Here is a 144,179-nt window from a genome sequence, read left to right as displayed (position 1 = left end):
GGCCCATAGAGCATGCACACTGGAGACTTCTGTCGCCCGATCAGGCTAAGTTCTGGTTTAGCGCTCCGCTAACATTAATGGAGATTAAATTTGCAGCATTAAACAACTAAAACCAACTCTGAGGTAAAAACGATAACTCTTGTACAAAAAAAGTGGTGATAAAATGATTTTATTTAGAACTGTTTTGTTGTTAAAGTCTGTCAGTCTGCTTAGGACATGCTGCCATCGCTCCCCAGAACTCGAGGGTTGTGTAAGATCCACCTGCTGTCGACTGCTTCAACAAACTCTTAAAAACCCACCTTTTTAACTTTTAGAAAGCATTTGATCTTGTATGTTTAATGTGGGCATATGTGTGACACTTTGGATCATCTCTGGAGTATATCTCCCCTGTTTGACATTTGTGATTTTCTTTTAATTTTTTATTACAGCTATTTTTGTTCTTTATTGTGCTGATCTGTTTTTGTGGTTGTTGTTGTAAAGCACTTTGTAACCTTGGTTTGGAAAGGTGCTATAAATAAAGATGTATTATTATCGTATCAACAGACGAGTGATTCGTGCGGTGGGGGCTCTGTGACTCAGTAAAAAGAGTTATTTGTTTCAAACGATTGACTCATGACTTGCACATCACTACAGATAACGGGAAGAAATAGACAGAGGGGTTTTATTTTTAAATCAATTTTAAGCAAAGGGAGACCTGCTAGCTAGAGCTAATACTTGTAACTCTTGAAGGGCGTTTAAGCATGTTGTTTAAACTTTAGTTTCACATATGTTAGGGTCTAAATGACTGATTGGTGTAAACCTTTTGGCAATTACTTTTGGCTGCAAGGTAACACTTTCCGCCTGATCAAAGTGCGTCCACTAAAACTTCTTGTTTTTCCACTGATTGTTCTTCTAACTGTGCGTTCACACAAAATGCAAATAGACGCGAATCAGCGGCGAGATTCCACACAAAGTCAATGCAATGACGCGAGTAGACGCGAATTTGCGTCAGGCGGTGCGAATGATGCGATTGATCGCGACGCTAATTTGTGTGAGTTGAAAAAAATTTAACTTCCTCTGCGAATTCGCGTCACGTGGTGGAGCGAAAGCCTATCAACATCGAGATTCTCCTGATGCCGTTGGTAACCACGGAGATCAGCCCCGCTTCCTCTCCTCCATTCCGGAAGCAAATGTTATTTAAACGAACATTTTAGTCTGGCAGTCAAACTTGCGTGAGTAACGCGGGGGGGAATATTCGTTTCGCGTTCGGTTTAACGCACAGTAAGTGTCTGACAACATTACAGAAGAGACCTTTTTGTTGCAGAGGATGGTGATTTTTGGAGACACCAGACTCCAAACAGTAAAAAACTGAAAACCAGTAATTTTAGGTGTTGCAGGTGTTGTTTGCACCTTTTTATGAGATACAATAACTGAAATAAACAGATATTACCCCTTTTTTTATCCTCATATCAGTCAACATTGGAAATACTTTAGTTGCACAAATATAATGTTACAATAGAGCAGGCGAGGACGTGTTTACACCATGACTGTTCATCCATACATCGACTTCCACTCCTTTAAACAGGATCAGGTTTACTTTCCATGCGAGGCTCTAAAAATACTGCAACAGGAGGAGGAGGGCCAAAGGATGAAGGTGTGGAGATGAAGGGTATGGCACAGGAATAATTAATCGTTCTGAATGAGCGATGACAGAGGGTACCTGTTCGGTCGCTCTGACCCCAGAATAGCCCCGCACTCGTTAAAATGTCATTCAGCCCTTCACATTACGGCAGTGACTGACAAGCTGATTTATGTGCATTTAATTATGGATGAAGCCAAAGTCAATGGAGCAGACTGAAATATACATGAAGTTACACACGCACACACTAACATGTGTCCACTGATAGAAACACAGAGAAACAAAGTCCCGCTCTCTTCCAGTCCTCTCGGGCGGAGCAGTTTTTCTCCTCTGTTTCTATTTCTACAGGATCTATTTAAAGCTGAGGAGGAGACGAGGACGACGAGGTCTGCAGAGGACTGAAACACACAGGATCCATTAACATCTACTGCTCATTAGTCATTCTAAGAGGGGGAAAAAGCAATAAAAAACAACACCGCGCTTTGATAATGAGCTTCAAATCTGCTGCAACAAATCACTCGGGGGATTAAAAAGTGTGATGTACTGTTCAGATTGTTTGACATTTCTATCAATAATGAAAGTCATTGATTTAATCATTTATACATTTATGTTTGTCTGATTTGGAGAAGAGGTCCCAGGCAGCGTTTACATTTAATTCATTATTTCCAGATGCACTTAACACCCTTTTGTGTACACTGAAGGTACATTAAGACTGCAAGAAAAGTGGCCCAAATCTTTAATTTTTTGCTCATACTCAAAGTGGTTAGCGCTGTCGCCTCACAGCGAGAAGGTTCCTGGTTTGAATCCGGGCATAGTGGGTCTTTTTGTGTGGAGTTTGCACGTTCTCCTCGTGCATGTGTGGGTTCCCTCCAGGTACTCCGTTTTCCTCCCACAGTCCCAAAGACATGCTCGTTAGGTTCATTGGTGACTCTAAATTTGCCCCTAGGTGTGAGTCTCAATTCAGGGGCTGCATCCTTCGAGGGACGCGGTTCACGGAGGATGAGTCATTCGCAGCCTGTGTAGAGGCTAATGCTGAACTGAAATGAGATGGTCTGGCCTATGGAGGCTTTCCTGTTTGCGTCACCAGCTGTTTTTCTCGCCCTTACCCTTGCATCACCACATGCCACTACTGTCGCCTAGCAACAGGTAGCTAGCTAGCTAATTAGATATCATAACTAACGTCACATGAACTGTTATTTTAAAAATAGGCCCCTGTTTTTTACATGTGTATCGCAGCTATTGGATTGAGTTGAAACCAAGAACTTTTAAATTTAAAGTGTATTCCTCGCCCGCCTGAGAGTCTGACATCTCATTTTAATTCACGCACAATTCATCTCGGGAAGGATGCACCCGATGGATCCTTCCTGGGAAAAGGGGGACGCACTTGTCGGGCGCGTCTGAAGGAGCCTTCGAAATGGGACGCGCCGCTGTGACGCAATCGGCCTTGAAATACATCCTTCAAAGGATGCAGCCCCTGAACTCTGAATTGGGGCACAGCTTATGTGTCAAATCATGGTAATAAACGTAATAAATGAATCCAGAAAAAGCACAAAATGGTGGATAAAAGGCATATACAGAAAATGTAGTGTTTCCTGCCCAAAAAGTTCCCACATGTTAACCCGCCCCGATTATCAAATTAAACTTACCCTTACCTACAAGAGTAAAGACTTTGTGGTGCCTCTGAAGTTTCCTGCACCAGATTAAGTTCTGGTTTCTTTGTTTGAACTCTTTGTGTCAGTTTGTGTGACAGAAACCCATCATGGAGAAGAGACTTACAGCAATTTAGGCTGCGACCCACAGCTGGCTATTTGGAGCAATGTGAACTAGAGCAGACAGAAATGATGGATATCTATCACGAGGCTGGACTGCAGTCGTCTCCTACATGACTGAGGAGAGGGGATAAAGGGAAATGAAAGAAGAGGGAATAAAGATAGAGACAGAGCAGGTGACAAGAAGCAGTGCATAACTAAGGGAAAGAAAGGATGCAAGAAGAGAATCAGAGCAAGGAAGTGGAGCAGTTTATATCGAAGGCCAGAGGGATGTTACCTGCATTTTAGAAAGATGCAATAAATGTGTCAAGTAAAAGCTCTGCGAGAGTTCCCAGGATGCTTTGGGATCCCTGATCTGATAAATTCTGGATGAATCTAAAACTCCAGCCTAATTTTGTGTGCAGCTCTCTTGAGTTGTTTTTCATTACAAAGTGTGCTCTCTCCTCATTTTTCTCCTCAAGTTTGTATGATAACCCTCCTCTGAGCTGTCCTTGTTAGAAGAGGATCTTGTTTATTGTACCCTCAAGTGTACAGTCTCTTTCTGCTCCACGAAAAACAACTTCCTGATGCAGGAAAAAACAGATAAATGAGACAGAGCTCTAAAGTCCAATGTTTTAAAAAACAAAAACCTTTCTTCACATTTTACTGATAAAGGTCACATGTGGCCCCAAAAATGAAGCCAATAATGGATTGCCAAAAACCTGCAGTTCCTCTCTTGTCCACTTGAGGCTATCTCCAGCAGTGAGTCAGTCCCCATAGACTGTGTAATAACATTGACGACATGACAGCTCCCTAAAAGTGAAGCCAAACTCTCTCTATCGCCCCCTGCTGACTGGCTGCAGTATAGGTCATAAAGCCCGCCTCCTCCATGTTAACAGATGGGACATGAGTCAAACTATAAAATCAAAATACATGCCAAATAAAACATTTTCAAACATGGTTTCTGTCATTATAGTTAGTTCTTATCATGCTGATTATCATGTGTTCATTTTTCATTCATTTTTAATTTTGAATTTGATGCTGTCAAAAGGATGATTGGCAGCTCTGTTGACAAATTCGGCTCCTGCAGCCAATCAGTTCTGGATTAGCAGAGTGGAGGACGAACGGCGAGAGGAAACATAACTAAAACAATCACTACAGTCATTGAAGTTTACATATCTGTGAACGTTAACCTCAGATCAACAGAAAGAAGCTGTTCTGCTGTTAAACACACAGGCAAGCGGGATCCTTGCTTTTCCCCAATAAGTTTAGTGTGTGTTTTGGTTAGCGGAAGTGGCTACAGCGTGGCCACCCGCCGATCTCTACTGCGCAGACTCACCAAATGACGTCATCGTCACAAGATGGCAGCGCCTAACATGGGGCTATTTTGGCATAACTTTCGTACAATGGGAGCAGTTGGAGACGCGTCGTCCATCTATATATACAGTCATTGGTCAGCTCCCATGGAGCCCCATGTTAAAACTTTACAGCAGAAATAAACATGTTTACAGCCTGGTACAATAAACAGTTTGGGTCTCGATAGCTCATTTCTCTCTTCACGACAACTGTACGGGGAGAATCTTTATATAACTCACCTGTTTACATTATATTAAGGCTTAAAGTGATGCATCATTAGGGGCGTGGCCTCTTTGAGTGACAGGTGGGAGCTGCTAGCTGTCAACTCAGCTAAATCAGTCACTGAACGTAACCTCGTAGTTATAAGATTTGTTCATGTAAATATCAGGCAAATAATCTGTCTTGCTGTGCGCTTTATTGGACTAACAAGTCTGACACAGTTTTTACACTCAGTCACATTATACTATTATTTATATGTTAGCACTAATTAGCAGCTATCTGTGTCTGTGCTCACCATACCTGGCTTGATTGCTCATTTAGTGTTTCTCATACATTCATTTGTTTGCTGTGGCCTGTGCATGGGAGTCAGGATTGTTGATGGCTTTTTCCCGGCTCATGTAGTTCAACCCTCGCTCTCTCACCAAAGATATTGGCAGGCAAGCAATGAGTCCGATATGTTCCACAAGCTCTTGCTCCTTTTAAGTATAACAAGTAAACAACCCTGCTAAGCTGCCACCACCAATAGAATCTCACTGTGTGGGAAACACTGTACACAACTGTCTATTAAGCCCGCTTAAGATTTAACCACAGGGCTTGACTTTACAACTTTAATAAGAGTTACCGCTACTCTCAAGCTCCACCCTCTCGTCCAAATATGGTCACTTCTGGCGCAAAACAAACCAAGATGGCAGCAGTCAAAATTACTTCACAGTTGCTCGTCCGCTTCATATACAGTCTATGATTCACACAGAGAGTGCTGGGTTGGTGTAAAACTTGAGAAGTGTCTCTTGTAATAATTAATAGCTCATTATCCAGATTATTACAGAGTGTCAGCTCCTCACAGCAGGCCGGCAGGATGTCACCTGAAAACTAGCGGACACCTGCAGATTGTCTCCGAGGAGACAGCTCTTCCAGAACGTTAATTCATCATCTGCAAGTGTTTAAATACAGAAAACATTTATAAATCACTCCGTCCTTCTCACCTTCTGAAACCTTTTAATCACTTCTGAACATCATGACCTCTGTGTAATACCACACACACACAATGATGATGCACAAAGATAGTAAAACTATCTCTTCCAGGGACAGTTACGAGGATCTGACTGATTAAATAAAGACATGCCCACATTAAAAGCTCTTCTACATCCAGACATATTTGTCTTCATTAGTCCGTGTGTACAGACTGTGCCTGACGGACACCTTCCTCACTATTCAGACTTTAATCATTAGTACATGACGTTTGGTGAACTCCAGTTATTCCCAGCATGTTTCCAGCAGCATCAACCTGAGCTGTGGTCCAATTAGAGAGAGTAACTCAAGCAGCCGGGTGTGTTCGACAGATCTTTAATTAGTTCTCAAGCAGAGAGGAAACTCACAGCGGCACAAAGTGCACGGACCTAAAGAACTGCAACTGCTGAAAAGAAAAATATATGGATGATCCTGACAGCAGCAAAAGTTTAAGGGAGGAATTTAAGCAACCATGTAGGAACAATCAGCTGGAAAGCAAGAAAACTGGATATAAGCAACAAAAACTCTCAGCAAACTGCTCATTTGTATCCAACTCTTTAAAATATTCTTTAACAGCATGTATAAAGATGTACACGCAGAATATTGCAGGTTGCAGTCCTTGCTTGTTAGCCTGCTTGTTACTCTAATTGAACTCATAGAAAGGACTCTGAAAATGTGACTGTCACTGCTTCCTCACACAGGGTGAACACTGCTTCTCCACAGGGAAACATTTAACAGCAACCCTGGGAATTCACTGTTACTCCAGTATATTTTATTTGGAGATGATGCTTTTTAAAATCAACAAGCTCGAGGTCATATTATGCAGAAACATTGCAGAGGAAATTAAATGCTGGGTTGAAGCAACAGGCTTTGGAAAAAAGGTTAGTCGGTTGTCCAATTAGAGTGATCTGGATATGTTTTGAGGAATGGAATAAAAAAAACAGATACAAATTCTTCTGATTAGTGCCATGTTGTTCCCACTGTAGGACTTAACCTTAATTAGGAGTCGGAATAATTGGGAAAAGGACTTTGTGACCTGAAATATTTACATAAAGCTGCTGCAAATCTGAAAAATAACTCAGAAAGTTTGAGAAAATTTTGGTACCCGACTTGCTGAGTTGACAAACTTGACGTCACATTGCGCAGAAACAGAGTACGAAAGTAAACGTTGGCTTGATGGTCAAAAACTTTTTATTAATTCAATTAATTTGCACGTCATTTTTTGCTCAGATTATGGGTAGCATATGATAAGGTTAGAACAGTTGGTTGTCCAGCGAGCAGACTGAGATTAAGTTTGAGTAATTGAATACAACACATCTTCTGTGTAGCGTCCATGTTGTTTCCACATTACGACAAAGCTTGTGTACACAACAAAATTTAAAGAACAGCTTCCCAAATTGGGAACTGGGACTATCACTGGCGAACATGAATTCTAGATTACAATGCCAACATTTGCTCTTAAAGGTATAATAAGTAGGAGTTTTACAAATACAGTATAAATCATCTCTTATGGGCCTCTCTACATGTGTGTTGGTGAGTGTGTGTGCAGACCCTTGTGAGACCCTTCCCTCTGCATCTATTCTGTTGTTTTGCTTTGCACGGGACATTTTCAGGAGGGGCGCTGTTGTGGTTCCCTGAGCCAATCACAGCGTATAGGTGAGTGTGGGAGTGTTTCAAATTGGCAGCTGGGCCCCATTCAGACTAGCGAACATGGCGAAAGAGCGATGCAGAGTTGGCCTTCTTTCTGTCGGACAGGTAGGTGCCTCAAAACGGGTAGGAGAAGCTAATTGGCGGTTACCATGCTAGCGAAATGGTAACTGGCAGTTAGCATGGTAGGGCAAAGGAAACCGTGATGCTGTCGGTGTTAGCTCAGCGGGGTGGGCGTGTTCTCGCACGAGAGAGTGAGAGTGAGCTTCTGGTGTTGTTGACAAAATGCAAGGAGAAATCCTACTTATTATACCTTTAAGCACTAAACTCAAAGTACAGCAGAGGCTGATGGGAATGTCAATGAAAATTTGACCTGATGATTGTTTTTAGAAGAAAACGATTAAATGATTGCCAATGTTGAAATAATTCATCCTGAGGGGTGCCATGTTTTAGAGCTATATTATAAATCCATTTATTGCAATATGTTACACAAAACCACAGAAGTTAAGGTTGTGTTTGACTACGAGGAAATGTTAAGGTCACACTAAAGTCACTAATCCTCCTCTGGGAGCCATGAATGTCCTTCCATCCTGTAGCTGTTGAGACGTTTCCATCCAGACCAAAGCAGTCTGATACAGACATCTATTAAGCCAAACGGTTCGTGTCCAAAAAGCTACCTTTGGATGATGTTTGTGTTTCAATGACAGCAGCAATAAATCAAACAACATATTATAGTTGTAATATTTATTCAGCTATCATTGTAAAAAAAAAAGTGTAATTCATCTCTGCTTGTTAAATAAAGCACATTTTTTCAGACTGTTAGGAGGAGCGCTGATCCAGGAGACGTAATCGTCCATGTCGACATGAGCTGCTCATTAAAACCAGAGAGAGACGGAGACCAATGAGCAGCACAGAATCAGACGCTGCACTTGATGAATATATTAATATATCTGACAGCAGCAATATTTTTTCTGTGCAGTGGAGCTTGTTGCAGAATGAGGGGCTCATTTATTACACAGCTTGTTAGAACAGGGGCAGTTGTTACTCTGTGGCTCGCATGTATCTGCATATATCTGGCATCCCCTGTGCATTTGTGCCGCATTAGGCCGACAGTCTCATTACGAACCAACAGAAACATGTGGGAAGGTTTAGTGTGAAGACGATGAGTTAGCAGTCTTTCTGTTTTTCAAAGAATAAGCAGTTGTAAGATGTTTTAAACAGATGTAATAGAATTGAAATATTGTCGATGCCTTCAAGCCAAACTCGCTGCAGCTGTCCAGGAAATGTTTTACATCTCTATATTCCACATTGTGTAAAAGTGTCGAGCTGAGGGCAGCATTATCTGCTCCATCACAATATTAGCTCCATTATCTAATGAGTTTGGGGATGACTGCACTGCTGCAAGTCTGCTACAACACTGTGTCATCAAATACAGACTCGCGGTGGAGGGAGGGAAGAAATGAGTGGAGAGAAGAAGGAAAATACTGTTTATAAAATTAGTTTTTAATCTCAATAATGAGAATGCAGACTCATTTTCTTTATCGCCACAGCGAGAGGGAAGAGAGAGGCAGAGAGAGAGAGATGGACGGAGCGACAGAGTGATGACAGAAGAGAGGAAATGGATGAGAAATTGTTGTCAATTCACTTACAAACAAAAATCCATGACAAAACACAAATCTGACTTCCTATCACTGCAAATGTTTGTGTGTGTGTGTGTGTGTAGCTGCGAACCAATCACCAGACAGAACATTGAACCAGTCGCAGAAAACTTTTTTTTGGAATGATAGAAAAATGAAAATAAATCAGATCAAATCAGTTTCAATCCTGGCATTCCAGAGATATCTCAAATTCTGAGAATAATGGCCAGAAATTGGTTGATGTCACAGTGCAGTTGACCTTTGGGCAAATAACATCATCAGTTTTTATCCTGTTAGACGTTCTAAACTGACAAATTAAATGTCATAATTAGAGCATTAATTCTTAAGTTATGGCCAAAAATTGGTTGGTGCAGCTTTAGCAGTAATGCAGGCGTAATACCGGACTGGAACACTTTTGATATACCAGTCGATCTACTTTCCAACCCTCACCTGTGGTCCTGAGCTTTGGGTTGCTCTGAAAGAATGAGGTCGTGGCTACAAGCGGGTGCCCAGCCTTAGAGTTAGGGTAAGGGGGTAAGGAGCTCGGACATCCGGAGGGAGCTCGGAGTAGAGCCGCTACTCCTTCGGATTAAAAGGAGTCAGTTGATGTGTTTCGGGCATCTGATTAGGATGCCTCCTGGGCGCCTCCCTGTGGAGGATTTCTGGGCACGTCTAACTGGGAGGAGACCCTGGGGTAGACCAAGAGCTTATTGGATCCCCCAGGAGGAGCTGGAAAACATTGCTGGGGAGAGGGACATCTGGGGTAACTTGCTTAGCTTGCTGCCACTGCAACCTGACCCCGGATAATCTGAAGAAAATGGATGGATGGATGGATGGAAAAAAATGTTTTGATAACCAAAATCTAATCAGTACATTCTTAAATCCGAGCAGCAAGATGTTTGTGCCAAATTTGCTGATTTTTCCTCCAGGAGTTTTTGAGATATCACATTCACAAGAATGGGACGTGGTGGCTTGAAGACTGTGGGTCCTATCTGTTGGTTGGTCGGTCCACTAGTTTGCTGTAGACTGAAATGTCTCAACAACTGTTCGGGGGATTCTCAAGAGATGTTCATGGTACACAGAGGCTGAATTCTGTCACTTTGGTGATCTCTAGACTTTTTAACTAGTGCCAACAAAAGGACAAAGTTCTCACATATCCTTTGAAATATCCGAAGAGCTAGTGGAGATACGAGCACAGAAGTTGGTAAAGACATTGCAGGAGGATTTATCCTGATAACTTTGGTGATTCTCTCACATTTCCTCCTCCTTTGATAATCAATTTTTGTAGTCTCTAAATACTTAGCAAAAGTAAGCACGCTAATAGGCCAAACTAAGCTTGTGATGGTTGATAATAAAGCTAGACATCTGTAAGGTAGTATTTCATTGTGAGCATGCTGCATTGTCTCTTTAAGTACAGCCTGGAAGAGCTTACGGCAGTCTGAACTATTATCCTGGTTTGTCGTTCTGCACAGATAATTGCTGCTAGCACCTGCAAAGACTTAACAAGTGTTTGCCAAGACTAACTGCTGCTCTGAGACAGGATGCAAGCAAACCCTGCTGCATTGCATCTTAGAGAGCATGAAGCTTATTTTCAGCTCACTGTGCTCTCTATGTTGCTTCCATGACCTGCTCTCTTACTTTGAAGCACCGGCCCAAGATTTGAACTGTTCAATCACATAAGAACACAGTAGCATCATTGCAGAAGGTCCAGTGGTTCTCATGTTGTAGTGTGTGTGTGACGAAACCCTGAAGGCACTACTCACATGAATTATAACCGAGCTTCTGCACATGCAGCCACATTGATGCCTTTAACCGTGCTGCACAAAAATGCACAGGAGTGAGGAGAGAAATAGGGGAGGGGAAGAGAAAGAGAAAGATGAGGAAATGTTTGGAGGATTGCTGGCAATGTCACACTTTATTTCTGGAAGTTTTGCAGCTTCACTTCATATCTATCATCCACATGGCAGCAGGAGGTCCACTAGAAGGCAAGCTGTGCAGAAATGATGGCAAATGTATACAGAACAGGAAATAGACAGTGTAGAGAAGCAGAAAATACTCTATGTAGCAGATAATTGTTGCACGCTGATAAAGGAAGAAAATGTTCCTTTTAATTAGTATTTAAAAAAAGAAAATGGAGAAGAAGGAGGGAAAGAAAGCAAAGGAGAAAGAGGGGGAATTAATGGAACAGAGTTATTATCAGTATGCTGAGCTGATGCTTTAAATCATACAGTTGAATGAACTTGTCAAACAAATCATCAGTTGTTAGATTGTATTAGAGACGACAATGACGACATGGTAACCTGGTTTAATCTGCTCTGCTTCAACTACAGCAGGAAATAAGGACACACACGCACACACACTTCAAAGAGACGTGCGTAGGTGCGTTGGTGTTTTCTTAAGACATAAGACTGAAGTTGACTGATCCTCCCTGTTGACTCACACGCGTGAAAACACACCTGAAAGAGCTTCACACACACACACGCACACACACGTCGCTGTATGACTCAGCTGTGTCAGATTCACAGTTGAGAGGGAACAGAGCGAGGAGTGCAGAACTAAAGGACGCCTGTCAGGTTTATTTCGGGCTCTGTGAACGCAGCTTCATGCTCTGATCTGCTGCTGTCCCACTTCCCCGTCCTCTCTCACTGATAAGTGATATAAATGAAACGAAAACACGCTGCAGAATTCAGCGCCTAACCTCTACGCAAACTCAGCGTATGGCAGACACCACGAAGTAAACATCAAGTGCCTCTCTGAGCTGTTATTGTTGAAATGTCGAGTTTCAAAATAAAACATTACATTCTGTTTATATTCAGTATAGTTTTGTCCAAGTGTGTGCGAGCTGGTTTTGTTGCATGCTGTCACTGAAGAAGATACAGATCCAGGGACAGTTGCTCTTTTCACATTGTTCATCACAACGGCTGCTTGATGATGTCATCGCCATCATGGGCAGCATGAGACACGCTCGCCTCTCACATCGACTCCAATCTGTCTCCTCACTGTGACACTTGGACGGCACATTCATGTGTGTGTGTTGTACTGTCTGTATTTTTCTACATTCATAAAAGACTTTTATTTTGTAAGGATCAAGTTTTGCACTTTGAAGCACCAACCTTTTTGGTAAGGATTAGGACTTAGTTAAGGTTCTATTAGGGGTAAAGTTAACCCTGTAGCTGTGATGATTAAAGTTCAGGTTATGTGTTAGAGAGTGCATTATGTCACCGAGGGCCCTCACAAGCATACATGGTGTGTCACCGTGTGTGTCTCACTGAGCGGTAACGAGATCTCACTCCTGGCTCGCCGTCCTGCAGCGATGGCGTCAGCAGACACAGAAAAAGACGTCCTCCAATCAGACACAAATACGCACATTATGCAAGAGACAAACACACACACATAAAATATAGAAACTGTGATCTGTGCGCAAATATGTCGCAACACAAATAGCTGTTTTGTCATTGAAACACTGGGATACATGACCTTCGCTGAGAAAATTGGACGGTCTGTGGGTCATAAAATCCTCCCTCTTCCCTTTCCTTCCTGCTGAGGTGATGATGGATAATCAGGACAGAAAGGTTAGACAGGAGGGAGGAAGTTTCAAGAACTTTTTAACATTTTCATTCTGCAATAAAAACACTTTCTTAGATCCAGCTGGTCAAATTATGCTCCAAATTGTATTTACTCTTTGAGAGCCAATTAAGGGGGCAATAATGGGTGCGCTTTTATCAAGTGGGACTTTCAAAATAAAGTTAGTGATAATAAAAAAGAAACAGCTGGTTAGGCTTTCAAAATAAAGCTTCCTGAAGAGCAAATATATCTTTTGGAAGAACAACAATAATAACACCATGTTTATGTTGTTAAATGATGAATGTTTTGGCACCGAATCTCTTTGGTTATGTTTCGGATATTATTATTATTATGACCATACAGTAGAATTAGAATTAAAAAGAAATACATTTCTCAAAAGAGGTCAAAGTGTCATGTTTTCATGTAGTCATTTATCTAATGTTCTAATTGTCCTCCCCCTGTCTCTGTGCCACTTCGTCTTCGTCTTACCTGCCCTTGCTCCTCTTCTGAATATATTCACTATAGCTCTGTCAGATTTTTTCAAAATGTTAATTTTTACCTTGGTCCTAACAACCCTTTTTGTTTTGGTCATTTTCTTTATGAGTTCCTTTTATGGGGCATTCAGACCTGACATGCTTCGTTTCATTTGGACAGGTGAAACACGTATTCGAACTCTGGTGCGGACCAAACAACTGGACCATGGTCCGCCAGAAAAATCAGGACTCGGTCCGTTTCCAAATGAACCACGGTCCGGTTCAATTCAGGTGAGAGCACAAACAGACTAAAAGTAGGACCTAATACAGGAAGCGAACCAAAACACAATGCATTGTGGGTTGTTAATGGATGCTGACGCTTGCAGAGACAGACACGCAGCCAGGCAGCAGGATGAGTAGAGGACAGACGTGGGGGAGCGACCAGGTATAGAAATATCAAACCAAGCACAAATGCTTGTCGAACAACACGGAGGTATTCAACTGTTCAGTGAAAAACTAAAGGAGAAAGGAACTGATCGAACTTTAGAATAATGTTATTAAAAGTAAAAAGTCTGTGATCATGTTGAGTGTGATTGAGGTACGTGCTCTCTCTCTTTGCTTTGTGATTGGTCAGAATCTCCACGTGGGAAAACTCCCTGAAGTAAACAGCTTCCTCGCGCATCAAAACTTTTGGCTCGCTGGCAAAAGCTGCTGTGTGAACACGAGGCAAAATGCTACATTGTAACAATTTAGTCTTTGATTTGGATCAAACAAACAGACTTCAGCTGTGAAAGCATCCTTAAAGTCTCCAATCAGGTCCTCTCTCTGTTTGTCTTAAAACTTCCAACGTTACACAAAGGTGACTGTTGGAAGCACGCAAAAATCTCAGTCTCTTGGATCAAGTCCACTGTTTATTTCTCCCATCCATCTTTTCACTAAAGCATGTAACTGAAGTTAACCACAGTGAAGCTGCAGATGTATCATTTAACAGACTTCTTTTTAGTCTGAATGGAGTTTAATAAAGTCGAGGTCCACAATTAAAGCTCTGCAGCCATGGATTATACTGGTTCAATGTCATGGTGACATAAAATATTAAACTCATTAAATGAGGAAATTCAAATGTCTGCAGAAAGATTTCACATCTCACATTTAACCTGAACATTTCAGTCAAGCTGAAACCCTCTCCACCGACTCTCTGAACATTTTATCAATAATGCCACAAACCCAAAACGATTAGATCAATCGATCTCTTCAAACTCAAAGAATGATTGACGCATTTAAAAGTGTGTTTAGCCAAATTAAATTAAAACTAGTTTCCCTGCTTGTTTCTCCCTCCTGTAAACCAGCTTATCATCAGACAGATGGAGGCCTGGCTGTGTGAGATTATAGAGAAACACTTTTTAATGTACCAAAGATTTGAAGCATGTTTTAGTGACCGAACACTCCAAGTCAGTCTTTGAGACCAAATCCCTCACAGCTTATAGGTATTTCTACAGACCCTGCAAGCCAGGATCGACTTTGAAGGACAGTAGACGAGTAGACCGTAATAATAAATGTATGAATCTACTTCTATTTCTTCTTTTAGTCCTATGGAAACTCTCATTAAGATTGTTTAACGTTTTCCCCGAGTGAAACCATTTGGAAAAGAGTAACGCTGCACATTCAAATACATATAGGAGCTCTTGGGATGCTCCTTGCACGCTGAACCTGCTCAACTCTGCAGGTGATCACACAGCACAAGCGTTCCTGCAGAGATCGACACATTACATCATAATTCAGCCGGTGACTCATACCGAGTATAAAAAGCACCTTTCCTCTGATTAAGTCAACATATAAATGCTCGTATCATTACACTCAGTCCTCACACCTTTCTCATAGCTTTAAACTGTCAGCCACATCTATTTCTGTGCAGCCCGCCGTGCACAGCGGGCGGTGGGAGCGTGCACGTGAGGCAGCTGCTGGCAGGAAGCCGGGAAACCTGAAGCACACACACACACACACACACACACACACACACAGACATGAAACAGAAACCTGAGCTGGTGACGGTTTGGCCACCGGTGGGTTATTTTAAACAGGCATTGTCTGGCTGCACAGAGAGAGAGAAGTGTTTGACTGAAATAGATAATAAAGATCACAGACTGTGTATAAGAAGCCACGGTGACATCACCCTAGGTCTCTGAGCTACTGTTTTGAGCCTCGAGGTTTGCATTTTTGCCCTCACCGTCGATTTTTGGAGCCAGAAGCGACCATGTTTGGATGAGAGAGTGGATACACAATGCTAGCCTTTATCCTGGGTGATAGATCGCTGTGCAAGAGATGAAGTACACTCTCATTTATGTCTATTTGACTCTAAATGGGACCATAATGTACAAAATAAAGTTCATGGTCTATTGAAACAGACTTGAACTAGAGATTGAGACTATAGAGGGTACACGCTGATGTGACTTTCCCAATAGAACACGCCTGAGGCAAGACTGAACAAGACTGAGTGGCAAAACATCCTGCAACACGATCGGGGAAACCGAAAATGTTAGTAAAACTGACAAATATCTAAGGGCAGTTGAACTTGAAAGATATCCCTACAATTTAAGGAAGACATAGCGGTCCGTGGACATTGACGTGTGGCCAGAAATCGGGTCTACAGACATTTATGTACCTGGTTTCAAAGCCAGAGAAAAACTTCCTAGCAAACAGGCTGGGCGACCGGCGAATGATAAAAATGGTGACGCACCGAATCAAGATGGCGGTTCCCAGTAGGTCGGCATTGGTGTGAGCGTCCGTGGCTGCCCAAGCCTTAAACCCAGTTAGTCCGCGGTTGTTAAAACCCCACGGATCTGCCTCTAATGTCTGATTTGGCGCTGAAAAGTCTGCATCAGAGGCCTCACGCACTCTGTGATCTGACAGTAGGACAGCACTAAGCACTCACAATCTTACCGTGATCGTGCCTCAAAGTCTGTGAGTCTGTGAGTGTGGAAACTGGGATTGGGCCTAGGAAGCCAGATAATGCAAGCAGAGACCAAGGCTGTGTTCGAAACCCGTACCATCATACTAATCATACTAACTGTGACGCTGTGAGGTTTCGGACACAGCCCAAGGCGTAGCAGACCACAAGGGACGGGCCGTCACAGCGACCAAAGTCAACATTGACTTCTTTACTTCTTGTCTGTACTTAAGCTAACTTTACTTTCTGGACATCAGTACTTATTTTACCCCTTCCTTACAAACATATCTGAGTAGAAAGGCTTTCTTCTTTTCCCCTTGTGCACTCTGCAGTGGCATTGTTCAATGTTTTCTTACTTAGTTTACTTTACATTTGTGCAAAAATTAGATTCTAATGAAGCAAAAACTCACATATACATATAGAAATGCACCGCATATGTTGTGTAAAGAGGTCATGGTCACTTCTCATACTTCTGTGAGACAGCGGTGTACAATAAGTACAACTAAAAGTCTTCGTCATGGTGTTTTACTTTCCCAAACAGATGTCAACAATGTTCCGCTCTGATACGTTTTATAAAGAGGTGAATATTTATTAGGATTAGGTGCCGAAGTTATTTCAGATTTCTTTGTTGAAGTGTCTGATTTAATTGTGTGTAATGAACACTAATGCCTGGATACAGCTTATTAATCATTTAATCTCACATTAAATCTCCCGTCAGTCATTCTGTCACTCAGTCGACAGTAGCTCTGCCGGTTTTAAACACTCTCTCCTGCGCTGATCATAACTGTGACTAATGAGTTTCACTGAGGAGAAACTTGGACCGCAGTTTACACATTATATAACAAACCACCTGAGAGTTACTGACAGGGGAATACGCCTGAAAATACACAGGTTCATTAGAGGCTGTTCTGTGTTTCTGTGTTCATTACAAACACAAACAGACTCTTAGGAGATAAACACACAGGAGCAGTCGGTTTATTAAACTCACACCATTAAAGATGAATATTTATATGGTTCATTTTCAGAAACAGATACAGACTGTTTCAAACTTTTTCAAACTGTTTGATGTAAAAACAGGAAGAGAAAACGTAAAAATGTAGCACAGATTACATTCCTCAAGTTTAATTTTAAGCATGCAAAACTTTTAATTGCAACATCAGCCGCTCATCACTTATTCTTTTGTTCATTTCAGTCCAAACAAAACACTCGGGGCCCGATCGTCCACCCAACACAAAGCGCCAAAGCGCACAGCGCAAGTGACATTGCTATCTTACACCCGGCGCAGTCGTCATTTTCACGCCCAGCGCCCACGTTGTGTAAATAGTCATCTTGCGCCAACGTTAGCGCCCATGGTTGGCTTTGATAAGAGGTGTGGTGAGGCAAACGGGTGGCGCTTTGCTATCTAGAAGACTAAGAAAGCGACTGCGCCTTAGACCAACAAAAACGGTCCAATAGCAGTCTGTCTCTACTATTTAGAGGGCGCATTATGGACATACATCGGTGAGTTTACAACACGAGTCTGCTTGTCACTCACACGGGGATGCACAGCAACAAACGTTAGCTTGTTATCGATTGGATAACGTGTACAAGAAGGTTGACTGCAGTTCACTCAACGGCCAACGGTGTCACTAACGACAAGGACTTTTGAAAGTTACACAGTGCACCTGTAATTTCACCTAATGTCATTATCACATGTTTATGTCATTATTCTGAGTTTGTCATTATTTTGCCATTTTATCTCATAATTTACTTTTGATTTCATAATAATGAGTTGTGCAATATGTTGACATAAATACTGCCTTATACTGTCCATTTGTAAATAACTCTTATTTGTTTATGACTCTTTTGCATCATAACTCTTATTTTGCATTTAACTTTATTCTGGCAATTATATTTAATACTGGCATTCATATTTAAATCACTATAGATCACTTGTCAGCATTTAATCTTTATTCCTTATTGTCCATAAAATGGACATATTTGACATTTTTCTTACTTCTATTTTTAATCCGTATATTTCTCCATGTTTCTCGAGCGACCGTGACACCCGAATTTCCCCCACCGGGGATAAATCAAGTATTTCTGATTCTGATTTAATCACATAACAATTAATTTGTATCTCATAATAAGGACTTTTAATCTTATAATTATGACTTTTTATATCATAATTTCAGGTTACCATTGCACAATTTAGACTTGTTATCCCAATTAAGAATTAAACACTAAATTATGACTTTTTTTAATCACATAACTTGTGTAACTTTAAATAATCTTATAATCAAATTTTTATGTCATAATTTTTAATTTCTCTCATCGTTTGGACTTTTTAATCTCATAATACTGACTTTTTAATCAAGTAATTCTGACTTTTCATCCTCTAATTCTAACTTTTTTAATCTCCTTCGTGGCATACGGATTATTATATCACCAGGTTTGTTTTTTTAAACTTTTGCTGAAATAGACTAACACACGAATTACAAATAGCAGCTCGTGTGATTCCACGTTGAACAAGCCAAATGCTCGGTATGACATGGAAATAATTTATTTCCTAACTATAACCTCACAGATGGTTTTACAGACACCATGACTCAATTAAACAACATAAAGTCAAACAGGAAATTAGTAAATAATAAAAACATTTACACCATCTTAAAAAGGATTGGATGACTGCGGAGACAAGTGAGTCAGGTGCATCTGAAGAACATATACAGTACATGAATCATGATCCAGAATCCAATCCTGACGCATATATAAACAGACACAGACTGAAATAGTTGCAGCGACACGCACAGACATGCAGAGACACACACACGCTCCGGATGCTTCCTTAGTGACCCACAATCCTGAAACCGAGCCATGCAAAGTGATCAAAGCATAACTCGGCGTGCCATAAAGGAAAGCAGTGTATCTGAAAACATCCCTATACATACACAATGAACACACACACACACACACACACACAGGTCTGTCATGTATAGGCTGACTCAGAGGCTCGAAGGCAGCGTGTTTGTGTGTCAGGGCAGAAACCTCTGAGCTAAAAACACTGGGCACCTGTTCCTCTGGGTCCCAGTGGGAGAAATTCCACTCCTCAGTCACCCCTGGTGTGTGTGTATGTGTGTATGTGTGTATCTGTGTGTGCGTGTGTGTGTGTGTGTGTGTGACAAGAATGTTGACACCCAACTTTCCTGTCTCACGTGGACTCTCTGCGACATCACTTCCTTTACGACCCGTCCCTATTTAAAGGCCGGTGTGGAGCCAGAGGGGCTTCATCTGGGGGATTAAACCAAAGTCCTCGCACTCTTCACACCAGCACCGGCTCACCCACTGACCGAGTGATGATCTGGAAAGCTCCGGATGTTTCCATGAGGATCCATCCCGGCTATAAAGGCTGAGACGAACGGATTTTCGCCCATTATCTTCTGGAACTTTCAAACTTCGTAGGTGAGAAGTTTTTAAAAATTCAACTTGGAATCAGGAACTAAGGGAAGCAATTTAGATTCAAGTCAACTTTTAAAACCAAAACTTTAACTTGAAAGAGTTTTTAAGACTTTTTGCATCAAGTTGACTTCTCATTGTTGGACAAAGAGCTGTGCAACCTTTATTGGAACCAGCCGGGACATACGATAACTTGCTTGGGGTAAAACAGAAGACACAAGAAATTCAAATTCGTGGAATCATCCCTCCTGGTATCCTGTCATCATGAGCAGCGGAGGGACCTCCACAGTTCCCCCAAAGGAGCCTCAGGCTTTCAAACGGGCGGTCAGGAAGATAAAATGTGCTGCTATGGTGGCTAACTTGGCTAAAAGCTGGCAGGGGTGGGCCACTGAACACTCCGACAAACAGGACGCCATCCCGAGCGGCTGGATGCCTTCATCTGTTGAAGAGGAAGACAAACAAGAGCGAAGCCATGTGGTCAAACTTACAGTCACGCCGCGTGTGGTCAAAGCTGATGCCGGCGACACCGGTGGGAGTAAAATCCGGGTGTGTACGGTGAACAAGACGGTCCAACCCAAACGCAGTGAGTGCAGCAGCAGCGATGTGGTCAACGCCATCAGAGGAAGGATGGAGTCCGGTCCTGAGCAGAGCAAGCCGTTTCTGGGCAATGAGTCGCCGACACGGCGCCGTCAGATGAGGGCGCTACAGAGCGCAGGAGGAGGAGGAAGTGGAGGCATCCAGGACAGGAAACTGATGCTCCAGGAGAAGAAGCTGGGGTCGAGGAGCAGCAGCGTGGACACGGAGGACAGCGGGATCGGAGAGGAGGCGGGGCTAAGCGACAACAATGAACCGAAAACTGAGCAGAGTGACATCCAGCCAAAGAAACACACGACCAGGCCCAAGGTAGAGTCCATCACAGGGAAAATATGGTTATATAAAGTTACAGCCATGATTGAAACAGATCCAAAACTGACTGAATTACACCAAGAACACCAATATATTTACATAATAATATAATATAATAGTCGGACCTTTAACAGACCCTTCAAGCCTCTTTTACGTTCTGTCTTCAGCCAAAACCTTTAAACGTACGTTAAAACTTATAGATCTCCTTGATACCAAATTGAGAACTTACACATAAAAACTACATATAGCCAGAAACCCAACTCTAAAATAATGATGAAGTTTGGCTGCTGCTTGTATTGATTACAACATGAAATTGTTCAAACCCCATGAGGTGACAAAATGCTTCATGTTTCAGCTTTTTTTACCGCAGCTTTAAATTAACTCGAACAAATTGAATGACAATGTTCATCTCGTTTTCTGACAAGATGCAGCTGCTGGGGAATTTGTCAAAACATAAATGATACCAAAGAATTAAAATCATTACAGTTTGCTACCTTGCCCAGGATACTCATCTATGCTTCACATTGGCCATCATTCAATATTGTAATTGTCAGTTTCTATTTTGGCTTTAATGGATGAAGAATTCAAATTGTTTCTGCAAAACAAAAAACTTGTTTCTGCAGCTCATAACTTTGTAGATTTACTCAGGCTCACCTTTATAAATACCAAAATGGATCAAATAATACCAGAGGAGGAGCTGGAGGAGCTTAATATCTCTCTCTCTCTCTCTCTCTGGAAAACATCCACACTTTTTATATTGTGATTGAGGTCAGGAGAGAATTTGTCCTGTGCATGTTTTATTGAGGATAGTGACAGGAACACCTAATGTGAGCAGGACCTCATATCAAAGAAGTTTAAACTTGTGTAACTGCACTTTAATAATCTTTGCAGTACGAGAATGTGGATTATTTAAGTTCTGAACTGACTCTTCTCCTGTTTGCATCTTAACAACCACAACAAATGTTCCTCTTGAATCTGAACCAAACACACATCAGAGGAAGGATTAAAGTTTTCCCCACACAAACCTCAAAGTGTAAGCAGAAGAAATCCAACACCAACGTGCAGAACGGTTGCAAAACTCCAACACTAAAATCTCGGCTATAAAAGGCAAAGGACGCGTCTGGGGGGTCGCAAGAGCGAGTCCAACTCATAAAAACATAAGCTGGACTGCAGCGCAATGGAATATATGTAAATAAATATAGTCGTGCTCTGCAACGTGTTCTCCAATCTGACCTTCAGGTGGGACAGCCCGGGGGGGAGGACGGGGTGAGAGGGGAGCGAGGGACAGGGAAATATGAGAGACAAACGAAGATATGACGAAAGAAAAGAGATTATTATGCTTATTAAATGTCTTTAAAGTCTGTTTTTGAAAGACGTAACGTAACAACTAGAGCACTGGAGGATGTGCTAATGTGAAAATTGCGAGGTCGGTTGAACAGATTTCTTGGCAATCTTGCCGTCAGCTTTTAAGATATATCCGGCACATGCAAACACACACCAGCGAGAAAAACGTGACACAAAAATATCTCTGCTGTTCAGTGGGTTTGTTCGAGTGTCTTCACTAAAAACAGACGCCTGTTGCTTCTGAGAAGGAGGATGTTGGTGCTGAGATAGAACCAAAACAGTGAAGAGGCATTTAATGAGCTAAAAGTCACTGAGTGGAACCGAAAAGTCATGTGTCTTTAACCTCAGTTTTGTCCCGCTGTTTATAAAAATATTGAGTAGTGAGCTTTAACTAAAGTCAGGTAAAACACTGCAATTCAAAATTTGACAATAGGGAAAAATACTAAATTATTTGGGGAATTTTAGTAATAGTCAATTACATATTTCATCCAGTACTTAAAGCTGAGAACCAAAGATGGAGACAAAGTAGATGAAGCGATAAAGGGTTCACAGAGTTTTGTCGACAGTCCCTCTGTGACATGTCCTCACTTTTCATAGAGCGAATTCCAAAGTGATACAGTGACACTGAATCTGAAGGCCCGGCAGGCTACGGAAAATACCGAGGGAGGTGCAGGGGAGGGGGGTCAAGGTGGGAGAAGATGTTGTATAGGACGGGCATGAAGGTTTTAATGAGAGAAAGATGAGGAGGAAATAAAGTCGCAACAAAACACGAAAATGGGCCCATGAGCCTTCCAGTCCTCAGACGAAGAACCTCCAAAAGCTTCCTCTTTGGTTTATAAGATCTGTTTTGGATCCTTTAAGTTGTAAGACATGATGTCAGTGCATGTTGGTGTATAACAGGAAACATACAGAAGTTCTATAAGGGAATGTCTCTGGGTGCAAAGCAAAGGTCAGCATGAGGATCAAATGCACCAACCGGAGGGGAGTTTATTTAAAGAACGAGGCTCATTAATCAACATGAATCTGCACGTTCTCCTACTTGACGCTTCAACGTGATCTCATGTGATGTTGGTGCGTAGTCAGGTGACCTTTGTTGCCCGCACAGACGACCTATAAAGAAAAACCACCGGATCCTACATTTCCAATAATGCAACTCTTTCGTTTCATAGAACCGCATTTGTGCTAAGACTCCAGTGCAGTGTTTATTGTTAAATATATGTGGTGTCCAAGCCCAAACCAAGACTACACTGATGACATCACTATGACATCATCAGGGTTGTTTTGTCAGACTTGACAAAGCTCCTCCAGAGCCATAGAAAAAAACTGTTACAGGCTAATTTAACTCGGCTAATACAGGCTAATCAGTGCTGTCTTTTATATATGATGTATAAATATTAAAATGGTTGAGATGCACCTTTAATAATGTACCTATATTTCAATAAGCTCTTAGTTTATATGTATGTTTTTAGATGCTCTTTGAACCCGAATGTTAACCTGCCCACCATACTTTGTCTCCAGATTAAAATCGCCACTACAGGAGACATCAAAAGCCGCTGGCAGCAGTGGTCCGAGCAGCACATCGTGGGCCAGAAGCTGAACCCGTTCAGCGAGGAGTTCGACCATGACTACGCGATGGCCCAACGACTCCGCAAGGGCGACTCCGGCTACGGTCGCCCCAAAGACGGCTCCAGGACGGCAGAGAGGGGCGACAGGGCGCAGAAGCACATCCACAGGGAGATGGAGGAGATGGTGTGGATTATCAGAGATATGGACTTTAAGGACAAAGAGGGGAGGACCGTCATCACCTTCGGCCGGCTGTTTGACCGCTACGTGAAGATCTCAGACAAGGTGGTGGGCATCCTGCTGCGCTGCCGCAAACACAAGATGCTGGACTTTGAAGGGGAGATGCTGTGGAAGGGACAGGACGATCACGTCCTCATTACACTGAGGGACTGAGGACAGACGGGATGTACGAACATTTACACACCTGTATATCTCAGACATCAGCTCGCCCAGAGAAATAATGCTAACCATGCTAACAATGCTATATCATGCACTCACAGAAATGGAGGAATATTTGAAGTAGACAGAAAGATAACATAAACAGTTTAAGAGATATGCACACTGCAAGGAAACTGCATGTATTTATAAACACTATAAACAAAACCTTAAATTTGTCACGTTTATATTATTCATATTAAAATCCATGTGAGTACACGTGTACAAACACACACCCTCAGACACACACACCAGAGTCATTAGTTCTTCTCAGATACCTGACAGGTCATCTGCTGAAGGGAAGCTATCTTTAGCATGCTAAACACGCTCGCCTTGCTAACTATGCAACTTGCTACAAGCCACTACAATGCGAGGCATGCTAGGAAGCTTTAGTCAGACTGTGGCAGAAGAAACTCTGATTGCATTTAATAACCCTGCAGTCAAGGGGTGTTGGAATAATCTAAAATATTATGTTTGGGCTGTGAAAATTCACAGACGGACGTTTGAGGTCGGAACAACAACACGAAAAATGTGAGAAAACTTTGCTAGCAGACTTGCCATGTTTTAAAACATGACGTCATATTCAGCTGAAAAGTGGCAGAAAAAAGTAAAAAGAAATAAACCTTTTAATGTGTTCAGGTGTATCATAGATATAGGTATTAGGTTGTGACAGTTAGTTGATCTACACACAGACTGACCTACATTACTTCTAAGCAGTAAAATACCACAGCTCTTCTTTGTATCGATGTTGTTTACACTTTAGCAACTACGAAGTCGGAAGAGTGACTTCCGAACGTGGGAACTCCGAACATCTGAGAAGTAGATGAATGCAGGGTTATTCACAGAGAGATACCCGTCTCTCTACTTCCTGTTCCTGTGTGATCACCAAAGAAAGAGAACTTAAACCCTGACGACTTTACAAAATCCAAGTACTGAGTTCATTTTGTTTAAAGCAAGTTTAGCATGACGTTAGCTTGTCTTTTTGCGTTCAGTGAACTAAATGACAATGGGACAAACAGTCGAGACAAGAAGTGCACATCTTAGTGACTGGGGTTTTTCTTCAACTGATACACGTGGCTGCATGTCAGTCCTTCAAAATAAAAGTTTAAAAGCTGAATCACACTAAGTACCTCCAAACTGTTCTACTTATACTCTCTATTAGGTTTTCAAAACAGAAATGCTTTGCAGGGTCGTGTGAGAAAGACTCTCGAGTACATCAAACACACAAGCAGGCTGAGCTTATGGTAGTTTAAGAATGTGTAACGTGTGATAGTTTTGACATTAATGATTGTATCATAAAAAGTGTTTTACATCATTTTAACATTTACTGTTGCAGAGGTGTTTTAACACTTTCTTCTTTCAAAGTGAAAGTCAGGGGTCTTCTTACAGAAGGACGATTTTATTACAAAATGTGTTGAACAGCTGTGCAGGGTTGTGTATCATGCACAGATTAAGATTTCTGTAAATATACAAGTGTCATTAGAACAAGATAGTATTGAGACTGTGAAACTGTGTCTTTCTTGCTGTGGTCAGAGTGTAAAGATAGGCTGCATAGACGTCAATAAAGACTGAAATTTAAAGCTGATGTCTTGTTTTCCTGACGTTCTCGGTATGGATTGTGATTACTGGATGTCTCTTGTCTTACATTAAACAAATATAAGTATAAGCTAAGAGAGAAAGCTAGTTGGATATAGTTAGTGACGACAAGTTTATTCTCGTTCCTTCCACAGTGCTCTCTCATGGACTCATCCTGCAGCAGTGGTGAGGAGGCAGAGCACATTAACCAGTCAGCTTGGTACCAGACTAATCCATTTTAAACTGGCCTTGGTAGAGTTGTTTGCTCTATTTATAGACTGTATAAAAAGAAAGCCGACATGACAGCTCCCTAAAAGTGAAGCCAAACCGTCTCTATCGCCCCCTGCTGACTGGCTGCAGTATAGCTCATAAAACCCGCCTCCTCCATGTTAACAGATGGGACATGAGTCAAACTATAAAATCAAAATACACGTCAAAAACATTTTTCTCAAACATGGTTTCTGTCATTATAGTTAGTTCTTATCATGCTGATTTATGTCCAAGTGTTCATTTTTCTGACAAGTTTGCTTTTAATTAGTTATTTGATGCTATAAAAAGGGGGTGTGGCCTCATGATTGACAGCTCTGTTGACAAATCGGGCTCCTGCAGCGTTCTGTTCCCGAGCAGGAGAGTAGAGGAGGAACGGCGAGAGGAGACGAAACTAACACTAACATTCTGCTGCAGACTGAGCCCACCTGAGGGCTCCAACACGTCAAGGCCACAAGGTCAATGTGTGTTTCAGGTAGAGGAAGGGGCCAGCCGATCTATACCGCACACACTCTGGATACAGATGTGCAAGATGGCAGCCATATTTCTGCTTCATTTTTGTACGAGATGAGTCCTCTGTTTTATTTAGTCCTTTTTTCTGCAGGTTTTGAATCCTGGTTTTGGCACTAATGGCTTAACTGTGCAAGAAATACAGACATAAAATATTATATATTCTTCCAAATGAGATATAAAGACTATAAAAACTGCAAATCAGAGAAATAAAAGATGTAAGAAGAGTATTTATATTTGTGGGTTTGACTTTCTAAACTGTGGGCTCTATCCGCTTTAGTCTCCTGGATGTGTCCCCTGCGTCCTCATTTACTGACGCCACTGTTGCAGTAAATTTTGGGCTGCTCGCTCTGAGAAGTCGACAGAGTTTCAGACTCGGAAAATCCTCGGGGGAAAGTCTGCAGAAGTTCACGGCAGAGCCTTTAAGTGCCGGCTGATACTGCAGAGAGACGGTCTTAAGCCTGTGTGGACTCTGTGGCTGTCGATCCCGACGCTGTTTGCCAATTGCTTGTTAATTGTTCCTTTGCTACCATTAAATAAAGTCCTGCCTTATTTTACTTTACTTCCTCCCGTCTGTGTACACAACCTGAAAATGTCACACCACACAGCAGTGTTCCAGCAGGGGGCGCTACAGTGACAGTGTGTTGATGCAGAGGAGCATGAACTCTCTCCTGCACGGTGTCGGTGTTTGAGGTGAAACACGCTGTTGTTTGGATCTGTAATCTCCCCCCGTGGAGGCAATGATGTATGTCTCCATTTGCCTTTGCACCATCCGAGGGCCTCCTGCCGCTTCGTCCACATTTAGCGTGTGAATTCGTCTTTCTGCCTCCGTGTATTCAAGTCACGCTAGCACTCCTGTGTCAGTGAGTGTGTGTGTGATGTGGTGTCTTCTGTCTGTCAGTCTGCGCATGTGCATGCAAGTCATGCCTTTGCCTCGCTGTGTGCGTGTATGTGTGCGTGTGTGTCTGCCGAGTGTGACCCGCCTCGCTGTCACGCAATTGCTACGTGTGTGTCAGTATGTGTGTGTGTGTGAGAGAGAGAGAGAGAGAGAGAGAGAGACCTTAATACAAGCTGATCAGTTTGGTCGCCAGGGAGTCTGGACGTCTGCCAGAGAGAGAGGGAGGGAGGGAGGGAGAGAGGTTAAAAGAGTGATACAATAAGAGAAAAGAGGAGGGAGAGCTACAAAGGAGAGTAAAGGAGGTGAAACGTAGAGACAGAGTTTCCATCCACACAGATGAAGGTTTATTCTCGATCGTCCTGAGCTGCTGAGCGTCACACAGAATGAATCCTCTCCTCTCCTCTCCTCGTCTCATTCTCTTTCTCCATCTTTCTTCTCCTCTCATCTGTTCACACGAGAGCTTAACAGGGTATAGAGGTTCAGGGAAAGTTTAAGGGAATCTGGTCGTTGGTGAACTTGCTTCAATTCAAAAAGACAGAGGGCTGTGGTTTTGAATAAAAAAAGAGCTATTAGCTGATCGAGCGTGTCGAGGCTTCTCTTCTTCCTGCTGTGCAATAAGTTGAATTGTTTTGGCTTTGAACCATCTGCAGCTGAACGGATGAGAAATAATCTCACTAAGAGGAAATATTCAGCAGATTTTGACCATAAAAACGCTGCAAAAGAAACATTATTAATTAACTGTCATTTGGCTTATAGTGATGTCGTTTCTTGCAGTATTTTCAAATGTTTTACATCCCTAGAGTCTGTGCGGCGTAAGCTAAAAGGTCATGCAGGTCAATAACAATTTTTGACAGAATTAATGAAAATGTGTGATAATAAAATTTGGCTGAACAAACAGAACATATTGATTAAAAGGAATGAGCAAAATCTCTCTTAAAAACTGCTGAAGTGTGTACAGTTTTGGTTTTTTTGAGATTTTTGTCACTTTTTAAATAATTTTCATCTCTACAAACTAAGCTAAAAGGTTATGTAAGTCAATAACGTAAAAATAGTGAGGAAGAGATTGTGTCATAATAAAAAATAGTTTTTATATCAAATAACTACAGTGGCTGTCAAGGGCAACCGCGCTGCAAGGGCCCAACGGTTTCCATACTAAGAAAATTCAGAAACGATGCAAATCAAAAACACATCCAAAAGCGCTAAACAAATGCAACGACGGAAACGTGCTGCAAATGAAACAAACGTGCTGCAAAAAGCTGAAACAAATGCATTAACATCAAACGCACCGGAAAGTGGAAAACACACAAACCCGGAAAACACTTGCTAAAGAAAAAACGCTGCAACACAACGGAAGTGCTCCAGCCCTGTAGGGGGCGCCAATTCTTAATGGAACTTTTCATTTCAAATAACGCCAGGTTTGCAATGTATGCAGATGATTCAATTGTTTTAACCCATATTGAGGAGATACAGAATTAATTTAATTAATAAATTACATCAATTTAATGCTATTTAAACCAAATGTGGACCAAAATGTATAAAATATTCTTGTTGTCTTGTGCAAAGATTCCAGCAATTATGCAGTGGTTAGCGCTGCAACCTCACAGCCAGAAGGTTCCTAGTTCCGGTTCAGGCGCAGGGGGAGATTTGTGGGGAGTTTGCATGTTCTCCCCGTGCATGCGTGGGTTCCCTCCGGGTACTCCGGCTTCCTCCCACAGTCCCACAAAGACATGCTCGTTAGGTTCATTGGTGACTCTAAATTGCTCGTAGGTTTGAATGTGAGCGTGAAAGGTTGTCTGGCTTTATGTGTCAGCCCTGTGATTGACTGGCGATTAGTCCAAGTGTAACCCCGCCTCTCGCCCAATGACAGATGGGATAGGCTCCAGCCCCCAAACCTGACACTGAAAAGGATAAGTGGAATAGATAATGGATGGACATATAAAGTTATTTTTTAGTTTTATCATTATATCAATTTTCTCCATTAGGCCAAGATTGACCTGTTTGCATCATGTTACTGTTTTACCTGTAATCCACCCTGACAGATGTTAGTAGCTCATCCCAATGCATTTGTAATGCTGGACACACAAGTGGCTATTCTAAGATGTCACTATAAGACTGTATACAGCACAAATCACACGACCACGTTTACGTTGGCTCTGTCCAGCTGCAGGAGAGAGACTGAGGGCTGCCTCGCCTCGAGTCCCTGCAGTCGTCAATCAATCTGACAAGAGCTTTAATCAATATGTTATGAAGTCCTATAACTCAGGTCGAGCTGCGGGGCTGCGAGCAGGAGAAAGATCTACTGGAAATCAATCGAGTCACAGTTTCCAAACAGTCTGAAGGTGATAGGTTTGAGAATGACGGGAATCAGAAGGATAGAGAGGAGGAGGGATACGGGAAGAGAAGGAAACCAGGACAAAGCATCACATGTTCTGTCCAAAGATAAGAAGATTTCAGAAAGATGAGTGCTGAATGCAGAAGTGTATGTTTGTTTTTAAACAGGTATGTGTGTGTGTGTGTGTGTGCATGTTGTGAACATGTTGGTTAATGATCCTCGTCTCTGGGCTGCAGATTGAATCCCAATCGCCTCATGGGAAAATTCCCAGGAGAGAGCAGGTTCAATCCCTCATCGCCGTCTTTTGTCAGCACGATCAGTCACTGAGGGAGAGAAAGTGAGAGAGGGAGAGAGGGAGAGAGCGAGAGAGAGGCCTGTGTTTCATGTAGGTGTGTTTTTAGATTACATGTGTCAAGGTTTTATGTATATGTGTGTGAGACAATAATCAGACGTCTCCTCATTCAATGTCTCTAGCTGTGTTTTACACTAGACCACACTCACATACTCATGCAAGCTCAGAACCCATCGGCTATCATCTGATGACGATACAGCCCCTGGGAACGACGGCCAACTTCTCTGTATTTCTGGTTTAGCCAGTGTTTAGTGATAAACAACTTCCAGCCAAGACTTCCTTCTCCGTGCGCTGCATTGTTTACAGTCCAGTTAGCAGCTTGAGAAGCGACCGTGTGTTCAGATCAAAAGTGAGGAGAAATTCTCCCCTCCAGACATGTGAGTCAAATAAATGCCCTAATTTCTTGATTTATTACATTACATTACATTAAGTTTGCTGCAATAACAACATCATGATGCAGATCAGTGACAAGTCAAAATGAAGCTTTGTCAGGTCTGTCCTCAAGAGGAGACGAAAACGACTTTAAAATGAGGTTTGATGCATTCATGGAAGTTGGGAAATCTAAACGCTGAACGGCTTTCATGACACAGCATCAAGCAGATTTGTCTCAAGTTGAGTTTTAGATGTAAAGCAGATATTTAGCTGAACTTGCAGTAGAGGTTGAGACCATAAACTCATTAGGGAAATGTTTACTGGGGTAATAAATCACCTAGTGGTATGATTATTTTCTCATATACTCTCAACCAGTGGAGTCACCCCCCTGCTGGACATTCAAAAGAATGCAGGTTAAATGCACTTTTGAGGCTTCATCCTCTCCTGTTATCCAGCCTTTGTCTAATGTATATTTCTAGCGATAACAGTGATATTTAAATGAAGAAACAAGCAAACTGTGTAACTTACAGCTCCTTTAAAAGTTGCTGAATCAATTGTGTTAATTAAATTCAGATGTAACTGCCAGATATGGAGTCCTTACAGCCATTTTTGCAGAGCCAGAGCAGCTACAGTGATGCAGGAGGCATCCTTTCAACAGCTCGTCTGTCTTTATGGCTCATGTTTGCTTCCTCAGATTAACAAGAACTCAACAGTTATTTATAGATAAATTAAAAACAAATTATAAACCCTCCCGTCTCCTAACATTGCTCCCCACATAACCCTGCTGGGAGGGAGAAGGAATTGTGGGCACAAAGTCTGTGTTTGTGTTTACACGAGCATTTAAATGTGGTTTGATCACATGTATGTATGTTGCATGTATGTAAAAGAAAGACATTTTGGATTTTCTTCCAGTTTTCTGTCGCTAATGAAGCTTTTCTTTCTGCCGGATGAGTCAAACAGGCAGCAGGTTCTGTTTATTTTGGGACCGCCTGTGTACAGAAATAGAACAGGATATTAAAGAAGCCACAGGAGGACGGTCGTGGTGGCAGAGAGAGAGAATGTGTGTGTGTGATGATGTGTTTCTTTTCCAAATAACATGAACATAATGACACAGACTGTGGGCATATTTCACATTTATCCACATGCAGCAAAACATTTATCCTGCAGAGGAGTTTCAAAACTGTCAAATCAAATACAAAGGTTTGACTTAGAACTTTCTTTTTTGTGGAAAAAGTTAAATTATTATATATTGTAGATTAGTTTAGTGATTAAGCGGTTTAACGTGCATACCAAAGTAATGTTTGTCAAGGATTCCTCCTTTTTTAAGCACTTTTTCCAAAACATGTGGTAGAAGCCGTTTCATATGTTGAAAATGTAGTCTTGAAATTCCTTTAAAGCAACAACAATGTGTATTTTTTGTGTTATTTGGCGCCCCTACAACACATCTCACTCTCCATCCATTATCTATACCGCTTATCCTGTTCAGGGTCGAAGGAGACTTGTTCCCCCGCTACATCAGCCAGTCAATCACAGGACTGACAAGTAACGACAGACAACCTTTCACGCTCACATTCACACCTACAGGCAATTTTAGAGTCACCAATGAACCTAACCAGCATGTCTTTGGACTGTGGGAGGAAGCCGGAGTACCCGGAGGGAACCCACACGGGCACGGGGAGAACATGCGAACTCCACACAGAAAGGCCCACTACGTCTGAACAGGGATTCGAACCAGGAACCTTCTCGCTGTGTCTGGTCTCTTGCTGGTTCACTCTTACCTTTGCTCTTCTCTGTCAGTGTCCGTTTTAGTCTCTCTAACTCTGCCATGATGTCCGTACTAATATTACTGAACTCATACCAGTAACAGGAGATCAAATATTTTCCACTCAAAGCATGCTGCTAAAGTCATCTTATAGACATATTGCTATTTAATGAACAGCTGGTCTACAGTGTAACACATTGCATGTGTTGGAATACAGAACGATCGCACAGATAAAAACATATTAAAAGATGGCCGACATGACAGCTCCCTAAAAGTGAAGCCAAACCGTCTCTATCGCCCCCTGCTGACTGGCTGCAGTATAGCTCATAAAGCCCGCCTCCTCCATGTTAACAGATGGGACATGAGTCAAACTATAAAATCTAAATACACGTCAAATACATTTTTCTCAAACATGGTTTCTGTCAATATAGTTAGTTCTTATCATGCTGATTTACGCCCAAGTGTTCATTTTTCTGACAACTTTTAATTAGTTATTTGATGCTACAAAAAGGGGGTGTGGCCTCATGATTGACAGCTCTGTTGGCAAATCGGGCTCCTGCAGCGTTCTGTTCCCGAGCAGCAGAGTAGAGGAGGAACGGTCATATATTTTATGCACAAAACAATTAACTAAAAAATAATCAATGTATTAATCAAGAGTGAAAATGATCCTTTTTAGTCCCTAAATGGCTTCCATTACAGACACAACAGGCTGGGAGAGAAGGGGTGACAACACAAGATAATAGAAGTGTAGTGAAATGAGATTTCAAAGATGACTTTGTGGCCGTGTTGTTTAATTTTTCTCGTTAAGAGAGCAGAATTCCTCACAGCGTCTCTGACTGGGGAAGAAAGAAAGCAATAATCACTCCGGTTGTGTTCACGTCTCCCTGAAGACAGCCGGAGCTCCGATGGTGGAGCTTTTTAATCTCAGCGGCCTTCTGGGAAATCTGCGGGGACGAGAGGCGGCAGAATACAGAGCCGACGTCCTGCTGACTCAGCGGAAAACTAAATGAAGTGGTGGAGAGGAGGAGGAGCAGATGGAGGAGAGGGACAATCATCTCAAGACTGTGTGTGTGTTCGAGTGTAGCTGATTGGTCACTGGCATTTACCACTCTGTCCACTGCTGCCTTCCAAAAAACAGCATCTCGGCCTGCTGTGTCATCTCAGCCTGCTGTATCAATAATAATAGTAATAAATCAATAAGAGAGCACAGCCACGTTACACATATCTCGTACCCCAATAGAACATTGTGCTCCCAGGATGCAGGCCTGCTTGTGGTACCTAAAGTAAGACAGAGGAAGATAAAAAGACGGAGAGGAGAGAGAGAGAGTGAAAGAGAGGAAGAGGAGGTGATAATTGTGAGTCTGAGCTCTAGTTTCTATATAAGCTTCTGTCTGAGGCCGCGCTCCACTTTCTGTCCAAACTAGGCTGAACTGCCCTAAAAGGAGTCGATAGTACACTTCAGACAGGAGACACAAGTACTGCAGGTCACGCTAAGAAGTCTGACACACACACACACACACACACACACACACACACACACACACACGCACACGTTTGTTCTTCTGAGGACCCTCATGGACTTGATGATGCATTCAGTCTGTAACTATAACTTTCACAATCACAGCTTTCATCTGATCCCAGCACTTCACATGATACCGATACTGACTGACCCTGAAGTTTGCACATGATTTGTAGCAGCCTTCATTTTACAGTCTTTATAGGACATTCTTTTTGCAGCACCTGACAGTTGAGTGAGCAGCCGCCTGCAGGCAGGAAGCATCTTAATGGGACAGAGCCGCTTGTCCAATATTAGAAACACCTTAGGATCAGATGATATCATTCATTTTAGTGCGTGGTTGTAAAGTGTGGACCACAAAGTCGACATTTGATGAGGAAGCTGAACTCTTTTAGTGTCTCTGAGAACATTTTATGTGGCTTTTATCTTTTAGTGAAAGTCTTTTAACCTTTTCTTTTATGTCCTGGTTCAGTGGGTTGTCTGTGAAAGACGAGAGCAGTCTGAACTACACTGTTAAAGTCTCCAAGATTGCTGGAGTCCAGCTAAATGACTTGAGCTCCCTCTGGAAGAAACGTGTGAAAGCCAAAAGCATCATAAGTTAATCGGACTCTTTAATGCCCTCAGGGCGGCGCTACCTTGCCCCTCCTTGGAGAACAAACAGATACTCCAACTCTTTTATTCCCTCTGCTATCAGGCTGTTAAATGCTGACAGCAGTAATTGATATTTGGTCAGTTCCTAATCACTTGTGTCTTATGATCTGGCCTCTCACTTGGTGACCTGTGTGTCTCTGGTTCACCATCCTTGATCTGTTGTCACTGACATGTTATTGTCTGAATGCTGCTGAGACTGTGCTGCTTCCTTTTCGTTTTTATTTCTTTCTTTATATGACTCGGTAGGCGGTGAAACTGAATTGCCCTCTGGGATAAATAAAGTTGTCTGAATCTGGTTGAAAAAACAAAAAAACAAAAAATAAATGTCATTGTTAGAGAGTTTAAGTCAAACACTTCCAGGTGAAGGTGACATGAAAAAGCTGCTTTTGAGGCAACATAAGCGAAAAGTAAAGAAACATTCAAGGCAACGTGATATGGTACGTTTAAAGTAAAAAAACCCCGACAACAAAACATTAAAGTCTGAGATCATGTTGAGTGTGATTGATCAGTGTGCTCTCTTGCTTTGTTTACTTCAAGGAGTTTCCCACGTGGAAATTCTGACCAATCAGAGAGCAGTTTCCTCACGCATCATAACTTTTGGTCCTCTGGTAAAAGCTGCCGTGTGAACACAATTTAAACTCGAGGCAAAATGCAACATTTTGGTCATTGATTCGGACAAAACAAACGACTTTAGGTGTGAATGCGCCCTAAAAGACAGATATCCCTGTAACTTTATTGCAGTTCTACTGATGAAACTAAATGAATTCCATTTTTTATGTGAGACACAATCATCAGGAAACTATTTATTATCATAAAGTTGCTTTTACCATGACATTTTTTCTGCAGGGCACTGAGTATAAGAATCTAAAGCTACAGTCCCACATTCTGTTCATCCTTTCACACCTTCACACAGTAACCAACAGGTCTGTGAAGCCTAAAAAGGTCTGATCCAAACTGTCTGGAGGACTTCCAGTCATAATCTTCAGAGCAACAAAGTAAAGAAATGCAGATCTCAATCTGGACGAGATAATGCAGGCACCTTTTAGTCTCGGCAGCTGCAGGGACACTGTTTCCAATCCAAGTGTGGACATCCAGAGACGCAGATTTCATCAAGTCTGTTCCTCAGAATCAGATTTCACAAATCACACTGAAATAACGAGCGCGTCTGCAGACGGAGACACAGAACAGAGTCTCAGCTATTAGAGGAATGCATCCTGCAACATCTAACCTTTACCATGAAAATGTCACAACAAATAACGACGGCCCCCCCGAGCTATTTATGGTGCGGCACCGGAGCCACCTGCATTGTTTCAGACCCCCGGAGACGGCCCTTATCTGAGGAGGAGATATAATAATATTCACAAAGAAACACTGAGGAGACAACAGAAACTGTGAGACACGGCTTCAGTGTGATGTCTCATCAGGTGAAATGAGGTCATGTTAGCATGATGACTGATGGCAATTTATGAAATTAGAGTTTAAACAAATAAAAAATCTATATCAATCTACATTTTTTGGTGCTTAGCATCGAACAATTATATCAAAAACGTAACTTTCTACCATTTACAGTGTTCCGTCTGCGCTGCGGTTGTGGTCCATCAGACGGTGCGAGCCCTCGCCCACAGGAAGCGTGTCTGATCCGCTGCGCAGTAGAGCGCTGGTCGAAGCAGCTGGATTCGTGAGATCACAAGATCGCGGGAGAAATGCGAAATCACGCAATAACATCAATGTTTAACAGAGCAACACACAAACAACAGTTCAGTTGGCACCTCGGAGGTTGAATATCTGCTCATTTGGAGATCATTCCATGATTTTTGTGCTTCTGCCATGGGTGATTACACTACTTAATAAAAAGTGTTCTCTCTTCAAGATTTCAGTGTGTTGATCTTAAAAAAACGTCCGTACATACCGGTCTGTACATGGTGTTTTATTTTGAAATGACCGGATACTCTATGCTGTTTTCTGGCTGACTTCCTGTTTGGAACGATCTGCTCTGTTCAGCTTGACGCGTGCTTGAAGCGACCTCTGTCAAAAGTAGACTTGGCTCGCTGAAGACGGACCGTGGCGTGGTATCACGAGCATTGACTTGAATGGGCCAGAGACGGACCGCGGCACGTGCTGTGGTATCACGAGCATTGACTTGAATGGGCCGGAGACGGAGCGCGGCGCATGCTGTGGAATCACGAGCACTGACTTGAATGGGCGCGATCAACTCCGGAGGTTGCACCACATACAGAACGCGCCGCAGATGGATCCTGTGGAATTTGAGGCTAAGCCTAACCAAGTCGTTTTACATGTGAATCTTTCAAACCCTCCTCCTCCTTTATGCACTTTTCATTTGCATTGTTCCTTTGGTGCCGGCATGCAATTTAAACACAATGTATGCAACCATCTTATGTGTTGTTATGTAATCTCTGAACCCCTGTCAATCAAGTAACAAGACTATTAACTTTCTATTTTTGGATTTGTGTCCCATTAACATCTTTTAAATGTTTATACGACATCTGAAACAGCTGAGTATCGTGGAGAGGTCAGGTGTGATTGCATAACGGCAGAAGAGCAGTGTTTACTGAGCCTGTCATGGAAATGCTACTGTAGCCTGTGTGAGATTTAAAGCTGGCGTTTGAGGCTGAACACACATTCAAGACGACATCCAAGGAGCCAAATGTCAAGTGATGACAAACAGCGCAACATCAAATACACCCTCGCTGTATCGGGGATGTGAAAATGGTTTTTAATCCGTCCCCTGCTTATCCTTTGGAAAGGTTTCATGATAAGGTGTTTTAACTCTGCAGTGTTGAGTTTCAGTCTTCAGGGCTTTATTCAAATAAAGAGGAACAGAGAGGAAAGAACAGGACTTTTTCCAACAAATTCATCCAATCATCGATTAGTCATTTCATCTCAAACTTCAAATGTGAATCTTATTTTTGAGCCACTGAAAAAGTTTGGATAAAAAACAGTGTGCCAAACTGTCCAGTAAGGCTTAAGGTAGGCTCTCACTGGTGGTATTGAAGGATATGTAATGAGATCACAAATGTCAGTATGTTGCAGAGAATGTGAGGTGTATTTTTTAGAAAGTAGTAGAGTCGCTTCATCTTCATGTTTTGTAGCAATCCCAACCCAGGGTTAAAGTAGCCTGAAGTCATGTTTTCTTTGGAATTACTTGAAAGCTTGTTGGATAAAGAAGATGATGCTTCTGTACGAGACGCTCAGAGTTGTGACAAAGCGTCAGTGTTGGCCAATTTGGAATGAGAACGGGCTGTAAATTCTCACCAATCCACTCTGCTTTCAAACTCTGGCAAGATCATCACCTGAGGACCATAAAGGCCTGTGCAAATCTCATGGTAATCCATCCAATAGCTTTTGAGGGGTTTCAGTCTGGACCAAAGTGGTGGACCAGCTGGTATCTCCATCCCAAAAGCAAAGCACTGGCATAACTAAACACAGGCAGGAGGTTTTAATCCTCAACTCAAAGAAGAAACAAAGCCGGACTGGCTTGTTGGAACATCAATCTGGCAGCACACAAGTGTTTATGGGCAGGTATTGATACAGAGCTGCTGACTGAGGAGAATGAGGATGGTGGAAGCTGACTGAGTGAGCACTACTCCTGGACAGGCAGGGACTACTTCCAGAATACACCTTGTGGTGCTACTTGGACTTGTCGTCAGTGATGGCCGGGGTCATAGGGTTGGGTCTTTAATCATCAGACACCCTCGCCTGGGCGACCCAGCCGGGAGTGATCAGTCCCCGACTTGTGTTCAAGTGGCTCCCTGCTCCACAGATCCCCCTTCCAGATTCACAGCCACTGGAGGGCCTTTTTTAGAAGCCTCCAGAATGTTCTTGGTAGCTCTTCTGTACTGCAGGTCTGTCCTGCAGGTCTTTTACTTTAAGGAGTTTTTTTTTTCTTTGAGAGTTTTCTGTAATGAATGGCCAACAAACTCCTGGCACCCAACTCTCCAGCCAATGCTCCTGCACTCTGCAACCACATCTGAGTATCTGGCCCTCTTGCACTCATTGGTTTCCACAATCAGGTCTTCCCAGGGGACCGTAAGTTCCAGCAGGACCACTTGCTCCGTAGATGTTAACACCATGTCTGGGCGGAGCTGAGTGGTTGCAATGTCTTCTGGGAACTTGAGCTGTGTCTCTAAGTCGACTTCAAATCCTGTGCGATGGTATGAAGCCCTCCAGAGAAGCTAGGCTGATGTCTTCTCCCCAGCTCTGGGGAAGGTGATGGACCATGAGTTGCTGATTCTTGCTGTTCTAAAATGACCAGAAATGTTTAGTAAACCACCCCCCAAAAATGAGCTGTGACTCTGTCACTGAGATGTTGTAGTTGCTCTCTTCCAGTTCCTGAATATCACAAACAACAGTGTGCTTGTGAGCCTCTGTAAGCTCCCAGGGATCATCAGTCATCTGCTGCCCAAGCTGCACACTTCATGCCTCAAACAGACTCAACCTGCAGCCCTCAGCTCTTCTGTCTGTGTGTCTGTGTGTGTGTGTGTGTGTGTGTGTGTGTGTGTGTGTGTGTGTGTGTGTGTGTGTGTGTGTGTTTGTGTGTGTGTGTGTGTGTGTGTGGATGGAAATACATTGAGCCGAATCGAATACTAGATTTATGTTGTGTTCAGGGCACTTGATCAGAGTAATGCTGCTTACACACACAGATCGTTCCGGGTCTCTCTGTGCCCTCTCTCCTCTGTTTATTATTTCTTATTTGTCCTCTCAACCTTCCCACTTTCACACCATGTCAGTTCCATTCACTGAAGAGTGTTGGTGAAAATACATGTTCTGCTTATTCTGGGCAAAGCCTCTGGGTCAGAAAGGCAAAGCCAATGCTTAAGTGTCTTAAACCTGCATTCTTTCTGATGGCCAGCAGGGGGAGACTCCTACTTGATTTAGCACCTAGCTAAACATTTTCCTAATGAGTTTATGGCCTCAATCTGTAGTTTCAAGTCTTCTTCAGTACGCCATCATGTTTATTTTGTAATGATCCAATGCTCAGACACTCTGAGTAGCTAGCTGTTAACGAATGTAGCTTGCTAACCAGGCTAGCACTAGCTTTAGCTGAAAAGTAAGAGGTCTGCACATTCTCGTCCAAATATGGTCACTTTTGGTCATTTAAAAAAAAAAAAAGATGTCTATGATCAAAATGGAAACTCGGACGGAATATCAGATGTGAAGATTGATACCACTCTTTAAACTTATAGGAAACCAGCTATGTTAGCATAGCAGAAAGACTGGGTACAAGTGGAAAAAGCTAGCCTAGCTCGGTCTCATGGTGAAAGAAAATGCTACATGTGTATCCAAAGCTCACAAAGTAAGACATTAGCATATTTGTTTGATTATTATTAAACAAACAAATACACAAAAAACACAATTTGCCTTTAGACCGGCAAACTCTTGTCTGGGCAGTGACTTCCTGAAATCTCTGAATGCCTGGCAACTGCTCAGAGCCAAAAACTAACTGTGTATTTTCCAGCTTCCTCCAAATTCCCTGCACACTTTGCAGTACCAGCATTCTTGTGTTCATTGAATTTCACACTGTATCTAAAATATTTAAATGCAATATGCTTCAAATATATTTTCAGTTTTGCATATCAGATCGTAGCAATATAATTCAGCTGTCTTATGAAAAAGCAGCAAGAAACAAGCTCTGGTCAGAGAGACAGATTTCTTTCTCTCTCTGTATCATTAATTTCTTCCCGGCCCGCTCTCCGTCTCTCAGGTCTCCTGTTTACCTCGACTCCATCAATCTCTCCTTCCTCCTCTGATAACCCTCCTCCCTCTGTCTCCCATTATCTCTCACATCTTTGATCTTCCTTGTGTGATGTTCCAATCAGCTCCTGCTTTCCATTTCTTTTCTTTCTTTCTGTCCGTCAACATTCTCATTGCTTATCATTTCCATATGTAATGATAAAGAACAAGGTGGATGAGCCCAGATTCTGCAGGGCAGAGAGTGATGGGTAATCTAACACTGGGTTGCATGCCCATTAAAGCCTGTATTAGGAGGACAACTTTAGATTTAAAGACACAAACGCACGTTACTGGTAGATTACATTGAATCCAAATGCCATATTTCTACTATTAACTTTCTGTATGAGCATCACAGCAAAGTATAAAACCATTTTTATCATGAAAACTTTTGAGAGCTGTTCAATCAAACCACTGCACAGCATTTCGGCACTTTCACACCTATGGATATATCACCCAAACTACCTATCTTAGACTGTATTTCTAGCAGCAATCCTTGAATCCACAGAGCTGTCTTAGTCATTAAGGGCCAGTTTTCCCATAGACTGTATATAAGAAGTTTGTGTAACCACTTTGATGTCACCCATTGGTTTGTTGACAACTGTTTTAAAACATCAAGTTTAGTATTTTGGTCGTCACCATCATCATCTCTTCCAAATACGGCCAGAAGTGGAGAGGATCGAAAGCATTGCTACCCCTCTATCCTTGTTGTCGAGGTAACAGCTTGTCAATCACAAGGTAGCCACGCCCTAAGGCAAACCCTGCTTTATCGTAGATTTTACTATATTATAAAAATAATGTACTAAATGCTGGATGGATTGAGACCTTAAACTCATTAGGAAAATGTTTAATGAGGGAATAAATCAAGAGAGAAGAAGGCTAATTTTCTCATAGACTTCTACACTATCAGACTTCTTCTCACTACCAGTGGAGCCCCCCTGCTGGCCATTAGAAAGAATGCAGGTTTAAGGCACTTTTAACACCTTGAGGCTACATCCACTTTTTTTAATTTTGCATCTTACCCTCTGTAAAGGCATCGTGAACATGTACTGAACAACTTGTACTAAATTCTGACTGTAGCATAAAGAAACCAAGAGGCTACATCCACTATATACAAGCAAACCAATCTGAACTCACATTTCAACATGGCTCCAAATGTTATAACGGAACGTAAACATGACTGCCTCTTGGTTTTACTGATTGTAATGGAAAACAACTTCTATGAGTTAATGAGAAGTTCAAATTTCCATCATCGTCCCTTTGATGCATAAACCGTGAAATACAAGAGGACACAGTGTATGTGTGTGTGTGTGTGTGTGTGTGTGTGCGTGTGTGCGTGTGTGTGTGTGATCCAGGGGAAGTGGAACAGTTGGGCAGCATCTGTGTCCTTGACTTGCTGGTATGTTCCTCTGCCCCTACAGGACCTGCTGTCCCTTTGTACCTGCAGTACAGTACATGGACTCATTAATTGAACAAGAGGACACACACACACACACACACACACACACACACACACACACACACACACACACACACACACACGCACACACACATACACACACACACACACACACACACACACACACAGCTGCCTGTGTACCCTATTATAGAATGCTGATGGGGGGGTCATACATTGTGAAAAACATCTCGTCATTGGTTTAGATTAAGAGTGTTCGTCTGGTTATCACAAAGTAAATGTCATCACAACAAAGTTTAAATTGAGAGTTTAAGTTGTCTGAAGGTTTATATGAATCTTTAAAGAATACTGTTCAATGACTCTGTCAGTGTCGTTGGTCCAGTCTGATGTTTGGTGGGTTTTCAGGAGTGAAAATCTGTTTGGATCTTTACCAGCTGCAGATTCAAATCAAAAGACAATGCATAGAAGTCTGCCAAACATGGATACCAAACACACTGTTAAGCTACGTTTAGACACAGAAGCATGGTAAGGGTTAAGGCTGTTCTCACTTACACTTTATACCTCTACCTAAAAAGCAATGCATCTATAATATATGTCACTGTGAGCCAAATTAGAGATGTTAAAGTTGGAGGGAAGCGGGCATAAACAGTGCTGCACTGCAGGGTTTTGTGCAGGCAATGTTAGATTTTTAAAGAAAAAGCACTTGCAGAATTTCCCCCAGGTGATGAGGTTCAAGACAAGTGTGAGTCGAGTTATTATTTTAACCAACAACATTATGTGTTGTGTAAACTTTTTAGAGCCTAAAGCTAGCCAAACAGATCATTATGTCACCTGGGCATGCTAAGGATGTGTAGGTCTCGGTTAAGTCGCCAAAGAGCCCCCAAATGTCCTAAAACACTAGCTCATTGCAGTAAGAGAGACTGATATTTGAATATCATATCAACGAATAAGGTTTTTACAGAATTAATCTGTTTAATTTTATTCCTGTGGTGGTTGTGCCCTGCCTGGGGAAGATGTTATGAGGATAACACACGAAAAATTATGTTGTTTTATGAGGATAAGTTTAACGATTATACCTCCTCAGCATCGGCATGTTAGCATTGTGAAAACCAAACATGGCGAGGGGAGAAACCAGCACTGTTAAGTCCACTTTCTTTGCATCGTGAGGACTTTCTGGCCACCAGGTAACATCAGGTGAGCAGTCACTTCATCACTGTCATGCTTGCTGCTGTACTCTTGGCTCGCTGTGTAGAATCTGTAGCACTGATAGAGTCTGTCGGGGTTTGAAGCCTGCCAAAAAAAGGCTTCTGGCACAAACAAACAAAGCAAACAAACACTGGTGTGTTTCTGTGCTCCATCTGTGCTGCGTCTCCGCCTTCTCCCTCCTGACTGAGAGAGAGACCACACTCTCTTTTTGTCCCTTTAGATATCTCCCACACAGTAACAGGCTCGACTGACCATCGTATCCTGTGATGGCGTGTCAGTGATGTCATATATTCCATGTGTGGGCTGCAGTGACGAGCTGCTATTTCAGGCTGCTGTCATGTTTGCGTTTGTTTCATCTGGTTTCCCTTCTGACGATCAAACGACCTCAGAGGGAGAAAAAAACCCTCCAGAGGGACATTTTTCCAGGTCTCTGCTATAACCTATTTAAAGGCTTCAGGGTTATGTTTCCCCACACAGGCCCAGACCTCTTAATATATCAGCCTTTCAAGGTTTTTGGGGCTTTGGATCTACACACTGTGAATCATTCAGGCCACATGAATCAAGGGCACAGAGGACGTGCAGGTAAATAATCCATGCTTATATCCTAAGAACATATTACAGTGTATTTTTTGCCGATACCCAATATGCCGATATTTTCCAACCCTTTTAGCCGATTACTGATTTCGATACATTCATGTTTTTTTACCCCTAATTGCAGAGAACATCAAGTCTCCCCTGTAGAATCGATACCACGCCGATTCTTATTGTAGTGGCCAAAAACTGCCATACCGCAGACATCTTGCACCCCTCTTAACGCTTGACGGGAGAGGCGTTGTACAAAAGGTCACATGTCGTATCTGAGTGCACCTGAATGCAGCATCACTCCCGAAACACGGCAGTGAGGGAGACATGTCCGGACTTGTTTACTGCACCTACTAAGGAGACGTCGGTGATCGCCGACGGGCTCTTTTTATCGTGTGTGCGTCCATGAATATGCAAGTTAGTTTCGCACCGATGTTTATGTTACACTCTGTTAGCATCGGCTCTGGCCGCGAATGTATTTTCAGTGTGTTTGATGTTAAGTCCGGTAAAATGATGAGAATGTGAGCTAACTGCTAGCTAGTTATGAGTTGTGAAAGTTGTTTAACTCCGGGAGACAGATACCCTCTATACCTTTAAGAGTAGACTTCAAACTTTCCTTTTAGTTCGGGCTGGTTCAGGCTTGGACCAACGCCGTAGTTATGCTGCTATAGGCTTAAAGAAAGATGTGTGGTCACCATGAGCCCGATTCTGCTTGAGGTTTCTGCCTGTTAAATCAAGTTTTTCTTGCTTATGGTGGATTCATGTTGGGTCTCTGTAAATAATAAAACAAAGAGTACGCACTATACCTGCTCTGTTTGTGTCCTGATATAGTGGGGATCATATAACCAGCTGCTCTCTCCTGTTTTTCTTGTGAAAACAGACATGATGTTACAAGAGTATGAGACCACTGAAACACACGCTCAGCAGATTAATCCATATGTCAAAGTGTTATTTGCATTCTTAGACACTGAGGTTGAGATTTAAAGAAGCGCAGCACAAAAGTTCACTGCGGTTCTAGTTGAATTTGTAGCTGCAATCTGCATGATTTACTGACACAGCAGCTTATTACGCTGTCAGCTGCAGAGAGTGAAAGAGCTCATATATGGTGCAGCGCTGAGGTTTCTATTACATCACTAAACTAAGAATAAATTATACAATAACCAAATTACATTACCTTTACATCAGCTGACTCAGACTGAGAAAAAACAATTTAATCTGTTTAAAAATGTTGACGGAGCAATGTTTTCTCCAGAGTCCGAAGAGATGAAGCAGAAGGTCCAGCAGGTACGAGGGGAGCAGAGAGGAGGTGAAGATGGTGTGGATATGACTGATGTTTCACTGAAATACTGAAGAAAAGAAACAAGACACCACTACTCAAAGATAAAGCTCTTACTGAAGGACCGAGTAGTTTGAGAATATAGTCATGCAGAATAAAGCATCTGGATATCCTGTTTTTAGCTCTGTAATGACTCATGAAGAGCCAATATCTAAATTTTACAGAAGCCCTAAGTGGACATCCAAACACTATATTTACTCCAGTTTTCCCGTGACAGGGGCCAGTGTTGGGGGCAACGTGTTACAAAGTAATTCGTAAGGGTATCGTTTTAAGGGTATTGTTGTACCTAGCAACGTAACGTTAAAAGTTCTGCAATTCCAGTAATCCGTCATTTAGTTACTTTTTCATAAACAGTAATCTGTAACTGGAAAATAAATTGCCGTATTTCTCTTTTCCATTAGTCGCCACAAACAGAAAATCCCTGAAGCACTGTTTCTGTTTCTCTCCTCCTTCTTGACAGGTAGCTACGTACCAGCAGAAGGTAAACACAGCAGTGTCGGTGCGCATGTGTAGCTAGCTAATTCAGCTAGTGAGATGGCAGAAAGGACAGCGTTTACTTCGTGGAAATATTCACATTAGTTTGAATGTTTGGGTGAAAGGGACGAGAACAACATGACGGTGAAATGTAAGTTGCTTCTGTAGGATGAGTGCTTGTCAGCTGTGAAGAGCTCGACTTCAAATGAGAAGAAGTATCTGCAGCTAAACACAGCTCCACAACACTGGTGGGACTAAGAGCCTGTGTTGTATTTTTCTCATGGAAACAGCTGTTCCTAATACTGTATGCCTCTGCCCAGTTCATTGTCAGCATAATAAAGAGCTGTAAAGATTATATTGCTGTCATTCCTGTTACTAGGCTGCAGAGTTACAGATTATGGGCCGTACACGAGGCTATGCAATGACGGTAGAGTCAACACATTTAAAGGTAGATGTGCAGTAGGCTCCACGCCGGCCTGACAATATAACCCATGTGTAACGAGTCGCAAAGGGGGTTTATTTATTTTATGGCAACGCAAAAGTAATCTAATGTGTTAATTTTAAAAGTAACATTACCCAACATTGATAAAGGCGATAATTGACTTATATATCTTGTAATCTCGAGATAATAAAGCTGGTTTTCTCATGATAATGGGATAGCTTTCTGTTGATCTAGAAAACAGAACAACAGGCTGGTCACTGTGGTATTACAGAGCAGGACATGCAATGCTGGCATCGCCCACACTAATAAGGTAAGTTAAGCCTGTTTCTATGTTTGTTAAGTGCTTTTGCAGCTCCGGGGATACGAGTTAAGATCATCAGACATTACGGTGCAGCAGCGTTGTTATCTTGAGTTAAATAAGTCGAGATCTCCAACCAGATATTACTCGTTATCACGGGAAAATGTAGTAAATAAAATGTATGGATGCTTGTCGGCTTTGGACATTTCAAAGAGTTTTCTTCATGGGAAATGTAGAGTTAATTTATTTCAGCTAAATCCTAAATGATCCTCTGAGTTATTAATAAATAAAAATCATTATTTATTTATTTAGTGAGTCACCTGCCTGAGAGGTAAGCAGATGGTCCGAGTCCTGTGTTGTGCTTTTTCAACACGGAGCAGCATATTTTACTGCTCCAAATCTGTTTTTTGTTTTTATTTCCACCAGCTGCCTCTGGCTCTCACCATTTCACACTCAACCCGAGGCTCCTGAAGAGCCTGTCAGTCAGTTTGTGCTCAGGATTTTCCTCTAGCTGTCCTTCACACCGAAATGTTTCACAGCTAACTTCAGTTCACTTGTTTTCAGTTTTTCCTCTTTACTCTTCATCCCTTTCCTCCTCTCTGTTCTCTTCCTTCTGAACACAAACTCAGTCAATATGGCCGCAAAATGCATTATGTACATGCTTTGTAACACACACGCACGCACGCACGCTCTGAGTGAGTGATGAAGCATTTGAAAGGCTGGAATAAGGAATTGAACCTGCAGCCTCCTGGGACTCTCCCAACATGATTGGGATTCAGTCTGCAGCAGAGAGAGCAGGCCCATTAACTAACATGTTCCAATACAATCACACACACACACACACACAAACACGACTGATTCTACTTCTTCAGTTTCTGGGTCAATGGGCATGATTGGAAAAGAGAAAGTGGTGCATATTCAAAGGTGCGTTATTCAATCCTCTTCATGATGTGACGTCTTCTTGACGAGTCCTCTGCATGTTCTGGTCTATTTGACCTACTTTCCCGAGTTTAGTCTTTTAATCAGTACATCCACTTGAGTAACTGGGTAACAATCATTTGTTTCCACTAATCTGATTTGTTAATCAGTGAATGAGAAACCTGATTTTTTTCATCAGTGAAAAAGGATTGGAGCAACCTGATTTCCCCAGGTAGATTTCACCTGGAAAACATCAATTATTAATCACATGTAACAGAATGGTAAATGATAGATGCACTGCACGTATATTGCGCTTTTCCAGTCTTTAGCCACTACTCAGAAGTATTAGATAGAAAGTGGCTGGAAGCTAATACATCTGAAGCAGTGCAACATGTTTGACTGCTTTAGTAAAGCGGCTAATGCTAAAGCCGTTGCTAGCGTTACTGCTAGTACGTCCTCAGTGCAGCCTCAGAGTCCCGGTGGCTCCGATAGCAATGCTGCAGATGGGATTAGCCAAACTAATGATGCATGGTTCTTATAAATAAGCCTGTAGTTATTCAGTCACTGTTGTAGCTAGCTTCGGTTGTTAGCACTTCTAATATATGTTCAAATTTAATCCATAGACAGCGTCAGTCAAGCAGCAGCCCCAGCTTCATCTGCAGTGGGTAACGTTAGCAGAAGTCACCAAAGTGAAACGTATTCTCCATCGCTAAACGAGGGAAACTGACAGTCCACAAACCGCAGGAGGTCACAGAGCTGTCGCCATTTACTTCACTCCAGATGAGTCCAATTGGTTTAGGTACGCTAGTAACTGATAGCTTGCTAAGTGTGATTTTTGAGTTGCCATGACAGCCAGAAAACTATTTTTGTTTTGCTTCAGATTGTTACTGCGTTTACTGTTAATGTTAACTGTTGTTACTCTAGGGGTCTCCAACAGGTAGCTTGCGAGCTACCGCCTGGATTTTAGTAGCTCGCCAAGAGGTTCACAGGCTCTGTACAAAAAATCCGACGACAATAAATGCACCTTGAAAGCCTCTTCCCACTTCAATTCAATCAAATACACAGATGCCCCCCCCCCCAATACAAAATAATTAAATAGGCCTGTCAGCTGTCTTTAAAAACGGTGATGCTCCTTGCAAGTATGTCAACGTCAACATCACAGCAATGTTGCAGCAGCCTCCATCGACAGGTCGTGTGAGTTATGCTGTACGCTAGTTGAGCTATAGTGACGAGTTTTGGTGCTATTAGCAAGCCTCAAGTGTGTGCCTCATCTGTGGTACCAACGTTTCAGTCAACAAAAAAATCAACATGGGGCGCCACCAGCAGTTACAGGGACGTAATGCAAGTAGCTCTTGGCCACTTTAGTTTTTTCTAAGTAGCTCTCAGGTGAAAAAAGGTTGGAGACCCCTGCTCTATGGAGAGGACCACAGCCCTTAATCTCAGTTACAACCCCCCTTCCAGAGGCACAGTATCAGACACCCTAATAAAGACATGTCTAATAGAAAGTAGTATTGATAAGCAGTATCAGTATCAATACAAGTATTGATAAAATCCTAACGATACCCGTCCCTACTTTCGACGTTGAGCACAGCAGTTAAACATTTTATCAGCATTCAGCTTCCTCCCTGATTGTGATGTCAGAGCGAAATGGCCGCTGTATGAATAGTGTCTATTGCTTTCCAGAGCAATGTTACAATCAAATTGTCAGTAGTTAAAACATCATCACTACCTTACAATCCCTGATAACAAATAAATATGATAATTTCATATTTCTGAACAATCCCTGCACTTTGCCTCTCCAATACAATCACATGACGGCTGGCATTCTTCTTCATTGTGATGAGAGATTAGAAGAAAAAAGGATGGAGTGAAGAGAGGCGACAAATGGAGGGAAGGTGGAAGATGTGAGGAGAGAGATAAATCAGGTCAACAATACTCGAGAAAAGGAGGACAAGAGGAGGCCAGACGTCTGAGAAATAAAGATACAGAGCCACGTGGGAAAGAGCGTCTCAGCCTCAAAGACAAATCAATGTCACCTCCATATTTGCTCGCCCACCGGGACACACACACACACACACACACACACACACACACACACAGGCAAGCAGGTTTCAAAGACAAACAGCTGCACACCTCACGTGCAGCTCCCCTCCCACAGCTCGACACTCCATCAGACACAAACACACAAAACACAATTTACACTTTGTCAATCGCTCTGTCACAATCTCTCTTCTCTCTCCGGTGTGATGGATGTCATTCCTCTTTGTGTGTGTGTGCGTGCGCGCGTTATTGCTTGTGATAATGATTATATAATAGCGCACATGTGGTGATGTTCCCGCTCTCTGTGTGCATTCCTGTATGTGTATGAACAAATAGACGTGTGCGTTTGAGTCAAAGGAGATTATGAACGTGACAAATATGAAGGTAGATTCTGTCTTTGTTAGCAGGTGTATTTCGGCTAAAATCGGTAAAAGACTAAATTAAATACAGACCTGATGGAGGAGTGTATTACTTGAAGAACAAACTTTTAATTTTTGATTATAAGTTGTAAATTTATATGGAAATAACTCAAATATTCCCAAAGATTATATGTCAACTTTTCTCTGAACCTGCAGTCCCAGGTTGGGTCCCGGTAGACCCGTGAAGACCTCTACTTCAAATACCTACCCTTTTTTCCAGGGCCATGAAGGATGCACTCATAGATTTGCAGGCCCAACATTTACAGAGATTCATTGCGCACCCATTCAAGCAAGATGGCGGACTCTTCAGCGGCCGAGGAATACACTTTAAATGTAAAACTTATTGGTTTCAACTCAATCAAATAGCTAGCAATACAAATGTTAGAAGACGTAAAGAGGCCTTGAAACAAATTATATTTAAAATAGGAGGTTGAGTTACGTGACGTTTGCTATGATAGAGAGTTAGTCCTCTAGCTACCTGTTGCCAGGCGACAGAAGCGGTGCTTTGTCGTGCAAGGGTAAGGGCGTGAACAGCTGGCGACGCAAACAGGAAATTCTCTGTCGCATTTCGGTTTGGCTTTAGCGTCTAGACAGGCTACGGATGACTTATCCTTCGCAGACCGTGTCCTTCGAAGGATGCAGCCCCTGAATTGACACACATATATTGATTATATATAAATACACATAATGTGCTGAGGTTAACATGATGACACATTCAAAGATAATAAAAGACAGCAGTTTCAAATAATCACACGTCATAAGTACACGGTCAAACTTAAGTTTGACTTAAGTAAACAAACAGCAGGAAGATTTGGCGATGATAGTTCTCGATGCTCGTCTCTTCTTATATCCAAAGGAATGATTGATAATTTAATTCAACTAAAAATAAAGGGCACCGGGCTTCTGATGTAACGGAAGATAGATTTTATGTGCCTGTGTAGATAAATCTGCACTGACTGAGCTTACTATGGCAGGACACACACACACACACACACACACAGTCCAAGCCTACCTGGTGATCCATCATGTCGCGGTTATGTAACTTCTTTATCTGTCCCCTCCCTACTTCTGCACATGAACACACACAGCATGTTGTCACAGAAAGAGGAGCATAAATAAAGGGAAGCGCTCACGGTTTCTTTAACACACACACACACACACACACTGTGGTAGCTCAGTGGAGGTCTCTACCTCTGGCTGCTCAGCCGTCTGTCTCTTCCTGGATGGACCCCAGAGACACAGCAAGACTGACAGAATGACGTCAGCGTGTGTGTGTGTGTGTGTGTGTGTGTGTGTGTGTGTGTGTGTGTTTGAGACTGTAAATCAGAAGCAAAGCCTGCTCTGGAAGGTGTTCTCTTCTTACTCTTCTGCCTGCTAGTCTAAATGTGAAGGCTTCGGTTGTAGTCAAGTATTTCAAGACCGCAAAAGGCTGTTTTTCAGGGAAACCCGTCCATTTTCCGCTCCTTTTCTGGCTCCCGGGGGTGAAAAAGGTTCAGATATTGAATCATGAATTCCTTTATAGGAAGTTGAACTAAGTGGCGAAAGCTCCAAATCATATAAGTGCCTTCACATCACCGTGCACAGAGCAGAGGCCAAGTGGATCCTAAGAATACTGTGGGGAAGCTATTTCTTATTATGTAAGACAACAACACTTCAAAGGCCGTGGTATGTTTTAAATGTTGGGTTAAAGAGTTCACACATGAACTGCACGCCTAAAACATTTCCTGACATTACCCTGATAGGCTGCATGTGAGAACGCAGATCTATGAATTTTAAGCATTTTTCATGCGAAATAGTGTATGTGTTGATGACGGTTATTGGAGTTTCACTGCTTTATACTCTTCACTGCTCGTCTGTAACAGCCCTGACCCGTCGAGGCATGGACTCCACTAGACCTCTGAAGGTGTGCTGAGGTATCTGGCACCACGACGTTAGCAGCAGATCCTTTAAGTCCTGTAAGTTGCGAGGTGGGGCCTCCATGGATCGGACGTGTTTGTCCAGCACATCCCACAGATGCTTGATTGGACTGAGATCTGGTTAGTTGGAGGCCAAATTAACACCTTGAACTCGTTGTTTTCCTCAAACCATTCCTGTACGTGTCAAAGTCACATCCACATGAATGGCAGGACCCAAGGTTGCCCAGCAGACCGGGAACACCCCACAAGACCTGCAGTTTTGGATATGCTCTGACCCAGTCGTCTAGCCATCACAATTTGGCCCTTGTCAAAGTAGCTAACATTCTTAAAATTGCCCATTTTTTCTGCTTCCAACTTCAAAGACAAAGGGTTCACTTGCTGCCTAACAAATCCCACCCACTGACAGGTGCCTCAGTAACGATTATTAGATAGATGTTATTCACTCGACCTGTCAGTGGTCATAATGTTATGGCTGATTGGTGTACATGTTGTAGTTATATTCACCAAGAAACAGTCACCATTATGGTAGAATCTAAGACTAATAAGAGTGAATAATACAACACTGGGATAGGCAGGTATAAAGAGTCTCACTGCAGTGTGATAATCCTGAGAGTTCAACTGTCTTACAGCTTGGAGGGAGGAGGTCTTCTTATCCTGGTGGTGGGGTTCCGGATGCTGCGGTACCGTCTGTCACTGGGCAGCAGGTGGAACAGTTGGAGACTGAGGTGATCGGGCTCTTTGATGATCCTGTTGGCCTTCTTCCTTTAATTACTGGTCACATAAGAGACCACATTTATTCTTCAAAGAAATATCGTGGAGCGCCGTGGAAACTAGAAAACAATCAAGCTCAAAGCTCAAAACAACAAGAATAGAAGTACTCATCATTTCGACATAAAAACGTCTAACAGTTCTCAAGTTAACTTAGTCAATTATTATCATGTTCAGAGGCAAAAAATCTTATTGGAAAATAAAAGTAAGCCCCTACGTGAAGTGACTTCAGTGCCTGCAAAGGGTTCAGTAACTTCCATATCCTTGTGTACATAGTAACGGTGTTCCACAGGGTTCAGATCTGGGGTCACTCCGATTTAACACTGGATCATATAATGGCTTTAAATATTTTAAATTCTAATCATATGAACTTTTTAAGGATATTTAGTTTTTGCTAAAACTATAAACATTCTTGAAATTCCCTCAAAAGCTTTAACTCTCAGAAAAAACTTTGTTCAAATTATTGAAATTTAAATGTTGGTACAATTCTGTTTGTGATAATGAAAATTTAATCAACGAAATCTATGACAGAAAATATTTTTTTCAATGAAAACAACAATAATATAATACATGACAAGGAAACCATGGACAAATGTCTGACAGTTTTCTTGACAGATTGAAAATGGAAAAATAAATAATTATTGCTTTTATACAATATTAAATAATCGACTGGCCTGTTCTGTATCTGCTGCCTCTCAGGCTGAGCCTGCACTCAAAATGTCTTTTGGTCAGATGTTGATTGAACTGCTGAACCAGATGGACTTTCTTTGCACTTCCGTCTTGCAGTAATCCAGTGATGCTTTGTCTCTGTCAGGATTGTCACGTGCTCCTTTCTAGAACTGAATTTTGGATTTAGGCAATAAAGAAGGGATTGAACAGGAAAACATTTTACTAAGGTAAGCTAATGTAACATTATGAAAGATGTGGCAACCTTTATCTTTCTGTCATAGGGAACAAGTACATTCTTGGTAATCAGTAAAAATGTCCAATAAACTCTCAATAGAGGGAAACGACACCTAGAAAAAAAATTACTGTACTCGATGGCGACAGCTGACGCCTCAATGTGCTTAGCAGACTTTGGCTGGAATTTAAAATGCAAGACAAACACGAGACTTTCACTGGTAAAACTTAAATGTCTAATGTCTGTTAATATGGACTATAACACAACTCACATGACAAAACTTTAAACTATAATACAATCAATGAATCAACCTATATTTAAACTCAAGAAACCCCTGAGAGGAAACCCTCGTTTACAAAAGCAATTCAAAGACAAATAAAGTGATATAAGAATCAGAAGACAGAGTGATATAAGAGCACTGAAGTCAAATGAGATATTTTGACAGAGTCAAGACGATTAAAAGGTAAAATAAAATAAAGGCGTGTAAGGAAACATCATTTAAATTTACTACAATAGTTTAGTACATTCAAAAGTTGAAATGAAAAAATAAATTTGATTTACGTAAACCATTTTTAAGTACATGTTGGGGGGGGTTTAAAAACTATTTTCTAAAATGTCCAAAAGGTCTAAGTGCATTGACGTGGAAGTAGATGTCTTTTCCATTAACAGAAGATGTTACCAAAATAAACTCTAAGATGTAGAGAAACTAAAATAAAAAGAAAGATACAAAATAGAGAACGAATGTGTGGGTGGAGAGAACATAAGAGAACACTTTCGACCTGCTCTACTCTACTTATAAAAGTTTCAATGTTAATACCCAGCGAGGCGGATTATGATGGAAAACACAAATTCAATTGCATAATCTCAGTGGACTACATGGCTGTGTGTACGTGTGTGTGTGTGTGTGTGTGAGTGTGAGAGAGAGAGCTTAGATTTTAAGTGATTTAAAAAAAAAAAGACTTGCACACAGACGAGACCCTCCCAGTTATTTTTTTTTATCTCCTGTCAGTCTAACTCTTTATTCCATCTGTTTTCGTCTCTTCTTTCATCATGTCACCTTAAATATCCCGCATTAGGAAATGTCTTCATGTCCTCAGTCCATTAATTATTCCCTTTCCTTTTCCGTTCTCTCTCTCTCTTCCTCTGTCGGTGGTCTTGTCATCTCACATCAGCGTCATCTGGTCCCGACGTTGCTTTTCAAAGTTGCTGTTGCCTTGGCAGCATCACGGTTTGGGCGGGCAGAGAGCCAAGCAGGCAATCAGCGTGGATGTGACCTGCACGGCCTCTCCTGGTCTCAACGTCCAGGTCAGGGTTCAGTCGGCTCAGGGGAGACAAGTAATTTTATTTGTTCTTTGTTCTTTTGGAGGAGTGTGACGTGTGTTGTGGCAGACAGAAACACAGAGAGGTAGATAACCAGGCAGGTACAGAAGCTGCTTCAAAAAGTAGTGAACTGCAATCATACAAGCTAAAGATGTGTGTCAACAGAGTTGTAGTTTTTTATTTAAATGGAAGGAAAAATGGACTTACTATGCCTCAAGGGGCGTGTCTAGGTTTGATTGACAGCAGCTGACAGGCTGAGGAAAGACAAGGTTTGTATCGACAGTTTGTTGTTAGCGGTGTTAGCATCTAACCCGAACAAAGTCACATTTTTTAAGGTAAGTTTACATCAAGTTAAATGTGCTACATGTGAGATGCTAATTAGCTAGATTGTAGGTTCACCATCTACATTCCTGTTGAGAATATTTCCCATCATGCTCCTGGTGGATTTTTAAAAGACCAATGGAGAAGAAACAGAAGCAAGTTTTGGCGACAGCTCCTGTTGTTATTGGTGTGCGTTACCTGCAGTGACTGAGGCTGTGACACTAGCTAGATTAGCATCACCTTTATGGTTACGATTTACCGAGATTGCTGCTTTCTGTTTGGTGCTGGACAGAGGGCTCCCATTGGTTGTTGAACATGTTAAAGTTATTTAAGACTTAAAGGCTCCAGATAAGATAAAACTTGTTTGACAAAGAGAGAATCGGCCTGACTTAAGAAAGCTGAGTTTAATGACCACCTTACACCAAACAATAAAGATGACAGGAGTGTACCACAACTCCAGCATCCATCCATCATCTATACCGCTTATCCTGTTAATGGTTGCAGGGCGGATGGAGCCTATTCCAGCTGTCATTGGGTAAAAGGCGAGGTTCCACCTGGACTGATCTCCAGTCATCACAGTCACCTTTCTTGCTCACATTCACACCTACGGGTAATTAAGAGTCACCAATGAACCTAACGAGCATGTCTTTGGACTGTGGGAAGAAGCCAGAGTACCCGGAGGGAACCCACACATGCACGGGGAGAACATGCAAACTCTACACAGAAAGGCCCACTATCTGAACGTGGTTTCGAAGCAGCTGTGAGGCCGTAGCACTAACCACTGCACCACCGTGCAGCCCACAACTCCAGCTATGGTGAAATCACTTTAAAAGTGGTTTGCTGTTTGGGTGGTGGAAGGTGTAATCTGCTGTCTGGCTCTGTGTTTGCTTAATAGATTACTGACATCACTAATTGCAAATATAGTTCAAAATGAGGCGACTCCATCACAGTAAAACAATTTAATGCAACGATAGAAGGCACAATAAAGAATGAAAAAAGGACAAAGAAGAAAAACACGATTGAAAGAGTAGAAATGTTTGCTGGTGCAGCAAACAGAAAACAATTTAGGATCAATGTGACTTTAACAGAAATATTCAGACATGGAGACAATTTGTGATTCAGAGCTGAATAAAAGATGTGGGTAACTGCGGGAAAATAATCAACAAATCAAACTCAGACAAATAGAAATATAGAAGAGCGTGATGGAAGGAACAAAGGTTACCAGGCAGGAAATCAGATTCAGACAGACAAACAGGAGCGACAGTGAGCGTACTGACAGGTAGACGAATAAAGTAGTAAGTAAACAGAATAGACGGCTGATGAGAGCAGCAGAAAAACAAGCGGAAAGAAAAAAACAGTCTGACGGAGGAGCAGATGGAGGGAAGAGGCAGTGACACGAAAAAGGCGGAGACAGAGACGGAGGCAGGTACTTGTAGTAAAAGGTCAATGCTTCTGTGATAAGGTGTGCTTGGACAGCATGCTCACAGCGAGCGGCCGAGCGCTTGTCAACACGATAGCAGTGCACTTCAGTGGCCACGGTACACTCAGCGGAGCACACAAGGACCGGAGCATGGCAGTGTAAAGAGGCTTTTAAAGCATCAGACTGGGGACCCCAAATAAGACAACAAGCAGGTAAAAAAGCCAGCGAGTAAAAAAAGTTACTCTCCCAGAGATTTATATACGTCTACACAGGGTTATTAAGGTTTTAATATGCATTAAACTAATGTTTTAGACCTATTTTTTCTGGTCTGTATTTGCTGATTGGACAGGAAGGGAACTGAAAAATGGAGGAAGGACAGAGGCAAGTAAATGACGCAACATGCTTCAGCGGTGATCTTTGTTCTGCGTCATTGCTTCTAAAGCAAAAATAATGAAATAAAAATCAGACAGACAAAGCAGGATTACTGCAATAGTGAGCAAGCAGGGGCTGACGGCATCTAGGGGACAGCGAGGTAAATCTTTTCATATAAAATATCCTCTCAGCCGGAACAAGTGAGTCACTGCTAAAACAAATAATTCCTTCTACATTTAAAATCAGGGGACAGGAATGAAACAACAGAACATAGCTTAACAAAGCAGAAAACTACAGAGCTCAGTGTGCTTTTCCTTTACGCCCACTTGAGCCAGTTCTAAACAGAACTAGGGTGGGGTTGATACTGAACATAGGCTAATCCATTACTACAGGCACCAGATTGCCATCATCAGTCAGTGGTTGGTTTACATGGAGCCAAATATCCCGCCTATAATCGCTTTAAAAGAGCCAACCTAATAAAAATGCTCCTTTTTAACAGCTCAATCTGTATAAAAAGGTCCAAGGGGGGTGGTTTAAACCTTCTCATAAACCGGTCAAATGCAACGTCACGGCCCTCCGTCTTGACGTTAATGTGTGGTGATGTATGTTTCACAAGATGGCGGCATCCAAGTTAAACTGAACAACCTCGCAGCGTAGTTTTAATTCAGACATTAAGAGACTTTAATATTATTGGACAGCTGGATACGGCTGAAGTTGACGGTTGATATGTCGGTGTCACGCTGTTGCTTGCTTAACAGCAACACAACAACGGCAACTACTGCCCTGAACAGATGATTCAACTCCATCTTGAGCTGATATAAAACGCCTTTGAACCGAATGCATAATGTGTTAATGTTCTGATTAAATGTGTCGGCGCATGTAAACACCAGATCGTAATGGATAACATGTAAACAGTTGACCTGAAATCTTCAATCGTAATGACTTCAATCAGAATGACAAAAAAGTGTGCCTGTAAACCCTGCTAGTTCGACATAAATTAAGGTGGAGGATTTTCACAGTACACAGTAAAAACACCTGTACAGATATAGAAATTATACTCAACTATGAAAAAATAATACAACAAAGTATAAAATACAAACTGTACAGGATGGTAGAGGATGCACACGCTCGTGTCCTTTCTTTTGTCTTCACTCCAGCGTAGAAGCTGCAGCTATCCAACTAGATTAACTCTTGCATGCAAAAATACGTTTACTTGCTGATTACTGCTCTAGGCATTTTCATACACAGAGTAAAAACTGTAGCAGAAAAACTATTTATCATCATTAGGCTGGCAGTTATGTGCCAATGTAAATAAAATAGTTTAAGTCACGACAAATGAAATGCTTTTTCGTGCAATGTTACGTTCCCAGAAGAGGGTTAGGGGATGAGGGGAGTAACAATAAAATAAGACCCTGGAAAAAGAAGGGCAGAACCTAGAATAAGCAATTTTAGAGGAATTTATTCACAAACTAAAGCAACGAGCTTCAATCACTAAAAACCAACAAAAGAGTTGCTGATCTTTAAACACTTTACTATACTACTTATATCAACAGGCGACAAAAAACACCTCCTTCCACAGAAGGAGTAAGCACTAGTCAGTGACGTCAGACACACACAGCACTACAGCGTAACATGCAACCATTAAATGATTTCTTTACTTACCCTCTGTGGAGTTTACTTTGTGGATTGCAGTCCAAACAAAATGCCATGTGATCACAGTCAGCTGGCTTCTTCAAAATGGCTAACAGGAAGTGACCGATGTCTTTAAGCATCACAAACAAACGTCAAAATAAAAGTCCATTTTTAAAAAAGTGCATTCAACATCATGCCTAAAGGGCGACAGATCCGTCCCAGCTTAACTTTTCTTCTAGCTCCATCATAAGGTTGACTGGTTTAAAACTTTGACTTATGACTTCATACCTGTAAAACTAATCAGATTCAACTGTGCAATGTTAAGAGACAAATGTTTGACTGCTAACACGCTGATTAAAGATGGGGAAACATTAAACCTGCTTAACATCAGCATGTTGTGGTGTCGTGTGCATGCTGACGCCATTTAGCAACAGGTGCCTCTGCATCTGGTGCATCTAAATTTGTAAGGCACATTTTAGCCTTCATTTTAACAGACAGGGTTCGTGTCAGACTCCAGCTTATTTTACGCTGAACACACCCATGTAGGTGCATCTAAATGTCTTTATAATGTGCTTTTAAAATAGCAGGAATATGCAGAGGGACTGGCTTCTGACCAGGTTTTTGTTGGTCAGTGGCGCTTACAGCTTCTTCAAGACAGCATTGCACCAACAAATGTGCCTGTCCATACCTAATTTCAAGACCAATACACACATAGGTGCAGATGGCTGCACGAACATTTGCTACTTCAACAATATAGGCTCGAAAGGAACAACTGGGTTGGTTGAAAACTAGCGACAACAGTCGTGCTTTGCTGTGCTATTCTTGTTGCACCGCGTGTAAGTTCGGCCCTTGGTCTTGTTACACAGATGGTTCCATGCTGATAAAGCAGCTCTGCAGCTCTCTTCCTCAAACCTTGCAGTGTGTTTGTTTTGATTATGTGTGCGTGTGTGTGTGTGTGTGGCTCTGTGTGTGCATGTCCCCTATGGCTTCTATCTATAGCAGCAGAGAGATGAATGGAGCCCTGTGAAGCACCGCTGATTACACAGCTCTCCTCCTCCCTCCTCTCCTCTCAGCATCACAGAAACTAGATGTACAACAACAGAAGGAAAGAGTGCAACAATACGAGGACAGAGACAGACGGAGACGGGGAGGAGGGAAGAGGAGAGGAAGAGGGAGGAATTAAACGACAGTTAATCAAAACGGAGGGACAGAAATTAATCAGACACTGCGAAAAGATGAAAGATTTCCTCCAGTGGACGTGTCAATCTTTACAAGTGCAAGCTCATTTTTTTCCACTCAGAATTTAATGCTATCTTATCGCCCGTTGAGTGCAGCATTTCCGGTCTTTCCTTAATCCTAATTTTGTATGTACATTATTTCTATTAGATGTGTCTCTATTAGCTACAACATTAAAATGCTGCTTGCATGTAAGAGGATGAGTTATGATGATCAAATAACATATGTATAAGGATCAGGGAGGAGAGAGACTCTATGAACATACATACAGAATCTGTCATAAATTACATGCAGGTGTGGCCATGCAGGCCTTAAAATAATCCTCCCTGACTTGATGCTGAAACCAGTAGGAGAAAGAGAGCGCCTTGACTACATGCATCACATCCTTCTAACCCATCCCTATTGTCTGATATAGCCTCTGGGAGTGACGGCCAACTTTTCAGGGCTCCTGATGAAGCCAGCGGTTAGCGATAAAGGACTTCAGGCTAATTTCCCGTGCGCTGCAATGTTTACAGTCTAACTATCAATGAGATTGAATCTAGTTTACTTGTATAGCGCCAAATCATAACCAAAGTTATATCAACTTGAGAGGCGAAAATGGAGTTGGAGTTGAGAGACGACGTCTAAAAACACACAAGATAATCGTGACGATTTTGGCCCTGATTCTATGATGGTTCTAAAGATGATCTCTCCAGATGTTCCTGTGGTGTGAGGGATTTTCAGAGTGATTTTACTTCCCTCGATCTGCTCGGAGGAACGTCGTGGCCGCACCGATTTCAAATATGAAACATATTCAGTATTTACGATTCTGCTCTGTGGATCGTCACGTGGAACCAAACAATAGCCAATCGGGAAGTAAGCTGACTGAAGGAGGAAGCACAACAACCGCAGCCATGGCGACAAAAGCAAACGTGAAGCATAAAGTAACATGTCCAGCCCATGTTGACGCCGTCTCCATCACTTATCCACAGTGTCTTTTTTCTTCCTGAATTTTCAGTAAAAAGTCCAAAAACTATCATCGCCAATTCCTCCTGCCCGTCGTCTGACATGTTTGTTTACGCTTTGTTGACGTGTTTTCTCGGCTGGTTTTGGGGTCAAACCTGCTCAGACAAGTTTGAATCTGGTTATGAAACCAACAGATTGCCTCTATATGACCTACAAAAGCAAACCAGACCATCAGCAGGAATATTGACTGTATTTATAGTTATTATGAACGCATGTAATCGCTGCCACCAGGTCGGATATCGACAAATTGATTCACAGCTCTCAGACCGAGCGAGCCGTCGTTTACATTTCCCCCGCAAAGTTAAACAGCGAGGAGTTCGACGACCGGTCAACAGGAAGCACAGTGACTTTTTCCCTCTATAGAGTGTAGGACAGGGTCAGCATGAGGTAAGAGGCACCACTTTGTCAACAGGGGCTGACAAATTGACAAAAAAATGTATCCTCAGTTCCTCACAGATGCTTTCACAAAGTCTTTTCTCTCTCTGGACTTTGATTCATGTGTTCCTGATGATCTCTGCTCGTATGATATTTGAGGGCATCAATTTAAAGAGACCCGAGGAGATGGAAGAGAAACACACATTGTAAACTCCTCCTGCCCTGCTTTACTTCCACAATCCCCAAGCCACGCCCATACTCCCTCATCCACGTTCCGATTGGTCGAGCTGCCAGCAACAGTCCGCTCTCCATCTCCTCCGTTTCCCCCCACCCTCCCTCCCTTCCTCTGTCTCTCTCCTCTCCCCTCTCTCTCTCTCTCTCTCTCTCTCTCTCTCTCTCTCTCTCTCTCTCTCTCTCTCTCTCTCTCTCTCTCTCTCTCTCTCTCTCTCTCTCTCTCTCTCTCTCTCTCTCTCTCTCTCTCTCTCTCTCTCTCTCTCGCTCTCCATGCAGCTCACAGTGAATGAGTCCACTCAGACACAAGCTGTTAAACAGAACAGCCTCTCTCGCTCGCTCGCTCACTCTGGTTCTCTCAGGAGCAGACAGTCAGTGGAGCATCGGCACGGAGCGGCACAGGGCAGACGGAGGAGAGAAGACCTCGCTCACAGAGACACAACACATCTACAATAGAGCAAGACACCTGCAAGACAGTTCAAATCAAAGCAGAAGCAACAGATTGCACCCAGCTGCAATTGTTGCTGCAACTGATGCTCTCCCAGCTGATCTGGGCTTGGATTTGCAACATCTGCAGCCGACGTCTCCCGGGCTTTTAAAGTCAGTTTACCTGCGTGAAAGAGATGCTTTCGCTCTGGCACAGTGCGAGGAAATGACAACGCTGAGCAACGGGAGCGAAAAGCATTGATTCAGTCAACATCACCAGCGTCTCCTCCCTTCTTCCTCCCTCCACCAGGATCTGAGGAAGAGCAGACATCCAGGCGGTGAATGCACAAGCAGGAGGAGGGCGTCAGATTGACATGCAGGGAGCAGAGTTCAGGGAGTTTCGCTGTGAAACCAAAAGAGCAGGATCAGGTTTTGTATTAGCGTGAAGAAGAGGGGGGGAAAGACTTCACACTATCAGCTGGACTTCTGAGGATGAGGAGGAGGATGGTCACCAGCATCTGCAGGAGATCGGAAGCAAAACAAGAGTCCAGAAACTAGAGCAGAAATGAGAGGAAGAGGGAGATTCAGCTCTGCTTTGCACTGCCACAGATAGATTTAAAAACAGCATAAACACAAATATCATTCACTCGAACACTTAATCATCGAAAGTGAGCGAGCAACAGAGAGAGATCTTTCTTCTCAAGGATGTTTTTGCACCACAGGAGCTTGGATTTTGTCTAACTTCACAACAAACTAAGAACAGAAGAATCTTTGACTCCTGCTGCTGTGAGCCAAAGCACCGGTTTGATTCGGTGCGAGCGCCTTTGGGGTTGTAGTTTCGACTCTTCTGTGAGGTGGATCTGCCGTGGGGGGCAGCTGACAGCCATCCAAGACGCCGCGCGCCGTACTCCGCGTGAAGAATGCCCAGCCGCGCCTGGCCAAGCCGGCCGACCCGGGCCCGACGGCGGGCCTGTACATGGAGAGATCGCAGAGCCGCATCAGCCTGTCGGCATCCTTCGAGGCCCTCGCCATCTACTTCCCCTGCATGAACTCCTTCGACGAGGACGATGGTGGTGAGTAGGAGTCGCACACACACACATGAAGACCACACTTAGATTGATGGAGTCATACATAAAACATGGGACAGAATGCACGTGTTATTAGTCACCTGTCTGCTGGATGTTTCTGTCACACGTCAGGCGGTTTGTTATGTAAATCTGTCCTGGCTCAGAGGACGACGCACTCTGTAAATCACCATGTGCGTGTCCTGCTGAACATCCCATTGAATGTGTTTGCATTTGTTTATGCACAATATTTGCAACAAATTATACTTTAATTTAGAGTTAAAACCATTTTCCGTTCATCGTTGAAGTCATCTATCAATCAAAAATACCAACAAACATCAAAGTCCAGTTTCTCAAATGTGATGATCTTCTAATTTTCTCTATGTGTGTTGTATTTGGACACCTGATTGGACAATCTTAAGATGTCTTGTTGGACTCTGGGAAATCGAGGTGGCCATTTTTTCCCTCTGTCCTGACATTTAAAAGAGATGAAAGAAAGATAACAGTTGCTAGCTGCAGCCCTGCTAACATCACCGATACGCCTGATAAACAGGGCTGGTGGTTGATGGTTGAATGGCAGATGTCCACTTAGCCGATTACGTTGGCATTTAGCAAACATAACGTGTGTGTATGGACGGTATTTGACAAGTTATTTAAGCCTCTGAAATGTCACTTGGACACGCAACAGAAGCTCGACGGTCTTTAAAACATTAAGTCGTTTCTGTAACCACCTGTGGAGTTCATGGAGACAGTTGAAAGAGAAGACACGGAATGAAGCGTACATTTGGTGTCTTTTCTCTCTTACTTCTCTCGTGCATCATAGCTTTGTCTTTAAAATATCTCTCTCAGGATCAGATCGTCTCAGCACCTTTAATCAGTTTGAACACATCAGTTAAAACCAGTGAAATTAGATGAAATGTGGACGAGTGTTTTAGAGACAAAGACCTGTGCGGTTATGTCAGGTTTTCTATGATGAGATTGTCAGCAGGATAAAGAAATCTCTGAAATCTCATGCGTCAGATGATGTAATTCATTTTTGCTCTGAACTGGTTTTTATTGCTACATTACATTACTCCTGATTCCCTCTCCGACTAATCCTGTCGGGAACATTTCAGAGCTGGATTGTCTTTTTAATACAAACTGAAGTAGACAAAATATCTGTGGGAAAGACGACAGGTTGTGATGAGAAATGTGTTTGTAGGTTTGAAGTGTTAATACATTTATTGGTGTATGTAAGACAACCTAAGTAGGTCACTGTGTTCTCGCTTAACAGGAAAAAACAAAGGAGGAGAAGAAACATGTGACAAAATGTCACGAGAAATAACATGTCTAACATTTGAAGTGCTCTTTACTCCACAGCAGTGTTTTATGTGGTCATTATTCTGTGGGAAATTAATATATATTTGAGTGTAGGGCCAAAGAAAGCGAGGCCGAGGCTGCTCAGGCGCAATGCATCCTGGTACATGTAGGAGTAAACATTGAAGGGCGGCTTACATTATTAGCTAAGTTAGTTGTCTCGTCTTGCGAGGGGACCTCAAGTTAAAATGTAGCGTAAAAACTATAATTTGGAAAATGTTTAGTTCGACAGCCAATAAAGTGGCTTATACGGCTCATAAAGTCAGTAAAAGGTCAAATACAGAGAGAAATGATTGATGCCTGCAGATTAAATTTTAAAAATAAGAGCAAAGATAAAGAAACATGTATGCAGCGTTCAGAAGAAGACAAATTTGCAAAACATCAGCAAGTACCAAGGTTCGAATTAAGGGGGGAGTTAAGGGGCAGGAGCTCCCCTGAAAGTCGTCTTTGAGACAGAGAGGGGGAGCTCTAAAACGTTTGTGTCACAGGTTTCAGATTTACATTTTTTTTAGGCCGAGAGATACATATACAGAGAAAAAACTCGCAAATCTGTGAGAAAAACTCTCAAATATATGACAAATAAACTCAAATATATGCCAAGATTGTCATAAATCATGTATGTCTGTGTAGGTTCTCAGTCATCCAGGTCACGGTAATTCTAAGCTTAATCTAAAAGTTCTTGAAGACGTTTTCACCTCTCATCCGAAAGGCTTCTTCAGTTCTGACTGACTGGTGGACGGAGCTAGAGTTGATAGATTGAGGCTTATATTTTTAGCTCCGTCCACCAGTCAGTCGTCTTCAAGAGCTTCAACCAAGTCCAGCTGCCTTTTGGATTGAGCATCGAATTAATCATGAATGTTGTTTACTTCTTAATAGGCAAAATTCACAACAATTTCTCTTCAAAGTACGTCCTGCCGCTTATCGTAATGTGATAGTCTTGTGTTTGCTTTTCTCATTAAAGCCGTGGGCACAGAATGTGCAATTGTTTCCAACAGGCTTCCAGACAAAGAACTTCCTGTGACTTGTAAAATTAAAATCATGTATTTACCTAATTTAAAAAGACTCTGCTCTAAATCAACTTCACAAAGTAAGGAAACAAAACTGCACTTTGCGATTTGAGAAGTCACACCTTTGAGTCTCCAATCACACCGCTGCAACTTTCGCTGCGAATCTTCGATCTGATATTTGTTTCGCTCTGATTAATACATGTATTCGTACTCTATTCTTTGTTTTTGAAACAATAGCCGTGTGTTGTTATTTAGCCTCCCTGAAATGTTATTGACAGTAAAGTAGTAACAGTTTTGCGCATTCCTGCAATCCGCCACACCGCCGCACACTTCCATGCACTGCACTGGAAAATATCGAGCTCCCCTGAAAGCCACTGTAATTCGAACACTGGCAAGGACGTTGTTTTTATCTCTGCTAAAGGCCAAAAACACTCCTGCAGTTACTGCTCATCCCCGCTGGTACAGCCTGCAATAAGGAAACAGAGATCTTGAAGATTACTACTTTACATATTCAGTGTTATTGCATCACAGTTTGCTTTAGACTGAGCCGGAACATGGAGGCGACAGGGGACATGTTTCCACAGAAAGTTGTAGGTGGGAGGTTTGAACGACAGTATTTTTTTTGCGCCATGCCCCCGACTCAGGCATATTTTTAAGGTGATTTTAAGAGCTTAAGTGCTCCTGTTGCATCACCAACATTTACATAATAAAAAAGCACAAGAGAGCGGCAGGGTCAGCGGAGCCTCATGGGATTTTTTTTATCAGAGTTAACACTTGTTGGATCAGCTCGGACAACAGCAAGCATTCTGCTTAGTTACAACCACCTGTTTTACTTATTTAAGCAGCCAATCAGACATTTGTACACATTTAATCATTTTAATCCAACACTTGCAGCAGCTCAGTCTTTACAAACCATTCGCCCCAAAGCTGTGAGAGAGAGAAGCTCATAGGTAGAAATATTCTGCACACCAATTACACAAATGCTCGCACTAATTGCTTCTGTGCAATCTGATTATCGATGGACACAAAGCTGAGAAGGAACGACTTTAAGAAGCAAACTCTGAATCTGATTCTGTTTTTTCTGTCAGAATTGATTTGAGTTAACAGATTATTCATCCTGCGGCCTGCGGTGATCGCTGATAACACTGTAATCACCTTCACTCACCCTGGTCAAAGTCAATACACCTGTGCCAGTAGAGCTAATCCCCTAAACCGTTGTGGACACTGTGTCCTCAGGGTTAAGTTGCTCAATAAACAGCTCTATAACCTTTGGATTTCACAGAGTTTTACACAGGTTGTGCTCTCTGTGCTCTCATGGCTTACGAGTAAAGTTGTCAACCATGAAACGGTAATCTTGTTTCACATCTGACCGGGGACCTTTGTTTTATGACATTCCTTGTCTTTCATTTCCCGTCTTCTCTGCTGCACTCACATTAAAATGCTATCATCGTTGCTTCAAAGGAAAATGTTAAATGTGTTCAACCTTTCTCTTTCTATCCTTTTCTCTTTTCTCTACTAGTTAGGTGTTTAGTGTGAAAAACGCCTGCAGACGTTATCTGTGTCTCTGGGCTTTAAAATCTGCTTCCTTCCTAAAGCACCGTCGTTTGACGTAGTTGCTGTCCAGGACAAACTTGTTACAGTTGGAGCACGATAAAATGAAGCAAAACGCAGATATAGAAAAGCTGCGCTATCACACGGAAAAGGCGAAGTTGTTGCTGCAGCAGTACAAGCCTGATGTAATCAAAATTGGAAAGTCTGCACCTCTCGTTTTGTCCAGAGTCGTCAGATGAGTTTTTTGATAGTTTGGGTAACCTCCGTTTGATGTGATAAAAAAGACGCAGAGATGTTTGCTTGTGTTGCCAACTGGCTAAAAGTTATGCTTCAAAATCTAAAGCCTTCAAAAAACATGAATGCAGAAGATGTTTGTCTCATATTGATATCTGAGCCAGAAAACAAGCAAAGAACGGCTCCATGAAAAAGGAAAACACGGCTACCGGTCAGGAGCACAAACAGAGGAATTAACACCATTAACACTAATTGGACATGCATATAAAACATACAGAAAATTCCTCGTATTTTATCCAACAACTAAAATGAGATGATGAACATGGTAGACTTTATAACTGCCAGTTGTCAGTGTGAGCATGTAAGCATGCTGAGGTTAGCATTTAGCAACGATAGCCTCATGGAGCCACATAACTGTAAACTACTGTATTTGTTTTAATTAATGGGACATCCTGAATTCCACAAGTTTAACATTTTCATTGTAAAATCAATCTTAAGAATCACCTGAAAATGTATATGTACACTGTGGGGCCGCACGGTGCTGCAGTGGTTAGCGCTGTTGCCTCACAGCTAGAGGGTTACTAGTTCGAACCCCAGTTCTGACGGAGTGGGTCTTTCTGTGTGGAGTCTGCATGTTCTCCCCATGCATGTGTGGGTTTTCTCCAGCTTCCTCCCGCAGTCCAAAGACATGCTCATTAGGTTCACTGGTGACTCTAAATTGCCCGTAGGTGTGAATGTGAGCGTGAAAGGTTCTCCGTCTCTGTGTGTCAGTCGGCTATCATTTAGCATATCTGTATATTTAAGAGATTTCCCTCGATGTATGGATCCAATTAAGTCAGGATATCTTACCACTCAGGATGCATAAATATCTTCGCCAAAGGTAATTCAAGCTTTCACCTGCTTCCAAGGTGTGTGTGTTTGTTTACTGGCGGTCTAATGAAGGGCTGAATGCTGGGAATGGGAATGGCACCTGTATGAAGGTGTGAATAATCTGTCTACGGTCAGATTTCAACCTGCTGACGATCCTGTGTTGCTTCCTCAATTCACACACGCACACACGTCATACATTGGTGTGAACATAGGAATCCTGCAAACACACCTGTATGAGCACTCATGCATTCACAAGTACACGTCTTTCCATGCCAATACACACGCATTTGAAGACTGTAATGATTCTGGATGCGTGTACTCTCAAAGCTACTCTAGGCGCGCGCGCACACACACAGATATGAAAGCAGTGTGTGGGGTAATCAGAGCGGAGCGGCAGGCCGTGGTTTGTGGCTCTCCATCTAATTAAATGCTAATATGGCTGCTGATTGTGGCTGACTGCAGCTAAATAGAGGCCTGATTGCAGGTTAATTCTCTCTCTCTCCTGTTGTGCCTCAGTGTCTCTCTCTCTCCCTCTCTCCCTCGCTCTCAGCCCTCCTTTCACACTGCGACTTAAAAATCCTGTTTGCAGGTTAACTCTGTCTTTCCACCTTTAATTGTCTTTTAATCGCTTTCCCTCTCATTTTCTCCCGTCGCTCTCCTTTAATTCTTTCGCTCTCCGTTTTGTGTCGCTGGCGGGACAGGAAGTCTGTTCTCAGCAGCAGCAGAGCATCGAGTGCAGTAATAAAAATAGAAAGTACAACACTGCCGGAAGAATTACAGCTGGGACTCTTGTTATTATGAGAATAGAGTTTGTACTTTTATTTAAGCAGCTCATTTTGTAAACAGCAGTGTTTTTTTAATGTTGGAAATGATGAAATATGACCTATGACGTCCAGTTTGAGTCATAGATTCATGACTTTGAAGGCTTTACAGACGCCTAATCACTTCTCAGTGGTTTATAATAATCAGTTACACAGTTCTGTTGTGTGGCCAAATTATGGCATTCAGATGATTTGAATTGTTCGAGAGATATAACTGTGTATCGTCACCTCCTGGATGAAGGTTTTTGCTTCACCCATCCATCCAACCCTGCCCTAAGCAGAATTCCTCGCACTTTAAGCCGGAGATATACTTGCTTTTAACTATGCGTTCGCATGTGCATGATTGGTGCCCCTGCGTCAGTTTGGAGCATCTGCATGTCCTCAAAAATTCACGCTACACATTTGCGAGCTGCAATCTGCACATGAACAGTAGGGGCAGTGTAGAGGCAGAGGGGAGGTGACAGGGTCAACACAGCAGCAGGGACGACAATGGCAGAAAAACAAGCTGACAGACCAAATCCTCAATTATCCACATCTGTACAATGTGTCATTGCCGCTGCACAGAGACAAACATGCCTGTCAAAACAGCTGTAGACAGATAATTTCTGTTTTAGACGCCCATAGCGAGCTGAATACTGTGGGATGATTTAACTCTAGAAAAAGTCAATTTTATCCTCTCTCTGCATAAAACACAAAGTAGTAGGTTAATAAAGTTACAACCTAATCTATGTAACGTCCTCTTGTGCGCATTGGTCGACCCAAAAACATGTCAATGTCAATGAAACAAAGCATAAAAAGGGAAACTTCAACATGCGATTCTCAATAAGGAGACGGTAGATTATAAAAAGGTTTAGATCTTCACATTTTACAGGCAGCACTTTCTTGCAGCGAACCATTTAGCTTTCACTTTAAAGAGCAGGATGATTTGTCTTCTTAATAAGCTGTAGGTGAAGATAATAAACAGAGTTTATAATTTACATTGTACAGATTTATATCCACCTTAAACTTCAGGTAACCTTTAGATTAAAAACTGTCTGAGGTGAGTTTAGCTTTACTGTCTCTAATCCCAAACTGTCCTCACATCTCTCTCTGACCTGATTTACAGTTTGCTGTTTTTCTTCTCTCTTCTCATGTCTCCCACGTTGATCAGCAGACAGCACACGCACGCACACACACACACACACAGGCATACACTACCTAATGTATGTGTTATCTAGCAGCTCAGGTGTTAGATTTCACTGCTTATGGTGACAGACTGACAGCTGAGTGTCCTGATTATTCATTGATCTTTTCACCCGTCTGACATCAACCTACATCCATCAACATCACAACAGAAAACCCCTAAATGTTATGAAAGAGCCTGAAAGATAACAAGTGGACTAGTTATGTAGCATTAGTTAGATGCTTACACATGTTCGTACCGTAGGCTGTATGAAAAATGGACGTAGGCTACATGACATCACCCATTGGTCTGTAGACTCCCTCTTTAAAGGCTCAAATTTGGCATTTGGCTGCAGCCATGTTGGTTTTCTGGAGCAAGAAGTGACCATATTTGGAAGACAGGGTGAAGCTGGAGTTGAGCGAGGGAAGTTATCAAAGCTAATTTATTAGCTAGCGAATAAGAGAATCTTTGACCAAAGTTGTCAGACAAAAAAAGCTAAGAGAGTTTGTGGATTAAAGCAAGATGGGCGCTTAAAGCTTGAATAGATGGCTAAAAAAAACACAATGACTACAGCCTGCCACCTTCTCTGTGGGAAAAGCCAAAAATAATCCCGACTCCCTGCACGTGCCGCCACAAATAAATCATTGTATGACAAACAGTGAATGAGCTAACAAGCCAGGTATGGTGGGCACAGACACAGGTAAAACCTGCTAATTTGTGCCAACATATTAATAAAATTATACTAGATGTTCACTTACCAAAAAAGCTGTAGCTCAGACTTGTTGGACGATCTGTTAGTCCATTAAAGCACACAGCAAGACAGATTATTTGTCTGATATTTACATGAACAAATCTCCAAACGGCTCCAACAGCACAAACACAGCCCAGAGGTTACGTTCAGTGACTGAATTAGCTGATTCTAGTAGACAGCTAGCAGCTCCCACCTGTCACTCAAAGAGGCCACGCCCCTAATTATGCATCACTTTAAGCCTTAATGTGAACAGGTGAGTTATATAAAGATTCTCCCCGTACAGTTATGAAGAGAGAAATTAGCTACAGAGAGCCAAACTGTTTTTCGTACCAGGCTGTAAACATGTTTATTTCTGCTTTAAAGATTTAACATGGGGCTCTATTGGGACTGACTCACTGCTGGAGACAGCCTCAAGTGGACACCAGAGGAACTGCAGGTTTTTGGCATTTCTGCATTGGATCATTTCTCAGCCTCTGAGGTTGCTGCTTGGTTAGAGCTCATTTAAAACCAAACTATGAGCCTTTTTTTCACAACATAGTTCCATAGTTATTGATAATGAAACATAAATACCTGTGTGCACTGACATGAACTACACTGAAACACAAGAAAATGTTTGAGGGTTTTAGGGGAGATTTTTCCCTCTCAGACTTGTTCCTGTTCATTCAGATCTTCTCATTAATCAGATGTAGAGAAAAAAAAGTCTCTAATATAGAAGCAGAGCAGGCGCGGCTGCTGCTGCTGCTCAGGGAGACTAATTGAGTCCATATTTCTTTGTGTGAGTGCTGCTGTAATTCTCTGCTCGCAGGAGCCTAATGTTCTCACAAGAAGAGAAAAATGAGGAAAAACTTCCAAAGTGAGTTATTTTTTTCTTTTTTTTTAACGCTCACCTCTTTAAGGGACAAAGTCTGGGGTGCATGCTTAAGATAAGAGCGGCGATTACATTAAGATGACAGGTAATTCATACTTCTGTTTCTTTATGTTTCTTTCTCTGTATTTCTGAATGCATGATGCTGAAATTACAGACTGTCCTTAAAGGTTTAACTTCTCCACAAGTTAGGTTTCCTTTGAAAGACCGTGTTATATTCAGTCATGTGAGTAAGAGCACAGCAAAATGTGTATAAGTATGAAAAACGTTCTCAGCCATCTGCTTCAAAATATGACAGGCTAGGTAAACTTGTAGCGTCAATTTTGTGCTAATGAGGTGCAATATTTGATGCTATGATAATGTTGTGGAACTGTCACTGTTTGGTTATGTTAGGCAGCAAAACTACATGGTTAGCTTATGTACGTACAAAGCTAATGGCAGCACATTAACTGATTAACATGGCTTACGTAACCTAAAGTACAATTTGCTCCAAAATTTGCCTGAAGAGGTAATTAACTTCTGTGTCGGTACTGTGACTGGCTTTCCCCCAGGAACCAGGTGACCTCCCTGTGCTGTAGGTAACACAATGACTATTGATAAAAAACCTCATACAACCCCACTTTAAAGGATCTTAAGCGAAGTCAGCGAAGTCCTGATTGTTTGATGGTTCTAAAGATGATCTCTCTAGAGGGATGTTAAAAGTGATTTCCCCAAATCTGCTTGGAAGAATGACGTTGCGGCGCTGATTTCAAATATTAAAAATGTTTTACGATCCGATATGCTGTTGTGTGGGGGGACAGCCGAGCACGCACTCTGTGGATCGTCAGGTGGAACCAAACGATAGCCGATCAGGAAGCGAGCCGACTGAAGGACGAAGCACAACAACCGCACAACAAAAGCAAACGTGAAGCATAAAGTAACATGTACAGCTCATGTTCACGCCGTCTCCACCACTTCATCCACAGTTTGTTCTTGCCCGTCGTCCGCCATGTTTGTTTACTCTAAAATCTCGTTTGACCACGAGAGATTTAGTGAGATTACCAGCTGTGAGAGTCGGACTCGTTGTTGGTGAATCAATCTGTTAATGTGTGGTGTGCTGTTTGTGTCATATCATTGCTTTCCACACACTATAGGAAAATCCTTTAGTGACCAATGACCAAGCTTGTAGTGAGAACAGGATGAAAGTACGAGCATGCATCAAGTAATTATAGCTGCAAAGATAATGAGATGTAGCTCATTGTGGGAGGATCTGGCTCATTAGCCTTCAACCAATCAGAGGAGTGATGGAAAAAGAGCGAAGGATGGATGAGAGGCGAGCAAATAGAGAGGAGCAGACAGGAGGATGGAGAGACAAATGAAAGTGGAGTAGGGGGACTGATGGAGAGTAGAAAGCAGCATCAATCATGCATCAAGCAGGGGTCATATGGAGGGAGGAAGGAGAGAAGAGTGATAGATTTGTTGGAACAGCAGGGGGAGGGAGGGAGGAAGTGTGAAGTGAAAAATTAAAATGGCTCAGTAGGTCCCTTTTCCCCTCCTCGCTCGTTAACCTTGGTTTCATCCTTCCTGCCTCTCACATCTCCCCTCAATTGCCTCCTTCCCTTCATTGGACCATCACTTCATCTATGTGTCTTCAATCAAAAGAAACAACAAATATGTTTGGAAGTGGAGGTTGAAGTGTTTTTCATGGAAAAAATGTGGTGAAAAGGAGTGCCGAGAATGAGGCAGAAAGATGCAGAGAGCCGACGTCGAAGACATGAGTAATAGAGGAGAAAGAGGTCTCTGGTGAGCTTCTGAGCTGGAGAGATGACCCAGAAAAGTCGGGAGTACTAAATGGACTGCCTGGAAAGGAGGTCTATTCTATAGGGAGGAGGAGGCAGAGAGGGGAGGAGGAGGAGGAGGAGGAGAAGTCTGCAGGTGTTCATTTGTTATACGGAGCATTATGGGAGCAGAGAAGGTGTTCTTCACGGTGAAGCAGGAACAATGGCTGCTGAGGTTGTTGTTTCCGTGTTAGCGAAGCCGCAGGCAGCGGTGCACTTCAGCAGCTCCACAGGTCAGGGAGGTCTGATAGATTACAGTTTCATTACCCAGTTTATGATGTAATATGATGTCAGACTGTACGCATCTTTATGAAACGAAGAACTAAAGAGCTTATAGGATGATTTTAGGTTTGCAAGTTTATCATATTATCTTTAATTCAGATGTAATTGCTGATATTAGTCCTATTGTTTTATTATTATTTGCATTGCTACAATATGTCTATTTTCTGTTATTTTTGTTGTTGTGTGTTGTCTCACTGTCGGTCTGTCTCTATCCATCGCTCTCTTTCTGTCTCTCCCTCGATCCCACTTTCTCGGCCCATCCAGTCTCTTTAGTTGTGGTACTGTTCGAGGTTTCTGCCTGTTAAAGGAAGTTTTTCTTGCTCTATTTGTAAAGTGTCCTGAGATCACTTTAGTTTTGATTTGGCGCTATAAAAAGCTGATTGATGCCGTTTGGCTTTTTAAACACAAATCTGTGTTTTTATGGGTGTTCAGACTGAACACAAAGCGGACTTTCACCGTGTCTAGACTGCAAGCAAAGGGGCCTATTTTATGTCTCTGCTGCGTTCTTATTTTAATCCATGGAGCTGCATGTAGCGCCTCCATAAAGCCTCACATCTCAGCTCTGATCACCAAAGGTTTAAGCCTTGAACTTTATGCCCCAAGTACAATTTTTCCGTGGTACTGTTAAAAACATAGTCCCAAAGGAAAGGACTGTCAAACAGGTGCAAGGGGAATCGCTAAAAATATAAAAAAATACAGGACATAGATTTGACTCTAAATTAACAGTAAAATAATGGCAGCAGACAAGCCAGCATTTTACTGTTACTTTACAATGCATCTACTATAATTTATTTTAACATGGGCGTTTTTTCTCATTGTCCAATCGCATGAAAGGAGAGGCAGGCCTTCTGCCAGGTTACAATATAATGGTTAGGTTAATGACAGCTATGACTCAGTGGTAACCTTAATAACAGTAGTTAATTGTCGGCTTCAGCAAAAGAGGCAGTGCTTTGCGCCTCACGTTTTACAGCCTGCAAAACGGGCTCTGTCTGATCGGGCCCTAAGACCGTAATTTGTATTACAGTATATGACAGTAGGATAACCGGGTTATAGCACAAGTAAACACAAGTTAGCTACATCTTCACACTGTAATTGGCGAGCAACTTTAATGACGCTAACTTTACTGGCTATTTTTCTGCTGGCTTCAATTGAGTCTAAAGATACCATAGGCCTACCTTATTTACAGAACTGTTTAATAAAAACTGGGAAACTGCTGTTAACTTTGTACAGCAAAGTTAACAGCAGTTTCCCAGCCTTTTTACTACTTACTTGTACTACAGCTAACGTTAGCTAACGTTTCTCGAGCTACAGAGCTAGCTTTGCCAAGTTACGCTCAGGAACAGCCACACGTCACTCAAGCGCGTATTTCCACAGCTTGACAGAAAATACTGTTTTATGCTGATAAATAGCAGAATTTCCTGTTCTTTGTAAAACAACCACATTACCTGTTCATTTACATGAGAGGGATTAATATTGAACAGTATTTCACATTTATTATGAAAAACAGTAAGATTTCTAAAGTACCTGGTGCTTGTGGCTCCGTGTAGAGCGGTACGTAGCTTAGCTTTCTTGCCTGTACTCTGGTCAGCTTATCCAAACAAGAACTGTGCTGACTGTCATCTACGTTACGTAGCACACTTATTATTGATAAGTACCTCATTCAAACCCAATTTAAAAAATTCTAACTATCTCTTTAAGGACAACTATAACCACAATATGGTGGACCAGAACAGATCCTAACAATGAACAGCAACACTGGTAGCAGCACGATACCCCACCAATTAAAGAGCAGTAACACGTATCACTCTCTCCTTCTGTTGTAAAAACACACATTTGTTTCCTGCGATTATGATGCTTCCCAAGGAGGCAACGAATGAGGGAAGGATCTGAGGAAGGAGGCAAAGCAGACGGAGATTAAATAACGGTCAGAGGACAGAAAAGATGCACGTCTAACTTTCCTGACAGGCTGCATTGTGCAGACGGAGAACAGGAAGTCAGGTTGTCATGAGGAGACAAAGCCAGACGAGACGAGCTCCTCAAATGTACAGTTACATAATGACCGACAGCTTTCATTCTGAGTACCGCAGACGTGATTTTCTCTTTTTTGGTATTGACAGGAAATCACTGAAAGGCAAATTTGTCTGTGTTGATCCGCAGAGCTTTGTCACCCGCCTCCCATTGTCCCTGATGACAGGTTAAATCCTCCTTCCAGCCACGGCTGCTTGTAAAACAGTCTGATACACGAGTCTGTTAGTAATGAGAGAAATATTATTAAAGAGGAGGAAAAAAGACCTTAAAAGACCTGTCTTTTTTTCTTTCTTCTTCTCCCTCCTGCCGTCCTTTTAAACCCATCTTCTTCACGCCTGTTTATTCTCCTCTCTCCTCGTTTTTCTTCTCCTCTTCTGTCTCGTTAATCTTTTCCTCACCTTCTCCTACCGTGCCTCTCCTCTTCTGTCTTCACCCCTCATCGCCTCTAATTTTCTGCCTTCTCCTTCACCTCCCCTTCTCCCTCGTCTTCATCTCTCCTGCTTATTTCCTCATTTCTCTTAACACTTTTTCTCCCCTCTTCTTCTCTCTCTCTGTGTGTTCGTCAACTTTAAACAATTGGGTTCTATTTCTGTTGATTGAATAATAATTTTCTAATCACCCAAGTTGATGCTGCCTTCTTGCAGAGTGTGGCACAATCTACAATATGTCCCGATGACATTTTGACTTAATAGTAGGAAAGGACAGATGGAACTAATATCATGAAGCATGGCTGTGTTGTATTCAGGGGTCCTAATAAGCCGTGATGTTTTCTCATTTCCAACTTCTCCTGAACAGTCGCAAATTGTTTTGTAAGAATTCTGATGATGCTTTTTAAAGGTATAATAAGTAGGATTTTACTAGAAAAATAAAATATAGACTTTTACAAATATAATATAATATAATAAAATATAAATCATCACTTATGGCCCTCACTACATGTGTGTTGGTGAGTGTGTGTGCAGACCCTTGTGAGACTCTTCCCTCTGCATCTATCCTGCTTTGCTTTGCACGGGGCGTTTTCAGGAGGGGCACAGTTGTGGTTCCCTGAGCCAATCACAGAGTGTAGGTGAGTGTGGGAGTGGTTCATATTAGCATCTGGGCCCCATTCAGACCGGCATAAAATGGCGAAAGAGCGATGCAGAGTCGGCCTTCTTTCTGTTGGACAGGTAGGTGCATCAAACCGGGTAGGCAAAGGTAACTGGCAGTTAGCATGCTAGGGCAAAGGTAACTGTGATGCTGTCGGTGTTAGCTCGGCGGGGTGGGTGGGTGAGAGTGAGAGTGAGCTTCTGGTGACGAAGAGCCCAGGAGGAGGGGCCCAGTTTGAATGTGATGAAAAATCCTACTTGTTATACCTTTAAGTTAGCATATGAAAAATATCAGTAGTGTGTTTTTTATGATCATTTTTTAAGCTTGTGTTTATGCAGCTCAGAGCAGTTGGTTTAGCTTCATTAAAGATAGTCGGCTGGGTCAGTCTGACTTGAGACAAATCTTTTCCCAATCTTTGAGAAGTGCTAGAATATAAATTTGCTTGAAAACACTTTCTTCTTGTAGACTTCCTTTCATTGGCTTCATTGGACCTGATCAGAAAGTAGTGATGTAATCTTCCACTTGTTAAACCATAAATATCAAACATAGTTGATTTTATCTCTACAGCCCCGGTGAGTCTGCGAGTCGTTCAGGAGGTTAAAGACTGGATCTATAAAGCTCTCACATTATCAGATAATCTGGGCTGAACACCGGTACCAACTGAGGGCCCAGATTCCACCTCTGATTGTTGCGTGTTTAGACCAGAAAACAGGATGAAGATAAAGATGCAGGGAGGGAGTTTTAAGATGGTTTTGTAAGCACTTGAACGCTTGAAATTGTGGAGCAAAGTTAAGTATTTTGTAACAGTTTGATGTACTGTTACTGCCTTTTGCATAATTACTAACACAGTTCAAGAAGTTTGTAGGTAAATGTCGCTCACAGAGAATATCAGAATTAAGAAAAGGACGGCGTTTTGCAGCATATTTAAGCCGAACTTCTGAACATAATGTCCTCTGACCAGGTTAAGAGTGCAGAGTAAGTTATCACCAGGTTGAGAGAGAGCCGTTTTCTTGACACTGAAAAACGTTTGCGTCTCACACACCCGCTTCACCCATTAATCCTCGTAGTACAGCCTTTGTCTGCTCTGAACGGTCAACAGCCGTAGCCTCCTCTCTTTGACATTTGAACAATGAACGATGTCATACTTCCCTCAAATATACAAATGTGATTTTTCAGGGACAGGGTTGAATTTCAGACTCTGTGAACACACGTATTGGTATGAAATTTGAGTTTTTCGAGGTGTCTTTGATGGGTTCATCTGTGCTGAAAGCAATGACACCATCAAAGAGTATCACGGCTCAAAACCACCTCGTTCCACCGGTGCAGGAAACACCCCTATGTTCCTGTATTCGGTGCCATGTTGCTCATTAGATTAAGTTGTAAATACAGGGACGCTTCAGTGAAATGAAGTTTGTGAAATTATATGATGTGATCAACATGTTTTATTATTGAACCTAATATGATTATAATTGGCTTGCACCACTTTTCTGACATCTTAAAATCAGGTTAAGAAGCATCATGTTTCTGCACATGAGCTCTAACTTAATTTTCTGTGTAATCTCGATGTGACTGTCATAAAGAAAAGCACATTAAGTCTTGCAATAGCGTTACAAACTCTCTGATGGCACATACATGCTGCAGATAACATGTCCCTCAGCTTCTGTATGATAATTTAATGTGAGGACATGCAGGACTTTAAAGCTGCCTGCTGCTCCGTCCAGCTGTTAGCTGGGAAGACGAATGTTGCTCATTGGTTCCATTCACCAACAACCAGAGCAGAGATGGGAGGTTTGACTCTTTTTACTACCTTGAGTCTGTATGAGTCACGAAAGAGAGTTGGGTTTTCAAGTCACTCGAGTCAGTGACCCAGAGCTTGAATCCCACACCGGCCCAAGCACCCATAAAGCATGTGCACAAGAGACCTCCCTCAACCGATCGGCCTTACTTCCAGTTTCTCACGCCAATAACATTAATGGAGATTAAATATAATCGTGCAGCTCTTCTAGACCTTCTGATTGTTTTGGACCCAATTGATCAATTTCTGTTTGCGAAAGCGAGTCACTTTGCGGGTTTGTGACGCTCGTTTTCACATGACTGTGCAGAAAAAGTGCTTTTTGTGCCCTGCCATGTTGGGTTAGCTAATAAGTGGCTGAATGCTTACATTAGCTATTGTGTAACTGTGGTCATAAAATGCGTCGTTTTCCTTGTAAATATGGCTAGTTCAAGTGGCCGAATCAAGTTTCCTCCACAGGGTGTCTGGGCTCAGCCTAAGGAATAGGGTAAGGAGCTCAGAGTAGAGCCGCTACTCTTTCGCATTGAAAGGAGCCAGTTGAGGTGGTTCGGGCATCTGATGAGGATGCTTCCTGGGTGCCTCCCTGTGGAGGTTTTCAGGGCGTATCCAACTGGGAGGGCTAGATCCAGAGCTCGTTGGAGGGATTATATATCCCACCGTACCTGGGAACCCCCCAGGAGGAGCTGGAAAATGTTGCTAGGAAGAGGGACGTGTGGGCTAACTTGCTACCGCGACCCGACCGCAGATAGCAGAATAAAATGGATGGACTGATAATTCTGTCTTCAGATTTTTGTTATCATTTGTCTTACTCAGTTACTCATTAATCAAGAAGTGCTGAAATGATAACCACACACACATTACAGCTTGTAAAACAGCAGTACAACATAACACAAAAAGATGGCTGCCATGTGAATTGGAGTAAGTCATCTAAGATCGTGGCAAAATCAACATGACGTGTTCTCATCCGATAGAATCAAAAATTTAAACCTTAACAGCTCTCAGTTCCTTGGAGTGTATTCAGCACTCAGAGAGAGCAGATAAGGAGGCTCAAATACACTTTTTATAGAACTTAAGCCAAGTTAAGGCAGACATACTGAACATTACGTAACAGATACTTCGGAAAAGTCCCTAAAATAGCCTTCGATACCAACCCGTGTCATTACAGCTTTAACTTGATTTCAGGTGCTGTTTTGGAGCCGTTTTTTAATTCCATCAAGTTTTTATTATAGTTGACTCGTCCGTGTCGTCTCTCCATTACCAGAAGTCCTTACTCAAACATTTTCCTTGTTGGAGCCTCTTTTCCCATTTTGGACCAGTTAGTCTCGATACAGACCTTGGCTGGAGGAAGTCACCGCAGTGCCAGCTATACTAGAAAAGAGATGACTCTGTTGTGTTCGTGAAGGCTTACAAAAGTGTTTTTTGTGTGTGCGTGTCAGTGCGTGTGTTTGTGGTCAAAGCTCGAGCCAAATTCATGTTATGTTTGTTTCATTGGAAACAACAAGAGTTTGTCCCCGTTAAAGTGATTTGTTCTCCCTGCAGCCTCACGTAAAACTGTCCAGTCATCGCTGCCAAGGAGAAGAGAAGGAAAAGGACAAAAACATCCAATGATTGGGTTTTGTATTATGTTAAATGGGTTTCATTCAGCTGCTTTCAGATCAAGCTTTTGAAACTTTAGTGCATTAATAGGACAACTCTTCACTTTACTTTTACGTGCATTCACTACACGGCCGGATCATGTTAAATATAAATCGGGACAGTGTCATTTTGGCTCCTTTTAAGTCAGTCCAATAAAGTCTTTTAGTCAAAACATTTTCTCTCTTTAAACTAATTAAATTAGCTTGATACAGGTTCAATCTGCTGTAAAGTCCTTTCATTAATAATGTCCTGACGAGTGCACAGGTAATGTAGATCCTCAGATGTTATATGTAAATGGAAACTTCTGGAGCGTAACGTTAAGCCACAGAAAGAAGCCGTGCAGCTACAGCAGCACATTCTGCACACTCCTCTCTTGCTTCATTTGAAGCAGCAGCGTTGGTTTTTACCGTAATAACTTTTATATATTCATCATCACTTCTCATTTATAACAGTCTGACTTAAGCAGACAGACGGTGATCGATCCTTTTTGTGTGTTAAAAGCACCAAATTACTCGTAAAACGCCCCTTTTTCTGTGAGCGTGCACAGCGCCTGGGGCAGAAAGTTAGCAGAGAAAGTTCATAACCACCTTTGCCATACCTGGGGACTATACTATGAAGCGAGTTCAGCATATCCATGGTTTCTTTTCCTGATCTGGCTTCACTTAATCTGACAAAGGATATCGCGGTCACATGACGCTGGTTATCAACTCGATAAGTCAGCCCAGGGTTTCTATGAGCGCATTCACGTTAAAGTAGCGTTGTTTGGAGCAAATGACCAATCTAAACACGGGCAGGTCTGCCGTCAGCTGATCGGCATATTTTACAAACTCAGAGCAAACTATGAATTTAGAAAGATATGAAGAAGTTACACATAATCCAGACTAAAATCCACTCAGCTGCAGCTGCTGAATGCAGGAAGGACAAATAGCAAAAAAACACAGACTGTGTAAATGTGCAAATATAATAATATCACTGCTCCATCATTAGAGCATGATATATTTACTATATATATATATATATTACCATTGAGAAAATAAAAAATAAATAGCCTATAAAACCACAATTTAAAGCAGTACGAATGCTTACTTTTTATCTTAATCTTACTTTTATATCTTATGAGTACAAAAGTAGGCTACAAAAGGCTTTAGTGTGTTTATTAGCCTCTGTAGATGTGTATTAGTAAAGCACAATGAATATCTTTCATGAATATATTTTAAAAAGTCAGAAGGTAAAGCAGAAGTGTTTTACCGCTCTCTCTCCCTCCTCCCTATCATGATCCGGAATCAAGAGACCTGATTGGTCAGTGGGTGGTGATAAGTTCAGGGTGATCAGCATAAGTTACCATGGTGATCTACCCCGGTAAGAAGTAAACCAGCTTCGTAGTACTGAAAACTTGGAGCTAAGTTACCTCGATAACCATAAATCCTGCTTCGTAGTGTACCCCCCTGGTCGTTTTGCGTGCGTTGTTGTCAAGCTGCCGCTTTGGGACATCATCACCTGTAGGGCTGGGTCAGATTCAGGGGTGATCTGCAGACGCCCCTAAACCAACTCAACCAGTTACAGGAATGTGTTGCCTGTATTGTGACAGATTAGACGCACAGTGGGGGAAATGTCATGGATTTTAAATGTTCGACAGCCCACCACTAACATTGTAGTCCCGTCATGTCTCGTTAAAAACAAAACATGCGTGTCGTCAGTTTTTATTATCAACAATCTATTTTTAGCTCGTCAACGTCTCCTCTTCGTCGTGGAAAAAACGGTTGTTGACGAAAATGTATCGTCATAATTTTTGTTAACAAAATTAACAACCATTATGTCCAGCCTGAAATAACTGATGAATTACTATGATATATTGAGTCATTGAACATCACAGGGTTGACTGTTTGGGATATTGGGGAAATATTTCCAATGGATGGATTGATACAACATTCATGTCTCCATCAGGATGATTTATAATGATTTGTTCTTCCTCGGGAAGCTTTTCTGTAGTCCAGTACTACACAAATCATCAGATCACTCGCTCAGGGTCCTTGGTGCCTTATTAAATACAATTTAGCACCCGGGCTTTCATCTAAACCCAATGTAAGTCCATCTGCAGCAAAAGATGGATCAAGTCCTCTTGGCTTGGCAGTCGGGGGTCTGGTGACATCAGAGTGTGTGCAGTAGAGATCTGCTGGTTGAGCCGCAGTATCGACGTCCCCCTCCTTCCTCTACACAAAACACACATCGACCTCGTGACCTTGGCGTGTTGGAGCCCTCAGGTGGGCTCAGTCTGCAGCAGAACAGCTTCTCATGTTGGTCTGAAGCAGATATTCACGGTCATGATGCTAAAATCAAAACTACTTTGTGTTGAATCTCTCCCATTATAGTAACAGTTTTACTGTTTTTTTAAGAGGTCAAGTCTTCCTCTCAATGTAGATAAATATCAGTCTTTAAATCTCTATTCAATCAGTTTGTTGTTATTGCCCCGGAAATATGATTTGGTCTTTTAGTTTGGGTTATTACGTCTCTTCAGTGAAGCTGTCAGCCTCTCATTTTATCTCTTCCTATCTTTATCTCCCCTTTCTCGCTCACTTTCCTGTCGCTCTCACTCTGTCTCATTATTTTTAATACTGTCTCCTTTTCTTCCGAGGCTTGAGAGACTCTCTTCTCACTTCCCGTCTCTCTTTGTCTCTCCGTCAGTTAAAAACCAACCATAAGCCAAATGTCTCGAAGTTCATCCCAAAACAAGATAACAAAGTCTCGACCACAAACTCACAGCGCATCTAAATCAGAGCAATAGGAAGCAGCAGTTTGTACATTTGCACTGGAGATATTTAAGCCTGTGTAAGTAAATAATCACACATCGTGTCGTCTGCGCCCTAATTTCCCAAAGGATGTTTCAAGAAGGGACGTAGATGTCTGAGTGTAGATTTGAATTACTACTATTTTATGGTTAATGGTAGCTAACGTATGTCGTGTGCACTAAAAGAGCCATATACTTCATATAACAGATTTTGTGTTCAGTGTTAAGTGCCATGTCTCTGTGTGTTCAGACTACAGCAGGTCAATCTCAGTGCAGCAGGTTAAAAGGTCGTTAACCAACCCGGGATGAATGAACATTTTGTTTTTGACAGAAATGTGTAATCAATACGAAGGTTTAGCCAGAGTATTGGCAGCTGCAGGCCCGATCAATAACTCTCCCACAGGTCACCGTGAAACTCCATTTACCCTGAGTGGAGACGATAGAAAACATCCACTCCAATTTGCAGGGGAAGTTTTCAGAGGCAGGGAGGATGAGAAGTGAACATTTGATGGCAGTCCGTACAGTCCACGCACAAAGACACAGAAGGGAAACACTTAACATGATGAACGTTTAGCTTTCTGTGAGAGGTTGTAAAGTGTTGGTTTAACCCTTCTGATCCCCCAAGTGGACATTATAGTGCAACATATCCAATTAAGGAGTGGCTGAGAAGATGATGATGCTGAGCTGAAGAGCGGCTGAGATGATTTACTCATGTTCTAGTGGCAATATGTCAATCGTGAGTGGATGTTTGTTACGCAACGCATGTTCTACTCTCCTTTACCCCTACTCACCAAAACATACTGACTCAACTGCAAAAAGAGCGGGCTTTTCACTACAGACCAATGACTGTATATAAAGATGGACGACGCATCTCCTCCTCCCCTCGTTGCACAAAAGTGAACCCTAAATCCCCCCTGGAGCGGGCGCTGCCATCTTGCTCATTTGTGTCCAGAGTGTGTGCTCCCATCCTCCACCCGAAACACACATGTACCTTGTGGCCTTGACGTGTTGGAGCCCTCAGGTGGGCTCAGTCTGCAGCAGAACAGCTTCTTGTCTGAAGCAGATATTCACGCTTATGGAAAGTTCACTGACTGTAGTCTTGGTGTTAGTTACGTCTCTTCTCGCCGGTCCTCCTCTACTCTGCTGCTCGGGAACAGAACGCTGCAGGAACCCGATTTGTCAACAGAGCTGTCAATCATGAGGTCACACCCCCTTTTTATAGCATCAAATAACTAATTAAAAGTGAACATGGACACTTGGACATAAATCAGCATGATAAGTACTAACTTTAATGACAGAAACCATGTTTGAGAAAAATGTATTTGATGTGTATTTTGATTTTATAGTTTGACTCATGTCCCATCTGTTAACATGGAGGAGGCGGGCTTTATGGCCTATACTGCAGCCAGTCAGCAGGGGGCTATAGAGAAGGTTTGGCTTCATTTTGAGGGAGCTGTCATGTCAGCCATCTTTTTGTACAGACAGCAACATTGGTGATGCCGGTTTTGAAACAGTGGTTGCTGTTTGATGGCAAACAGAAGGAATCAATAGTCATTTCCCGTCTTTGTCCATTTCCGCATCATAAACCAGCCTCTCTTTGCCAGCTGTCTCTGCGACTGTAATCAGCACAGTAGCTCCCAGTTGTTTAAAAATAGCCCTCTTCACTCAGCAAAACCCTTCATTTTGAGAAAGGTTTAAAATGCTTATCTACCAATAAAGTAATTAGCCGTGACTCTGTCTTCCGGCCCGCAGTGTGGTTTTTTGGTGCCAAGAGGTTTCACAAAGCGGCTTCTTCTTCTTCTTCTTCATCTCCAGCCTTAGTCATCACACGTCACCGGCTCCGCACCTCCACGGGAAAGTCATTTTTCAAATAAATGCAACTCTTTCAGGGCCTCACAGGATCCTCTTCCTTCTCCAGTCTGCTCGGATGAGCTCCTGGTGCCAGATTCGCTCCCTCTCATCTTCCTTCTTTTATCAATCCGTTTCCAACTGTTTGATTTAGATAGAAAGTTTTAGCCAATTATGCTACACGGAGGCGGTGATGACTTGTTGCTTGGCAGATTAACGTTGTTCTAACTTATCTGCAGAGTTGATAGATGGAAGAAACAAGGGGAAAGTCAGCCTGTCTTACCCTGTAAAGCATATTCAGATGTTTGGGTGTGAAATTAGGCCAAGCTGAACCGAGAAGACGTACCCCGCCTGTTTTCATTATCTTTTTTTGAGTGTGCAGAGGTACAGGATGTTTGCTGGGCAAAGGGATCCACGTCACAAGCTCTCAGCGCAGCATGGAGGCAAATAGAGCCTCAGATGTGCGTGAAGTTAAGAGGTTTGATGGTTTCAAAAGAGAGCAGGGAGCCTGTGTGATGCTATTTCAGCATATAGAGTCTCTGAAAGGACAGGTTTGATTCCCAGTATGAACCCCCCCACAGTGCTGGAAGTGGATGTATCGGCAGCGCTGCTCTGAGGTTTGGATACATTCTGCAACAAATGTAGGCTGAGGGGTGGCATATTATTGAATACGTTGGAATACATGTAGGAATCACTGCATTTTAACATCCCCAAATAAAGAATCACAGAGTACAGCTGACATTTCTGCCGTCCTGCATCTTAATCTCACGACTTTGAACTTCACACCTTGTCGTCTTTCTTCCCCTTCTTTCTCTCAGCCAGTCTCAGGGAGCCTCAGAGATGTTATTAGACTATCTGCGCCCAAAGTCGATGTGACTAAGATGTGAGTCAGGGGCTGATTGATGCAAACGTTGTCGGTAGTTGAAGTCATCCAGACACCAAATAAATCAGCAGCCGTTAATGATCAGGGAGGTCAACTGCTTATTGGATTTTTGCTCGTGCTGCCGGAGAATCACGATTGTTTGTAGAGGTGTTATCATCATTATAATCTGACACCAAAATACAGGCTTCAATTTTTATGATTTAAAATAATGATGTTGTAACTTTCCCAGCAGAACTACAGGGAAGTCCATGTACAAGGAGACAGACTCAACGACAGCGTGGCACATCAACGACTAGCTAGCATGCTACTGTTAAGACAAAAAACATGACAAAAAAAAGTCATGGCTGAAGTGTCGACCGGTTCATTCTCGTCACACATGCGCTGTGCTTGTTGCACGTCTCCTATAAATATGAAGAATCTTTGCATGCAAAGGATGCGACATCTGAACGCCGCCTGTGAGTTTGTTTAGGCTCACTGCTTGAGCTGAAACTTGTCAGTAGAGCTAAAAATAACAATTAAAGAGATAAAACGCTTTTAACTGTTTCACCAAAATCTATTTAAAAAACTTTCTTGTGGTTATTTTTCATAAGTTGCAACAGTACAAGCTTTGTTATTAAGTCGTATGTTTGTGAAGGACTCCTTTATCTCCGTGTTAAGAGTCATTTCGACCACGAGGAATGACCCATCTTTTCCATCAGTCTCCCTGTCTGTCCGTCTGTCTGCCAGTCCATCTGTCAGTCAGAGTGTTGGCCAGATAATTTGGCAGAATGAGGAGCAGCTATTTCTGATTCTGTTCTGCTTTCATTTATATCTCTCTGCTGGGAGACACACTAATGAGTCCTGCCTCTCTGATTGCTACATCACAACTTTTGTGCGTCACTTCAGACACTTTTTGTGCTACATCACAGTTGGTGCTCCACATCGCACGCTGGGAACCACATTTTCCACACACACAGGCGGATATTTTAGAGTCGATTTCTTTTCTTTTTTTTAAGGAGACGCTCTGCAGAGAGAACAGAAGTTTAATCACATACACTCAGGGATAAAATCATGGAGTTCGTCCCTGCAGGTGCGGCGACATTACCATGAGTTACCAGGTTGACAGAGTGACCTCGGAGATACGTCTGACCTCGTGAGGAACCAAATTTTATCTGACTTAAGAAACTAAACACCTGTAAACAAATGAACAGCAGCTGGTCACACAGATGCCGACTGTCCGAACAGCTGTTTCCAATTACTCTTAAACATGTGTGTCAAGCTCTCTACCTGTAGCAGGTGTGGACTGCTCACTATGAAAGCAACACATACACCCTCCTGTTTTTAAAGTGACTGTCTCAGTTCTCTTTAATATTCATCAGAATAGAAAGAGACGCCGACAGAGAGAAAAAGAAGACATCCCAGGTCCGATGCTCTGTGGAAAATGTTGGGGACAAAGTAAATCAATGTAGAAACGTTGTAAAAAAAGAAAAACTGTCAATCTCCCAAATTTTAATCTTTAACGTGATTGCCTGTGAAGATTGCCCTCCACTCTGCTGCGGACGGAGCATGCTGAGTTGGATTGAATTGAACTAGAGATAATAACCCATCAGCGCCTTGAAAGGGTCACCGCCGAGCAGAGAGCACGATGTGTCTCCAGCCATTATCCACCCTCTGAATCAGTTATGTAACGCCACGCCGCCTCGATACTCCACCGGTGACGAGAGGTGACAGTGTTCAAACACACATAATGAATAAAATAAGATTCCTTCGTGTTCAAACGCTCGCAAAGCATCCTCGCTGCATTCAAAGCATTCTTAAGCTAGCTGCAGTCACTCTCACAACACCTCTTTTTCAGTGTAAGTTTGTTAAAATCTATATAATGACATGTTGGGACGGACATAATATTGTGGGAATATTAAACTAAACCAGGTAGATTTTGTGTAATAATAACAAGACAATAAGAGATAAAGGTGCATATATGACTCTGATACACACGTCAAAGGAGAACTCTCTTTACTTCCTGCACAACGCAGAGCATTGCATTGTGGGATTGTCTCTCTTATCTGTTGATAGTTTAGTTGCAGTGTATATCCCTGTCTGTCTGTTTAACTCTATCTAACCCTCTTTCTCCGCCCTTCCAGTCTCAGCAGGTGAGCATGAGTCTGGTTCTGCTCGAGGTTTCTGCCTGTTGGTGCATCCCATGTTGAGATTCATGTACGGTGCATGTCTCTTTTTGTTAGCCTCTTTGATAAACTGAATCTATAGCGACATCTCACCACAGCTCATAAATTTAAACAGTATTAAGACCTTTAAATAATAAAATTTTCATGGAAATAAATGTCTGTTTAGTCTCTATCTATCACCGAGGTAACACAATGGTGATTGAGCCTATGGCCCACTGATGAAAGCTTTTACGTTTGCAGTATTACAGACTGGGTGTCTGGTGCAACTTTCACAGAAAATAATCACAAGTGGCGCCCAGTTAGTGACGCGTTTCCATCAGCCAGCAGTGGTTGGTCTGCCAGAGAGGGTAGGAGGAGCTAAGCGGCTGCTTTTCCGGTCTCTGCAAGTGTTGCGAGTAAACAGTAATCTACTATGGCTGAACAAACAAAGAGAAGATCAATGACGACAGATACAACTTCAAAAATAAGTGAAAATCCAAAGAAAAAGAAACAAATATGACGCTCAGATGAAGGCAAAAGGAAAGCGACCGTCAGAGAGGAAAATCAAGAGTTACAACCGTTACAAAGGGAGCCAACCGTGGACGTCACACATGCAACACTGTCTGGACATCTGGGAAGTGTGCTCGGGCAATTATCGTTTATCACCATAGGTGCCGCCACAGAGAACCAAACTGAGAACTTCGAGATTACCACTTTAACCATAATTTACATCATCTAACAGACACTAATTATAAAATCAAAGTTTCTCTTTCAGCTAGCTATTGGTTACACAAAAAAAACCCAGAGTTTTGTAGCTTAAATGCTCGATAGTACGTTAAAATCAGCAGAGATAAGTCATCCCTGTTCAGACACTGAAACCACAGAGATTTTTGGCATGCTTTGCTGATAAATATATACAAAATATTCAACCCTATCTTCTATCACCGTTTGCTCTGCATTAAATTGTATGTACAGGAGTTTTCTACCCAGAATTTATTGTAAAAAACATTGTACAAAAATGAAAAATAGGAGGCAACATTTCCCCCATGAGCGAGCGCTGCAACAGTGACAGCAAAACAGTCTAAAAGGCAGAAACTTTCTGGGTGAACGTTTATGTGTTTGTAACTGTCCGTTTGATCTTCCTTCTTTTACCAGTCAAACAAACTTGACATGTGTGAGCCTCGGTGTGGTAATTGATCAGACTTTTAAAGTGGCCCTCTGTGTGCAGACTGTGAAGCATGTCATGCTGTTAGACGCTGTCATTTATCCTCCACACGGAGCTTTGAGATGCTGCTCAGGCTGAAGTGTCGACCGGTTTCTTCTCAGTCCAAACTGAACAGAGAGAAGAGTCGTCTGTTTCTTACACCCACATATTGAACACTCATAAATAGTGACATGCACATAATGAAGAGTTTGAGGTTTCAGAGTTTGAGGACATTCAATTAAGTCTAGGAACTATTAAAATAAAGGAAGTAAGGGAAACTACAAAATGAAGTGCTCGTGACACCCAATTAAATACATAAAGGTTAGGGATAATAAAGGGTTTTTTTGTTGCTCTTAAACTTACGGAAAATGTTTCATTTGCTGATGACATGATGGTTATTTTGACCTTCATACTGTTGGTCTGTACTGACAGCAGTGCTGATGCATGACGGAGCTGCTGTGCTGCTCGAGGACCGACGCAGGAGAGAAGCGATCATATGGAACCAGTCAGGAAGCAGAAGCTCTAACCCAAATCTGCCAGCGTCCCGTCCCACATGGAGGATAGAAATAGCTCCGTTCTAGGTCGCTCCTTAATAACTGCACAGCTAACTTTACACGATGCGTGTGTGTGTCTGTGTGTGCATCCTTAAGCATGTTTCCTTCCATTAAAATGATTAAAACTGCGCGTGCAGAAGGAGAGAGTTTGGTTTTTTATACGTAAAGGGTTGCATTTATTTTGCTCCCTCATGAAAAGCATCGCATTAGTATGTTGGAAAAATACTGTCACATGGTCTCAATTCACTTTCAGGCGTGCGTTTGTGTGTGTGTTCCTGCGTGCATTGCCCTGTGTGTCCTCACTATAAAAGGAAAACAACTTTCCTGTCCCGTCCTGAAAACAAGGTCAAAGACCTCGTTTCCAGAGCACTTCATTATAAACTCAACCTCTACACACACACACACACACACACACACACACACACACACACACACACACACACACACACACACACACACACACACACACACACACATACACACACACATACACACACACATACACACACAGACACACACATACACACAGAGGACACCTCGCAGCCACAGATCAGTCCCATAAAGTGTGGCGTGCATCGATTCTGTGGTCCTTTTTGCGACAAGATGTATGTCTGTGCTGTGAGGGGGGAGTGCTTTTGTCCTTGGCCTTGTTGAAGTGATTTCTCATCACTCTGCTCGTCCTTCCTCCGACACTGACGAGGTTAAAACAGGACACGCGTAAAAAGATGCAACGAAACAACCTCGACTTAAAAATGTGGAGATTCGTCTCATTTTGCATTTTACCAAGACGTTAAAACATGATGGAAAAAGTTCAAAATGAAACAATCTTCATGGATTATATAGAGCATTTAACCGTTTGTTTTGTTTGTTTCTTATTTTATCGGTGCAAAAGGTCTGCAGAAAAATAAGTAAACATCACATTATTTTGCTTTGTCTTCCCACTTCCTGAGTTGCTTTCATCCTTAGAAAGCCGTTTTATGTCCTGCAAGAGAAACTAATGTTTTTGAGGTGCTGAAACACAAAATAGGCTGCAAATTGTTGCAGTTGTAGCGCTACTTCCTCAAGAAGGTTCCTGGTTCGAATCCCAGTTCAGACATAGTGGGCCTTTCTGTGTGGAGTTTGCATGTTCTCCCCGGTGCATGCGTGGGTTCTCTCCGGATACTCCGGCTTCCTCCCACAGTCCAAAGACATGCTCGTTAGGTTCAGTGGTTGTCAGTGAAAACAATGATCATAATTTAGTAGCAGCAGAACCTTTCATGCAGAACATCAGATCAATGCAAAACCAAACAATCAGCACATCAGCTGTTCGTCTGGCACTTATTTTAAAGTATCACCTCAAACATATAGTGCCACATGTGTGTAGCTGACTGTATGTGTGTGTGTGTTTGTTTCCCTGCAGTGGACACAGAGGGCAGGAAGCTGAAGGGGGGCATCCAGAGGAGCACAGAGACGGGTCTGGCCGTAGAGATGCCGAGTCGGACCGTCCGGCAGGCGAGCCACGAGTCGATAGAGGACAGCATGAATAGCTACGGCTCCGAGGGCAAGTGAGTAACTCGCTCAACGCATAGCTTAGCTGCATTTATACTAAACATCCACACTATTGTTGAGTTTTGGAGACTTTTGGGAACACTTCTTACTCATTTTCAGTTTGAGATCTGCAGGGTGATGTTTAGTGCATTTGGGCAGACTTTCTTGGAAATGAAGAAGCAGACTCCCATGTGCTGTTTTTTGTCACACCCCTATCGTGTGACCTTTTTCCCCAAAGACACCAAACAACACCAGCCTTAACTTGACGGTCAAAAATGGCCGCCAAAGGAAATTAATGGGTAACACTCGATTATGTTCATCCATCAGATGGAAACATCCCCATACACCCATCCACACATCCCCACATGAACCACACATTTCAGACTGAACAATTTTTGAACTACATGAAGAGAAGACTGAAGTTGAACCAGAGATAGAGGAGGATGTCTCAGAGATGGAAGACAACATTGATGCATTTTGGAAAACATTTTCAGTGTTCTATTCTTTGTATATTCACTGCAGTTATTCATGTTAATCACTAGTCTGACAACAAACTCTGTCTAACTTGCAGAAATGATATTTATTTGTTTCAGTACCAGACCTTCATCAGGCAAACAATCTTTTTTGTTGTTGTTGTTGTTGTTGTTGTATGACCTGTTCCTCTCCTACGCACCTGATTTGAAACGAATGTGCGAAGCGTTCTTTCAACATTAAACCACTAGTCTGACATTGTTTACAGCTTAAAAAGATATAGGTTTCTGGGTTAATGTAAGAGCAGCTGAAACAGACCGGTCAAATTTGACCGGGAACACCAAAGTAAGGGGGGAGAAACGAACACGACAGGAGGGTTCAATCTGATCAAACTGAGACGTATATATAAAATAAAATAAACTCTGAACATTATTTTTCCAATTCGAGCCTTTTGATTTCCAGCGCAGATATTTGCAGTTTGTTCTCGCCTATGTGATGTCATTTCTTTGAGTATCTTCGAACCCTTCGTGTCCTTAAAATCTCAGAATCAGAATCAGGGTTTATTGCCAAGTAGGTTAACATGCAAAGAATTTGTTTAGGTGATTTTGGTTCAGAACAATTAACACAGAACTAGAAAAAAAATAAGTAAAAGACTTAAATAGAATAAGATAAAAATTGGCAGTAAGAATAAAAACATAAAAAAAATATGTATAATACAAAACATGTACAACAGGTGTGATTAAAAACTGTGCAGATGTGCAGGATATTAGTGAGTGAAAAAGCTTACAGTATAAGTTAAAGTTAAGAATAAAAATAGTGCAGTGTACAGACAATATAAGAGTCCAGTGTGTGTTAATGTAACGCATAGAGTCTGAATTGGAGTCCTAACATTCGTGAAATGTTCCTGTGGCGTTAGGTTTTGGTCCTGATGGAGCGCAGCCTCTTGCCAGAGGGGAGGGTCTCAAAGAGGCTGTGTCCGGGGCGAGAGGTGTCGACCTCAATCAAATCTGTACAACCTTAGAGGTTATATAAGTTATGTTGGAGCTTTTGTGGTTTTTATTCCAGATTAATTTAAACAGGATTATGCATTAACATCTCTCCAGCGTCAGCTTCTTGTTCAGCTCATTTTACAATGTGATGACATCATCATGAACGTACAATGAAATGACACAGTCAGAGGCACTAACCTCCAATTTAATAATGAATGAGCTGTTATGGTTTTATTTTCGATCATTATGTAAAGAAAATCTCCCATTCTTCGGGTTAAGAACAAATTCCCATCAAATTTTGGAGGATTTTTTTAGCGTTGTTGAGCTTTTTTCTCAGAAAGTTCCTTCAAGCTTTTATGTGTCCATTTAATTTCCCTCCTTTAGCGCCGGTGTGTTTCTTTAATCCATCAAACAGAAACAGACAGCGGGGGTGAACTCACAGAGAGTAAACAGTAAAGCCCAGTGGAAAAGCACCTATGACATCAGCAATACGAGTGTAGTACTACTGCACACACACACACACACACACACACACACACACACACACACACACACACACACACACACACATACATGTCTATAAATCTTTGTGAGGTCCACGTCTCCTCTATGCCTTGTGAGGGCCCCTACTTCCACTGTAGCTAGAATGGTGCAAACATCAAATGTTTCACTAGATGGGAGTACTGAGTGAGAATGTCACTTCAGATTTAAGAACACTCAAAGTAAAATAAATCTTTTTCTGCTGTAGTTATGAGGACCGGTGGCTGTTGCTAGGCAGATTTGACAACACACACACTTTTTTTGTTTTTGTTTGTTTTTGTTTGTTTTTAAGTGTCTCTCTCACAATAGGCAAGTGGTCTCATACTGCTGCTCTGGAGGCCATTTCTGGCTACCCTCCCCACTCCCATAAATTACCCTTTCATACGCAATCAAAATAAAATCACAATTCTATTCACACAATTCATTTTTTTAAATGTATTTAGTTTGGTGCAGAATAATGGCAAAGGTCAAAGGTTCCCGTACATAACCAGTTTTTGATGAGAAGAGAGCAGCTTCGAAGCTTTATTTGTTGGTTTTCTGTGAACAACAAAGATGTCTCCTTCCAAATCAGACAGTTTCAAGGAAGATGGAGTACAGAGGACGCATATCTCTTTTCCATAAAGCTAAGAACGACGATGAAGCTGAAATAAAGAACCTCATTTTCAGATGTATTGTGCTTTCATGTTGTACATGTAGCACAATACATGTAGCCGTGGCTACAGGCTAATTTGAGTTGAAGTACATTAACTCAAGCTATGTACTTTAGTACAATGTGAGGAATTTGTACTTTACTTGAGTGTCTCTGTTTACTGCCACTTTATGCTTCCACTCCACTACATTTTGAAGGCAGATATTCTACTTTTTACTCCGCTACAATCATTTCATTTGAATCGTTTATTTACTTTACAGATTACAAGCTGCATCAGAGTCAAAGCAGCATTTTTTAAGTGAATTAATTTTATTTACAATTGGTTAACAAAAACAAATAACTATTATTTTCATTATTTTTTAATCTGTAGATTAATATGCTTTGTATAATTTTCAACAGCCCAAGATGACATCTCCAATGTTATGTTGTGTCTGACCAACAGACCATAACCCAGAGATAATCAGTTTACTATCATATTAAGTAAAGAATCAAATTGACACGAGGCTACAACCAGCATTTGTTGAAAAATTACTACAATGATTATTCAGTTGAGACAGTAGTCGTTAACTAATCTGTTCAGTGACTAATTGATGCAGTCCGAAATAACTTCTAATCAATTACTGTACTCACTGTACTTAAGGGGGACTTTGAGGCTTTTGCAGTTATGTATAACAGTAGATGTCATCTACTACAGTAAAACACAATGTCAATTTAAAACCAATCAAAGGAAAGATTAAATGCACTGTTTGATATATCTGTATCAAAAAGCTGAGATACACTATATTATAAACCAAACTTGGCCACATTAAGTCTTTGCTGTTTACTGATTCAAACCGATGCAAGTTTCTACTAATGTCAGGAGGCTAAATGGAAAAAATCACCACTCATATAATAGCAAAATAACTTTTTTATTTTAGTGCCATTTAAAAGTGCTGGTTGTTTATTTTTGAGTCTCATGCCCAACTCATCAAATAATAAAACTCTGGGATTGGAGGACAGGTGTGCTGCCATCCTAAAGCACAGCAAAACTCAAAAAACACAAAGGACTTTGTTGATCTATTTTCAGCAGTTAACATTAAAACAGCTGCTGTTTTACACATCATTCTGAACTTCCATGTGAGAGCTGAATTTAGAACCTCCTGAGGCAGTTTAAAACAACACACAAATGTAACCATCTCAGTTCCAGCTTATTTAGAAAAAACCCACAATCATGAAGAAATCTGTTTCCTTTTACGAGTTGTGATGGCATTATATACTTGGTTCTTAACATCCCTCCAATCACGCCTGCAGAGTACCGGTTCTGCATCAACAGCCTTTACACATTCTTCTTTACCAGGAACTCTTTGCAGAGTGATGTACAGACCCAGCTGTCGCCACACTGCTTCTCTTTCTTTAGAACTCCAAGGCCTGCGATGGCTTGTTCTCTGGGAGAGAAGTTGTGGCTCCACACCTGAAACAGAAATAAGCAAAAACATAAATGTACAATGGTGCTGACATCCTCACGAAGTTAAATATTATGCAGTCCTCTGTATGTTATGGATGGATGGTTTTCTTTTTCTACTTGTTTATTTTTGAAAAAGTTAGATCACTGTACTTCATACAATACCCAATATTACCTTTACAACATTGCCAAGTGGTGAATGCAGCTGCTTTGCAATCTACTACTGTCCATAGTAGACTAAAGCTAGAGGTCGACCGATAGTGGATTTTTATAATAACGATAGTTTGTACGAGGAAAAAGCCGATAGCCGATTAATCGGCAAATATCTCCCTACCCCACGAAAAAAACAAAACAAACTAATTTAAATGAATCTCTCTCTAATCTTTATCTTTATTACATATCCTTACACATAACTGTTGAACTGAAAGTCTATGTCAAATAAATAACAAAATAAAACCATAAATCTGGAACAGAACATGAATCTCAAAGAGTAATGAATACCTACATAAATAAAATAAGTAGTAAAGAAAATATTATTTGCAAATTAACATCTAACTCAATTTGTTGTGCCCACATTGTGCCTTTCCTCAGCTAAATAGTCCCGTAGAGGGACTGTGTTTCCTCCAGCTGCCCTCTAATGTAAGAAACAAGAAACATGTAAATCTATTCAATATAACTATTCATTAAATAGGCTATCAAATAGATCATGTATATATATATATATATAAAACTTTATTATTTACTTTTATATATTTAATATTTATTTCAATCTACATGAATGATTTAAGTTGCACTTTATTAATCATTTCTAAATTGAAATGATGCTGCAGTTGTTTTCTTAACGTTGCTGGTTTAATAAAACCTTTCTGATAAAGTAAAGTTTTACTAAAGTTACAAATGAATTGTTATTATCATCACTGATGCTTTCTGGCATATATTGGGGAGAAAAAAAACATAAGAGTCTGATATAAAAAGCGAATGTATCGCCCCTGCGTCAGTCTCTCGCTCCTTTCCTTTAACTTTACCTACACATTGTTCACAACAGTTTGTGTTGACGTCGTGACGTGCTTTACTCCTACAGCAGACTTATGCAAACGCAGGTTTTTAATAAACCAGTTTTTGCCACTTTGACTTTGATAATAAGTACGGAGAGTATCCTGAGTGTGATCTGTTGGATTACATCGTTGGAAATATGTTGGATTTGTTTACATGGCGATGCGCTCCGTGGCGTCTATCAGGCCAGATGCTGCGCGTCCCGTTACATTTTTAAATACCACTCTCACAAACTATTAGTGTTTGTGCACATTACCGGAGAGAGAAGGATCATAAAAAGTGTGATTTCATGTCATGAATGCACAGTTGACGTTACGTGGTTGGATTATTTAGAAGAGAGAACGCCACATTGGTAAGTAATCTAAGTAACAGTTAAATGATTTATTTTCCTCCCTGCCTGCCTGTCTTGTATCGTGGAGAGCTGATATTGTTACGTTATATTCCAGAGATAACTTCTGAGGGGAGAAATAAACTGAAACGAGTCAGATATAATATGAATCAGCTGATCCCCGGTACAGCAAAGGTTTAGCCCCCACCCACCCCTCTCACGGTCTCCACGTACGAGTGGCATTTCATGGTTTTCTAAAAGTTGTTCAGAGTATCCTCGGGAGTTGCACACGCAAACTTATATTTTCAGCAGAAGTGCCCCTCAAATGATCATATATCATCCCATTAGTTGTGCTAGGCTTGCGCTCACTGCTAGCCAAATTGTAGCGAGCTTGCTAGCTAAACAGAGACAGCAGCATGAGCTCGGCAGAACAGCAGTGAAAGTTATCGATAGTCTAATTCATTAATAATGCAACACTATAAACAACAACCTTATCATGATCATAATTTGTGAGTAAAGCTGTGTTATAAAGTTAACTTTAATTAATTATCCCAGGTACCTGCATTACCTGCATGTCACATATGGAGACTCCATTAAAAAGGCGAATGCACGCGATGTACGTCCCCGCCTGAGGCTGCACAGCCATCGGCCACTATCAGAGCCCAGATCCGCAGACGATTATAGTTTTTAATAAGTCCTATCGGGGCCGATTAATCAGCCAAAACGATCAATCGGTCGACCTCTAAAAGCTAGTTTATTACTTATTCCAAGTCAATAGCTCTGTTAGGCATGTAGCTTTTTCAATCTGATACATAGTTGTGGTTTAGCAGCGATGTGAGGAGAGCTGCAGACAGGAGTCTGTAAAAACCTTGATAATAAAAGATAAACCTTGTGGATGTAAAATGTCCTAAACGGAGCAAAGTTCAGCAACCTATTATTTATTGGTGCTGGTGATGCAGTAAATATGATACACTAAAATGGATGATGCCGTTTCCATATAGTGCTTGCATTACCTTTGAAAATACAGGAGATCAACTTCACTTGTCATTTTTGGTTACTACTCAGTAGCTGTCTCTCTTGGCTGACTTGTAGCAACATATCCTTCAGTGCATGAAGGTTACCTGTTGTCTGAGTCCTTTTCCCCTTGTCTGGAGGTCTTGAGGGTGAGGTCTCTGATGTCATGTCGTGTGTTTCTTCTACAAAAAAAAAAAAACACCTCAGCATTAATTACAAACTATCATACTGAAAGATACCATAATACGCATATAACAGTGTTTCTGCATTGATTATGAAGTTGTGTCCTTACCATCTGAATCTGGAACTGGCTCAGAGTTGGCCTTTGACCTCTTTTCTTTGGAGGACCCTTCAGGAGGAGAAAAACAGATGAGACAATATCATTACATCGTGAAGTTACATATTTTCAAAGTAGCCACCAATGAAGAAAAGTATTAAGTTCATAAGACATTATAGGAAACTAGAAAATGCAATTTCTGAAGAAATCGGGTGTGAATGCTGTGTGCTGAATATAGCATCTACACTGCTAAAAGAGCTGACGCTAAGCTGCTAATGCTAAACTGTTAATACGAAGGTGCTAATGCTTAACTGCTAATGCTGTGCTTGAAAGATGAATTAATGTAATGTATGAATGATGTGAAATGTGTTGTTGAAGGGCTTACGCTAAACTGCTAATGCTGTGCATGAATGTTGAATGAATATAAGTTTGAATGATCTGTAATATGTTGTTGAAGAGCTGACGCTAAGCTGCTAATGCTGCACTTGAATGTTGAATGAATATATGAATTAATGAGTCTGGAGGTGAGGAAGATGACTGAGGAGGTAATAAAGGTTAGGTTAGAGGTGATGAGAGTCAGTCTGGAGGTGAAGAAGATGACTGAGGTGGTAATAAAGGTTAGGTTAGAGGTGATGAGAGTCAGTCTGGAGGTGAGGAAGATGACTGAGGTGGTAATAAAGGTTAGGTTAGAGGTGATGAGAGTCAGTCTGGAGGTGAAGAAGATGACTGAGGAGGTAATAAAGGTTAGGTTAGAGGTGATGAGAGTCAGTCTGGAGGTTAGGAAGATGACTGAGGTGGTAATAAAGGTTAGGTTAGAGGTGATGAGAGTCAGTCTGGAGGTTAGGAAGATGACTGAGGAGGTAATAAAGGTTAGGTTAGAGGTGATGAGAGTCAGTCTGGAGGTTAGGAAGATGACTGAGGAGGTAATAAAGGTTAGGTTAGAGGTGATGAGAGTCAGTCTGGAGGTGAGGAAGATGACTGAGGAGGTAATAAAGGTTAGGTTAGAGGTGATGAGAGTCAGTCTGGAGGTGAGGAAGATGACTGAGGTGGTAATAAAGGTTAGGTTAGAGGTGATGAGAGTCAGTCTGGAGGTTAGGAAGATGACTGAGGAGGTAATAAAGGTTAGGTTAGAGGTGATGAGAGTCAGTCTGGAGGTGAAGAAGATGACTGAGGAGGTAATAAAGGTTAGGTTAGAGGTGATGAGAGTCAGTCTGGAGGTGAAGAAGATGACTGAGGAGGTAATAAAGGTTAGGTTAGAGGTGACGAGAGTCAGTCTGGAGGTGAAGAAGATGACTGAGGAGGTAATAAAGGTTAGGTTAGAGGTGACGAGAGTCAGTCTGGAGGTGAGGAAGATGACTGAGGTGGTAATAAAGGTTAGGTTAGAGGTGATGAGAGTCAGTCTGGAGGTGAAGAAGATGACTGAGGAGGTAATAAAGGTTAGGTTAGAGGTGATGAGAGTCAGTCTGGAGGTGAGGAAGATGACTGAGGTGGTAATAAAGGTTAGGTTAGAGGTGATGAGAGTCAGTCTGGAGGTTAGGAAGATGACTGAGGAGGTAATAAAGGTTAGGTTAGAGGTGATGAGAGTCAGTCTGGAGGTGAAGAAGATGACTGAGGAGGTAATAAAGGTTAGGTTAGAGGTGATGAGAGTCAGTCTGGAGGTGAAGAAGATGACTGAGGAGGTAATAAAGGTTAGGTTAGAGGTGACGAGAGTCAGTCTGGAGGTGAAGAAGATGACTGGGGAGGTAATAAAGGTTAGGTTACAGGTGATGAGAGTCAGTCTGGAGGTGAGGAAGATGACTGAGGTGGTAATAAAGGTTAGGTTACAGGTGATGAGAGTCAGTCTGGAGGTGAGGAAGATGACTGAGGTGGTAATAAAGGTTAGGTTACAGGTGATGAGAGTCAGTCTGGAGGTGAGGAAGATGACTGAGGAGGTAATAAAGGTTAGGTTAGAGGTGACGAGAGTCAGTCTGGAGGTGAAGAAGATGACTGAGGAGGTAATAAAGGTTAGGTTAGAGGTGATGAGAGTCAGTCTGGAGGTGAGGAAGATGACTGAGGAGGTAATAAAGGTTAGGTTAGAGGTGACGAGAGTCAGTCTGGAGGTGAAGAAGATGACTGAGGAGGTAATAAAGGTTAGGTTAGAGGTGATGAGAGTCAGTCTGGAGGTGAAGAAGATGACTGAGGTGGTAATAAAGGTTAGGTTAGAGGTGATGAGAGTCAGTCTGGAGGTTAGGAAGATGACTGAGGAGGTAATAAAGGTTAGGTTAGAGGTGATGAGAGTCAGTCTGGAGGTGAAGAAGATGACTGAGGAGGTAATAAAGGTTAGGTTAGAGGTGATGAGAGTCAGTCTGGAGGTGAAGAAGATGACTGAGGAGGTAATAAAGGTTAGGTTAGAGGTGACGAGAGTCAGTCTGGAGGTGAGGAAGATGACTGAGGAGGTAATAAAGGTTAGGTTAGAGGTGATGAGAGTCAGTCTGGAGGTGAAGAAGATGACTGAGGAGGTAATAAAGGTTAGGTTAGAGGTGATGAGAGTCAGTCTGGAGGTGAGGAAGATGACTGAGGAGGTAATAAAGGTTAGGTTAGAGGTGATGAGAGTCAGTCTGGAGGTTAGGAAGATGACTGAGGAGGTAATAAAGGTTAGGTTAGAGGTGATGAGAGTCAGTCTGGAGGTGAAGAAGATGACTGAGGAGGTAATAAAGGTTAGGTTAGAGGTGATGAGAGTCAGTCTGGAGGTGAAGAAGATGACTGAGGAGGTAATAAAGGTTAGGTTAGAGGTGACGAGAGTCAGTCTGGAGGTGAGGAAGATGACTGAGGAGGTAATAAAGGTTAGGTTAGAGGTGACGAGAGTCAGTCTGGAGGTGAAGAAGATGACTGAGGAGGTAATAAAGGTTAGGTTAGAGGTGACGAGAGTCAGTCTGGAGGTGAAGAAGATGACTGAGGTGGTAATAAAGGTTAGGTTAGAGGTGATGAGAGTCAGTCTGGAGGTGAAGAAGATGACTGAGGAGGTAATAAAGGTTAGGTTAGAGGTGACGAGAGTCAGTCTGGAGGTGAAGAAGATGACTGGGGAGGTAATAAAGGTTAGGTTAGAGGTGACGAGAGTCAGTCTGGAGGTGAAGAAGATGACTGAGGAGGTGATAAGGATGATGGAGGAGTTTAAAACTGAAGAGCAGCCTTGAAAAATGCCTAAGATAGTGTTAAAATGTCTGTCCTGGGTGTGTAAGTGTGACAACTAAGCTCCAAATGAACTAAAGTGACCCCCAGCTGAACTCAGCAGTTGCCGTGGTGATGGCTCATGAGGAGAGGCTGTGGGTTAATTAGCAGCAGCTGTGTGACTCCTTGGCTGAGCAGTTGATTTTACTGAGATTTTAACTGAGAAAAGCCTCTCAATCTCCTGCCATTGTGCCAAGACTGTAAATGCTACCAACACAACATTTTATGAGCATCACAAGGGTTTCAGGAAGCTGTCATTCGAATTTTATGTCTCTACGGCCAAAAATGTGGTCAGGGCGGCGACAGAAAGAAGGGCTTTTATTTGGAGTTCTCCAGAAATGTTTAACATTAGAGCAGATGGAGCACTTGGGCAACTTTCTGGGACATTGAGGCATCTAGTGGCAAAAGCGTACATTTTTTGGCTTTGGGCCGCCATTTACCACGAGCAGCACAAGATTACCTACAATTTGATGCATTTTTTATGTTTGTGGAGGGAACATTCTGTGCGCTGTTGTAATTTGTTTGGGAAATTGGAAATTGGGAAGTGTTTTTTCACAGCATCCCCCCTCTGGCGATGACATCACCCACTCTAATGCTGGGCATTTTTCACTCGTTTTGTGAAAACTTTAGGTGCTTTGAAAGGGTCCTGTGAAGAAAGTATGAATGCTATGAAAAAGCTGAATGGTCTTGATGAAAGCTGGAAAGGTGGAATGGAGTTTCTAAGTGAATGTATGAATGAGTTATGGAGGGTGGAATTTAGTGTTAATTTTTGAGAGTTTGAATTTTTTTCCCATTCATTCCAGATGGGGAATTTTTTCGGGAAAAACGGGAATAACTCTGAATTTTTGAATGGTATGAATGCTAAAAGTCATAGCACATGAATCCCGAATGAAGCGCACGTAATGATGTTTGAATGGTTTGAATCGGTTGAAGTTTGTGGAAGGAGTAGCGCGCCAAAACGCGGCAGAATAAAAAGTAGAAGAACATATGCTTTCAGCATTCACACCAACTACAGGGCTGTTACTTCACAGGAGGAAACACAAGTAAGACAGAAGAAGAATTTACCTGTTGTCTGAGTCCTTTTCCCCTTGTCTGGAGGTCTTGAGGGTGAGGTCTCTGTTGTCATGTCGTGTGTTTCTTCTACAAGAAAAGATGATACCATCTCAGCATTAAATTCATCATTCTGACATAGGCTAATATTAAATGTGAATACCATCATGAATTGGTATTCACAGTGATTATTTCATTACTTCCTGACATTGATAGACAATATAATTGATGAATAAGAACAGTGAGCGAATAATCAATGATGAAAAGGAAATTGTCAGTTGCTGCTCAAGTAACTTCCTACCATCTGATTCTTGAGTGGATTTGGAAGACGTCACACTGAGGACCTCAACACTTCCACTGATATGTGACTCCTGTACAGGTCCCACTTCTGAAGATGAGGGAACTGTTATGACATAATATACACAGAACAACAAAATCATGTCAAAATATCACCTCAAACTACTCAAATGTTTTAGTTTGACGATCAGTGCGCAGGACTTCATCTCCTAAGCCTCCTCCTCCTAAATAACTGTTTCTTGCCTAAAAACTCTGGCCAAGAACTCATGCGGAAATCTCACCTAAAGAGAAACGTCAGCTGCACGCATTGTGCACACACGCTGAAATGCATAATCATGTTGTTGTCTGGAAACATGAAGTCTAATCCAGGGCCTGAAATAAACTCTGAACGCTTTGAAACTCCCAAAGACTTCCAGCACACATCTGGTATTGGTTTTGTGCACATGAGTCTTTAACCGAAAATCGATATGGTTAGGATTTGGGCTAAGACAACAAATGCTGATATCATGGTATTATCAGAGACATGGCTAAGTAGATCTACTCCAGACAGTCATGTTTGTATGGATGGATACAACATCTTTCGCACTGACCGCCCTGCAAAAGGTGGAGGAGTTAGATTTATATAAAAAACACGTATCAGACAACGACACTTTTATTCAAATCTGAACCTGAACAGGACGAGCTGCTTGTATTGAAAGTTGAATTCACTGAAGGTTGTATTATGACACTTGTGGGATGTTACAGACCTCCCTCTGCTCCAAGGGGAACTTTGTCTTCACTATCTGAATCCCTGTCTATGTTTTGTAGTAGTGTGCTTGTTGTTATGGGGGATTTAAACTGGGACTGGCTGGCTCCTATCTCTGAACCTGTTAAATATTTTTGCGATTCTGCACACTTGACGCAGCTTATAGAATCTCCGACAAGGCCCAACCGTAAACATCCTGAAAAGTCAACGCTCCTTGACTTACTTTTTAACTAACTCTCCCCACAGATATAAAGCCACAGCCGTATTCGCTAATGACGTTAGTAATCACTGCGTAATTGCTGCAGTGCGAGATACAAAGCTCCCGAAGAAACAACCACGTATTCTATACAAAAGACATTTCAAATACTTCTGTGAGCAAGCATTTCTATATGATCTTTATCTATGTGACTGGGACAGAATATGCCTGATTCCAGACCCTGAAATGGCTCTGACTTATTTTAAATCACTTTTCTTGGAGGTCATAAATAGGCACGCTCCTCTTAGAAAATTTAAAGTCAAAGGACGTGACAGTCCATGGTTTTCAGATAAACTCTCTGATATTATTCATGAGCAAAATATTGCTTGGGCAACTGCAAGAAAATCCAAATGTCAATCAGACTGGAAACATTTTAGGCACTTAAGAAATAGATGTATCTCTCTAATTGGAAAAGCTAAATCGGACTTCTATGTTAAAGAAATGACTGACATCTTAAATAATCCTCAATAAAGGGAACGACACGGGCACGGAAAAATACAGTGCTTTTCCACAATCATTAAAGGTAGGAAATGAAAACACTACTGATAAAACTAGAATGCTACATGCCCTAAATCAGCATTTTATATCTTCTGGTTTGTTGTTTGAAAATGAAGCACATCTAGATCTCCCTCAAAAGGCTCCTGAAGAGGAAGAATGTTGCTCTGTGGTTTTGTGCAGTAAACACAGTAATGTCTCTTGTCCCACTTTAGTTTTGGTCCTTTTACACAGAATTTCACTGTAATTTGGGACTGTGTCATTTCCTTACCCTCATCGTCACTGGTGTCGTCTGTGCCACAGTCTCTGTCCTCCTCTGTGTTGCTCTGGAGTTTTTTTTCCAATGAGGACTTTGTGTAGACCTGTTGTGAATCCTTCCCACTGTCTGAGGGCTCTGAGCTTGATGGCATGTGGTCACCATCCAGGTAATGGCTGGTATCTGATAATGGTCTCATAATAAGAATAATAATCAGTAGCACAGTCCTCCTGAAAGAAAGAAATAACTGTTTTAGTCTTGAATATGAAATAGCCATACCAATAACCACTCACTCAAATTTACAAGTTAACTTACGGACAAATTTGGATGAAATTTAATGAAGAAGATGCTCAAACAGCAGATCATCATCATATATCTATTATCCATTTAGAGAATATTAAGGCGTGTTCAGCTGAATACATAATTGTATCACTAGCACATTACATTTGGAACTGGGATTTGTGCCATAGTAAATACACTGCCCAAACAAAGATGCTTCTTAACCCTTTCAGTCCCAGGCCAAAAACTTTTTTTGTTTTGTTAATGCAATCATTTATTAGCTTCCCAACGTGTTTTATTAGCTTCAAATTTGTATCTCTTTCAAAATAACCAGGACTGTTTGGAAAAAAAATAATTTGCTGTCAATAGTTGTGGTCAATATTTATAATGCAGTATCCTAACATGATGAATTTATCAAATCAGAGTCATCTGTGTAAACTATGAGCCCACAACAGCCTCACAAGCAATAAATAAATTACATTGACATGAATGAAGAACAAAGATTTTTTTTAGGGATGTCCCGATCTGATCTGCAGGATCGGGATCAGGGCTGATATGGGCATTTTTTCACTGATCGGAATCGGCAATTTTGAATGTGGTCCCAGATCACACTTTGTGGCAGAGCGCAGACACGCGCGTCACGTTACTCTGGCAAACCTGTGGATAAAATGTCTGCAGTGTGGAAATTGGTCATTTAGAAAGCAAAAGCAGTCCAACGGCGACATGTAACATCTGCAATACGACCGCGAGAGGATAATAAAAGAGCTGCATTTAATACTACACATTTCATACGGCACATAAAAAACAAAAACACTCAGTTAAACAACAATTTCACTCAAGCAATAAAGGTAAATGCACTGAAGCAGCAAACACTTGCAGATACTCTCGAAAGGATAGAGAAATATCCTCGAGACAGCGACATGGCCAAACATATTACAGAGAAGGTAACTGAATTAATCCCGCTGGATAACCAGCTCATCTCTGTGGTAGAGGATCAGGGTTTTCTTTGTCACCTGGAGTTTTTAAATACCCGGTATGCCATACCATCTCGGCATTACATTATATTGACTCCACTTTCGAGTTACAACGTGTCGGTATGCGCACTAGTTGACAGTATTGCTGAACGCGTGTGAAATAGACAAGCAACGCGTCCACGTTATTTTACGTGATAACATAAGGAATATGAAAAAAGCAATGGATGATATAGAGGTACCAAGAGTGGGCTGCATCTCACACACACTTCAGCTGGCTGTACACGAGGGTCTGCTGTCACATTGCAGCGTCACAGACTCACCTGCTAACACATGGAAGGTGGTTGGCCAATGTTGCAATAGCATGTGCAGAATAAGAAAGAGCCATATGAAAGTATATACTCTGTTTCAACAAAATAAAAAAACCTATTAAGGAACAGCTTGGATGCAGGCACCTTTTTTCTTAATGCAGCTGTATTATCCAGGAAAATATTAGTGAAGGCCAAGTATCGGATCGGGACTCGGTATCGGCATTATCTAAATATTAAAGGACTCGGATCGGGATCGGGGTAAAAATAACCTGATCGGGACATTCCTCTTTTTTTTTTTCTTCAAATGTGATCTGAAATCACCGAAACGAGTTATGAAATTTTGGAGATAATTTCTAGTTTTCACTGGCAAAGGACAAGTATTCCTGTTGCACCCTAGATAAACTGACTACATGGGTGGGATATATGCAATAAAAAGAATGAATACTTTTATCCAATACTAGTTTCTGTTGCTACACACCACATCAGAATAAAAAACAAGCCAAAAGGAATACATACCACTTTGTCTTGCGCCTCTTTTTCCCCATTTTCTTTCTGTTCATCATCAGTAAAAATGAAAGGTTATTAGATTAACAAAAAGCAATGATGTCACAGAACAACAAACAATGAAACAAATAAAGCATAAACACACTCATTCTTAACTTTAACTTTATTAGGTCCACCTGTACAGTCTATTGTAATTCAACTCTTAAAAGGCTTATATTGTTCACTTTCTGGTCATGCAAATATATAAATTAAGTGATATGTTTATCAGTGGGGTTACAGTTAAAGGTGGTGTTCACTAGAATAGTGATCCATATTATTCTAGAGCAGAACTGCTCAAACCTTTTATGTTGGAGGGCCAAAACTGGAACTCGATGGTGGTTGATAAAGGTTGCTATTGAATCTTATAATTTTGACTTTTTACCTCATTTTTGACTCATCATACTGTTGACTTTCTATCTCATAATGTCTTTTAAATGTCATAATTCTCACTGTTTTTATCTCATATTTATGACTATTATCTAATAATTCATTTTGACTTTTTTATCTTAGGGAATTTTGAACTGTTTTATTTTTAAAAACAGAATCAGTTTAGTCCTGATGTCTCTATATGACCTACATAAGTAAATGAAACCATCAGCCATAAGATTAAGTATTTCTATTTATTCTCAACAGCTCTTCTGCCTGCCACCAGGTCCACAAGCTATATTTTCCCAGGTAAAGTTACAGTGAGTATTAGTTAGCCAGTTAAAAGGTAGCAGGAGATTTTTTAGATTATACTTTGTGGTTTTGGTGGTGAGGAAACTACCAGCAACTTATTTATATTACTATTTTTAATTGTCATTTATCCTTAGAGTTTGTAAATGTCTAAACCTACAGTGTTGCAAACAGCCAGGCATTCCAGACAGCCACTGTCCACTGTCAGGAAGGTGAATTCTATGCAACTTTACAGGAAAAAATGTTTATTCTCCTCTTGAAATATTTGTTAGACTGACAGTGATTAATTTTTTCTAAGGCATTTAAATATTGTGTATCAAGGAAACCACAAGCCATATGGCTCAAACTCCACTTACTCAAAACAAAATGCTAATGTTACCTGATATTGCTGTGCTTTTTTAATTAGCTGCATGCAAGATCATAAATACACTTATAATGACTTGATTAGTATCATCACTGTGACAATAAGTGAGACTTATTTATGTTAGTGAGCTTTACTGACCACATTGTATCAAATCATTCCTACAAATTTGCAGCTTAAGTTGTAAGCAAAACTGAATTTGTCTCATGCTTATATATTTGATATCATATAAAGTTGCAATAACACTTAGGCTGCCATATAGTGTGTTTTGCTCCCTTATGATCTAAAGTTACACTTCTCTTGATTAGCGAAAGTTACATTAGCTTAAAAACACTCTTCACTCAGGTAACAGGCTGTCGAATACAACAGTTAGCTAGCAAAGTTTCCAAACAAAACACAGGCTAACAAAAAATTAAACATATCTTACCTCCATAAGTCGTAGTGTTTGTTCAGGCTCTATCTGGTTCTTTTGCTGCTAATTCAACCTCATATCTGGCAGCACATCGCGCATGATGATCTCTCCGTTGTTGAAGCCTCTGCGACTGCCTTTGCTGAGACATGTCCTTTGGCGATGCATTCAGGTACACAAGGAGAGTTTTGGACTTGTGGGACTTCATGTCGGAGGGACGTTTTACAGCTACAAATCTACTACTTTTGAAGTGAATTACTCCTAATCGATAATCGATAAATACAATATGTTATTTTTAAGCCTTGATTCTTAGTTAAAAAGTATAACATCTAGGATGAGCAGTTTTCCAGTTTAGCATAAAACACATTTTGTCAGTGAGTCTGCAATTTCCATATTTCCTGAATGCAGCATTCTCAGAAAAAACTGTGTGGTTCAGGTGCTTAATTGGCCTGACCTGCCTGTGACCCTTTGAACAGAGCCACAAAACACAGTAGTCTGTCATGAATTCAGGTTTAAGCAATATTCCAACACAAATTCATGATAACTCTTGTGAAGTGAAAAGCAATTTAGCACAATTATTCAAGTACTTCTTGCTTTATTTTAAATCATTGTAACTTGTTACCAGGCGGCTGCTTCATCAAGGGGAGGGGCCGTTCCCCCCTTCCACCAGCACTGCTGTTGCCTGAGAGCTGCAGAGCTGTGTGAGCTGCCCATCCCCCACCTTTCTCTGCTGCTCCTTCAAACTGCTTGGACTGACCAAGTTAATAATGATTAAAGTCTCACTGTTGCACTAACCTGGCAAAACAAAATCATGTCAACATCATGAGCATCCAGAAGGAAAAAAATAAATAAATTTATATATATATATATAGGCATTTTGGGAATATTAGAATATTGAAAATATTACAATCTGACAGCAAATCTGATGAACTAATTGGTTCGAAGTATTCATCCTCCTAAGGAAGCATATTTGATGAAAGTTAATCATAAATATGTTTCTAACCATTAAGAAAAGGACAATAAGCAGTTTCAGGTATTTTAACTGTGATACCTGTTTTATTGTAATAAACTATGGTGCAAGATGACTGATTTGTAGATGTTTAAAGCTGAGCTAATTTGAACATTTACCAGCTCATTCAAATGTTTTTTTAAAGAGTTTTAGCTTAAGTGAGGAACATTTCTCAACTCATAAAACAATCCATCTTTCATTATGTCACAACCAGGGCCTAGGGGAAACCCTGGTGCAATATGAAAAGGATGAGCAGTTTTCCAGTTTAGCATAAAACACATTTTGTCAGTGAGTCTGCAATTTCCTGAATGCAGCATTCTCAGAAAAAACTGTGGGGTTCAGGTGCTTAATTGGCCTGACCTGCCTGTGACCTTTTTAACAGAGCCACAAAACACAGTAGTCTGTCATGAATTCAGGTTTAAGCAATATTCCAACACAAATTCATGATAACTCTTGTGAAGTGAAAAGCAATTTAGCACAATTATTCAAGTACTTCTTGCTTTATTTTAAATCATTGTAACTTGTTACCAGGCGGCTGCTTCATCAAGGGGAGGGGCCGTTCCCCCCTTCCACCAGCACTGCTGCTGCCTCAGAGCTGCAGAGCTGTGTGAGCTGCCCATCCCCCACCTTTCTCTGCTGCTCCTTCAAACTGCTTGGACTGACCAAGTTAATAATGATTAAAGTCTCACTGTTGCACTAACCTGGCAAAACAAAATCATGTCAACATCATAAGCATCCAGAAGGAAAAAAATAAATAAATTTATATATATATATAGGCATTTTGGGAATATTAGAATATTGAAAATATTACAATCTGACAGCAAATCTGATGAACTAATTGGTTCGAAGTATTCATCCTCCTAAGGAAGCATATTTGATGAAAGTTAATCATAAATATGTTTCTAACCATTAAGAAAAGGACAATAAGCAGTTTCAGGTATTTTAACTGTGATACCTGTTTTATTGTAATAAACTATGGTGCAAGATGACTGATTTGTAGATGTTTAAAGCTGAGCTAATTTGAACATTTACCAGCTCATTCAAATGTTTTTTAGAAGAGTTTTAGCTTAAGTGAGGAACATTTCTCAACTCATAAAACAATCCATCTTTCATTATGTCACAACCAGGGCCTAGGGGAAACCCTGGTGCAATATGAAAAGGATGAGCAGTTTTTCAGTTTAGCATTAAACACATTTTGTCAGTGAGTCTGCAATTTCCTGAATGCAGCATTCTCAGAAAAAACTGTGGGGTTCAGGTGCTTAATTGGCCTGACCTGCCTGTGACCTTTTTAACAGAGCCACAAAACACAGTAGTCTGTCATGAATTCAGGTTTAAGCAATATTCCAACACAAATTCATGATAACAATTGTGAAGTGAAAAGCAATTTAGCACAATTATTCAAGTACTTCTTGCTTTATTTTAAATCATTGTAACTTGTTACCAGGCGGCTGCTTCATCAAGGGGAGGGGCCGTTCCCCCCTTCCACCAGCACTGCTGCTGCCTCAGAGCTGCAGAGCTGTGTGAGCTGCCCATCCCCCACCTTTCTCTGCTGCTCCTTCAAACTGCTTGGACTGACCAAGTTAATAATGATTAAAGTCTCACTGTTGCACTAACCTGGCAAAACAAAATCATGTCAACATCATGAGCATCCAGAAGGAAAAAAAAATAATAATAATTATATATAGGCATTTTGGGAATATTAGAATATTGAACATATTACAATCTGACAGCAAATCTAATGAACTAATTGGTTCGAAGTATTCATCCCCCTAAGGAAGCATATTTGATGAAAGTTAATCATAAATATGTTTCTAACCATTAATAAAAGTACAATAGGCAGTTTCAGGTATTTTAACTGTGATATCTGTTTTATTGTAATAAACTATGGTGCAAGATGACACACAAGCATGCTGGCAGTCTGGCTGACCGAGTAGAGCCCACAGAGTAGCCGGCCCTTAAACTCCTGGCTGCAAGGAAGGAACCAATCAGCTCCCTGGGCAACCTTCACGCAAACACACCTGAAACCAATCACACACACTCAGGTAACAGAGGGTTACTGAAACAGATACAAGCACAAACAATAGAAACATTCACAAGACCTCTAGGGTCATAACACCTCCCCCCTTTTTAACATTCACACACATACAAGTATGTTTGGGGAACAGATAGGAACCAAAAAGGTATTTAACGTTCTCTGATGATTATAAACATTAATTACTCCTTATATGTTCAGTATACAGGTCGGCACCAAACCCACAGATGGATTTTTACAATGTGTTTACAGCTGCCAATGTATGCAATGCTGTTACCGTGATGATAAATGACAGTTAAATATTGAATCTGTCTATAAAAACCAGATCCTGACATGTAAAAGTGACATCTATCATACTGTCAACTTAATTTAACTTTAAATATGGACAACTTACTGCATAATATCTGGACTACAACAACCACAGACAAGGCGTCACTGTGTAGTCACTACTATATATAAATGTTACCAGTTTACACTTAAGCTGCAACCACAGGTGACCCAACAAAAGTGGTGTGCAGTTACCACAAAAGGTCACAAACTAGTTACTGCACACAAGTTTTACTTACAGCCACACATCACAAAGTGACCAAAAAAAAACAAAGCAGCCATGTCACACAAAACAACGTTGATGTGCAAAGTATAAAATTAAGGGAAACAAACTGCAGAGACAACCAAACTTTACTTGCCTACCAACATGGCTAACTCACCTAGCTAGTCTTCAGTGACTTGCCGAGCTCGAGGCATCTTTAAACGTTCTATTCAGTGCAACATCGAAGACCAGGAATCTAGTCAACTGCGATACATTGAAGCATGCCCCCACTCAGGATTACCACCAGAAATAAGAAAGGCAAAATGAGGTGGCAAATTCTTGAACTTGCCCGGCAGCTATCTGGTCAGGTTGCCCAGTCAGAAACACAACATACAGCAACAACAACAAATTAACAAAAGAGATGACCACTACACTTAACTGAAGGCCACTAATACAGACAAACTGAACCACGTCTACCTCACCTCATGGACATTCCAATTCATTCAGACAAGGCCCAAATTGTTAGGACCAGGGCCTAGGGGAAACCCTGGTGCAACAAGTAAATCCTCTTCTCCTCTTCCTGTCCTCAAAGCACCACCAGCAGCGAAGCATTTTTAAATGGTTTTATTCAAAAACACATCTTGCACACAATCAAAAATGCTGGTAGTCTGGCTGACCAAGGAGAGCCCCCAGGAACTGGTGAAGACCCGTCCTTTAAACTCCTGGGTGCGAGGCTGGAACCAATCAGCTCTATGGACAACCGGCAATCAAACACACCTGCAACCAATCACACACACACTCTGGTAGAAGAGGGATATTTAAGCAGAGGCAATGAAAAGCACATATAGAAATGTTTATACGATCTCTGGGGTCTTAACATTTCTAAGTGCTGTACATGGGCAACTGGACTTGTTTCAGTTTGTTGAAGACGTTTCACCTCTCATCCATCTGCTGCTTCAGTTCTAGCTAACTGGAGAGGAGTTTGCAGGCTTTAAAACTCTGTGTGGGAAGGTCCACAAGAAGGCTAGAGAAAATGCAGCCAAAATTTCCCAAAATGGACATGTTAGCGTGAAAGCAATGGGTGCTCACACTTGCCATGTTTTTGTCATGTCATTTGACATTCATGACAATACACGTTGTCTTGAGTGAGTGAGACTTGAGGTTGTTGGGTTAGCGATGACAGTGATGTGCTGTGCCCGCAGTCCAGACACTGAGCCTGCTATTCAACAATGGAATACAAATTGTCTAGGAACAGACACATATTAGGACTTTAAGACCACTTCAAAAGTAGCAGTTGTCTCTTTTTTTCTGTCTCTTTTGTTTACTAAACTGGCAAATCTGAATGGATACATTTTCTGTTCTTCTGGTTTCTGTAAAATTAGCTAAATGCCTGAATTGTGGAGAATCTAACTGATCTAACGACATACTATGTCCATACCGACAAAAGAATATTAACTATTCTTCACCAGTTTCACCATAAAAATTTGTAGTTCTTTTTAATAAGTTATTCATAGACACTTATAAAGAAATAATTTTGCGCCAAAAATATTCACATCATATAGTTATCCCCGAAATGAACACCACCTCTGCGAGGTGTTTGTTTCCCAGTACTGTGCGAGACAGGTATAATAAAACTCTGCACTTTTCATGTGGTTTCAGTTGATAGTGGTGGTGAATATAATGTATTAATGTATAATGTCTTTTCTATGTTGGCAAAAATATTACGAAACACCTTTTAAAAAACATTCAAGTCAATATGTGACCTTTTGCTGCATGTCATCCTCCCTCTTTCTCATCCTGTTTCCTGTCACGTCTCAGCTGTCCTACCGCATAAAGCCATGAAAGGCCCAAAAAAAAAAAAATACGTACAGTAAAAAAACTCGTGGTTTGGGCTATTTTGACAGGTCACAGTCCAAATTTTGACTCCAAACAGTCAGAAGCTCTGTATGTGCCTGTTCTGGCTACTCTGTAAAGTGTAAAGTGTAAAAATAGCAGAGAAGACTTCAGAGGAGGAGGTCTATGACTCGCTAAATAATAAGCACTAGCGGAGATCCTTCCAGGTTGAAAAAAAAAGGTTCTCAATTTATTTAAATAAAAAATAATCACCGTGGTTGACTTCGTACAATAAACAAAACAAAAAGTCAATTTAGCGGTTGATAAACTGTCTCACTCCTCACTCCTTTAACAGAAAAAGCCGAGAGAGGAGAACCCAGCTGTCCTCTATCTATCACCAATTATAGGAGGAGGGCCTTGAGCAGCAGAAAACAATCAGAATAAATTATCATTTATCTGCAATATATCTACCACTTTCAATAATTAATCAACATTATTACCATTATTATTTTGATTTACCATTTTCCAAAAAAAGTATAAATATGAAAAAATATGAATAGGCTCCAACAGTGCCATTATTTTATAAGTGTTATTATTTTACTAATAATAGCCGTAATAATAGCTCATTTTTAGAAAATGAAATAAGCCTGCAAATGAACTATAATCTCCCCCTTTAACTGCAATGGTTCCACATAATAAAATATTACATGATCCAAGTTCAAATTTGATAACAATGTCATAGAAAATGAACACATCTTTTCCTCAAGAAATATCTAAGTGCTTGCCAAAAACGCCACTTTGTAACCACAAAATAACAGCAGGATGAAGTTACTGTTTTTCTAGATACACTAAATAAATGCATCAATCAAATATAAATATAAATAAAAAAACAAGTGCTCAGGTTGGAAAACTGCCTATATAAAGAGCAAAAGGCATAAACTCTATAAACTTGCAAAAACTTGCATTCTTTCCTTTAAGAAACCATAAAAACATTTATATTGCCAGATTTGAAATTTCATTGGCTAAGTGATGCGTCAATCATCTGGAGCCCTGCATGTAAGTGGCTCGGGAGAGAAGTGATAGAAGAAAGACTGTCTGTTGTATACACGACCACTCATTGGCTGTTGAGGCTTCAAGGCGGGTGCAGTCAGTGCAGTCAACCAAACTTGGCAGTCAGGAAGACATTACAGAGCCCTAATGGTGTCTGCTGTGAAAGGAGTTTTGGACTCATAAAAGCATGTAAAAGTATCCACAATTGCAGTTTTTTGCTATTTTTTCACCATTTATCCACGTATTACTGTGTTTTTGACTAAATATTTTCATTGAAATGGATTTACTGGACAGTTGGAAATGAGAGAAAACAGTCTTTTGATGAAAATGGATGCAGCGGTCAACCACCCGGAGGCTTCATTTTGTGAGTTGGCAAAACTTTGTACATACTTGTTTGTTACCTACTTTGCTTGTTTGTTTTTTGATAGTACCTGGCTGATGTGGATTTGGCTTAAAATGGTTGACATGCGTGGAATTAAAGATTTCAAATGATACATGGCAAGACTATAATCTAAAATTGAACCGTTAGCTTATCTGTTAAGGTGTTGTCGAAAAAATTACCAAAGTAGCCGGATGGCCCGCCTGCGGGCCTCAGGTTTAATTTACATCAGATCCTGATCGGAGTCAGCTGGGTGATCATCCAATCAATCAACATTGTGCGCATTGAAACCATGATTGTAATAAAAGTATTTAAATAAGCACAATGTACATAGTAAAAATAATAGTCCAAACCTCTACATTATTACAAATACATTCAACCAATAGTCCAATCCTTGAATGATGAAAAATACATTACATTTACTAAAATAATAATGCTGACAAGAAGCAAATCACTACATTTATGAAGCTGGAACCCTGAAATGACTATTATAAAAATAATTGCCATCTAATTTTCTGTCAACATTTCAGCTGTACTTGCCTACATCTATAGGCTGCTGTTGGGTAATATTATTCATAAACATAATATCTAATAAGCTCCCTATGTTTTGTATTCATACATTCTTAATCTGTGAAGTAACTACTGACTAGAACTGTACAATTAATCCAGTAAAAAGTAGAAATATTTCCCTCTGAGTTGTAGTGGAGTAGAAATAAAATGTGGCATGAATAGAAGGGACATTAAGACAAGTACCTTTAAATTGTCTTGAAGTGCAGCACTTTAGTAAATGTATTTATATTCAGAGACTGGTAGCAATGACACTATATGTGTATATAAGTAATTATGTACTACTTGAAGCAATAGAGGCTGAAGCAGCATTACTTGCATCAGTAGCATTTTTCCCCTTTGCTCAATTTTTGTGTAATGTCATAGTGTATTTTAGTCTAATTTATAATGTATGATATTATATGATAATCAAATAATAATAATTATTGTTAATCATTGAAAATGTATGATTTAATATATTATAATATTTATAGTTGACAAATGTATATTTGCAATTTTTTCCAGTTTAAATATACTGTCTGCCTCAGCAGTACTTGTATCAGTAGTCTTTTTCCCCTTTGCTCACTGTTGTGTCATAGTGTTATTTACTATCATTTTAACTTTTAACAATTTACCTTAAGTGTGATCATTTATATTTGACAAACACTATTTGCTCTATTTTTCTAGTTTAAATGTACTCTCTGCCTTTGGTTTTCATTTTGCTCTTGTTCAACCCCACAGTCATGCTGTCACATGACATGAAACAGCCAAGCACAAAATTCCTCAGCCTTAGCCAATCAGAAAATTCGACTGCTCCCCTCCCCTCAAATTTTTATTTTAACTGCAATACAGGTGAACGGTCAGTAGTAGGAGCCCAAGAGCGCTGGCAAACACACACTTTTCAGAGATTTCTATTTTTTTGGGGACCTCTTCTGAAACTTATACAGATCATTCATTAGGGTCAATGGAGCTCATCCTAGCAATATCCTTGTGCGGACCGGGCAAAATGTCCTCACAAGGAAAAATGTCCACACAAGAAAGGTGGGATGTCAGGGGTTGGTCCACACAAGTATAGCAATACAAACACACACACACACACACACACACACACACACACACACACACACACACACACACACACACACACACACACACACACACACACACACACACAGGGCCACACACACGCAGATCAGTGCCAACCTGGCTACCAGCTTGAATTCCTGCAGTTACATAACAAACGAGGCAGACGGACAGACAGGCGGACTGACGGGGGGGCGGGGAGGGTTTAAAGACAAACAGACGAGCGAGGAAACATGGAGAGACTCAGAGAGGATGATTGCATCACTGAGCAGCATATTAATACTCCATTTATATGTGGAATTTGCGGATACTCTGAGCTGCTGCTTGGTCGTCTCCCAAATGAAACAGTGTTGAGTACGTTGGCTTTAATATGATGATACAAGCCATTACGCAGGTTTATTGTTGCAGCGTACAGACGAGTCAATCAGCTGTTTGGAGACAGGATAAAAAGATGTTATTGATTGGCTCGTCTAAATGCCACATCCACACCGAGGCCTTAATCACATTGAGGCTCATTGTCAGAATATTAATGGACGTGTAAACAGGCTGGATGAAATAATGAGGAAGTATTAGACCCAGAGACAAAGAGCATCATTTAGATCCGAGCCTGTGTGGATACATTTATTCAAACTCTACCGTGTTTCCTCCTCTGCAAACTGAACACACACTCACAGGTTAATCTCAGGGAAGGTCTTAGTTCAGGCTGTGCTTATACTTACAAACAGTAATAATATAGTGTGTTCACAACCCACATAATCATGAGCCAATTTAGATCCATCTGCAGCAACAACCCTATCAGCGTATCATCCTCTCTGCAGAGAGTGATTGGCTGCAATCTGTCATCTCTCCACGGCCTGTACACCTGCAGGACCCTGAGGCGTGCCGGTAAGATTGTGGCCGACCCCTCTCACCCCAGACACAGACTCTTTGAGACCCACCCCTCGGGCGAGAGGCTGCGGTCCATCAGGACCAAAACCTCCCGCCACAGGAACAGCTTCTTCCCCTCTGCTGCCAGCCTCATTAATAATTCCCCCGGCCCGGCGGTAGGAGTGCTGCTGTTTGCTAGATTTTTACTTGTATTTATTCACTAACTGTGCTGCAGGTGGATGCTGGGGTGGTGGTGGGGCGGAAAGTATGAGCGCATTACTGGTGCAGGAAAGCAGGGGCGAAACCATTTGTGGCATCCGTGTATGGTAGTCAGGATTGTTGTTGGCTTTTTCCTGCAGAGGAGACAAAGCGATGGCCCGGCGGTTCTTTTAAGTTACCCCGTTCATGTTGTTCACCCGCCGCTCGATCTCCCTGTAGAAATGTGGGCGAGCAAGCAGTAAGTTTGCAGTGACTACAAGCTGTTTAAGCTTCTTCAGTTAAGATAAACACCTCCTGTCAGCTACCACCTCAATAGAAACTCATCCTGACGGAAACACGATAGCGAATTCACCAGCCAATTAGCCACAGATTAAAACAATAAACTTGACAACTTAGTGTTTGCCAACCCCTCGCTTCTCTCCAGCTTACTCTCTTAAAATAAATATGGTCACTTCTGGCTTTGGAAAACCAACATGGTGGCGCCAAATCCCAAACTCAAGGCTTCTTTTACACAATGTCTACACAGTCTATGAATTAGAAACTAAAAGCAGAAACTGCTCTGTTGTAAGAATGTGAGGAGTCTGGTGACACTGTAAAAAGAGGGATTGGGTCGGGGAGGATCGATAGATTGCTGGGTCGACTAAAATCAATTACAAAAGTTGTTGCCAGTTGTCTCACATCCTTACTATCTCTGCTGAAAGTTGCGCATGCAAAACAGCAACTGGGAAGCAGCAGGTAAACAAAACATTGCAAACTGGAGGCCGCGGATGCAACACCATCACGTCCTAAAACTTGTAAAGTCTGGGAGCATTTCAGCCTCAACGCTGCAGAGAAAAGGATCGCCTGCAGGATTTGTAAAGCGGACCTTGCTTATCGCGGGTTTTGCACAGCATTTGAAAGAAGGCACGTTGGACTTGTGGATGGTGCAGACTCGCATAGATAAGATAATTAGCTTCTGAACTAGCTTCTTAACAGCTTGTTATCATTAATATAGCACTGTAGTGCGTTAGAAAGAACCTTCGCTTTTAAACTTAAACTCGACAGTCTAAAGTTTCAGCCACGCTGTGTGGTTTTTCTCTCATTTACATTTTCAGTCCTTCACTTTAAACACTGTTTTCTCTCCTTCTCATCTCTTTTTCTTCCTCATTTTATTTCCCTTTTGTATCAGTAGGAGCCATATCAGCTGCAAAGTTTACTAAAATACATATTTGTGAATAGAAAGAACCCATATTTATTGTCTTAATTGTTAGTTTGCACACGCTTAAAGAACCTCCAACTACATTTAAAGTACACAAGAGACAGTAAATCGTTTCTATAATCGATGACTAGTCGACTATCAAAACAGTCATTAGTTGCAGCCTTACTGCTGGGTTAATATTGAGAAAAGTACCCTTACATTACCCTAACCCCCCTAAGCTGATTTGCATATCAAAGAGCAGCAGACTGCTGACCTTGATGGAGGCGTGCGCTCTTCGAGGGCCCTTCTGGTTTGTTATTGTTTCTCTCCCAAGTACCAGAAGTCCAAGAATCTTCAAACTGACCTTGATGCTTCATAAAACAATTAATAAGGTCAGAGCACAAGACAGGGAGAAGCATCCTTCAACCCCTCATAAAATAATTGGAAGGGGGAGACCGATGATGGAAGACCGACATTGAAACGCTTATTATGTTTGTCATTGCGAAGCTGCATCTTCTATTTCCCTGCCAACAATTTTAACGCTCACCAAATAAACAATGTGATTTTGGCACAAGATTTAGATTATAGCTGGACGCATGAAAACAAGGTGCATCACAGCCTCAGTCAAAGAATTCAAATTCAAAAGTGGGATAATGTCGATAACACTATTGTTACATCACTTTCTGTTATGTCTTCATTCTGCCAGACAAAAGAGCCAAGTAGTTAAAGTATAAATCTGTTCACGCTCCGAGCTAAAAGCCTCTCCACACTGAGGGAAACTACCGTGGAGTCATTAAAGTGAGCTGCAGCAGCACATTATTGAAATCCGCAGCAGCAAACGGCCGCTTGTCTTCCTGTCTGTCGGTGTTTCCGTCAGCTGTTTGGCTGCCTGTGCTGATTGAAAAGCTCTGTGCCTGTATATGCACCACCATGAATAAGCACTTTGTTAGCTAACACCATCCAATCACACTTATGAGCTTATTGATTTATGTTTGGGGCAATTCAGGACCTGGCAAGTGTGTGTGTGTGTGCGTGTGTGTGTGTGTGTGTCTGTGAACTGTGAATGGTTTGCTCTGTTTGTGTAAGGGATATCAGAATTGTGCATCACACTTTGTCCTCTCTGTTCAGTTTATGTAACTCAGCAGTGATACAGTGTGGACAGTAAGGATGCTGTTCACTTTTGATTGGTTGAAGTTGCTGCGCTCTGTTTTCTCTTCCTCTGCCTGGTTTTACCTACAATATTTTGTCATCTAAAGCTAGAGTAGGGAATTTATATCAGAAGCACTTCTTTTGAAATTAGATTTGATACATCCCGCTTGAAAACAATAAATAAATTGCACAAGAAAAATACTAATAATCTGTGTCTATCATTTCAGGGCGGCAACAAGTCTGTCTTCCTTTGCGCGCTCTGCCTGTGCACTGCTTTTGTCTTTTTGTGTGGCTAACAAGCTAGTTGCACAAGAATGGCAGAGAAAGTTAGTTGGATACGGTTAGCAATGTGCTGCTGTCCTCAGGGTGCTTTTACACCTATAGTCCGTTTGTCTGATCCGAATCAAAGACCAGATTGTTGCAGTGTTGCATTTTGCCTCGAGTTTGGTTTGTGTTCACACTGCAGCTCTCTGATTGGTCTGAATTTCAATTTCTTATTCTGCCAATACTTGTTCAAAGGGTAGTTTTTTGGTGACCCTGCAAAGTAAACTTTTGCAGTGTGATATCCTGCGAATGCATGACTATTATGCAACAAAAAACAAGATATAGTTCACAAGCCACAGGAAATAATCGGCACCATTTATTGACCCGTGTTGCTGACATGGATCAATGAAGGAGATAAAGTTTTCCTGTGTTTTACGGTACAGCTTTAGTCCTGCAATAGCTTAAATATTATAACAAAAAAAATGCAAGGTTTCAGTGCTTTGTTTGCTTTCTAAAGCAACCAAACAAACAAAAGCATGTTTTTCTTCGGTTCATCTTTTCAGCATGTCATTAATTCCTCACCTTTGTTCACTTTCTAAACCAGGTTTTTTTTTACTTCACACTCATTAATAATGGTGAGCAGTCTTTCCACTGCATGGATCACAAAATAATCATAAATACTGAATTTTATTTGAATAATTTAAATGTATCTTCTGCCTTCATGGCGCGGTTTACATCGAGCGTCACATTTCTGTGAATCCGCCGTGTAATCCCCAGATGTGCCTCGTACACGGCGATATTATAATCTAAAGCTCAGGATTTTATCACCCAGTAATACCCGCGCGGCTAATGTTGCTGACTTATTGCATGTCAGCACTCTTAACACACACACGCACACACACACACACACACAGAGCATTTTATCTCGTTCTCTCATTCATTTATTAAATCCGTTTATCTGACTTAATTAATTGCTTATTGCAGCACAAACATGCACATGCACCCTTAATACTGAAATTAAAAAAATGTACTTTGGCACATACACATAAAAACATCACAAAGTTAAGGAGAAATCAGGAGAATAAATTACTATATTAAACTTAAGTAACTCAATGTGTGCGAATGTTTGCATAAATGACTAATCCAGGCTAAGTGATTTTCTGTGTTAATCATACCGAGAGAGACGGCTAGTAAATTATTTTGTGAGGATGTAATGTGTTTGGTTTTTAATTCTGATATTAATATTAAACGTCATCCTCTGTGCCTTCGTGTTGGAACAAACTCATAAATATTTTCTTACTTTCTTCCTTCATTTAACAATGAAGACAAAGCTGTGATTTAGGTCACACTCCTGGAGGAAGGACTGTTTGGTTTCGAATGTATTACACCTGTTTCCCTAAATGTGCGGCTAAAGTAGGCCTCTCTCTGCAGAGCAGGGACGCAGAAAGATTATGCAGCCGTGAACTGGAATTAAATATGAAAGCGGAGACGATGAAAGATGAAGGTTAAAGAGATTTAGGAGAGGAGTAAAGCATGGCTGCTATATTGGATTCTGATAAAACGACGTCCAAGATGTTAGCATGTATGTGACTTCCTAAGTGTATGGTCATCCCAGGAAGTAGTCTAATGCAATTTAAGTGCTCCTGGGTGTTTGGTTATGAGCTTCCTGGGCTTGCTGGTCAGCTTTTAAGCACAGAAACAAACTATGAACATGCCTGTGCTAGAGAGTGACACTAGTCTGCCAAGCTAGCTGGCATGGACGCTCTATTTTTTTTTCCCAGTAAAGCTCTGCCTTCCTCCTGTGCTGTGATTGGCTTGCCTAAAAGTTTGCCTTCAGGGCTTTTTGCCGGGAGGCTTTTCACCCATAAGTACAATGTTACAGTTTAATTAACCGGCCCCTTCGTTCAAAGCGATGTACACGTGAGACCGCACACAGCTCTTCGTGTCCCTTGTAAGGTTATTTATTGTTTTTAGAAAGACCATGATCTTTGCATTGGTACCTAAGTTTAGGCACCTAGCGTTGTCAGCTCCAGGTACCAGTGCAAGGCTACAAAATGTTCTGCCTGCTGGTCAGTTTGCGACATGTCTCCCCTTTGTCTCTCCCTCGCCCTTAAGTAAAGATCAGTTACAATAACAGCCTCATTCTCACATACAATTTAGTCTGAATAAATATGAAAGACTAAACATACATCATGAATGTCACGACGGTTTCATATACCTGTTTCTGCGTGTTAACAACTTCAGCACCTTGGACAACCCCTGAAAGCTCAGCGGTGCTGTCCTCAAGTTTTTTTTTCCTCATCATGACAAGTGAATACAGCATGCTTAATGCATAGATTATCCATCAGTGTCCCTGTGCGCTGCTCACCAGCAGCTTGCTCAATCTCACAAAATCACTATTAGATGTAACATAACGTCAGCAACGAATGAAAATGAAAATGCAGCTTTAAAACAACCAGCAACAGCAAAATACATGACCCATTAAAAATGTGACAGCGTGCCCACACGGTGAGGACAGTATTCATCTCTGGGCAAAGGCAATATAAACACAAAGCACAAGAGATTCGGTTCATGGTTATAAACACATGGTAAATTAGTTTAAACTTACATCAGAGGCGCAGTCTCCGGGCTTTTCACTGAGCGAAGTCGTTCATTAAGTCCTTTAAATCCAGTTTGATGATGATGATGATGATGTCACCCCCCTCTGCTGCGAGCACTTACGCAGTTGCATTACCTACATCTGTTATAGTTACACTGCTGGTTGATGCCTAAACTTAGACAAACTGTCCAACAGTCCCGCACAGCTATATTTACAGTGCAGGCCTGGCCAAAAAGAAACCTGGAGAAAAAGAAAACTTAAACAAAATGCAAACAGGGAAAAACAAAGAAACAATGGTTCGATAGAAGGCCCCAGAGTCTGCGCTCTTGCAGCTTTACGCGCTCTCTGCTTTACTTCTGACGAACCTAACTGCCTCAAGGACCTCCAGCCGTCTCTTTTGTAAGAGCTGGGTGATACCAAGAGTCAACAACTGACAATTCAAAATCAATTAACTAAAAGGAGATAAATACACAGTCTGCTACCTAACCAAACATATGCAATTAAAATGTAAACATACCAAAACACACTTGAGGTAAGTTAATCAAAATGCAGTTAAAATAGCACTTCTTATTTGTTACATTACAAACACATCTACCAACTTGGAGCCTTCCCCTGGGAACAACCCCCTTATAAGCCAATGACAGGCTTCCCTTCTGTTTGGCACTTCCTGGTCTGAACAGTGGTGAGCATGGCAAAGGAGGAACAGGTAGCACACAAACATGTTTAACACTGAGTAAAATACTTTTAATCACAACATGTTCTTGGTGTGTTTTCTTTCATTAAGCTACAATCTTTGTGTTTTTCTCACAATATGATGTTAATGTTTTGTCTGGCAGTGCTAACTCACGCAATGCTAACACTTAGCATAGTCCTCTCAGCCAGCTTGATGTTAAGTAAAGAGAGGAGCTGCGTAGCATTTCTGTATGCAAGTGTGCACCTTACTCTAGAGTGCAGTTTCTCAACATTTACCAAGCTGCAGGAACAGGTGTTCACTCCCATTCAAGACCAAGCATTTCAAACTTCCTTTCAGACTACTAATGCCTGAGCTTGTCCCTAAAATGTATTTATTTATCCTCGGCTAACTTATTCTTACTGGTGGCATTTTAAACTGCTGCACTTTTATGTTGTCCACTCTTTCGACAACACCATTAGACAACAGCTAACAGCAATCAGACACTTCTTAGCTAACATTTCTGCTTTATAGTGTTACACAATACGAAAGGAAAGGGGCAAATTCCTTGCTAACTTTAATATCAGCTAGCTTACAGTTTTGTTAGTTAGGAATTGGTTGAATGCTAACATTAGCAGCTGTGACACAATTTTTACTATTCATTGTCTTTGGGTAATATTTCAAATTAATCCAATATATTTAATAAGTCATGAGCTACTGTAAGACAATTAGCCACTTCTTAGCTAACATTTGTAGTGTTACACTGTAAATAACTAGCTAAATGTAATGTCAGCTAGCTTACAGTTTTCTTAGCTAGTCAAGTTTATTTATATAGCACGTTTAAAAATAACCAGTTGACCAAAGTGCTATACAATTTTAAAATTGTTTGAATACTAACATTGTTTAAATGCTAACATTAGCAGCTATGACACAACTTTTACTATCCATTGTTTTTGAGTCATATTTAAAATTAAACCGATATATTTTATGACTCATTAGCAACCAAAATGCTAACCTTTGCAGTTAACCAATTCCTAGCAAACAATACTGTCAGCTAGCACAAAACTAGGATGCTGACATTACCATTAGCTAAGAATTAACCCCTTTTCTACCATATTTTGTAACACTAAAAAACAGTAATGTTCACTAAGAAGTGGCTAAGAATTGCTAATGTTAGCTGTTGTTTATCTGTAGCTAATGAGTTGTTGTCCACTCGTTTATGTGTTGTGTTCCTAAAGGATAAAAACAATGTTGATTTGAAGTTATGTTCAGGAAACAATCTAGCCTACCTGCTGGCCTTCCTAGCCAACCACATAAGGCTCTTCAAACTATTCGGAAGGATGGAGATAGTTCTTGTGCATTCAACGGATGTCTGCTTTTTTTGTCACACTTATTGTTTGTGTAACAACAAGTGCTTGCACGCTGTGTAAATCTATTTGTAAAAATCTGACTGAATTTGGGGTTATAATACTGCTAAATGCTGAAAAGTTCAAGTGGGTTTAACACTTATGCAAGGCACTGTACATCAGCATCGCAACATGTTAGGATGGATTTGTTCTTCCATGCACACACACACACACACACACACACACACACACACACACACACGATCAGAGTTGTAGTATATCTGGCACTCTGCCACCAAAGCACTCTGAGCTGATTTCTTTACATACGCACACAAACACACAGAAAATAAGGACACAGAGGGTCAAACTGTAAATCCAACAGTCTGACTTCACTTTCAGGGAAACAATTTGAATTTTGGGAGTTTATCTTTCTCCTCTGTCCTCAGTCCCCCTCACTGTTTACTGTCTCTGACTCACACTCTCCGCATGATTGAAGTACAATGAGAGCTGTCTGGTCGTGTTTAACCGTCCGTCTCTCTGTCTGCTCTGTCACTCTCTCTGCAGTCTGAACTACAGCGGCATGTGTTTGGCATCGGACGCACAGTTCAGCGACTTCCTGGATGGGATGGGACCCGCCCAGTTTGTTGGGCGACAGACGCTGGCGACAACATCCATGGGTGAGAGAGGGCATATGGTCGTATTCACAAACAGAGCACTTTCCCCAGTAAGCCGCAGGAGCCTATCACTGGTTCATCTACAGATAAAACCCCTACAGACTTTTTTAGGTTCAATACAAAAAAATCACAGGGAATTTTTGCTGCCTTTAATTTGTGTATTTATTTTATTTCTAAAGAGTACAGTATTAAACATAATCATTACATTTTGAAATATTGTAGGCTATATGGGTTAGCTTAAATCTGACTTCCATTGGTGGGTCACAATTAAAATATCTGCACAGTGTGAGAAGAGACATAATATCCAATCATTGTTGATGGTTAATGTAGTCAATTAAAGCAATACTGCTAAAAGGGCTATTTTCGTATTGCTAGAAATTGGTTGGATGCTAGCGTTAGCTGCTACTACCCAGTATTTACTATCCATTGTCTTTGGGTCATATTTACACATAAACCAACATACTTTACACCTCATTAGCAACTGAAAACAGTGAAAATCCAAGGGAACATCAGGCTAAATTTCCAGTTAAAACAACACATGTTAACTAATTTGTGTTAGACAACAGCTAATGATAGCAATCAGCCACTTCTTAGCTAACATTCCCGTTTTATAGTGTTACACGATATGGAAGGAAAGGGGTAAATACTTAGTGAACTGTAATGTCAGCTTAGCTAACAGTCTTGTGCTAGCTAACAGTATTGTTTTCTAGGAATTAGTTAAATGCCAAGGTTAGCAAATGAGTTATAAAATATATTGGTTTAATTTGAAATATTAACCAAAAACAATGGATAGTAAAAATTGTGTCACAGCTGCTAATGGTCATTCAACCAATTCCTAGCTAACAAAACTGTAAGCTAGCTGACATCACAGTTAGCTAGCAATTTACTCCTTTCCTTTTGTATCATGTGACTCTATAAAACAGAAATGTTAACTGGTGCCAGAAAATGTAGCTATGCTGAGCTTTAAACAACTACGGCAACAACTGCAGGCGTTTTTCACTCTGTGCTTTTTGGATAGAGATGTGGTTATTAATTATTGGGGGGTCTTAACCCCTAAAATTTGTGAAATGACCCTGAAAGAGACAAAATAAAACTTTACCATGAAAAACTGGGTTGATAATTAAAATGAAAAACAGCTTATTTCATCATAAAACTGATCAAAATGACGGCTGAAATCAATGTGCACAGCAAAAAAAAAAGGGTCCCATAAATCCGGTCCGCATTATGCTGCAGAGTTTTCCACATCGTCCTCATTTACTCTTTTCCAGGCTGTATATTGCGGATATATCGCACGCGGCCTGTCCTCCACAGCCGTGATCTACTGTAAGTGGGTCAGTTTCCTCGCTGGCACCCAGACTCTGTCCTTGGCTGGACTTCAGTGACTCTGACTGGACCAGCTCCATTCCAAACCCGCAGTCCGGTCCAACATTATATAACATCAGAGAACTCAGAATAACTTTGGCCGTCATCTGCTCTTTGTCACTTTCAGAGGAATGCATTCGTCATTTTGGGGACATCGAGCTGGAACTGTTATCCAGTCTGACTTTCAGAGAGCGGAGGGAAGAAAAAGTTTCATATCCCAGATCAGAGAAGTTTGATACGGCTAACATGTTAGCAAAAACTCTGTTTGGGACGATACTATGAAAGCTACCAACACGAGAAGATGTTAATCTACAGCAAAGCTATCAGAGGAAGTAAATTAGAAAAATGTAATGGCCCATCCAGTCCCTGCAGATGTCTGTTCATCTTGAGTCTGGTTCTGCTCGAGAAATTGATTGATTGATATGGCAACAAATTGAGATTGAAAAGCATAAAAATCTATAGCAAACTATTTTGAGTTGACAATCCAGTTTCCTACATTGTCTTTTTTTCTTTTGCCTTTCTGAAGCCCACCTGTGTTTTCACCCATCCAGGTGACATAGAGATCGGTCTGACAGAGAGGAACGGGGGTCTGGAGGTGGAGGTCGTGCAGGCCAGAGGACTCACCATGAAACCAGGTTCAAAGGGACCTCCAGGTCAGTGCGCACCACTTCAGATCACTCAAAAGAAACAAAGCTGTGTTTTCCACATGCTGTTATGTTCCTTTTGTTTGTAGCTGTTTGCTGTCTTTTGGTGCAGTCTCGTGTTAATACACAATTTAAATATCATACTTTGAATCTAAAACAGCCTGCAGCGGACATTTTAAACCTGATGGGACATTTACTCCATAAACAGTTTACGGGTCCTTGAAGATATAAAGAATGCATGACTGAAGAGGAGGAAATTGTGTTTTCATTGTACAGGGAGTTAACAAACACAGCAAAAGAGGGAGATCAGCTAAATAAGTAAGATCTTCATAATGCTGCAGTGAAACGTGCCGCATGCTGCTCTGATCTCAGAAAGAGCTTCACGGTAAAAAAGTGTTTTTAATTTAATAAAAGCTCTGAAGTCAGTCAGGAAATGGTTTGACAGTTATTATACCATCAGATGAGTTCACCCAACGCCCTGAGAAAGTTTAAATAACTACCAAAGAAGTTGTGGGGTTTTATTGCTCAAGTTTTCGCTCACATTTTCTGTACTGATTCAACGGGACCACGTGGAGTTATTGTCCACTAATAGCCCCGTGGATCAATAGGTGTTTTTAGAACAAACTGTTCTGGGGACTCCCTGAGTGGAAATAATCACTGCGGAGCTCCCCTGGGAACATCAATGGCTTTTTATCTGTTGTATTTTCACCACCGATTGAAACATTGAAGTGGTGTTAGCTGTTATAGCAATGCCACATGCAACAAAAAGTAACAATAAGAAGATGGAGGAAGAAGAAGAAGAAGAAGATTGTGTTTGTTTTGAGTTTTCGTGAAAATAATGGAGCTGGAAAGGACCATTTGGAGTTGCTTGTCTACCCCACTTTCTGGTGTTTTAAATGTTCAGTTCAGATTCAACACAATGTTTCTGTTAAACACTAAAAAAAACTAATTGATCAAGGCAGCAGTTGTTTTTTGAGGTAAAATCACTGTTTTTCTAAATGGAGTCTGGTGTCTTTGAAGAGAGCGATGTAACGTCTGTTCATGGTAAAAGAAAAAATCCTCTTCCTCTTTAACAAAAAGGTCTATCTCTGGAGTGATCCTTTCTGTAATGTTGTCAGACACTATAACAATCTGAGCCTGTCAGCAGCAAAACCAAGCTCGTTTAGTGAGCGTAGTTTTATTGGATGCATTTGCCCCGAAGGATAACATTGACAGCCAGTTTTGTGGATGCTGGCTGATGATTTTCTAAACTTTTTGTACCTATAAGTCATTTTAAAACCCCATAATGTCAAGGATTTAAAATACAGTGATTCTCCTTGAATTTTTATATTCTATCTCATAAAGGTCTCTGTTGTGCCAGTGATTCTCATTGGTCATGAGAAATAAAACCGGTCTGGCATGATGTCAACAGGACTGTGCTGTTCTTTTCTTTTTTTATGTTGTTACAGGTTGAATTGTGTAACCACAAACTATTAACTCTGATTGTAGTTCTTCTGTGGTTGCATAATATTAAACCAGCCATTGATCCTAATTGCATAAGAACAAACCAGCGCATAAGCATGTAAGAAAAACCGAAACTATGAGAGATTAAAAAAGAGGAAAATAAACAGAGCAAAGCAAAAAGTTGGAGAAGAGAAAAATGAGTAAAGAAGAATTTTGTGTGAATGTTAGAAAACAAGGCGGTGAAAACAGATGAAAGAAATCCGTACATAGTTTACACACAGAGGGGAATAGCCAGTCAAAATCACAACAGTGTTTTTGCTTGGTTACCTTTCAACAAATTTTCCTCCCAAGGCATAAAAATATTACTACCAGACTGACATCCCTCTGAAATGTGTCAGTTGTAAGAGTGTCAATTTGCTTGAAACTTCACTATTTAAGTCAGTTTTTCATGTGTATATTGAACGTATCTTCAGTTTTACTTAATCTGATGTTTTCCAAGGGACTTAATGAATTTTTGCAGAGTGGAACACATCACACTCCGATAACCACGCACACCAGGGAGGAGAAACAAATGGCTGGAACACTAGTAAAATGTCTCTAACAAGCTAAAAACATTAGATTGCAGCATTTTAAAGGATTGATTATTTTTGTTGTGTCATACTTTCATAAAAATAACAGAGTTGGATTATACACGGTTTTTACATATTGTTTGTGTGCTGGTCGACTCTTTGAGGCAACAGTAGATGCGCAAAGTTTTTGCGAAGTTAAATTACTGTTTTTGTCAATGGAGTCTGGTGGCGTCTAAGAGTGCGATGTAATGTCTGTGTCGGGTTAAATATAAGCATCTTCCTCTTTAACAAAAAGGTCTGTCTCTGTAGGGATTCTTTCTGTGATGTGTACAGACACTTAGAATAACAATCTGAGCAACTTTGACGGATAATTTAAGCACCCTTTATCTACCAGAGATTAAAGAGTACATCAGCAAAATGAATACTGTGAGTCTGTCCCAGTGCTGCTTCTTCTTACCATGTTTTTGCTCGAGAAATGTATGCCATGTGATCCAAAATAAAACTGTTCCTCCAGTCTTCTTCTACTGTCCCCTAGTCTGCCTTCTTCTACTCTTCTCAACTCTGCCCGTATATTTCTACTCCCTTCTACTCTAATGTGGTTTATTCTATTTTCAGCCCTAACACACCAGCTCTAAAACTTTGAATCTCATCATACTGAACCTCTAACTTCGCTATTCTGCTGTTTCCAGCGGCCTACATCAAAGTTTACCTCCTGGAGAACGGCGTCTGTGTGGCCAAGAAGAAGACCAAGTCGGTGAGGAAGTCTCTGGATCCTCTCTACAACCAGGTCCTGGTCTTCTCCGAAAGCCCTCAGGGGAAAGTGGTGCAGGTGAGGCACACCAGATCAGATAGACAGCAATGAAATGAGACTTGTTTTCAGCTTGAGAGGATGTGTTTAGACCTTAAAATTGATAGAGAGGGAGAGAATAGATTAATTATATGATGGAAATATGATATAAGATGGAAACCTATTGTGACAACCAACACAGCCTCATACCTAAACAACAGAAAAGGTCAATGACTCCCGAGACAACATGACCATATATGAGTGTAGTGCTGTAGTCCAGATCTGAGGATGGCGCTTGTAAATCATAAAAAAATGCAGGAAATGCACTGCCCGTCTTAACTTGAAGTGACATGTGATACATGTCCAACAGTAAACATGACCATCAGTATAGTAAATATGGCCCACAGGAAACACCTATCATACATTTGTGAAAATCTTGTTGTTTTTGGGGACAATGACTTGGCCGGTTAGCTAGCTAGTCTTGTTGTAAAACATGCTGTCAAACTGTGTTTACTTTAACATCAACTGTACTCAGTGTTATTGACTTTGAATCTTGCTAACATAGCATTAGCTTTCCCGCTCATACCTTAGCTGGAAGCGTCCTATGAGCTGAGCAAAATATTAATATTTCTCTTGCTGCCAAGTCGAAGCTAAGATCTGTTCTATTTATGGGAGTAGTGAACAATGTTTCCTTTGCATTGGAAGTATTATTAATTATTATTTTCTCAGGTTTCAGGCAATTTTATATTTGATTGAAAAACACATAAAAACAAAGTTATGGTCTTATTTTTTTCTGTGTCCATGGTATAAGTGGAATTATGCCCTTTGAAGTGCCCATAATTTAGGAATTTATGGAGTCCATGGAAGCAATGGTTTTGGCCTCCATGTCATCCATAAATCCCTGATAATGGACACCTTGTTCTGTATTATTTACTTATAGGACGTTATAAGCTGCTAACACAGATGACTCATACAGCTGTATTTTTGGAGCAGTATGTGGTTAAAAGATACTTGGAACAGGATTATTAAGCACACCTAAAATGTCCTTTATCGTCCTGGACCATGAACAAAATATAATTAACTTAACTTTCAGATTAATGCTCGCAGGTGTGCTCACATGTGCATAAAGACGATGCTAACATGTAGGATTTAGCAGGTGTTAAGTTTACCATGTTAGCTTACTTTTTCCAAACACAAAGTCAAGCTGGGGCTGAAAGGGGCATTTAGTCATAAAGCAAAGACACCTTACCTCATGGGGGCACTTTAGAGGAAATATCAGATCGCCAAGGTCATTAGGATTCATGGTCTGTGAGCCATGAATCTAATGGCATACATCCAATAGTTAGTGAGATATTTCCAATTGTCACTATAAAAAAGCCAAATGGAGACTTTCCCCAGAATCATGTGGATTTATGGATATAAGTTATCTGTCTTTTTGTGACTCTAAAGGTAAGATTCAAGACATTTCGGGTAGAAGAGTTTGACATTAAAAATGTAACCTGAGGGACCAGAAGGCCAATCGAGCTCTTTCTTTAGTTTGAGCTTCAGCTGCTTCAGGATCAGAAACGTCACAAAAGATGAATACAAAGAGACTGATTATGATGTTCTGACCTCTCTCTTCCTTCCTCTCTCATTTGTGTTTTTTCCCAGTCACGCTCTCTTTCATTTTCTACTCTTACTCTCTTTTCTCATCTCATCGTCTTATCTCTGTTCTCCGCTTTTTCTACTCCCTTCCCTCTCTTGATTTCTCACATCTTTCTTTCCTTTTCCACCACCTTTCCTCCTTAAATTTCTTTATTTAACCTTTTTAGTTTCCTTCATTTTCCCCATTCATTCTTTGTTTTATTTCTCTCCTTCATTTCCTATTTCATTTGAACCTTTTCTGCTACTCGTGCCCTCTATTTGTTTTCTTAACAGTCCAAATAAGTTTTAAATGAATGTATTTCTTTACACCACGTCCTGTCTTTTCACTTCTCACACACTTCCTTCATACTCTTTTTCTTTGTGCAGTAATCTTGATAGAGTAATGTTTTATTTAGCCTCTCCCATGGTTAAATAACGCATAACACCAACATGTACACATGTGTTTGAACCTGTGGTGTGTCACATTTCCTCAGTAATCAGCAGGTGGAAACATCGGTGTGTTCAGTGTGTTCAGTGGAGAGGCCTGCAGCTCTGTCTCTGGCTGCTCTGCTGCTCTCCTCGCTGTGTAATTAGCCACTGAACGCCTCCCTCTTAATTATCTGCTGTCTGTTTCGCTGTCCTCCGAGTTTCATCAAACTCATTCACGCTGGATAATGAAAATCGCTGAAATCAGCAGCGCTTTTTCAATTTGTCACTTCCTGATTTAGCACAGCTGAAGCCCATGCTGAGAGTTCATTCAAATCCTCCTTCAAATGAGGCTTTACAGACCATATAAAACATGCATAAACTAACTAAATCATTCAAACCAGACTTCAGACACATTTATTTAAGAGTTTAAAATCTGTCACCTTGCATTGTAACATCATTTAATAGTGTTTACCAGCAGGTATGAGGGACCAAAACCAAGTATGTATAGACCTTAACATTTCATCTATATGTGATTGTTTAAGATCTGCTGCTACAAAAACCTCCAATCATCTGGGCAGCTTTCTACTACAGGAATAAACTCTCCACAAAAGCATTAAAGAGATTGTTCTTCATTACTTTAAGAAAGAAAGAGGTATAGATTCTCCTTCTTTACAGACAGAGAGAATAGATTGAAGCAGGTTTGGCCTCTGTGGAAATCACTTGCAAACACACGCTTACACACAACAAACAAATTGGTATGCCGGCATGCTCAGGCACACAAGACCATCACAGGAGCGGACACACGCGCAGACAGATATCGATTATTTTGCTCGCCGTCTGACAAGATGTGGAGCCGTTTGAGATGAGCTCTGATGTTATCGGATGTCAGGAGACAGAGGACACCTGATGTACAAACACACGCAGGTCTCTAAGCACATACAACGCCCACACATCCTCCTTCATTACGTTAAGTGAAACCTCGGCCTGATCTGTGCTGCTGTAACAGAGAAAGAAACTGTCGAGATCCCGAGCAGATTTCCAAACCATCTGGATTAATGCTAATTAACTCCGCCCCCTTAACCTCATCACTTTGTTAATTGATCTGTCTGCTCCTCCTTTACCCCAGAGTGCTTCATGTGCAGAATCAAAGGCCTCCGAAGCCGTGTTTAATGACTCAATCTGTTGAAACTAATTGGATTCTAAGAATGCCAAGCAAACAACTGAAACATTTAGAAAGAATTTTAAATAAGTCCCACATCCTCTCATTTGAGTCACCAACTATAGGATTTGAAAACACTGGGTATCTTGCAGGGTCACTGCTTACAGGTCGTCAGCTAGATTCCTGTTGAGATAATTTCCCATCATGCTCCTGGTGGAACTTAACAAGTAGAAAAACAATGGAGCAGAAACAGAAGCAGCTTGTGTGTGCAGTGGTTTGTGTTATCTGGTGTGATTATGGGAGAAAACACAAGGCGTTAGCTGAGTTAGCATGATTAGCTAGCGGGCTGCTTTTACCGGTTCATCAGAGCGTCCAATTATGGCGCCACACTTAGTGAGGACACGGCGCCTGCAGCCCTCCCCATAGTCCCCTCAAAGTTTACTTTGTACCTGGTTCGCTGCTTCCTGTTTCGCGCTGCATGAGAGAGCTCTTATTGCTCATTAGCAAAGTTGACATCATTGTACTTCACTATTTGTAAAGCCTCCATTACTTTACTTTTTATTCCAGAAGTGATATTTTTGACAATATCGTCTCTATTGTTTGCTAAATTTAATTAGAAACGTATACTCCTATCCTGAATATACACATTTATTACAGTTTCATCTTGCAGCTGAGTTTATTCCGGTGGAAGTGAAGTCAGTAACTAAAGAAAAAGAAACATAAGCACATAAACATAAGAAAGAAATCCCAACAGTGATCGATCCCTTTTTTTTTAAGCCTGCACGACCTCTTCCCTTTATACATCTATATCCCTCCCCCAATACATTCATTTATTTGCTCCAAAGAATCAACTTGTTTCAGGTAAATTGTTATGACAATAACAAACAACAACAGTGTGGTGCTAGCAGAAAGAGTCAAAGCTAGCAAATTGTCAGAAATCTGTGCTTTCCGTCAATATAATGTATATTTATTGATCGCTCTAGTATTGGTGGAGTACCCCGTATTGGCCAATACTTGAGTCAAGGTATGGGAATAGGTATCAAGGACAAAATGTAATCTCTAGCTTCAGTATGTTGGTATAGTTTTAAGGTCCAGGTGTCTGTTTCTTGCCATGTTAAAGCAGTTTTTTGGGGGTGGTATTTTCAGTAACATTTTACATCGGTTAGTGAAGTCACTAGCCCTTTTTACATTTCAATTTCACTACAGCGCCGTAACAGACGCTGCTGTTTTGCCATTTTACATTGGACCAAGCAAGCAGGGCGACCCAGTGTGCGTTTTTACATTGTGTTTCAGCGTTGTGGAAGCAAAACGTGCAAGGTGCATTTCTGCTCCATTACTGCCCCCAATGCCGGCTTAGAGGCGGAACCATTTCGCCCCACCATTCCAAGATGAGGCATAACAGAGGCACAATAATCCCGCCTTAAGTGGTAGTGTAAAAAAACTTGAGAGAAAGCTTTTATATTTGTACTAACTAGACTCTACCTAACAATGCAAAGTCCAAATGCTTTGATAGTACGCAATGAGTTCTTACTTCTTTGTTCCTAATTATATCTGTCCACTCTCTTTCCAAGGTGATCGTTTGGGGCAATTATGGACGGATGGACCGCAAATGCTTCATGGGCGTAGCACGAATCCTATTGGAGGAGCTGGACCTCAGCACTATGGTGATTGGCTGGTACAAGCTCTTCCCTACCTCCTCCATGGTGGACCCAACGATGGCGCCGCTAATCCGCCACTGCTCCCAGATGTCCCTGGAAAGCACCATCGGGCCCTGTTGTGAGCGATCATAAGACTCGCGCTTAGACTTTAAGTTTTGTTGTTGCGACTATGATTTCATTGCTGTGTCGACCAAATCCTAAGACGAGTTTTATAAACCTTCAAGCCCTGCGCCCCGGGGGTCAGAGAGGTGGTACAGCCCTTGGAGAAGATGGGTGTTAAGTATCTTCTGGGCACTGACGGGTCCAACCAAACCTTGGACTGAACCACTGATCTGATTGGAAAATGACCTTCCTAACTAAAAGGTCACTTTGGTAATCATTGGAAATGTACTGTAATTCTTTTGATATTTGATCCGACTGTTTCCCCGAGACTCGAGGGAAACACTTTTCTTTTGTTGTTGCAACCGACCGCCCCTCAGACTCACAGGGAAAATTTTGCTCTCTTCAGATCTCTTTGATGAAAAACAAAAACCTACCTAATGAGGATGCTTCAAAGGGAGGGCTCGGTTGCCGACATTGATCACATCCTATTGGGACCACAATGCACTGCGGGCTCAGCTTTGCTTCAGCTTCGCGCCTTCTTCACAGCCTACATACGATTCTCATTCCCAGGACTGCTCGTTGTCTTTCTGTGTCCTCATTAAGGGGCTCACGAGTCCGGAGAGGAAGTGACACTGCCCTCGGACTGTCTGGGACACGAGCAGGTGATGTGATGAATGGATCTGTGCCCGACGGGGCAACAGAGGACTTTTTAAAGAAGAATTAACAAACTGAGACTTCTTGACTTAAGCTTCTTTTTGTGTTACACATTTGGCCCTTCAATGTTCATTTTGTACCGTGTATGTGAGCGGAGTATGCATGAATGAAAACCCCTTTTGTCTTTTGGAACGCTCTAGATCTCTACCTGATCTTTGGGAGTCCTGCTGGTTTTCCTTCTAACCAGTTGTTTGGACTGCTGTTAATCACGTTAAACTCTCGGCTATAAACAGGATCCTGAGAGGATTTATAGGGTTTAACATAGGCTTAGTATCGGCCTCCGATATATCCGGTGTATACCGATCTGATACCATAACTTATGAGCCCCACAAATCAGGTTTCAGGCGTAAATGAGGTATGAAATGTTGAGGTTGTTTTGTCCTCATTTGGTTCAGTTCTGTCTAAATTTTCACTTCCACCTGACAGAACAGGTAACTTAAAAGTGCAGAGGGAGATACTGTACCTGTGTTGTAGCACTGACTTATTGTTCTAATACAAATAAGACAAGGATGGTAGCCTGGCCGACAACTTGCTGTAAATCCCAGTTTATCTGTAGTTCTGAATGCTCGTTAGCTGAAACAGGAAGTAGATTTTTCAGATTCCTCCTCTCTTTTTTTTTTTTTAAAGCTTTGGCTAACAGTCGTCTAATAACAGTTTCTACTGTGCCAATTTCTACCAGCAAGTGTCTTCTCCTTCCTCTTCTTCAATTACCTTGTGGCATGTGAGGGAGGAACCGCTCACGACATCTAACAGCAGTGTTCAGGCTGTGCAGAGAAGCGTCCCTTTTATTCTAAATTACAGCCCTAATCCACAGACGGCCGAGGCACCTGGTGATTAGCAGCGCTACGACTCAGTGTGGAGAGAGGAAGAGAGGCAGGAAGAGAGAGGAAGGAAGCATGAAATGTACTTTGCATCATCCAAACAAAAGGATCCGTCCGGACTGACGTCAGGTTTCACACATTTCACACATAGGATGAGCTTAAAGGGAACACAATGTGCACACTGTAGAGACATTTATAGTTTATTAAAGACTAAAGTATTTAATTTGGGCACTTTATGATGTGTTTTTTATGTGTAAATATTATGGTTGTTGGTGTCTTTTGGAGTGAGCCAAAGTTAATATATAATAGCTGATTAATGTGGGGAGGGACGGGATATCCTTGCTAGTTACCGTAAGATTGTAGCATTAGCTGGTAGCATCCGCATGATTAATTAAAACTTCTAATTAATTAATTAGCAGACAACTTGATAAGACTTAGCATGAGCTACACAGACCGAGGAGAAGCGAACCCACAGTAACATCTTTTAATGAGGAACACGAACATATGTAGCAGTTTAATTCAGATTCAGAGGTTAATTAACTTCATTTGGGGCTTTTTCTTGTCATAAGAGACAAAAGAAAAACAGTTTTGTTTTTAACTTTGAAACAAGATTTCAGAAAATGTCCTTTCACCAATTCACGAATACTTAATTCAAACCATTCAATGTGGAGTAATTTTACTCGCATGGCAAAATAGGCCTCTGTTTTGCTAGTAGCAGTGCTGCAGGGATATTAATACTGGATTTATTTCCAAACAGATTTGCTACATTCTGTAAAGCAATAATCAAAAACGCAGCTTTTCAGTTGTTTTGTGGAAACTGTGGAAAATGATTAACTTAGCTGGTGATGTTCACTGCAGTCAAGTTTTCTTGGTGCAAATCACAGACTGTATAAAAAAGATGGCCGACATGACAGCTTAAACCTCTCTATCGCCCCCTGCTGGCTGGCTGCACATGAGTCAAACTCTAAAATCTTTCTGTCATTATAGTTACTTCTAATCGTGCTGATTTATGTGTTCATTTTTCTGACAAGTTTACTTTTAATTAGTTATTTGATGCTGTAAAAAGGGGGTGTGACCTCATGATTGACAGCTCTGTTGACGAATCGGGCTCCTGCAGCGTTCTGTTCCCAAGTAGAGGAGGAACGGCGAGAGGAGACGTAACTAACACTAACACTAACACTACAGTCATTTAACTTCCCATAAGCGTGAATATCTGCTTCAGACCAACACAAGAAGCTGCTCTGCTGCAGACTGAGCCCACCTGAGGGCTCCAACACGTCAAGGCCGCAAGGTTAATGTGTGTTTCAGGTAGAGGAAGGGGTGGGACGTCAATACTGCGGCTCCACCAGCCGATCTCTACTGCACACACACAAGACGGCAGCGCCCGCTCCGGAGGGGGGGATTTAGGCTTCAAATAAGTACAATGAGAGGTGGTAGAGAAGCGTCGTCCATCTTTTTATACAATCTATGGTGTATATGTTTGGGACAGTTTAAGCTCTAAATCTTGTTGTATATGTTTTGTTTACGTCAGGACTTTGAAACATGTCATTCTAAAACATGTTACGTCTCTGATTTATGTGACACAGGTCGAACTCTTCTGCTTACCAGGATTATTGTGATTTAAGCATCTTGAAAATATCGATAAGAATCTGAATGCAAGAAGAGAAAACCACTTGTTAAGATTTGTCCGTTTCACTCGGCACATTCATGTTTGTTTCCATAACTTGTTTCAGGGAGGGTGTCGTGTTGTCTCTGAGGAATCTGCTAAAATATAAAATCTCCATTTAACTACTTCTGATCTGAAAAATGCGGGATCATTTTTCACAACCTATGAATTTTTAATCTAAGGACTGCCTGGTAGTTAGAAAAAAAAGGTGATTGCTTTTAAAGATGATATAAGGAAAGAAGTGTTAATGAATATAAATAATCTATATTTAAATATGTTAAAAAGAATTAATTCCTCTTATTGTGACCCAAGGAATGTGTTTCTGTCTGTGTTCTTTTGTGCCAAAATTTGAACATATTTGAGGGCTGATTTCCCGGTTGAGGACCAACGAAAGAGGAAAAGTTTACACACTTGGCGTTAAAGTTTCTTTCAGCTACCACACGCAGAGTTAATAATGTTTAAAACAAATGAATTTGTGACTTTTGAAGCTGAAATATTGCATGAAAATGATCCAGATTTATTGACGATGGATCACAAAGAGTTAGAAATGTTACTGTTGTAGCCATCAGAGAAGTTTACCATCGATCTGCATCCAACCTGCAGCTGCTTGTGCAACAAAACTGTTTATAAGTATTAATTCACATCCACAAAGAGCATTTTAAAGCTAAGAAACATTCCTAACCGTTTGCATTAATACATTAAATGATGTTTTCTATGATGGCTGCAGCTGCAGACTCTGGTGTGAATCGGGTGGAAACTGTTAATCAACAAGAAAATGTTCTTCTTTAATTGTTCTGAAAGAGACAAAATATATGCCAACATTACGAGCCGATAAAGAGTAATTAATGTTTGTTAATTAAAATTGATTGTGTATTTTTTTCATCAGAAGCTTCTTGTTCACCAGTCTGAGTTTTTGTACCTTGGAAGGTGAACCGATGAGCTAATGAGCTACGTAGATGTTAAATTTGACATGTTTAGCACCAAAAATGTTCGTGTTTGATTCACCCATGTTCTGATTGTGTCGCCACATGGATGTTAATGATGTACTACTATCAATTGTAATGTAAGTAGAGGCCTTAAACACACAGATATACATTTTGTCAGGGCTAAGGACTAAGAATTGTCACATAAACGAATCAAAATGACGCAAAAAAGGTTTTACAGTTTCACCATTTCAGCCCATCACGTAAAGTAACTTAAGTCTTATTTATGGAAATGATTATCTTAAGTTTGTTCTTAATGAATTTGTGATATTTCAGCTGAATATTTGTGAAGTCTCCACACTGCTCGGTGTGGGAGTAATTAAACAAACCGAGCAAAAAAAGACTTTTTGCAGAGCAGAGATTCAAATATTTCTTACTTTATAAAGTTAGAAAATAAAACTAGAGATTCTTTATTGATGTTTGAATGCTTATAACGGTAGATTAAAATGGAAAAACTAAAGAACATTTGCAATCCAGCCATCTGTCAATCTGCAAGAAATGTGCTAGTATCATGTTGGGGTCCCTGGCTGCCTCTTTGGGTTGACTTTCTGCAAATCCAGACACGTTCCCTTACTGACTATTACTACTCTATTCTGTGGCTCAACTTTGTAAGATACAGAGTGAAAACTCGTGTGAAATATATGTAACTATTCTAAGTTCAAAAAACAACACTAACATTACCAAAAGGGCTGTCTCCCAAAGTCACTGATTTAAATCATCAGTTGAGAAGATCTCAAGTCCCATTTTGTCCAATCTTTGCCCTTTGTTTTTTTGCTGCGTCATTGTGCACAGAACAGTGAAGGACCAACAGCACAACAAGCTTCATCAGGCCTGCAAGCCAAGTGTCTAATGTTTGTTCACTAATTAAAAACAGAACACCTTAATCCTATTAAATGATAAAATTGTTGCCTGGATATGTTGTTATGTCTTGCTGACTACAAACACTAATGGAAAACTCTGCCAAACGTACATCTTGAGGTGTGTTCAGACCAAAAGTTAGTTGATTTTATCACGCAACAAAATTGCATAAAAAGTTAAGAAGCAAATTATGCTAGAATTAAGTTAAATATTTGAAATCACACTCAAATTGACGCACGCAAATAACACAAATTCTATTTATTCCGTTTTTACACGCAGGACCAGACTTTGGTATGAGGGTTGTTCTGGTTTATGTTTGTAGTACGTTTGAAGTCTGAGTAGCATTGACCAATCACGTATCAGCAGGCTTTGGTGTATGCAGGTAAAAACAGTACGTATGCAGAGCAAATGCAGGCGGTATGCAATCCACCGTGATGACATCCCGGCTCCCATCGGCCCATTTATTAAGCTCTATTAACAGACATCAGCAGCAAGTTCAGCTAACAATCTGCTCTAGTTCAAAAAATCGCGAGAAAGCCGTTCGGCGTTTATATTTCCCGACTTCCTCATACTTCTGAAGTAAGCCAGAGTGCAGCCTCGATGTAACTGACTATTTACAGTGAAACTGAGACTCAGCAAAAAGAGATGAACGGGCGCTCCTCCGGGGGATGGGATGAACCATATTTGGAGGGGGCGAATATACCCTTCACTTTTAGTCTGAACACATCTTAACAGGTAAACCTTCGGACTTTATTTATTTTCTAGTGGAATCTAAACTGTTGGTTGCAAATACAAATATTATGGTGAGTCTAGTGTCTGGTTTAAACCAGGATCAGGCTTCATGCAAAATAGCCGAATAGCTTCCCTTTTGATTTTTAGATTTTTGGCGGCGCTTATTTTTTTACACAAAAGCTCCACAGCTATCTGTTTTTGCAGAAGGTCAACCTAAGAGGTGAATCTGGGTGGAATTCCCTCTTTAAGATCTAAAACCATTCTGCTATCTAGGCTTAAATTGTCCAAATCTGTCTCCTCTTAAGTCCATGTTTTTTCCTGATTAGGACATCAGAGTGCACTATTTGTGTCCTTTTCTTTCAGAGCGACAGTGTGTACATTTCTCGACACATATCATGTTCCCTCGTGGTGGGGGAGTGGGAGGAGGAGAGGGTGGATCCCAAAAGCAACACATCTCCTCCAGCCTGCTGTGCTGCAGAGGGAACACTTCCCAAACTCTTCCCTCAGTGGCGTCCCCAACACACCCCTCATAAAAGCGCTCCCCCACATGCCATCTGGTCGATGCGCTCATTCAGAGCGGCTGACATCACCCTGAGAGGATACATTTTGAGGTTGGGTGACCTCAGTGGGAATCAAAGTGCCATGTAGTTTCATAACTTTTGTTTCCCAACACAAGGAAACACTCAAACCTTCAGAATAAAACACTCATTTGGTTGATGATACAAAGTCCTTTCCTCTAAAGCATTCACAGCCTTTAGTTCTGTCTTTTAACGTCATTTGAGGCCTTTCAGGACATCAAAGAAATTTCCAGACATGACATTTTTCCAAGGCCCCAAAAATACAACATAAAAGAAGGTGATGTTTTGGTTTTGGGATACATAATGAGACAGTTTTACAGACCTTCTCATGCTGTCAGGAGCCGGTGACATGGGCAACCTTTGGAAGCAATGAAAATGGAAAAATCAACTTTTACTTAGTGATAAGAATTTATCCAAAATACTGTATATTCTTCTTCTCAGCTGCACTTTCTTTAAAACACATTCAGGGCCTAGCTGTTTAAAAGTAAAATGACCAGATTCACAGCGATCGGATTGGATCAAATCTTGAAAATGGGTTGTGAATTTTTGAAATCGTATTAAATCAGGTAATGTTTGTTTTGTTCAAACGTTTGAGTAGGATTGGGAACATTTTGATCCAAAACATCAGGATGACCCTGATCCAGCAGAGGGGATGATTCAGGCAGGAAGTACAGGAACTAAATGTAACAAAACTTCGAAATCGCTCAAACAATACTGTAGACGCTTTTATAATTTGCACTTGAATTGCTGCAGTGACAGAGCAGATAAAATAGACATTAGGGTTGCATCAATATCAAACATACAACATTTAATTTAAAGCAAGCTTAATTTTGAGTGGATTTTGGCGCCCCCTTTGGACAAATTATGTAGTCCCATTTACAGCTCATCTGATAATCTGGATTTAGTATTTTTAAAAAGTGTGTATCTGGATCAGGTTGATCCAATCCAGTTTTACTTTGAAAAACCAGGACAAAAATAAGATTTATTCACTGATCTTGGGAGCAAAAAAAATGTGATTTCTAAATCTGGATGATTCTTTAAACAACTAGGCCCAGTTTTCTGCTCTCTGGAGCTTCAATGGAGCAACTGAGTTGTTGCATTTGTTGCTCAGAAGCAGCAGCAGAAATGGAGGTCATCCCCTAGCCATTTCATGATATCATTCTTCTTAAACAAGTATATAACAATTGTTAAAGTTTTCTTCCAAAACTTATCATCTCATTTGTAGATTAGAATCAACATTGTTAGCATAAACTAATGTTTGCATAAGCAAACGTACATGTGCAATGTTTCCATCTGTTGCTCATGTTTTCTGCTCCGAGGACCTGAACATTATCAGAAGTGGTGTAACTTTAGTTTTATTCACAGCACTGTCATTTCAAACACGAGTATATTTGCAGATTCTTTGGCAAACTGTTATATTGTTGAGTAAATGCACAATTTGGTGTATTGTTATTCTATTCCAGCTGTCAATAAAATAGTTTAACTCCGACATTAGATGTTTTCATGTCATTTGTGTTTCTTTGATTTGTAGTGCTGATATTACATAAGAGACAACAAAGACTCTGCTACCGTGTGAATGGCTCGTAGACTTGTTGAACGCTGACGGGAAATAATTGTGACTCATTAATTAAAAGGTAGAGGCTTCCTTTGTATTGTTGTTCCTTATGAACCTTGAAGATGATCTGTAATAAAAAATCAATACTTTTTTTTATCGATGAAACTTAACGACCAAGCTGCAATCTCAGGGATGAGAAAGGAAGCCGATGCAGAAGTGCAGTTCTTCGTGTGTCCACTTGAGGCTGTCTCCAGCAGTGAGTCAGTCCCCATAGAGCCCCATGTTAAAATTTACAGCAGAAATAAATGTGTTTACAGCCTGGTACTGACAGGGGCAATAGCGCTACAAAAGGCCAAAGGATTTCCATTATAAGAAACGGACTGCAAAAACAGAAACAATGCAAACCCAGAAAACATGTGTAATAGAAGACAAATGCAAATCCAGTCCCCTCAATGGAAGTGCTCCAGGCCAGTAGGGGGCGCTTGGTGTAACAGGTTTATTATTGACGGGATCTAGAGAGGGAGACGAGGCAGTGAATTTATTACTTATCACACTTTGTAATGTTAGACGCCGCTGGAGCATAAACACAACTTTATATATAACTTTTGTTGAGAAACGGCTCGCAATTACGGGATAGCTTTGCTAAAGTAACCGCTGCTAACTATAGCTTCTGTTAGCCGTGCAGCTAGCAGTACTTTATGATGATTCTGCCCGGTATCAAGCTCCTTTATTTATTTCTTTTTTTTATCAATAACATGCAATGGTCAATTTTTTGAAACTGTGACCCTGTGAAATGATAAACAAATATACACATTTAAAGACTTCCTTAGCTGACCAAAAGATGATATGTTCAGTGTCAAAGGGTCATATAAACTTTAGTAAATGGAGTATATTTAACACATAAAGTATCTTAATTTCTATGAGATTGAGAGTCATCTTTAAACTTCCCCTGACAAAATACCAGCATCTTTAAGGGCAGTATTTTCTTTTAAAAAGACGGTTGACGAATGGATTTCAGTCTTTCTTTCAGATCTTTCCAAATGGATGTTGAACATCCTGAGCTCGAACACTTCCTACGGAGGACGATGATGATCTATTTTTAATTCACTTCTGGGTCACACAAAACTGGTTTAACATTCAGAGAAGTGACAACCAGAGCATGTTTTTAGCATCTGCTGGGTTTTGTTTGTACAATATAAAGGCACTGAATGTCTTCTGCTGCTCAATGTGAAGTCATATGAAAATAAATATATGCAAAGAAACCGATCCACAAACTATCAACACGACATAAACTCCACACACGTCCACTGACAGAGACGAGGAGGAGATCGGTAGGACCGTTTTTATGTATTCTTGTTTGTCTTATTTGTTTATCTTTAAATCTTTTATATTTGAATGTATTAAATTTTTTGTTCTTTTAACTGCCTGATATTGTTAAATGTGTAGCTATAAAACAGACATGAAAAGCACCTTGTGTTGTTTTCAGACACCTGTTTACATCAAGTATACATAATAAAAACACATAAATAAAGTGTTATAGGAAGATAAGTAATGTGTATTATGGTTAATCATATTTAAAGTGTATGTTTTCTAAAGTGTATGTTTTCTATAGCTCTTAAAGGAAATTAAATTAAATTAAAAATTAATTTTTTTCTTCCATTTAAGTTAAAAGTTATAAAATCTATGCATAAAACTTATGACAACTATATATAAACATTTATAAATCTACAGTCATAAATGTAAATTTTAAATTGTATAGTGTATTTTAGATCAGTATTTTTTTTTCTTTCTAACATTAATAAAAATAACATCTATATTTGTATCCTCAGTCTTTAATCTGCTTTGTTCTGAAAGAAAATTAACATAATAAAGAATATTATTTGAAAAAGATGAATATTAAAATCTAAAATGAATTCACCCATTCATTGTAACATTGGGAGCAGTATGGGGCTGAAAAACGCCACCACAGCTCAGGCTGAATAACACTGACTCTACCAGCAGTCTTTACTGCCCTCTAATGGCTGCAGCACTGAGGTACAGCTCCTCTCATCACCTGTGCAAAGACTTGTCAGAGTAAATATCAGTAATAGTCTATAGGAGAGATGTTTAACTCTTTTCTCACATTGTTATTTTTTAGTTATATACAGTTGTGAAGTTATGGAGCGAGGGGGCAGACTGTTGTACACTGTGACTTCGGTGACACAAGAAGAAGAAGGAGGAGGAGAAGGAGAAGAAGTTGGAGAAGGCGAAGAAGA

General features: G+C 41.1%; 3 protein-coding genes across 8 annotated transcripts; 2 read left to right on the top strand and 1 right to left on the bottom strand.

Annotated features, from left to right (window-relative positions):
- The first annotated feature begins 19,522 nt into the window (after positions 1-19,522).
- Positions 19,523-24,366, top strand: abraa (actin binding Rho activating protein a). Its single transcript, XM_069678854.1, has 2 exons — positions 19,523-20,552; positions 23,418-24,366. Exons 1-2 carry the CDS (start codon positions 19,914-19,916, stop codon positions 23,853-23,855), a joined length of 1,077 nt encoding a protein of 358 aa, XP_069534955.1. The 5' UTR covers positions 19,523-19,913; the 3' UTR covers positions 23,856-24,366.
- Positions 24,367-61,731: 37,365 nt separating this feature from the next.
- On the top strand, positions 61,732-134,047 carry rims4 (regulating synaptic membrane exocytosis 4). Of its 5 annotated transcripts, none has more exons than XM_069678620.1 (7): positions 61,732-62,005; positions 84,343-84,350; positions 90,082-90,215; positions 124,132-124,244; positions 126,155-126,256; positions 128,949-129,088; positions 133,829-134,047. In XM_069678620.1, exons 1-7 carry the CDS (start codon positions 61,912-61,914, stop codon positions 134,045-134,047), a joined length of 810 nt encoding a protein of 269 aa, XP_069534721.1. In that variant the 5' UTR covers positions 61,732-61,911. The 5 variants fall into 5 exon arrangements, with proteins under 5 accessions (XP_069534721.1, XP_069534719.1, XP_069534720.1 ...); XM_069678618.1 differs by lacking the exon at positions 84,343-84,350 and adding an exon at positions 80,771-80,778 and having other exon boundaries at positions 61,732-62,008; XM_069678619.1 differs by lacking the exon at positions 84,343-84,350 and adding an exon at positions 68,536-68,541 and having other exon boundaries at positions 61,732-62,012; positions 90,087-90,215.
- Positions 93,770-108,538, bottom strand: LOC138605322 (uncharacterized). 2 transcript variants are annotated; one of them, XM_069677485.1, is made up of 8 exons: positions 106,834-108,538; positions 105,344-105,379; positions 103,282-103,496; positions 101,519-101,620; positions 101,233-101,307; positions 96,976-97,032; positions 96,791-96,865; positions 93,770-94,297 (listed from the first exon to the last, which is right to left on the bottom strand). In XM_069677485.1, exons 2-8 carry the CDS (start codon positions 105,370-105,372, stop codon positions 94,056-94,058), a joined length of 795 nt encoding a protein of 264 aa, XP_069533586.1. In that variant the 5' UTR covers positions 105,373-105,379; positions 106,834-108,538; the 3' UTR covers positions 93,770-94,055. The 2 variants fall into 2 exon arrangements, with proteins under 2 accessions (XP_069533586.1, XP_069533585.1); XM_069677484.1 differs by lacking the exon at positions 106,834-108,538 and having other exon boundaries at positions 105,344-106,056.
- Positions 134,048-144,179: the final 10,132 nt, after the last annotated feature.

This window comes from Semicossyphus pulcher, unplaced genomic scaffold (genome assembly GCF_022749685.1).
Source record: "Semicossyphus pulcher isolate SPU_LCO1_2020_fin unplaced genomic scaffold, fSemPul1.0.p SCAF_3, whole genome shotgun sequence".
NCBI lineage: Eukaryota > Metazoa > Chordata > Actinopteri > Labriformes > Labridae > Semicossyphus > Semicossyphus pulcher.
Note: the sequence above shows the minus strand (reverse complement) of the source record. Positions and strands in the feature narration are given on the sequence as shown.

What these genes read in the sequence shown, in the direction of transcription:
- abraa (XM_069678854.1), top strand. Translation starts at nt 19,914, where the DNA reads ATGAGCAGCGGAGGGACCTCCACAGTTCCCCCAAAGGAGCCTCAGGCT. An exon ending in AACACACGACCAGGCCCAAG is followed by an intron (nt 20,553 to 23,417) that starts GTAGAGTCCATC and finishes CTTTGTCTCCAG; the next exon opens with ATTAAAATCGCCACTACAGG.
- rims4 (XM_069678616.1), top strand. Translation starts at nt 61,912, where the DNA reads ATGGAGAGATCGCAGAGCCGCATCAGCCTGTCGGCATCCTTCGAGGCC. An exon ending in GCTGGCGACAACATCCATGG is followed by an intron (nt 124,245 to 126,154) that starts GTGAGAGAGGGC and finishes TCACCCATCCAG; the next exon opens with GTGACATAGAGATCGGTCTG. An exon ending in CTCAGGGGAAAGTGGTGCAG is followed by an intron (nt 129,089 to 133,828) that starts GTGAGGCACACC and finishes TCTCTTTCCAAG; the next exon opens with GTGATCGTTTGGGGCAATTA.
- LOC138605322 (XM_069677484.1), bottom strand. Translation starts at nt 105,390, where the DNA reads ATGATGAACAGAAAGAAAATGGGGAAAAAGAGGCGCAAGACAAAGTG. An exon ending in CGACACCAGTGACGATGAGG is followed by an intron (nt 101,621 to 103,281) that starts GTAAGGAAATGA and finishes ATGTCATAACAG; the next exon opens with TTCCCTCATCTTCAGAAGTG. An exon ending in GCCAGTTCCAGATTCAGATG is followed by an intron (nt 96,866 to 96,975) that starts GTAAGGACACAA and finishes TTTTTTTTGTAG; the next exon opens with AAGAAACACACGACATGACA.